Source organism: Manduca sexta, chromosome 17, assembly GCF_014839805.1.
Source record: "Manduca sexta isolate Smith_Timp_Sample1 chromosome 17, JHU_Msex_v1.0, whole genome shotgun sequence".
NCBI lineage: Eukaryota > Metazoa > Arthropoda > Insecta > Lepidoptera > Sphingidae > Manduca > Manduca sexta.
In genome coordinates, this window is record NC_051131.1 from 8,630,775 (window position 1) to 8,735,844 (window position 105,070).

The 105,070-nt window shown below is 33.8% G+C and overlaps 2 protein-coding genes across 6 annotated transcripts; one reads left to right on the forward strand and one right to left on the reverse strand.

The window, feature by feature from the left end:
• Positions 1-3,121, forward strand: LOC115443486 (NECAP-like protein CG9132; the record flags this gene model as incomplete). The annotated part of the gene is given in 4 exon segments (XM_037439789.1): positions 1-150; positions 233-414; positions 1,655-1,845; positions 2,056-3,121. Coding segments are annotated over 4 exon segments (581 nt in total), but the record flags the coding sequence as incomplete, so codon positions are not given.
• Positions 3,122-23,480: 20,359 nt separating this feature from the next.
• LOC115443458 (potassium voltage-gated channel subfamily H member 8) lies at positions 23,481-101,947 on the reverse strand. Of its 5 annotated transcripts, none has more exons than XM_030168870.2 (17): positions 101,799-101,947; positions 99,967-100,124; positions 51,277-51,387; positions 42,310-42,540; positions 40,209-40,346; positions 37,742-37,926; positions 37,341-37,575; positions 37,104-37,267; positions 36,702-36,918; positions 36,096-36,275; positions 33,509-33,708; positions 32,693-32,942; positions 32,203-32,318; positions 30,597-30,883; positions 28,493-28,691; positions 26,670-26,819; positions 23,481-26,491 (listed from the first exon to the last, which is right to left on the reverse strand). In XM_030168870.2, exons 3-17 carry the CDS (start codon positions 51,350-51,352, stop codon positions 26,003-26,005), a joined length of 3,117 nt encoding a protein of 1,038 aa, XP_030024730.1. In that variant the 5' UTR covers positions 51,353-51,387; positions 99,967-100,124; positions 101,799-101,947; the 3' UTR covers positions 23,481-26,002. The 5 variants fall into 5 exon arrangements, with proteins under 5 accessions (XP_030024730.1, XP_030024729.1, XP_030024728.1 ...); XM_030168869.2 differs by having other exon boundaries at positions 37,733-37,926; XM_030168868.2 differs by having other exon boundaries at positions 37,742-37,989.
• Between the last annotated feature and the right edge of the window lie 3,123 nt (positions 101,948-105,070).

Sequence of the window (105,070 nt, forward strand, 5' to 3'; positions counted from 1 at the left end):
CTAAAGGTGAAGAATTAGTCATGAAATTGGAAGACAAAACCACGGGGGAACTTTTCGCCAAGTGCCCCATAGAGAAATACCCAGGGGTAGCTCTCGAAGCAGTAACTGACAGCTCACGATACTTTGTCGTAAAGATTCAAGATGATGGTGGTAAATATAATTTAGTGTCCACGTAAATGTATTGTATTCGCATGGTGTTGTTATTCACTTTTTTGTAACTACTATTTTATAGGAAGGAGTGCATACATCGGCCTTGGATTTGGCGACAGGTCCGATTCGTTCGATCTTAATGTTGCATTGCAAGACCACTTCAAGTGGCTCAGGAAAGAGCATGAAAGTGAACAAAATCCTCAGCAGCAGCTAGACTTAGGTTTTAAAGATGGAGAAACAATCAAAATCAATATGAAGATCACTGTAAGTAAAGAACAATAGTAAGCTTATGATAAAAATGTGAAAGTTTGTGATACTTCAATGTTTTTAACTCAGTCATGGGTAACAGCAACTGCTCTAGCGAAGGAGCTACAATGTTATGCGACCAAAAAAAATCTTGCACAGTTTTATGTGGTAGATCAAAAAGACAAAGACTTAACTACTAATACTGCCCAGCCGTCTTATAAGAGAGATATTACTTAGTCAATTCACATACAGTTGTGTAATTGTATATTAACATGTTACTTTTTCAATGTATGTGATATGGATATTGCACACATTGTCCCCCTTATTTCAAAAATTATAGTATGTAAATAAGTACATGACTCTAGTATAGAAGGCATGGTAAATTTTCAAATGATACATTTATCACATTTGATTACTTATATAATGTTGCAGTCTTGCAGTTGATAAGTACAATTTCAGACTAAAGTTATATTAGGTAATTGATACATAGTTTAAGTATTTAAGCAAGCTTTAATTTGGCAGGTAACTTTAGTCATTCTAAACAAATATAAAATAAAAAGAATTTTAATCAATTACTTATGTTAATTATTAGGTAAAAATATAACTTGTGTGGAGACATTTTTGAAAATTAACTATAAGTTTTAAAATCATTTTGTCATCCCACATAAAACATGCTGCCTTGAAATCATGTTGATTAATCAACTTAATTGAAATTCTTTTCTATATAAATTAACAGAGGTATTTCATATTGAGTTATCAATAATAAATAATCTCTAAAATTGATTTATTGCATTATTGAAATGTGAGAACCAACTGCATCCTCTTGACTCACACGCACATGACTCATTGGTCTAATACATGGAAAGTTACTGCTGCATAAATATATAGGTAGAATATTTTCTATATACAAATCTGGATGTTTATTCATCATTTAAATACATAATATAATGTATTGCCTCAGAAACAAAATACGCATCACAATGATTCCTGATGGGGCAGCCAAAGGGCACCCACTTTTTGACATGATGTGCATTCTATCCCATGATGTGATAGATAATAAGGACAAGCACATTGCCACATTAGGCCACAAACAGACTGAGTGATACTAAGTAGAACAACCCCATATCACTTTGCCCAACCTAGGATTTGAAAGTGGGATCTTAGAGCAGTGTTGTATTGGACACACAATACAACCATGGTACCAAAGAACAATTTATTACATATGTGACAAGAGTAATTTAATTTTTTTTTTTTTCAGAAAAAAGATGGTAATGAAGTAGGTAGACCTCGGCGTGGCGGTCCAGGAATCGGCGGTGGAGGTCTGTTGCCACCTCCCCCTGGTGGATCTCGCTTGCCACCACCACCATCGCCACAACATGCCCCATCACCATCAGCTGCTTTAGCTCCTACTCCTTCTAATTCTGAATGGGGCGAATTTAATTCTGCTAGGTAAATAAAATTTATTCATGCAAAATAGTTTTGTCAATAAAAAATTTATTAGAGTTAACATATTTATTTATTATAGATTATTTCATATCCATATCCCATATAAAATTTAAATTAAAAAACAATAAACGGTGAATAGTGTCCTTGTCTATTAAGTCACCAAGTTTGATGATCTATATTATAATGATTAAAATAATAATTTATATTTTTCAGTGCACCAAGTCAACAGGCTACAACACCAGCGAACCAGCAAAATTGGGTACAATTTTGAAATGAATTGAGTCTGTAGTTGTGATTTGGTGTCAGCATCTAGGATGGCAGTGTGGTGTGTTGCACAAGACTTAAAAATATACTTAATTACTTAGGATTCCCATATTAATTGCTTATGATTGTTTTTGCTACATACATGTTTCAATGAAACAGTCTGCATCATACTTAGAACAAACTATAGGTACATGTCACATACCTGGGGATACCAGATCACAATATTATATACACAATAATTTAATCCATTGTATTTATTCTATAATCTGTATATGTTGAAATACTAGTATTTATAATTAGATGTATTTACAGTAGGCGATTTTGGCTCTACATCTTGTTGTTATTGTATGTTGTTGAAATAATGCATGTGACTATGTGAATAGTTAAAAACCTTTAAAATAAAAATGAAAACCAATATTATATTGTAGATGAAGTACATACAAACTTACAATATTTCTGCTTATTGAAATTAGATCTGTATTTGGCATTCATGAGATGTACAAATAATAATGAAAGTATAATAAAAATAAGTAATTATATCTTACATTTTTATTCATTTAAGTACCTTCTTTTTTGTTTGATATTTTAAGAGGTGTACAAAATAATTTAATTCTATCTTTTATTAGTTGTTGATTCGTAATATCATAAATATTGGATGCATATAAGAATATATTTTTGTTTAAATTTTCGTAATTCAGTCGTGTAAAATAAATTGTAGATTTCTTTATTCATTTTATATATAATATTATTTTTATGTTTATAGTTGTTTATCATATTATTTGTGCTATTTTAATTAGCGGCAGTAATATAATAAAGGCTATGCACAGATATTTATGAAATAATATTTTTAAGTGGCATACCTTGGAATCATTATAATATATTATCCAATTCGAGCCAGGTTGTTTTAAGAACAATCTGTGTGGCTAAATAAAATTGGAATCACCGCATACCCTGTTAGTGCCAAACAACAAAATAATTACAAATCTGCGGACATATAATAAAGTTATTGAAACAATAATTTGTTTCATTGTATAATTTTAATATCTGGTGATGTTCATTTGTAAAAGATTTGCAAGGTAAACCGGCGGCAAAAGTTCTTATTTTACTTCCGTCGATTACTTACATTTATAAACTACTACAAATAGGTTTATTCGTCGTATTTTTTTATATTTGTTCAGCGAAAATCTTACCCTGTGGTGATTATTTTTGCTATAGATATTGTATAGCTTTGAAATAGTCTTGGTAGTACTGGTGTAGGACCTTGGACTTCGAAGATGCACAACGGAACTCCAAACAAATACATAGGTTTATTTTATGTGGGGTTCAAAATAGCTTCCTCATATTTTCAAATAAAATATATTGTTAAACCTTGAACCCGAGATGCAGCAGGGAACTCCTCTACATAAAACAGGATGAGAATGTTCTTTTTTTGTATTGGGTTCAATTAGATATAGCATAACTCACAAAAAAGATTAATTTGATTTTACAAGAAATTAGTAAAACAAAAGCAATGTAATCTTTTCCGATTCTTGTTATGTTTGTAATATGCACACCAATGTGCACCATTAGTTAGTCAGTATTTAATTTAAATTGCCAGCTTAAATATTAACAAACAATACTCTTTCGAATATTTAACGGGGAGTGCTCTGAGGAACTCTGAGATGACACCATGATCTCCGTTTTACTATCGGACCACCCCTTCTCGGAGGAAAGTTCATTCACTTCACATGGAAACGCCATCTGCCAGCACTGTGCGTTTTCAGAGATCGTGTTTACCACGAACTTGAGCGCTCTGGATTGAACTTTCTCCCACAGTATTTCCTCAGCGTCGACTTGTCCTCCTTCAATCGAGGTTTGAAAAATGTTTTTACGGTAGGCAGCGGCTTGGCTGGGCCCACGGGTAACAGTAACCACTTACTATCAGGTGGGCCGTTGGCTCCTTTGCCTCGGGCAGCAATAAAATAAAATTTATATATACAAAAACAATGTCCAATAAGTTCTGAAAAATGATGCTGATACACGAAAATATAAGTAGGAAGTTTTATATGACCAGGATTGGTATTTATATGCTCGTTCACTTACGAATCAAATAAGTGCATATAAAGGTAGATAGGTAGTTGGAGATGAAGGTCTATGTTGGATCGAGACTTACAGATTTATTGCTTATGTTTTTTTCCCAAGTGAGCGCGAAACTTTGCCTTTCTCAGCTCGTTGTAATCCCATAAGATGCTGTTAAATGTAGACACGATTGCCTGTTTTTATGGTCTCCAAGAAAAAACATTTTTTTATATCAAACTTGGCGCATAGATATTTGTTTTCAGATGTTTAAAAAAACGGTAAACGCTGGATTCTTCAAAGAATTTACCTTATCATGTTGGGCAATATCACGTTGCATGTCATTATCACCTAAAACTCAGCGTTGGCCATCTTAAGCGCATTAGGGAAGACTGGGATTCATCCAACGAAAACTATAGAGCTGTCGACCGGAATAGGGTACCGGACTCAATTTTTTTCTTTACTTTTATCAAATATTTACATAATATAAATTATAACACAGAAGGAATTTTTAAAATCCGGTAAAAAATCAACAAGTTATAAGTCTTTGAATTTCGGTGGAAGGGGTAATTAACAAGAAACAGAAAAGAGACGAAATATCCACATGTGACGTCATCGGGAATTACGACGCGTGTGAAAGAAAGAGATGAAGCGATATCCCCACATCGCGCCCACTTCTGCACGTTACAATATTTTAAATATGAATTACTCGCTCATTTTTTAACCAATTTTTATGCAGTTTTCGCAGGAGTGCTTCTTTTTCGTATTATTAACCATTATATATAGAATAATGGACAAAATCAAGCATAGGCCGGTCCCCTATTGGGAACCTTGGTTACCATCGTAATCTCCGTATAAGTAGTTAAAATAAGGTGATTTTTATAGGTTAATAAGTAAAAAGTAGCCGTTGTAATTTTAACCATTTCTACGTGTTTGCACGCATATAACTTGTTATCCACCAAGATACTCCCCGAAATAAACATCGCATTATGTACTTATCTTTAAGTAAGAGGAGGTGTTAAAGCGTATTATGTTATATGATAGGGCAGCACTTATTGAAGTAAGTATATAGAGTTTACTCGTGTGACAAATTTCATTTAAAATCAGCGATTTACGCCTTCTAATAAACCTTATGCCGACACCGAAGGTAGGCACATCACAAGGTCCGCTTTCTGCTCGTTATTTTTTATTTTTACTACTTAAGTAAGAACACAACATCAGGTGCAGTTAAGTACCTAATTTTATCATGCGACAGTAAAAAATACCAGAATTAATCAAAGTGCTGATCGACACTACGTTAGAAGAATTGTATCGTGGGTATCAGGCATATCGATTTTTTCCCAGAATCAGTGACGTAGCTAAGTAAGCCAGGGCCCGTTTCAAAAGAAATGGAAGCCCCCATTTTCATGCTAATGAATGACGAAACGAAAATTTTGGGGAATCTCCCACATATTTAGATTTTCTTTCGACTGAAATACTATGAAGTCGTGTTGCAAACTTTTTTATGTTCATGGAGAAAGTGCGTTTTAAAACCTCCTACCCCCCAACCTCCAGGGACGATGTGTACTGCTATCACCGGCTTTACGACCCGGCTGCAGCCTATTTATATTTAAGTGAAGTCCACCTCTTATATTTTCTTGAAGTAAGATTTTTTTTTTGTAAAGCTTTAATAGTCACGGTCTGGAGTCCCTTGATCTCTTAACATAGTCCTACGGTAGCTATGCAAGCAGGTAAAGGTCTACTATTCAGAATAAAAAACACCTTCGTTTGGTATCTATTTGATTCAATCAATATATATAGTAAACTTAAAGAAACTATGTTATAAGTGTTATTTACGGCGTGAAATTGAATACGACAACCAACTTATTGTGATTTAGATGATCTCAGAGTTATTGTGTTGAAGAAAATGAAAATGTTTCCACAAAAGCCAGCGCTTACAGGCGAGCGCTTCGAGTTCTGGTTTTGCTGCATAAGTGTATTTTATTTTGTTTTTCATACTCGAACACTGCACTGGATTTCATTTGCGCGTATTCGCTGCAGATTTACATTCTGGTTTTAATAATGTACGTGTGCTTGATATAATAGATGTTTGTATTTTTTATTTTAAACTACATCTATTGTCATTTTGCTTTTTTTTTTAAGGAAATCATAGTTGAGAAATTCTATAAATGAAAAAAATATAAATTGGACCCTGCTGATCTTTATGGAATAATATTTTGTTAATAAATTTATTTATTTGTACTGACGGGGTAGCTCACAATATGATATTATGTGAAATTTTGAACATACACAATAATTGCTTTTTTTTCTCATTCAGTTCATGAATATATTTATGTTTTTTTTAATTTAATGGTCGACTAAAAATATATAGTTCTGTTACGTCTAAAATCGATTTATTGATGTCACATTTCCTATAAGTTTTTGAATTAATATTTTTTGCAATTTCTGACCTTAAAAGGACTCAAACTTACCTAATGGTCCCATAGAGTTTTTTGATCCTTATAAGCAACAGGATCGATTGTCAACAAAAAAAGTTATACATAAATTAACCATAATCTTGCCGACTGTACTTAATATTTTTCAAAATCTGTCAATGCAGATCCACACACCTTAAAAAATTACCTAAGAAAGGTTTCTGATAGTTGCCCTAACCACCCGTCTCAAAAATCCACTCTGTATATAAACACAAACTATAAAAAGGTATTATAAAAAATACAACACTTTAATCATACCAGAATCACTAACCAATATCATTTTTCACGCCTCACAGACTGTTTTGATACTTGTTGGCCATTGGTGTGCAAGTTTTCGCTTTTGTCGCTATCAAAACGTCTCGAACCATCAATAACTCGATTCTAGATAACTCTACTATAGATATGTATTCACCATAGGTCATAGACGAGCCGGTATATATAGCTATATATTACTATCATATTAGTGATGGTAATGTATACATTATACTGTGTATACCTACCGGCTGGGCTAAGCCGGTCTATTTTCAAACAGATTTGAATCGCAATAAAATCTACACGTATATTATTGGATACATATTTTTATTGCTTTAGTAGGCAAATGAGCTAGCGGTCCGCCTGATGGTAAGCAGTATCTAACGCCCATGGACTTCGCAATGCCAAAGGTACAGCCAAGCCGTTGCCTACATGGATTAATAGAAGGTTTCGTTACATAATGATAAAATTCATTGAACTGTTTCACACTGAAATGGCATAGAATTTAAATTTCCTTTAAATATTCTACTAAACATAGAAATGCCATTACGTCTGGAATAACGCACGGAAAGCGGAAAGTGTGTCGTGCATTTTAATAAGGTTAAAAAAATTAAGCGTAATAGACCAAGATTTTCTGGTATATTTTATCTTAGATAGGTAATGTGGGATCGATTTATGAATCTTGATTAATAATAACTTGTTTTCTGCCACTGAGTACTAAAATTAAATAAAATTAGTACCACAAACGTCATAATAACATATTTCTTCCATGTTTAAGGGAAGACTATCATTAAATTATTTTGAAGATTGCCAGACGTTTCTTCATCTACCTTTTTACCTTTACATGATTAGTAAGATTATAAATTTGTCTGGTTTTATGGAAGTACCAATCATTGGTAATTATTCTAACAAATTTTTAAAAAGCTATATTAAGTATTATTATTATTATTATTTGGTGAAAATTTGCCGATGGAGTATTTGAGATGGAGAAAAAATGAGAATTCGCATCGCGATTGAATTTTTAATTTGGAACATTTAGGAATATACATAAGGAGTTTAAGGTACTCAAAATCCCAGTTTGGACACATAATTGCATACTTGTTACTATATGTATAAACAACAATTGTCTGTGATGGTTTAATATCGTTATATCCCCGGGAGATGTCGGGAACGAGAATTACTCAAATGTCAAGAACTTGCATAAACATGAGGTGTGCAATCTCAAAGATTATGCTTCACAGTGAAGTAGGTATGCATAAATAGAACGTGGGTGTATAACATGATAGCATGCACAAGTCTAATTAGTTGGAATATTCTATTACATGTTTGTAAATAAAGTTTCGAGAACCGGAAACTTTATTTACTACCGGAATATTACTATTAGAACCGGAAACTACCGGAAGTTCTAATTTGCCCAAGATAATATTCTTAATATTTACTTCATAAGGCCAAAGGTCTAGCTTAAAAAAATGTAATAGGTATTGTATAGGATGGATTGGAAATTGGATTATATTCTCTGTAGCATACATGCTAATTTCGACGTATTGATTGACACACATTTTTTATCCGCCAAATGATGAAATGGATAGGAAGGTATAGTATTAGTATACCTAATCTGATATAGTCTGTTCGTCACTTTCACTCCTGTCTGAAAAGTTTAATTTTTTTGTTGTAGAAATTACTTTTATATAAGTTACGGACGTTTATGTAGTGAACACATACGTTAAAACAATACTGTTGATCATGATAAGAGTTTACAAAAAGCCTTCATCAGTTACGCGAACGTGCTGCAATACCACGACGATATCTATAAGCATAAGCCACAAAGTGCAGTTTATAAGATTAAAAAAAATGGCTCTCATCGGCTATCAATCACCGCACCGGCTCCTATTCAGTCTTCATTCATGTATGTATCGATTAGCCGGTTTCCTAGACGTCACTCGTATGGGTTAGACACCTGTCTCGGCGCCAACGAGTGAGAAATTGACTATCAGCCCTTTACAGTTCTTGAAAGGCATTTCTGTCTTAAAATTTTGTGTGACAGTTGATTCATTTAATATTAACATCTCACACAATTCAATTAATTATATTAGCTTGACGCGTGACAAGAATAAAAAAAACTTGAAATACGCATACAAGTCAAAGATGAGAGCTAAGCACGAGTAGAGTCGATCGTCAGTTTTTCTGATTCATCGGATAGTGACATCACTTCCTGACCCATTAAATTAGTTCTAGATTAAATCAAATTGATTTCTTAGTTTAAGTATGTGGTAAGAACTTATCGATACTGTCATAAGGTCTTGGTCTATATAATCCAAATATTATTTACTAGCTTTTGCCCACGGCTCCGCCCGCGTTATAAGTAAAGTTTTTCAGGCTAAAGTTTTCCGTTATAAAAATAGTAGTTTCCCGGGAGCCTATGTTCTTCCCAGGGTCTCAAACCGTCTCCATACCAAATTTCATCTTAATACGTTCGGTAGTTTTTGAGTTTAACACGTTCAGACAGACAGATGCAGCGGGGGGACTTTGTTTTATAATATATTTTTTTAGAACTTTTAAAGTCGAACAATCCCGTCATACATCATTTTAACCGTTTACGCAGCGCAGGCAACGGAAGCTCTCAAAACTTATAATTTTCCCCGTTTTTGCAACATGTTTCATTACTGCTCCGCTCCTATTGGTCATAGCGTGATGATATATAGCCTATAGCACTCCACGAATAAAGGGCTATCCAACACAAAAAGAATTTTTCAGTTTGGACCGGTAGTTCCTGAGATTAGCTATTACTGCTCCGCTCCTATTGGGTATAGCGTGATGATATATAGCCTATAGCACTCCACGAACAAAGGGCTATCCAACGCAAAAAGAATTTTTCGGTTTGGACCGGTAATTCCTGAGATTAGCGCGTTCAAACAAACAAACAAACAAACTCTTCAACTTTATATAATAGTATAGATTAAATTAATACCCAAAACAGATTACAATCAAAAACTGAATTATGTTTGGTATTATACGTGTGTTAAAACTACGATAGTGAAAATGATCTCAATGCTTCATATTGAAATATAACCGTAATCAAAAGACTTTCTTTAGTACACGCCTATAACGATTTCAGTATTTTATTTAAAATAGTTTTATCGAATTTATTGTTCCGTGAACGATTGTGGGGATCAGCTTCGGCATGTATTTTCATATTTCAATAGACATAAAGGTTTTCATAAGCCTCTGATTGTATTCGGGACCATTAATCGTACTATTGTGCGATCGGACATCTTTTTAATATCATGAAAATATTTAGTTACCGATATTACACACTTTTTAACAGAATTTGCAATGAATACAAGAAACTAACCCGCAATATTATAAAATTCTAAGTATAATATTTTATTTATTTTACTGTCTCGATACTGTAGTTTTATTACGGTACGACGCTAGTCTCAGGTTCGATCCCCGGGTCGAGAACAGTGATTTTGAGTTTTGTGCCGAAAATTGCGAATGGCTCACAGCCTATCACATCATAGGATGGAACACGCACGGAAAATATGTACAATTAGTTGCGCCTCTGCCTATCCCGGCGGGGATTAAAGGCGTGTGTGTGTTTTCTAAGATTTTAATACTTATTGATTAAAACCATTGATAATGTAATAAAGTGACTTCTATAAGTAAAAAGAGCTCGTAATTGAAACACTTTGTTGTTTACATTCTGTTTAAAAATTCTATTGTAATACCCTCCAGGCGACGCGACGTGTATTCTATTTTTAAATTTGCTGTGTACATAATTTATCTTTTATTTGTTTGCTTAAAACTGTAGGTAGTAAATTAAATTGGAGAGAACCAATGTGTCCTGAGAGTTGAGACCCTTTGGTTAATGGGGTGTAAGCCTTGCGAGTAACGACATTTTCGCTAAACTATTGTTTAATTAGTCTTCGTTTACGATTGATTGCGCTTGGTCGCTTACCCGTCTAACATTACATTTAGACTTTCTCTTCAATATAGTTTTATCGTTACCATACAATAAAGTTGTTAAGGGTTGTATCCTGAACATAAAAAAATATTTTGTTATGCTTATTACTCAATTTACGTTTAGCTTATATAATACTAGTCTTTGCTCGCGGCATGGCCCAAGTCTTCGGGATAAAATTTCAGCTATATATTTTGCCAGGATAAAGGTAGCCTTTTTTATTCCTATGTTCTCAAAATATCTACATACCAAATTTAATCGAAATTCGGTAGTTTTTAAATATATCGCGTGAAGACAGACTTTATCGCGGAAAACTCTGTTAAAAGCTATGTAAGGAAAAATAAGGCTAACAACGCAAAAATATACCATGTAATTCCATCAAAGACTGTATTCAGGAAAAAAAATCACATCAATAACTAGAATGATAAACGATGCTTTGACGTTTTGTAGAATATGTAATTTTGCCACCTGTTATCAGTATGGTTGAAAAAACCCACCCCACAGATCCCTTTAATGACCTATTGGTTATAGTAAGGGGTTGATGTCCTGACCCGTATTTGCTTGGGTAGTTTTTATTGAAAGCCTTGGAAAGATATTAGTATAAATTTTGATGGATGGCGAAAAATAAATATCCTTGTATATATGTAGCAAAGTATTGCCATTTGCGAGAGTTTATAACGGTTAAGAAGGGTGGCGTGGGACGGAATTGTTTGCGTCAAGTAACAGACCGCTGCGGGTTTTATATTACTCACATTTTCGTGCATTTAATGCCTATCCCATTGGTTTTATGTATTTCCTTTTAAGATGCCATACGTTTTATCGTAGGTTACATAGATTTATTTATATACTTAATGCTGACTTGAAGTTGACTTTTCAATTAAGCCCAAGAAATTGTTCACTGTTTACATTAAATTTACGAAGGGATTTACGAACCATATAAGTTGATGTATATACAAGAATGTTTTGTCAAGTTTCGTAAACTTTAAATATAGTTTATGTTTGTGTCTTTTATAAAAGTTTTTGGGTGCGCAGATGTGGTCCGACATGGCCGTGTGTTAACAATGTTTTCCATAAACTGTCAGCGGCCGGTCACCGCGCGGCTAGATTAATGGCCCAATCTAATTTTCATGATATGCCACCGCCTACCTTTTGCGTTTTCGAGCGTATAGTGAAATATTTCCGTAATTTCTGTGTTTATGTATCATTCGGCGTTGTTTTGAGAGTTGTTGCATAAGTACAATCTAGTCTTATTACAGAGACTATCGGAGATGACTGCATTTGTGGTGTAATTGTACACAGTACGAATACAACTACCCCAAAAATAATTGTGATTAAGATTTTCCTTCGTAAAAATTACTCATTCGCTGTTCGTAGTTAGGACGTTGGTGATGTGCTATTCCCGTGCCTCAAAAAGCACGTAAAGCCGTTGGTCCTGCGCCTGATCCCTCTCCGGGCATGTCGGTCATCGGATTGCCGTCACACCAGACATAGGAATAGAGAGTGCACGTGTTTATTGCGTACACACTTGTGTACTTTAGTATCTCTTGCGTACCTGGCTGATCTCCGTTGAGATTGGCCGCCGTGGTGAGAATTCGGTTAGGTAGGCGTTACGAAGATCCATAAATATACCTACCAATACGTAGGAGTGAATTTGAAATAATATTAATTGTTGGCTAATTTATTAATGGTGTTAAGAAGGAAATGTAACATATAATATATTATCTGGGTTCCAGAAATGAGGAATAAATCTTAATTATTAAATATTTGTATATCGAGATTAAAAGTAAATATAATAACAAAGTTGTCATCGAATGAAACTATGTTCACCATAATTATTGTTAAAAGATGTAAATCTATACTTTACATTTATATCTTTATGTGTTCTTTACTAAATTTATATATTTTGTAGAGTATAATCTTGTTCTCAATATTCTGTATTGAATTTTCTGCATTATTTTTACCTGGCTGTAAATATAAACTGGTTGTGAAATAGCAGTAGGTTACATACACTCAGGTATACATTTTATATTTCATATTTTACAAAATTCATTTTAGATATGTAGTTGATTAATCTACAAATTGAAGTTCAAGATTGAAATATATTCAGTCAATAGTGCAATTCTGAACTTTTGATATCTAGTACAAATTGTAGGTATTTTGAATAGATTTGATATTAAGATATATCTTTTGTTATTATTTTACAGTAAAAAATGTAACTGAATCTAAAAAAAATATTTATTAGTGTAACGCATATCGATATACCACATTGTAGCCAGACGAATTCAGGTCAAATCCCTAGTTCCACATAAAACAAAGTCTTCCATAAAAATACGTGCAAGAATATACTCAGATTTTCTTTTCCAGCCCTCTGATGATCAGGGATATTTCTCAAAGGTTTTTATATTATGAGTGTCTTAAAGTTGATCGAGTCCCAAGTGTTTTTATAATACATACATAATTTTGGCGCTCTTCAGAAGTTATATATTGATTTTGTGTTGCTGTAACTTTATAGATTTCTAGTTAAAATAATACTTGATTTAGAAAGCGTACAATTATAAAAAAAGTTTTATTTGATTTGTCCGTTCTTAACCGTAGGCTCAGTGGTTGGTCATTTTATTTAAAAGCATCAATGGGGATAACATTGGAAGCTGTAATAATTAGTTTAGTAACTGTTATTGTGATGATATTATACGAGTATTTAAGAAAATCTAGTTAGGTTTATAACACGTCATAAGCCTACAGAGATTTCCGAAGCTTTTCGCTTTACAAAAATATCATTTGTTTTTTAATAACATTTCAAAATTTAAACGTATTTAACTCACAGACTTTTATTCTCCGACCTATCGCATACAAAACGTTATCGTTCTTTTTCTACATTGCAGCCATAAGCCTTTATGTATAATATGTAGATAGTTACTCGCGAGAATATCTCTTTTTTAAGTTTTTTTAATATTGATAATGAGTATTACTATTCTGCAATATGTGATAATACATATGTACCTATGTATGTGAATGCAGAAACCGAATATTGTACCAATGTAAAATTGTTGTAAAAATATAAGTGTAACATGTAAATACTATACAGCTAGTTTGTAGGTAATCAGAAAATAATTGTATAGTTTTATTCTGTTACGTAATTTTAATTTTATTTGTTACGACTTTAGTTTTATTTTCCCTCAGCATGCATTAAAACTCCCAAGGTTAGTTAATTAAAAAATCAAGAGCCATATGTATGCGCATTTGATCTTTTAATTTCAGTTATTATAACATAGATTAGACTCCTAGATGGAAAAATACTGATCGCTAAATTGGCTACAAGTGTAAAAATAAAATCTACGTAGAAAAACAAATTAAAGTCGCTTCTTAGTTTTTGTAGTGTTCCCGCAAATAAATGCAGCATGGTAACTGTAAATATATTAAAAACATTATTAATATTGTTTCTACGTCTGTCTGCACGAGGGTTAAGTAAATAAACAGTATTTCAGCTCATAAAGTAGCACTACTCGCCGGCATCGAAATAGTATCCATTTCCAAATTAAATTGTGCCACATGTAGTGTAATAAAAGTTTCGGTACGCAGTTTGTACGTTTAAGTATATAAGTTTGTAGAAATTTGTTATACCGGTAGATACTTTATTTAATACTAGCTTTTGCTTCAATCGTGTGAAAAAGTTTTTCAAAAAAAAGTCCCGCTTTATGTCTTCCTGGGATAGAAAGTAGCCTACTGTACTAAGGAGTAATGTAGCTTTATTAGTGAATTTATCAAAATCGGTTTAGTAGTTCCTGAGATTAGCGCGTTCAAACAAACAAACTCTTCAGATTTATACAATAGTATAGATATTGCTCTTTTGTTTGTTTATGCACTTTAGGCTTCGATTTAGTCTCAATCATTTCGCAGATGATAATGAAATAGTATAAGTAGTAGTAACTTATAATATTATGTCGACATAATTGTTTATGTTTATGTATGAGACACCGTAAGTGAACTGCCAGCGAAACAATTTGGCAAGTAGGTATTTGAAGCTGACTGAAATTTATAAGGCACTAACGTAGGCGATGAAATTTAAGTTGTTAAGGTTACTAGGGAGTGAAGATTTTGCGACTTCTAGATAAATAAATTTAATTGAATATACGGGATAATTTTGACATTGTGTTATTGGAACTGCATACTTATTTTCTTGAAAACAACACCACAATATTTTAATCTACCCTTACATATAATATACAAAGTGTACCTATGTTTCGAACAAAATAATTATCAATAAATGTCATTTTAATTTTACACGCTCTAATTCCACGTCTACCACTCTTAGAGAATTAGTCGCAATGTTTGTTAACATACATTGTTTTGTTAGTGTGTTCACCACATCTTTAGTTAGAGATACACTCGCGCACACGTTATGTTTTCACTAAACTACAAAATGATAAAAAAATCATAAAAGTAGAACTGAGATGTTTGTGAAAATATTCGTTTTTCATGGCTCACTTTTAGCCCAACTGATTTCATTTATTAATACAATATCAAATAACATCATGTGTAGGTATTAAAATATCAATCGTAAAAACAAACAAACACACATCACGCCTTTATCCGCGAAGAAGTAGGCACATATGTAACCAGGGCACCCACTTTTCGCTATATTGTGTGTTTCATTGTATCGCCATAACGGATTCAAAATCTAGACTCCGGGCTGATAGCGAGCGTAAAAACCCAATATCAATGCGAAATATTTTAAAAAATACTTGCATGTGCTCAGTTGGAACATGGGTTATTATGTTAAAGTCCAGGCGCTCGGAGCGCGACCTTATGTTCTTATATAAAATCATTAGGAATCGAGTTGAGTCCCCTTACCTACCTTCTTGGAAAGATATGTTTCGGTTGCTCTCGTCTAAATACACGTGAGAAGTTTTTATTTTATATTGGTACTACGTGGACAAACTGTGGCATGAACGTATTTATTAAAAGAGCTAGTCGATTGTTCATTGTACAATAATATTACATCTGTGGATACTGACTGCATCAATATCTTGCATCTTTCTCTATATCAGTGCAAAAAAGATACTAAAACTAAATGTAATAGTTTTTAGCAATTTTCAGAATTTGAATGATTCCTTTCTGGGTTTAGGTGCGTGCTTAGTACTTTCATAATATGTCGCGCCGCGCCTTCTTTGTTTTGGTTTGTTTATATAATATTGTAATCTGTGGAAACTGTAGTAGATAATGTGTAATTTATTTGTTTTTAATTTATAACAGTTATGATTTTTTTCTGTAGTTTTCAAAAAAGGTAAAATAAAAATAGGATACGAGAACCTTAAAGAAAACTATCAGTTCTATAAAACACACGATAATAACTAGGAAATGATAGAAAATACATACAACTAGTCCGGAGTTCTTTAAGATTTTTTCATTATTCGCACGCAGCATTTTACTTTACATCTGACACTTCCGACATGGCCCATGTACACAGAGGCAACAACGTCGCATAGCTTTGAACGCGTTTGCAAAAATGTTACTAGTCAAGCCTAGGCATGCATAAAACATGGTTGTTTCATTGCCTTGGTGTATCACAAAGTGACTACTGCAATAAACGTTTCGTTAGTAACGTAGCGCTACAATGTTATTTAACAGAATGAAAAAAATACACAATCATAAAAATAGTGTTGCGTTACACAATTGCAAGTATATTATGTCTACTTTGTATTTATTTTACTTTGTAGAGAGCCTATCAGACGTCCGGAAAGGACATGCACGTTTTTTGTATGGAAACTGGTTCTTTATTCATACAATTTCCAACCAATCTCAGTTATCTTCTTCTATCTATCTATATCTATACTTACTTATAATAAATCTGTAGAGAGGTCAATTCTGTACATGACATATATTTCCAAAATAACTATCAGGGGGTGATTAGGGATCGATACTGATGCCAAAAATGCAATTGGTAAAATTTTTGTCTGTCTGTCTGTATAACCGTTATAGAAACAAAAACTACTCGACGGATTTTTAACGAAACTTGGTACAATTATTTGTCATACTTCTGTGCTGGTTATAGTATACTTTTCATCACGCTACAATTAATAGGAGCAGAGCAGTGAAGGGAAATGTTGGGAAAACGGGAGAAGTTACTCCATTTTTTAAGCGTCCATTGCGTGTGCAACCTTAATGGTTAAAGCTACACAGAAATCATGTATGACGGAAATGTTCTCCTTAAAATTATGTAAAAAATATCCCACGACAGCATATGTCTATCTTTTATGGTTGACTCACAATAACACGTGTAACTCCCGATAGCTTAGCAGTTCGAAGCTTTCTCATTATATCTCTATCTCTTACGTTTATAACACTCTCAGTCATCCCTAATTAAAAAAGTTAACATTATTAAATATTCCATAAAAAATAATCATAGAAATCGGTATAGAAACACCAATGTTATGCATGAAATACGCTAATAATAAGCCATCACGCGTGAATACTGAATCATGCTATAAGGATTATTTTTGTATATATATAAGGTCGCGAACGCACACGCAGGCGGCTTGCTTGGCACCTAGAGGCTAGCGAATCACCTAGCGAGTAGCTTCGTAAAACGAACATTCTCGGACGTTCGCGACCGGCTCCATTTTTGAAGTCGGAAATCCACGCGGGCGAAGCTGCGGGCGGAAGCTAGTTGGTTAATAAAGTGGCAAAAATGTGGAGCTTGGAATCATTAAAAATAATTTTAGGTCCTTCCATTTATCGGGAAAATAATTAACTCGTCGCGGACTAAATAAAGCGTTGATTTTAAGTGTAATATTGAAGTAAAATAAAACTACGAAAAGCTCTAAATCGGAGATCTTTAAAATTAAATTACTTATTTCAATTGGCTCATTATTAAGAGTTCTATCCAAATATATAAAAATAATCTTGGTAAGAATTTCAATTGAATAAAAAACCGTCTTTCATCATGTCCTTTTCCTTACTTTGAAATTGCTTTGTAATTTTTCGTTTTATTACTATTTCGATTTTATCCACCGAAATAATTTCGACAAGGTTTAAATTTTTATTTTATCCCCAAGACAAAGCTAGCCATTGCCCGTCTCTTTAGAAAGATAGATTAAAGTATTTTAGGAAAAGAATCGTCGGAATTAATTAAATACAATTCACTTATCGTAACAACATGTTAGTTTGATATTATTTTGTAATTAAACCGCCTAAAATGTCCTTCAAATAAGCACCCAATCGAGCGTCCGTGCAACTGTTTGACGACAGAAGAAGACAAAGGAATTATACCTCCCTGAGTAGACAAAGGAATTACACATAATTATAATTTCGTAAAATATATCAACTGAATATAAGATTAAAATTGTTTAATAGTCCAAACTCTACTGGGTCGTCATAAGTATTTTTAGTTTTATTAGTAAACCACATCAAGGCCATAATCTAAAGGTGTTGTGGCAGGCGTGACAACCCTATTTTACACTTCATGAACAGTCGATAAGGACCCGCGGGCGGGTTTGAAATCCTTCGCACACTTTTTGGTACAATTACTTACCGGTCGTTGTTTCCTCAGATGTATAGACATATACGACGACATATAGGACTATGTTATAGAATATAGTCCTCTGTCGGGTTGCGAGACGTACTCGTCGGTTATTTACTCCATTCTTTTGTTTCGGTTAACGTATAAAATATATCTGCTATATCTCGCAAGCTTTCGAGTCCTTACGCTGTAAATGGGTGGAACTGAATACAAATGGTTTAAACCGAAGATATTTCGCTAATTTCTTTACTCTTATATTACCTACTAAAAGGTAGTTATATTTTATACTTAATTTTTCCTTTAATTGTGATTGTGATTGTGATTGAAGACAATGCAGTATGTTAGCTGTATATTATCAAATAGTAAAGAGAAATTAAGTGTGTTTATACTTGATCGTGAAGTGACGTACTTAGGTCATATGCTTAGACAATATGATAGCTACCATCTGCTGAGAACCATCATGATGAGAAAAATAGGCGAAAAGAGAGGTGTAGAAAGGAGGTGGAAGTTGTGCCTTCGCAATATACGAGAGTGGGCCGGAATAAAAACGTTTGAAGAACTGTTCCGATTACCCTCGGACAAGGGGAAGTTCAAGGAACTAACTGGTACTGGAGAAGTACCCGAAGTAGAAGAAAATACTTCTTCAATCTTCATTACAAGAAGAATATATTGATCGGTCTTAAATATCAAAAAACAGATTCACATATGTATAACCAACTATTATTACGAGTTACAATTTGGCGCCTCAAATACATACATAAAGAAAATACACATTTGTAACTGCAACGAGGCAAAATATGCCACCTCGTTAAAACAAAATTTCAGAAAAAGACGCGACACGGCCCCGCGTCAAGCAACGGTTGTAGCTTGTAGCCTATCCGTAGCTCGTAGCAACGAGCGCAAATTGCATTTCACGGCTCGCGGGCTCATATCGCACGCCTCGCATACTCTGCGCTCGCCGCGTTATTTACACTAATAGTGAATACTGCTAATTACCTTCACGTTCCTACTTGTACCTGTCGGCATGTAAACATCTCATTCAATTACTGAGAATTACAGTCCCATGCAATTGTGATGGTCTCCATAATCTAACATTTGGAAATGTTACAGTAGTCGTATTAATAATTTTAAAAGTAAATTCCTTGTTGTATCCATATTGTTTATGTTCTCGTATTGAACCTGTTGTGGATATTGCGAGCTGTATTACCAGTTCTTTTTCGATAGGAGTGCGCATTCTGTTTGGATTGAATGATCACCTTTTAAACCTGTTTTGTTAAGAGCTGTTTATTCTGTAAAGTATCCGGTTGCAATAGGTAACTCTTGTAACGTGGGAAACAAGCTGCAGTCACTTGTGTGTAGAAAATAATCAGTCTGTTTATTATTGCGCCACTGTCCTTCCCTTTAGCGATGAAGGTCTCTTTGATATTGGAACGTTGTAAAACGTGAGATCAGTGACAATCGTAGGTCTTGCGGAAATATTTTAGTGGGAGAAAAAATACATTGCAATGGCGAAGGGTCCATCCATATAACCCGATTCCTGACGGCTTCTCTTTCGTAATTTATATAAAATCTAATCTATTACTATAGACAACATTGCCCCAATTCTTGCGGAAATCTTTAACTGCTGCGTCAGAGATGGCATATTTCCTGATCTTATGAAGGTTAGTAAAGTAGTACCAATTTTTAAAGCAGGTTGTTCTAACACCCCCTCTAATTTCAGACCTATTTCTATTTTACCAGCCTTAAGTAAGGTATTTGAAAAACTAATGCTTAACCAAATGCTGGTGTTTTTAATAAAAATGGGATCTTACATAATAGACAATTCGGCTTTACAAAAGGCAGATCCACGCAAGATGCTGGACGTGCTTTAGTCAAAGCTGTGTTAGATGCTTGGGAGGGATCCCAGGATGCACTGGGGGTCTTTTGTGATCTTTCCAAGGCATTCGATTGCGTCGATCACAAAACCCTCATTTTAAAGCTTCATTATTATGGTATTAGAGGAATTGGACTTAAACTAATATCTTCATATTTATCAGGTCGAAATCAAAAAGTATTTATCGACAACGTCTCCTCTGCCGGGTCCGCAGTTAGAATTGGGGTTCCCCAGGGTTCCATATTGGGTCCATTCCTATTCTTAGTTTACATAAATGACCTGCCTTACATGGTTGATAATATGGCAGATGTAGTATTGTTCGCTGACGACACTTCGATTATTTTTAAGTTAAATAGAAGGGATGAGAATCTCGGTGAGCCACATAAAGTACTTAGTTTGATTTCTGACTGGTTCTCTTCTAATAATTTACTTTTAAATGCCGCAAAAACGAAATGTGTCAGATTTTCGTTACTGAATAAAAAAAGGAACTAAATATTGATTTAGATGGGGATAAATTAGAATTAGTTCCCTCAACGGTCTTCCTCGGGGTTTCAATCGATAGTAAATTGCAATGGGGCCCCCATATTCAAAAAATTTCTAGTAAACTGAGCTCTGCCGTGTTTGCTATTAGGAAGATTAGACAATTAACTGACGTGGCTACGGCAAGGCTAGTGTATTTTGCATACTTCCACAGCATTATGTCCTATTGTATTCTTCTGTGGGGCTCTGCTGCAGATCTGCAGACCATTTTTATCTTGCAGAAACGAGCGATTAGAGCTATTTACAACCTTCGCTCTCATGATTCCCTTAGGCAAATGTTTAAGGAGGTGAATATACTGACTTTGCCGGCCGAATATATTTTTCAGAATATAATGTACGTACGTAAAAACCTTAGTACTTTTATTAAAAACAGTGACTTGCATAGTCTAAATACCAGAAATAAAAATAAATTGGTTGTCCCTAATCATAGGCTCTGTAAAACCAATAAATCTTTCTTAGTTAATAGCATTAAGTTCTATAATAAACTTCCCTTCGAAGTTACCAATTTGACCGAACAAAAATTCAAGTGTTATGTTAAGCGTGAATTAATGTGTAAAGGATACTATACTGTATCTGATTACCTTAATGATAAGACGGTTTGGAAAGTTTGTCCTGCACACAATGACCCACCATGTTAGCACACATTAGTAATTAATTAACTGCCTAAAATGTCTTTGTTACATGTCTCACATGCTTTTTTTTTTATAATAATGACATTTCTATAGTTCTAATTTGACATAATCATATCATATCTTAATGAAATGTAATTTTTGAAAGACGACCACCCGATCATGTTGTGTTTGCCTGTTCAATATCACTATTTTTTTTTCTTTTCTCATGATTGAAAACTATGATTGTAAATGTAGGCGAATGCACGCTGTACGCCGTTATTTAAGTATGAATCTATGTTCTCTTTTATTTGCTATCGCTAATTTTATTTTATGCCGCTCCAGGTTTAGTCGATTGGATTTCATCTTATCCCATGTTAACGGTGATGTGCGTGCATTAGCTTATATAACTATTGTGACTATGTACAAGAAAGACTTGGAAAAAATACAAAAGAAGTACTGAACAATTGATGACAAAAAAGAAAGCCCGGAGTTTCTTTCTGCCTTTCTTCTTCGGGTAGTCATCACTTAGGTAGCTAGTGAAAGGCTGGTAGGTTAGCTAGGCTAGGGCTCATGTCCTCACCGGTGAGGATCGCGACGCGTTACCCTTCTATTTCCCCTACTTGCCAGCCCGAGCTGGTTACTTCGTACTTTTGTACCTAGTCTTTTGTATAAACTTTATCCCTAATTTAAAATCTCCATAGTTATATAAGTGATTTTAATAGTTGTTTAGAAATAATAATTATTCTTATTCTTTGTTTTGACGTATCATAAGTGCAACTTTGTTCGCCTACGTGATAAATAAAGTATTTTATTTTTTTTATTTTTATTTATTAGACATCGTAGGCAAGCCCCCCACGAGATGGACCGACGATTTGGTGACAGTGGCCGGAGTCCGATGGATGAGGGCGACCCAGAACCGGTTCCTGTGGCGCGCAATGGGGGAGGCCTATGCCCAGCAGAGGACGATTCCCGGCTGAAATGATGAATCTATTAGTACTTATATGTCGTGTCGGGTGCCCTTTTAAAAAAATTCACCCTTCACCACTGCAAAATTGACACGTTCACCGAAACCTAATTGTCCCAATAACTAAAACAAAATTGTAGATTCGCTCCTGACGACGATAATACTATTTACTAAAGAAAAAGTCGCGTCTTGTCTAAGAAGGTCGATGAAATGCGCTCAAATCGCGGCGCGACGCTCGAATAATAAACATCGGTGAATGCGTGCAATCAACTGAATTTAGAGATTGGAATAAAATATGTTATTGAATTTTAAAATTTGATATTTGAAAATCCAATTTATGTTATGTACGTATGTACGGATAACAAATAGGGCTGGATAACTTCTTTGTTCTTACGAATATTTCATTATTGATCGCATTGAACAGTAAAAATATATTTACAATAGCGATGCGGTCGATTTCCGAATACTATTTACGTTTTATCTTTTAATCAGTATTAAAGAAATACATACAATTGCAGAAATTCTCCCCGGGCAAACAGTCAGCTGATCCAGGCACCGAGGTATTAAACGGAGCCCCGTGCCTCAGCCCCACGACCTACATTCACCTACATCATTACTTACTTTATTAACCCATGTAATAGGCTCTCCAAGCTACTTTTGCATGCTTGATCTATACTTACGACATTAAATAGATGAGAAAATCGGAATAGAAATTATTATAATTGGATATGTTTACCATTGCGCAACTCGTGGGTTGTGTGACTTTTTAGTCCGTAAGAGTAACACATATCACGCTTTTGTCCCCGAAGAGGTGGGCAGAAAGAAACTAGGGCACCTACTTTTCGCTAAGTGTGTTCTAATCAATGATATGGTGGGGTGAGCTTATTGCCATGCCAGGCACAAATCCCTGTCTATTTGCTGATACTGAGCAAAAAAACTCATATTACCTTACCCGGGATTCGAATCCGAAACCTCAAAGCAATAGTAGTAACGTGCATACATTGTAACTCCACCAATATAGTTGGTAATATATTGTGCCTAGCATGTAGTTATCATCACTTAGTCGAATTACCAATTGTAACATATTAGCACATTTCATAATACTGCGGGTAAATAAAACCATCATTTCAACATCAATTTGTCTTTATTAAACTTTACGGTAACTAATACTTTGTACTACAAGATAAAGTTTCAATATGTACAAAATACGTATGCATCGTACAATTACACTTACATCATAAGTCGTAGTAAAATAGATTTTACTGAAAAATACAGAGTAAATAAATAAATGAACAAATAAAATATGAGAATTTAGGCACTGCACGTGTTACAAATTGTTTATCACAATCATGGGCTCATACAACATACTCGTACACCACGATTATTATCCGATAAATCTAGTAAGCGTTTTTAATGTTACAACAATTTTATTATTATCAAAGATAATACAAGTCCCGAAGTACGTTACTTACAGTGACATACTATAATTTTTAATTAATTATAATATAATCGCAACACACATACCACAATAACAAAGAAGGCATTTATCATGTTTGGTTTTAGGTGTTAAATTGAAAGTTACCTACTTGATAACCTAAATTTAAATTGGGTATTAACTTTGGAAATTGAGTTTTGAAGTTAATTCAGGCGATGCTTTTTACTTGATTCAAAATTGTTTATTATTATAATTAACGTATTCAGCTAAAAAATAACCATGGTCACCAAAAACTGTGCCAAAAATAGAATTAACACAGTCCAAATACATTAGAAGATATAGTAAAACAATACGGTACGCAGGCGTTATTAATGTGTAGAAGTGTATGCGCATTAAACGGGTTTTGTCATGTTTTTTCACCCTCATACTCCGAAGAGACGGCAATCTGACATGACCGGGGAGAGATCAGGCGCAGGACCAACGGCTTTACGTACTTTCCAAGGCACGGGGATATCATAAGTTTCTAACAGCGAACTGCGACTAAGCAATTTTTAAGATGAAAAATCCAGTCAATTTCATGGACCATGGTTATTCTATATTATACTCTCCTTTTAATTTGGAACATAGAGGCCTTTGTTCAATTTTTAATATAGTTGTACCGGTCATAAATATCTTTGCCATTGCGTACCGAACATTTAGATGGAAATTTAAAAAATATAATATGTTAATAGAAATATAGAAGTTGGGCCATATTTTTCTAACAACTCGTATTTATAACAACGATAATATTGCTTATAAAATGTAAATGTAAATTGAAATGTAATGTTTATTGGCACACGTATGTTACATTTTAAAGTATCTACTTCTTGAGTCTTAGAACTTCGATAGTGTATGCAATATTATTAATATAAGAATGTAGTTGCATTTTAAGAAAATAACCAATAACGAAATTTAATGACAAAACGAGTAGGTTGCTTGTCCGATGGTAGGCTTCACGCCCGTCCACAAACAATCGCATCCACTCAAAACTTCAAACTACAGAGCATCATTCAATCTGAACTGAAGTCAGCACGTGATTCTAGATTTAATCAAAACGTCCTATAGAATTAGGAATGGAACACAAATGGTATTTAAAACTATTTGATGTTAGTATTACGAAAATTATGTGATTCTCATATTTAATAAAGTTAGTAGTGTAGGTTTTTGTTTTATCATTGTTGGCAACAATTTTGGCATACACATTTATTTTTCACTATAGTTTTATAATTATAAATGGTACATATGAAAAATGATTGGCACTACCATGTAGGATACCTACTACAAATACAAATATGTATGAGATCAGTACAGTAAGTAGGTAACGTTAATAAGTAAACATATATGTTTTTACAGAACTTCGTATATTTTATCTATATGTGGAATAATAATATCCATTTTCGCAATTTTTGTGTCACTCTCGTATTGTCTCAAATACACGCTACACCAATATTATGCAAAAATCAATGTGATGGTAACATTTATTATGCTACTCAATATATACATGTATTCTAAGGTACATATAGGGTTTGCAATTTTTCTCAGGTATTTAACTATTTATGTACACCATCAAAGTTCTTGCAATGGATATTTGAATACATGTATTATCATGCACAATAGAATAAATTTCACCTCTCATAGGTTAAATTTGACCTGATATTTTTTAAATTCATCAATATTTGATGTTACTTATAATATATTCTAGGGCCGTAAGACAAATAATGTAAATATTTATAGATTAACAATAAATTAACACCATTTTATCTGCATATGTGTAATATTTAACTATTTATTCAACATTTCTTTTTATTATATCATCAAAACAGTGACTAGAAAATTATTTTTAGTTTTCAAGAGTATCTAATGTAACAATAAAACTTTTAGATGATATGTACAATTTATTGAGTAGATGTGATATCTATTGTTTTACGAAATAAGTAAATTCTTTCTCTTAAAATACAGATGAAATTATTTCATAAAAACATCCATAAGAGTAATAAGTTCCGTATATTAGGTACATTTCGTTGATCGAAAAATTAATAGATAATTTAAAATTACGTAGAGTTCAATTTAAAATAAAGAACCAGTGCTAAAAGAATCATAAAAATCTACTGGCAAATCAAACTTAAAATCTAACGTCTAATGAGCATAATACAAAATGGAATTCATTACCTACTTAACTGTTGATGTTGAACTTCAGACTGCGAGTGCTGGCATGTGACGCTTTCGTCGCGAGCAGTCGTTCTGCCTCGACGCTCAGGTCACTGGCCGAGTGCCTGCTCCTCTTCAAACTGCTTTTGTGTTCTTTGTCGAGAAGTTTCTTCATTTCTGCTTGGGTGGGTGTGATAGAATTAGATAGTTCCTTCACACTACCACTGAGACTTCGATTTGGTTCAAATTTCTCGCTGGCAGAACTGGACGGTGTTTGACTTCCATTTTCTGATTCGACTATCTGTTCGAGTACACTAGGCCGTCGTCCTCGCGTGTCATAGTAATCAATCGTAGGGGGGATGACAGGAGTGAGATTCGCCATTGGATCTAGACCTAAGAGCAGCATCACCGTGGCGGGATGCTCCATAATGTACTGCGTGACGCAGTTGAGGAATGGTTCTGTTTGAGTACTTCGATGAAGTTTTGGCCTTTCTGGCGTTATTGGTCGCTCCTGCTGTAAGAAATTTTTCTTTAAGTATATGCTGTTGATATAAACTTATCAATATAAAATTGATCAGTTGTGGATATTGTCAATTATGAATTGTACTTGCTAAAGATAGGATAAAGGAACAAGAAATAATTAAATGTTATTTTCTTCGCATCTTTGTTATCAAATTCTTAATCTTAGTTACCTGATCCCAGCAGAACACGTCGGGTGGATGGCTACAACTCCGTGCGAGCTGGTTGGGCGGCGTGTTCCACTGCAGGTTGGGATTGGAATGTGCGGCGTGCCAGCCCGACGGACCTGTCATCTCCTGCAGGGCTTGGATTGCGTTTCGTACCTATATTTTGAAATAATACTTGTAGAATTTGTGTATTAATTTGTCTGCTAAGAGTAGTCAGACAATTTGACATAATCTGTTCAACTTCTACCATTAATTTATAGTGTTGTTATAAATAAATGATAGAAGTTGAACACCGAATATTTTATGCCGTGAAAAATGTTCGATTTTTTCACGGCATATTTATTCGGTGTTCTAGTTGGGTGCTCACAACGTCATTTCCATACACTGTGCATTTACACGCGCGTCAAATTTAATCTTCATGATATTTTTACAAAATATAACACGATGATAAAATACTTTTTCTCTCAGAATGTTCATTATTATTTCATGTACGTAAAAATCACAATAATTTATTCCAACATTTATGAGTCAACATATGTTTTGCGAACCGAATAATTTTATATTTATGGACTAAATATTATTACAATTTAATGATATTACTCTGGATATTATATGTCACATAAATTGTAATGACGACAATGTTTACCAATCAAATTAACAACATAAGCAGAGTACGTAGGCATATGGAAATAAGCTTGTTATTACATTAAATAATTACATAATTGACCTGGGTCCGCCGCCGCATCGGTGGGCTGGCCTTATAGACGTAATTAACGGCAAATCGCGTCGAGACTAAATAGAGGGACACAAAAGGTGCCAACCTTATTCGGGTGTCAATGTTATTTATATTGCCCACATACATAAACTAGACTAGGTCACTATTTTCAGTTATAGTACTATGCTATCACTGTAGAATAAATAAAACATAAACACAAAGTTATAATAAAAAGAAAAGTAGAAATAATGAAGCTGTTACGACTTCTTCATTGCGGAAAAGTCAACGATTCTAACGAGGTATTTAGTTACTTTGTTAAACAGACCATTTGTGAAAGGTTCTCGAAATTTATTAAGTCAAAAGCACTCAATAGCTTTCAGTGACCAATACAAAACAAATGCTTTGCTTATCGGAGTGATAACGTATCATAATTGCGGAACGATGTAGGTGACAAGGCCTGTATTGTGACATCACTGTTTGCTTTGTTTCTATGAAAAATAGATACTCAGTTTGCGCCTAAAATATAATGGGTAATCATCATCAGCCCTGTATTATATACTGTCCCACTGCTGGGCACGAGCCTTCTCTACTACTGAGAGGGATTAGGCCTTAGTACACCACGTTGGTCTAGTGCGGATTGGTAGACTTCACACACCCTCAAAATTTCTATAGAGAACTTCTTAGGTATGCAGGTTTCCAAACGATGTTTTCCTTCACCGTTAAAGCAAGCGATAATTCACAAAAAATACACACGTATATTTTTTTTAGAAAACTCAGAGGTGTGTGCTCTTGGGTTTTGAACCTGCGGACATTCGTCTCCGCAGTCCGTTCCACACCCAACTGGCTATCGCCGCGTATAATAGGTAATATTGGACAGTGATGACCCAACTCTAAGCCATAGTATGACAAAAATTATCACACCATAAAGTTATTAATGGCTTGGATGTAATAATATGTGGGCGATTCCGGACAATTGTGCTAGAAACAATACCGCCTACATAATCCATTCAATTTGAAAAGCGCCATTGTGCTAGTTGCAGCGATAATCTAATTGGAACGCAAAAAAAATATTTAAACCTGTTTGGAAATAACCAAATTTCATCAAAATACTTACCTCCATGCTTAGTGCTGCTACGTCGTGGTGCAAACTCGACACTTGCGTATCAAGTCTCTCTACTGATGACCTTGTATTGTGCATTTCTAAATTTAGTCCTTCCAAAGAGTCCGCTCTAGTAATTTTTGGCGTCGCCACCGAACGTTGCCTTTCTATTCTCTCGCGCAACTCCCTGTGCGTGAGGCGTTGTCCGTCCGTTCTGAAAATAGATTGATAGATTTCCAATAGCATTTTAGCCTAAAATTAGGTTATACAAATATTGCAACAAAATAACGTATACAAAATTGTTTTAGATAAAGGAATACGGTAGTAAATACAGCTTAGTAACATTACGTATCACAAGTTCATGTCTGAAGTGGTGTACACACATGATATACAACTAGAGTGCCCGCGGCTCGAACAGCTTATTTCCTCCAAGCTCAGAATATACACGGTGTACTCATTGCATTATTCAGTAGGCAGTCTATAGTGGTTTATTCATATAGGTAAATCTTAGCAACGGCTTAACTAGTATGACGATATTATATTGCAGAAAAATTGTGACACTGGATGTACGCTTTTTTATAACTTAAAATATATTTTTTTATTGTAATCTAACAGGGTTTGATTCCTAGGTAACTCCATCTTTAGAACTTAAATATTTAGAACATTTTGTTGCGATTTGATCTCGTTCTCATTATAACTGGATTTACGGAACGTTACCATTATCATAAAATTGTCAAGCTATTATAATATATGGTAGTTCATTCATTTAGCTAGTATAGGTACTGTCATTTTGCAAGATTAAACATTCAACCACCGTAAAAGCTAATGTTTAGTTGTTATCATTTTCAATATTTAGTTAATCTTTGTTATCGTTAAGATCGTACGTGTTTCGTCTAGAAGAATAAGATGTGGGATGATACACAAATTTAAACAAAAAAAAACTTTCTTAGGGAATATGTATAGAAAACTACAATATGAAAAAAGTTTTTTTCTTTAAATATGTTTTTTATTTATAAGGTTTATCTATTTAGTTTGATATAGAAATAAATCACAACAAAAAAGAGGTAATCTCTATAGTACGTGTGAAACCTTTTTTCTTATGTTAAATAGAACGCAAATCGCTAACATAGCGATTTGTGTTAGACGAGACAAGGAGAATTATAATAAACATATGCCTCCGGTCTCTATAATCGATAAGCCAATTACAATGTTAAATATTTACTTAGGCATTGTGAGCAAGATGAGATTACATTACATCCCTTTGGTGCTATTTTTGTGCCTCCAAAGGTAAACAAATCTTCGATTTTAAGAATCTTCGTCGCGTAACGAACGATGAGCTGATTGTGATTGGAAAGGCGGCAAGTTTAAACTTCACACCGTGACAAACTGTCCCTGCTTACTGAAATATTCTAGTTACATACGTTTCAAGAGTCTTTTTATTATGTACTGTAACAAATAATCCACTTATTAAAAAATATGAATCACTTCGCATATTTTACCGCCAATTTTTTTTTTACTGTTTACAAATATAAATATATAAATTTTATATAATTTTTTGGCACTAAAGCAATAATTCTTAAGTCAGCTTTCAATATTTGTGTTTTATTTGGTACGACCAGCACTCCTTTGACTAAGTTTCAGACCTCCAATCTAAAGTTAGAAGCTTTGTATGCATGATAACTGTAAATAATACAATTTTGTTTTCCGATCACTCTCCATTACGGTAATACCGGATAACATAGTCGTAATGTTGAAGCTGTCTAGACAGATAACAGAAAAAATGGATTTTTTTTTTAAATACATAAAACAGGGTATAAAATCTGTGCTTATACACTATATTATGGTTCTTACTTGTTATGGCATCGTGTCATGGGTTTTAAATTTCTCTGTAATATCGCAAAATATATGACATAAACAGCCATATCCTTTGATCACATTGAGTTAAAAGTTTGATTTTTCACAGTTGAAAGAGACGGTAAACTTAAGAATTTGATATAAATTTCAACTTCATACATGTGCGTTCCGTGAGATAGACGGACGGACAGACGAACAAAGTGATCCTATAAGGGTTCCTATTCATGTACGGAACTCAAAAAAGTGACTGTCATCAATACCTTACCTGAATTTCGTATGACGGGGACTGTTAGTGTTCGATGCAGGTGGTTTTTTCGGTGATAAGGCATGATCTTCTGCAGCATTCTCATCATCTTCGGATATAGACGGTAGTGTAAGTGATGGGTGCCCGTTTCCATCCGATTCCTGCTCTGCTTCGTACCCTTCTCTCAAATTGTACGTGAGATCGTGTTGGATATCGTGTATGAACTCTTGCTGATACTCTGGGTAGAGACGTAGTGCCTCCGCCAGACCTCCCATATGTATGCATTTTAAATCACAATATGTCAGTGCCTGTTGAATATAATAAATTGAAATATTTAGCGCCCGTATTCATAAACGTTATTTATCTAAGGAGCATTGCTGTGATAATAAGTCTGTTTCTAAGCTTTGTTTATCTGACAGCCAATTGGATTAAAGTTGTATCTCAATATTAACCAATCACAACGGCCCTATGTCTACGCACTGCGAAGGCTGCCATGCCGTCAGCACTGAGAAACAGTTTGTTATCGAAGCAATGCTCCGTCCTTAGATAAATAACGTTTATGAATACGGGTGTAAGTGTTTAATATTCTAATATTAATAAATATTCAAGTTAAAATGCCTACAATAATTTTATAAGGTGCTATTAGTATGCGGTAGCCAACGGCTACAGACTGGAAATAAAATAATTAACCTATTAATGAAGTAAAATGGACTAAAAATTGTCCACTAGGTTTGGCTCTAAATCTTCTCAAGAATGCGAACGCCGCACAAAATTAAGTAGTCAAGTCAACCCACTGCGTCTGTTTATTCGCCCTTCTCAAAATTTGAATTTATCTATGTGAAAATTAATTCTGAGCGACATTCTAACCTGGCGTCAGCGCGGTGTTACAAATCAGCGTAATTTGCAGTTCGCGGTTGGATTTGCGTTTTGTTACGAATGAGCACCTTTAGTTTATCATATTCGATTTTTTTAAATCATTGTTAAAAGGAGTTTATCATTATTGTGCGAGATTTATAGGAATCTTACAGAAACCCGCTTTTGCGAAGGACATAGGTAATGACTAATCTCTATTTATTTCTTGATGTTTACGTATAAACTTATATTATTTCTGAGTAATTTATAATATTTACACGTACGAAAATAGGCGCAATAGGAATACATGATATTGTAATGTATTATTTTTGCATTATTTCCATATCCATTTTGATGTAATACTATTCACATAATGCTTTGGCATTATCCCAAATATGAAAATCTTGTAATGTTTTAGGAGCTCCCACACATCAATAACATTACGTCATAATTAAAATATAACATGCCAACGTTCCATGAAAAATTTAGGTATTTTTTGTTGTAATAATTTATATTAAAATATTATATAAAATATAAAACATAGTTTTAAATGTGATATGGAGCCATCATTTTGTCACCAATTTCAGCATGCTTAAACTTAGTAACGATTTGATAGCTTCGAAGTGGTTAGGTTTAAAGCAAGTTGATGACTCGACGCGACGCGCCGAAAACTGAACCTGAAACTCCCTTGAGTGTAGCCGTGGCTCTTGACAGTCCGAAACACAAATATCACACGTTCAATTACTTCAATTAAGGTAAGTGAATAATGTAATACCTTCACGTCGCAGCTAGATTTGACAACGACGTCGGGATTGTTGCCCTGCGATGTGCCCGTGCCGTTGTAAGCTTGTAAGTGTGTGTTCATGTCACATCCCACCAAATCTCCTTTACCTGGGTAGATAAACGTTCGTCCATACATTGTTAATACATAGTACTAGTTCTCCACAAATCCGCTTAGTTTGTGAGCAGATAATGAGATTATATTCTGTACCCGTCATTAGTCTGGGCGACTATGCCATCAAAAATAGATTAATGTTAAGCATGATGATAAAAAATAATATTTAAAGATTTATATTGAGATTACTTGAATGGAACATTATGCTATTAAGATAAATATATAATATATCCATAAAAGATCAATGCATTTTCGCCAACCTATGTGAAAGTTTATTGCTCATAAAATAGGGTTAAAGTTAGCGTACTAAAGTCATTGAATTTATCGACCGCACTGATATGGGAAGAGTGTTTCTACAACGGGCGCTTACCAAGTATGGCGACAACCATATCGTTTTGCATCACTTCCATTGAGCCGTTACATATATAATAAATATATGTTAATGCGTCCCCTTTATGCACGAGGTACTCGCCCGGGGCACAGAAGTTGTTCCGGATATGCAGAGATAATAACTTGAGGCAGCCCTGCGAAGCCGACTCGAATATAGGGAGTGATAGTATTTCACGGTGCAAATGTAAGGACACGTCACCCCGGAGCTCCTCTGGGAACTCCTTTAAGGTCTGAAAAAAAATACTGAGATCAAATATATGAATCCCGTTTGAAATATATCATCACTTTATAAAAACGATCAAAGAATTTTTAAGATTGGTGAGCTTCATAATTTGAATTTCTAGAATAATAAAGGTTTAATAGAAGCATAGCTTGTCGCTCCAAAAATGTGGCAGGTAAAGTAACGATTTGAATCGGGCTATATTTTGTTTCCAAACCATTTAGTCGCTGGATCGCAATTTTATAAACGTGATTTTATAATATCAGTTGAATTGAAAATGTTGCAATTTTCAGTCTTTGCTGGTTAATGGCGAATAAAATTTAATATATATTGAGCACGCAATTTCAATAAAATATTTAAGAAGAAATTACAACTTTAATTAACGTCAGTATTTGCGTGAAATAGTCTTATTTAAATAAATGCTTTTTAGACTGATAGATAATTCTTTATTGAACACTACATAAGTAAAAGATAAAACACACATTACACGAATCAACTATAGCTAGTGGAACAATAGGCGGGCTTTGTAACTGTCATTAACGAATTAATTAAAATACGTGTGAAATATGAATGAACCTCGTGTATGTCAATGCCATGATTAAGCGACCACATTGTTTGAAAGTAATCTTGCATGCGTTGCTTCAGCTCCTTGGGCACTTGATTAATCGTAAGGAAATCTTTCAAGTCCCTCCATTTGCTTTGGTACATGGACCTTCTGGAGTACATCCTCTGAATAATGGCAGTAACGTTACCGAACACCACGGCGTGCATCAGAGCTGAAAAGAAGTAATATAACAAGACAAGTTTATTTGCGAAGTTTAACTAACAAAAGGTTTCCGTTTACTATAAAAGGGATAACAAGCTGTAGTTTTGTGTTTCTTTATGAAGCTGAAATGTTAGACGATTTTCGCTTTGCATGGACCCTACGTAGTTGTTAAATATTATAAACTATTATAATAAATTCTTAACGATATGGTTATGAAATATTTAGTGTGTATTCATTTTCGTGTTGAATACGTTGAATGTAGCACAATTACAACAATAATCTTTTATTTTATTGTCGAAACAACAATAGAGCACTGAATACAACAGAATATAAAAGTTCCATATCATTCGCAATACTATGCCTAACGACTTTTATCAAGCTGTTAACTGGCCTGCGGTCTCTATATTAGTACTTTATAGTCCATATTATGTAACCTGAAGGCGTAATTAAAACCCACACAAATGTAAATATTAGAGTCGTATTTAATTTTAATGATATGAATATGCTCGCTGAATCCAATGATCCAGTACAGAATTACCATTGATTGTAAAGAGGCCGAGCGAATGTGCTGCCAATATTATCTATACTACACATGACGTGACGAAGGCATTTGTGCTAAACTTATCGACACCAGCAAACCTGTGATGTGGATTCATCCAAATTATATAACTAAACAATTACAGGCCGTAGGTTAGTCTATTCTCCCTTACAGTTTTCTAATAATACTTCCTTGACAGCTTCATAGGATCTCATAGTCTATGCTAGTGTGGGTCTATAACCTATGTAAGAGTGGCGTGTAGAGTGCCATTGCCTATTTATCTCATATAAAAATAACTTGACGTAACAACTTTGCTGGCGTACGATAACTCTCACGGGTCAATGAAGCCCTGATGCGACCATTGTTCTTGGGTAGTGGGTACCCGTTCGTAGCGATCGTAACCATCCGGTGACCGATATGCTTGTTAGCCTGTCCTGTTATAGAAAACATAATCGTTTCAATATTGGGTATAAAACATGTTCGAAAATTATTTAGACTGTGCCTATGTGCTACGCTGCAGGATGCACGCTCCGCCATGAAGAGCGCAGTACCTAGTGGACACATTGTTAATTGCCTCACAGTTGCCTTACTAACATTAATCTATGTATTCTTTACTAACACAAATTAGTCTATGTTACTTGACGAGTAATAAAAATAAAATCTATATATATAAAAATGAATTGCTGTTCGTTAGTCTCGCTAAAACTCGAGAACGGCTGAACGGATTTATCTTATCTTGGTCTTGAATTATTCGTGGAGGTCTAGGGAAGGTTTAAAAGGTGAGAAAAATTCGAATAATTGCCGGGAAAATCCTCAAAACAGCATTTTTCTATTTCCCATACAAACGTTTTCTAACTAATACGTAGAGTCAATTTGAGCTTTATTGCTATTGTATAAAGTTCACTGTTGTCTAAGCAATGTAGGTGTGTTCCTAACATCAAAGCAGTGTGCGTTGGAGCACAGAATATGATAATGTAATGTCGCGTTCTGAAACTCAACAAAAGTGATATCGCGGACCTGACTAAATTGAACAGTCACAAAATTTAATATATCATTAGTTATTTGGTTGGCTTCACGATATTATTTCTTTTGTTTTACTTTAAAAATGCATGTTTTCGTTATGGACAATTTTTGAGCTACTTTTGCATATCTATACTTATAATAAATCTGTAGAGAGGTCAATTCTGTACATGAAATATATTTTCAAAATAACTGGGGGTGATTAGGGATCGATACTGATGCCAAAAATGCAATTAGTAAAATTTTTGTCTGTCTGTCTGTATAACCGTTATAGAAACAAAAACTACTCGACGGATTTTAACTTAACTTGGTACAATTATTTTTCATACTCCTGAGCTGGTTATAGTATACTTTTCATCACGCTACAATGAATAGGAGCATAGCAGTGATGGAAAATGTTGGGAAAACGGGAGAAGTTACTCGATTTCTTAAGCTTCCGTCATTTCGTGTGCAACCTTAATGGTTAAAAGTTCCTTCGATTTCACCAGGATCCCATCATCAGACCCTGACCGGACAATCGGACCACCTGCATACCACCATAAATTAAAAAAACATCCCGACAAATTGAGCACCTTCTCCATTTTTGTAACCCGAAATCCACGCGGGCGAAGCTGCGGGCGGAAGCTAGTAATTATATAAAAGACATTACGTGACACATATACAATTGTTAGATATAATATACTTGCCTACATTATACGTGTAGTAGGTACCCATAGATCTTAGAGCACGTTACCTTCTTCTATATTTATGTTAAATACCTTAATACTAGAAATATTGTTGTATATTATATTATCTTTGTATTGACGCTTCACTTGTTACTCATGATTTGTCAGTCTTACCTCCGATCAACATGGTGATAATGCTGAAAACTTTCTCAGGTAGCGTATTCGCCGAGACGTTTCCAAAACCGACGCTAGTGAGTGATGAACAGGTGAAGTAAAGGGCTGTCACATAACTCTCGCTGTGTGATATGTTGGGAATAGGCACTTTTAATCTTTCTGCCAAGTTGTTTATCCATCCTAAAATGTAAGGCATGAAAACAAGGCGGATTGAGAAAAATCCTCATAAAACAGAAGTGTGCGGAAACAGGTGGATTAATATTTGGAAGGAATTCAAATAACGCGAAAGCAATAAAAACTTTGAATTTCAGTGTATCATGAGTTTCTCGTTACACAGAAACGAGATGACGATTTATTTTTATGTACTTTATATTAAAAGATTTCGGGCATACGGTCCTGACAAACCAATTAGGATTAATTAATGATCGCACGCGGCTCGGTATCATAAAAAATAAATTAGAAATAGCGGGCGTTACCTTATAGATTATTAAAGAAATTGGTAATTATAACTTGGGCCGTTATTATATTTTTCATAATATAATTAGAAAGAAGCGTAAAACTTTACATAACTACCATTGAATAGTAAAATTGTAATTAGAAATTTACCTAAATCCCAACTTTCATTTTTGTGAACTTCGATTTCTTTTTCAGCTATGATAAACCAGATGCATGCTAGCCAGTGAGCCAGCAAAGTGAAAGAAAGCATCAACAAAGTCAATATGAGAGCCGAATACTGCGAGTATCGATCCATCTTCTGCAGCAGCCGCGCCAGGCGCAGCAGTCTCGTTAATTTCACTAAATGCACGTTTCCGTGCGTCGACTCCTGCGGAACGATGTTAAACTGTAGCAACGTAAATCATATGAGACGTGAAGCAAAATGCTCCAAATCCGCGGTGAAATATGACACGTTTCATACCGGATTGTGGGTAAAGCGCTTGGGACCATTTTGAGTTTAAGCAATAATTAAATAACAACGGCGTGTTTAATTAGTCGACGGCGTTAACTCACCGCCCCGCTGTATACGTCCGACGCGTAAAGTAGGTCAAATGGAAGCGCGGCCAGGAGATCTACCACGAACCAGGATCGGATGTAATTAAGAGCTATCGCCTTCGAGTCAGATACCACCTCTCCCTTTTTACTAACAAATGTTGTCCGAAAATTTAGCACAATATCTAAAAAGACACAAAGGATCAGTAAAAAAAAAACAACTGGAAATTGCATCTGAAACTCTAAGGGATTACTTGCCGACAATGAAGAGCGCTTCCACAACAACATCACTAGTCACGCTGATCCTGGGATGACCCTCATCAACAAAGCTGGCGTTGTATGGAACCACGACCGCCACGTAGAATGTAGCTATGAGAATAAGCCAGTCCCAGAACGTTTTAAAAATACCGTAATGTGATATTATAAATCGTGACTTTTTCACTGCAGATGTTTTATATTCGGGTAATGGAGGGTCTGATGAATGTAGGAGATTCTGAAAAGTGAAATGTCTAGGATAAGGCTAAAGGCCTAGGATTTAAAAAGAAAATTAAATTAATAACGCTCTTAGTTGGATTTGCTTAATTACAATCGATTGCTGTAAATTATTATCAACGTTAGGTACATGAATATGATCGAATAAAAAAAATTACCTTACTAACATTGTTGAGTTTTAGTTTAGTCTTCATTTTGTCTGGCTTATAATGTCCTGAAAGCTGGTATAGTACCGCCCTAGAGCGCCGCCTACCCATGTTGGCGGGCGATGGCGCTTCGGGGTCAAGATTGCCATTCGGGTCTGGAAGTAGGCAACTAGATTCAGCGCGGAACCGGGCGCCCAAGAGTGCCGCTGCGGGTACAAATGGGGATAACGCTAGAGTGACCACGCCAGCCGAAGGCCGCACCGCGGCTCCTGCACGCATAAACCACCCTGTTACTGTGTTGACCTTATTACTGGCCTATTGAGCCCTTGTTGCAGGATTTCCAAATATTTTTTTAACAATCTTTCGCTTTTCAAATACTTGATTGACGAAGCAAAATAATAGCATGAGGTTTAGATAAAAATAATGCAACAAATCATATTCGCGATGGTAATATTTAAAGGCCAAACTTAAACTACGTATCCCTAAAAGAAAATCTTGCAACTAGGCTTTGGATGACAAAACTGGATAGCAGTATCGATTCGAAATCTTATAAATGTCAGCTTTTTATATCATATTTGGGATGATCTTCGAGGATCTCTAGTTCGATACGTTCGTTCATATTACGGACGGATTAATCAGATCAGCGTATTAGGTAAATACTCGTAAATTACATAAATAATTACTACGTTCATGCACAACGAGTGAGTATATACCTTCATATACATTCGATAGTCGTTTGGGATTTCGAACCGATTAAGGGGTATCAATATAATATGTCGCCAGCCTAAAGCAGATGTAATGCGACTTAAAACATTTAATAAAGAACTATTATAATTAACGGAATCATAAATTCTAAATAATATGAAAACAATACAATTTTTTTATTATTTTAATTTGGTATCTAACTTTTAATTGATTTTACATTTTATTACAATACAAGAATTACTATTATAAAATAAAAAATCATATTTTTTTTGTATTGTGGAAGTGATAGGTAAAAAATATTAAATGCAGCATGCATATATTCGCACAAACGAAAAGTATTAAATTCTTATAAACTTTAGTACTAGAAATCTACATAATTTGTTAATTACATTAGAACATGCAATAGCCGTGCACTGTAATCAACATTTTATTAGCAATTTTTAATCAAAGTGATATAATTCTGAAAGGTAAAAATTTAAATGACAGGTATAAAATTGACGTAAAAAGTGCAAAAATAATTTTGAAAGTAGCGTTTACTGGCGACATTAGCAGACTCAAGTATTTAAATATTTAAATTATCATTGAATTAAATTACTCACTAAAGATAACTGTCTTTTAAGAATCACAGGGTGGTTTGTTTTTTTGAAAATAGAAAGAACTACATAGTTTATTAAAATATATTATTTCTATTATAAGGAAAGTTTAATGTAACTGAAAGCTAGACATAATGTAAAGGTTGCAATGTCCTTCTTATTCATCTATACTTTATTCGTCTCGTGGTTTACGTAGTGTATAAAGAAATGACTTGGTTTTTACAGTATAAAAACAAAAGTTGTAGAAATAAACGAAGAAATGCCTTAATTTCGCTTACTATCGCACAATTGTTATAGCAACTTCGTGGCTTGGTTACCTTTTATTACTTTTTGTATTTAAGAAGCTACTCTACATTTCTAGCACACTTTATTTTGTCTTATTCATTTATTTGCTCCGGCGTATTTAGCTGCATATATTTTGAACAATAGTTGCTAAAGGAATTAAGGCAACCATTCAGTGGAATTATCTGCTTTCCTAGATTTTCTAAGTCGCGCTGGGAATTACGTAATAGCAAAATTATATTCGTTTGTATTTGTAAGGAGAAATAATTTGATAAAATAATTCTCTCAAGACGTCCGAATAACAAGTACATAATATTAAGATGAAGATATCTCACTATAAATAGATACATAAATACATAATATGAATTTAATACATTAATAGTAATTTCGTTTTAAAACAATGACAGAATATGATATCTACATATGATTAGATAATCAAATGTATCACGCATAAAATAAAAAGAATAGGATTTATTATAGTTTTCCAAGTAAGTCAGTAAGATATTTACAATCATACGAAGGGATTTATAAATAAAAACAATATTCTTTTAATATTTTAAAGTGATTTTTCTCTATAAATCTACTCAAATTTAGAATCCGGCTATCTACAAACTAATTCGATCAATATAACAGTGGGTAGAGAAATCAAACAGTTGTAAGGAACTTTACCGTGCGGTGAAGCTCGCAACTCGCTATGGCAACCAGGAGCTACGGGAGCTCAATCTAACGCTAGCATCCTTTAGGATGTACCTATAGCACTAGAACAACGTGCTTAGTATAAGTGATTACAAATGCACATCTGTTAATGGTTTTAGGGGTTAGCCAACCTTAGAGGCTGTGTAGTGAGTATTAAATAACTCTTATAGCGTTTCTTACATGTCTCACAGCCGTCAGAGGATAATACTTACCGCTGTCAAAGTCCTCATTTGTGTTCATGGCGGCCATCTTCGTGTTGGTAATATCCTTGAACGAAGCGAGAAATAAAACCACTTCTCGCTTCTCATTTTTAATTGGAACGATGTCGAGGAGACACCAAAAGGGAGAACCTGTAATTTTATATCATGTAAATTTCCCTTTTAATTGAAATTCAAAACCTGCACTGCGTCGTTTTGCATTGAATATGCAGGGAGCGAGTAAAACCCGGGTTCCTTAAATAGCAGTCCGTTATTTTCGTAAAGCGTCGCGCTTAAGTGCCATTATAACAGTTAATGTATGTATCCCTATCGTATCGCTGTTGAGAGCAGTAAACGCTTGGTGACAGCTTACCAACAGCTGGGTGCTTGTAAAAGTTTAATTTTGCCGAAGGAAACCGTAAACTCTTTATTGGCTTTGTTTACGATTGCGGCGTCGACTAAAGCTTTGTTAAGTTATTTGCATTAGGCGATGAAGAGCAAAGTAATGTGTATTTGGTAAGAGTCCATATATTATTAATGTTGCTGATGCAAGATAAAAACATATTGCCTACAGAGTACATTTATTTTATTAGTAAGTCTCGCCATATATTGTTGTACACCATATAAAAAAAACGGTTCTCATTGTGTAAATGAAACAATATATATACTTCTAATCGCTGCGATGAACAACAATTTGTTAATCATTTAACAATAACAAAGTTTATGAACTTGTAAATAAAATACTTAAGAATGAAATGAAGGCACAAGTTTTAGAGTAATAAATAACTGATATAGTAATTTTTGTTATTTGGGGAATGTAAAAGTAAATTTTTACTGTTCTTTAAACGAGAGCCTCTCGCATTAGATCCCCGTTTGAACTGAATAAAAAGTTATATAAACGGTATTGCTGCCCATTTTGCAGAAAACAAAATCTTTTTAGTTTGCAGGTTGGTTTCTGAAAATTGTTCTATATGTATTGATCCTGTATTAGTTTATTATAACTATATCTATTTCTAATTTGCTTCAAATGTAATAGCTTTAAATTTCAAACAGTAACGTGAAGAAATATATTTCCGCGCACATCCAGTTACACTGAATATAAAATAATTTCCTGTGTAGACGTAAACAAATCGATGTAGGCAGCGAGGTAGTAATATCATAAATTGATTTCTGGATCGGGTAAATCAAATAATAGAATTCCTCCATATTCATTGTACAAAGGCAGAACGAGATTTCGATATAGATTTTAAGATACCTTTCTAGTATATACCGTCAGAAAAAATATATTAATAAGGACACGTGTACATAACCAAATTGTATAAAACGTGTTATCCTAAATTTTGTTAATACAATATATGAATATTTACCTACCTTTAAATTATAAATATATCGTGGTATACGATAATTCAATTGATTCAGTGTTAGTTTGGCTATACATTATATCTTACTTGCAAATAGTTATAAATGCGAAAGTTTGTGAGGATGGATGTATGCGTGTATGTTTGTTCCTCTTTCACGAAAAACTACTGAACGGATTTGGATGATTATTTTGTGTAATTTGGTCATAATATAATGATACATATCAAGTAAGTCGCCAAAAAAATGCTATTTTGGCGTACACTGCTTAATCCGTTGGAGTTAGCCAAAGATGATGTACCGTAGGATTGTTTGTCTTAAATAGTTCTAACTAAATAAATGCCCGCGACAGCATATTTCTACTTTTAATGTGAAAGCCACTATGACCAAAATAGTGAGCCATAAATATAATTAAAACGGATACTTTTTTTACAATACACAAGCGGGATTTTTATCCCAGAAAACTCTCTTACGCGGGCGAAGCCGCAAGCAAAAACTAGTATAAAATAAAAAGTATTTATGATAGTTCATATTTGCATAACATTTTTATTTTTAAGACTGCAAAAACATTACCTCTGAATGAAAGCTTTACTAATTAGTTTGCCTTACAAAGAAACTCTAACAACTTTCGCTAATTTTTGTTGTCTCCCTTCATTATTAATTGCGCGGTCTGCCGTGCATCTGGCATTCACTGCATGTTTTATTTTGCCTCGCAATTCTGTAATACAGAAGTTACTTTATAGTTGTGAAAACTACTCACCATTCTTTTTATAAAATATGAGTTCCAGTTTGAGTTCATGTTTTGAGTCTAGCGCGGAGTCGATTTCGTGGCGGTGTTCCTCGCGCGTGTCGGGCCCGTGGAGGAACTTGCACGCACACGCCTTCTGCATGATGTGCGCACGCGCCCAGCCTGTCAGCTCGCAGAACCCATCTGAGCAGTACACGATGGGGTACGATGGGACTTGAGCGTTGCCCAGGACGAAGTTGCTGTCTGCCGACAAAATGACATAGCTAAGCCGACAGTAATGAAATAGAATATGACACTGTCATTTACTTTCTGCTGCATTAATCCGGATCCATCACTTGTTAGTTGCATATCATTGAAAATGGTAAAAAATAAAGAGTATTCACATTTCATTTCATTTGAATTTATTCCAGCATTTTACAACACAATCCGAGAACGAACCGAAATACCAGCTTGAATGGCACGTGTATTATTCAAATGTAATGTATATTAATGGGAAATTAACCAAGGAGCTAAAGTTTAACTTCGAGTGTGTATGACACACGTAACCATAGAACTTTATTCATATGTTCAAATGTATTTTCAGCTTCACGTTTCCGAGTTGAAGAGAAAGTTTCAATTGCCTTTATACCGCTACGTAGTTTAGAATTAAATATGTGTAAACTAGTTTCGTAAATATAGAAATAGTCATGGGTTAAGTATGCGTGTTGCTACATTAAATGGATGGGTGGACTTCATGTTGGTTGTCTATTTTGTTGACGCGCGACGTGTGCTATTTCTAAAGATATCTAGTATTCATGTTGTATTTCTCGGTTGTATATTATGCCCAGTGAAATCATTTAGGTGGCTCTAAATTTGAGTTCCTAGTATTGCTAATATATTAACCGTGCCATCAATCAATATTAATAGTTTGGAGAATTTGTATGTTCAAGTGAAACCAGGATGGATAAATATTTTTTTTGTGTCATTGCAATTGCGACTGTTACCACTGGAACCGAAATTAGGTTAGGATACGTCGTTTTACCGTATTGCCTCCACAATTTGAGACGCAATGAACATGTTTCTAAAGTTGGATAAGTAGAGCGAACAGTTTTCTCAGCCTAAGGTTAACTTTGTAGTAGCTTATTCAGCTGCTTGTGTAGGGTTTTAAATCCGTGTACTTATGGTATTTAAATTGCTAACGTATTGAAGTGTTTTGTTTCTAATATTTCAATCGTCATATTTTCTTTTGTACATAAATATAATATTATCTAATATAAACTAGCCACAGCCATTTTTCCAATTCCGTGCATATGTGTCACCAGCTTATGAATAAAATAGTTATGTCGCAGAAATCCTTAATTAGGTTAGATTAGTTTGAACTTCGTACAATATGCGCGAGCCGAGTAAAGAAAGCAAGCAAGCCGCGACAGTGGCTGGGGAGCGCCAGAAATAAAAGTTTAAGCGTAAAACTCCTCTTCGTAGATTCAGTTTACAATTTTTTAATTCAGTTTTCATTTAAAAAATCGTCTAAACTTGAGAGTGATTAATTTATAATTGAAGAGTATAATCTTACTAATTACAACTACTTTTGACTTCAAAATCCGGTTACAGGATTTTAATTTTCAAACTACCCTGTTGTAATTTTACGACGGTTCTACTTAGTAGTATTCAGAAATTATATATTTGTAAAAGTTTTTTTTATTGCTATTTTACATTACATCTTTTCATGTTCAACTAGACGTAACAATAAGAAAAAGCATTACAGAACTTTGATAAAAATAAACAGCCCACAATCATAAATACTACATTTGGCTTGGTATTCCCTGAAGAAAAATAAGAAAAGTTTCTTTGACGTTCCATGAAAAACTACGTTAGTGCTTGTTCTATATGAGATACCAGCGAAACTTGATCCCAACACAAAGAAGTGAAGAATGATGTTAATGGATAGATTTCCATTCATAATAAGTATTTCCAAAGGTACGTTCACACTCAAGTGTTGTACAAAGTGAAGCTTGGGTGCTCAATAACATATTTATTATCTAGTAAGTAGTTCTTTCTATACGCTAAAATTATGTAACTGCGAAATATGTGTGGGGTTGTGGAATAAATATAGACTCTATAAATATTCTGTGATAAATATAGCGGGACTAATATACTCGATGGCAATGTTCGTATTGAATAACATTAGGATAAGAACTGAGCATCGATGATAGCTTTTTACACGTAGAGTCAAATAATACGTAGGGACTGTGGCCTTAAATATTGCGCTAATACCTGTCTAAAATTCAATTTATTTTGATGAAACCGCTTAATACTTGACACTCGCATTTCAAGAATTTTCTTATATGCGTATAGGGATTTATAAAAACAAAGTGTTATGTTCAATAATATTATTATAATGAAAACGAATGTTTTTTTTTTTTTGAGTGGCTCACAGCTGTCAGTAACCAACGAATTTATGACGATATGGACACAATACACAAGCCAATAAATACATTTTCTACCTACTTACCGACAACAGGAGGTAGATAGTAGATAGTAGTTTATTGGAACTTTTTTGCACATCAAAAACGTGATGAGTCTTATCGAAAATAGTTAATTTCGAGAAGAATGTCATCTTCGAGTAAAGACGAACATTTTTAAGTCCTATGATATTAAGTGTGTATTTGTTACGTACTACCTAAATGGGTCGGGAGCTATAATAATATTGGTCCACAGTCAACATTCGGCGTTGATATTCCTGTAAAATCCCTCTGCTGCTTGCTTACTACAACGAGCTTCTCTTGTGCGCTGTGATAGAGAAAACTAGTTGGGCGGAATTGGAAATTCAGTTTCACTATTCAATGCCCACGATGCGCCGAAACACATTTAACAGATGACTTAATAATCCAAACGATCATTAATTTTGCATTGAATCTTTTTCTTTACAAAACTGAATAATTTAAGAATTTATAGTTTATAATTATTTTTCTCTCATTACATAATTTAATTTAGTTATGTAACAGGTATGAGTTTTATTGGTTCGCTTATAAATCGGTAAATGCTTACTTAATTATAAATTGTTAAAACCTGCGTTGTATATCCGGTTTCGAACAAGCCGGTATAATTGTGCCGATTAGCGAGGGATAATCATTTCTAATTAATGGACGCTATTTGGACGCAAATTGTCCTTATTTCCTCCAAAGACAGACATGCTTATTGCCCATCAAATGGAAGGTGGTTACCGTTGGCCATCGACTCTATTTACCTTAATGTCCAATAAGATTAGGTACTTAACAGTACCTGAATAATAATATACTAACTTAATGTGCGACAATAGTTTATAATAGTCGCATATTTCTTTTTAAATTTAGAAATGCATGAAAAGCTGTTATTTTACTTCTAAAATACTTTTTTTCTTTGCAGCCGTCTCTACTCGTATTATGTAACTAAGTAGTCAGTTTATTATAAGGAAATTGGCGTTCGTGCTAGTTTGTTTATAAATTTATTTCTACTAAATTTCGTTTACATGTTAACAAGCTGGTGAACGCATTTCAGTAATGCAAATCACTTATAACTGTCTAATTAACAGGTGATTTATATTTTCCTCTCGATAAAGCAACTGTTAACACTAAAAAGATTTTTTTTAACACGCCTGGAATACATACAATGAATAGTCCTACTAATATTATAAATGCGATAGTTTGTGCGGATGGATGTATGTATGTTTGTTCCTCTTTCACAAAAAAACTACCGAACGGTTATAAAACAGAATAACAAACACATAGGCTACAATTTATAACGATTTGTGTAATTTGGTCATACTATAACGATACATAACAAGTAAGTCGAAAAAAAGAATATGTCGTGAAACTGCTTTACGTGGGCGAAGCCGCGAGCAAAAGTTAGTTTTCTATAAGTTTAGGAACGGTCGAGAAGTTAACAATGGCATAAAGAGCTGCGGTTTGGCGCGATTGTACGCGTTTTTATTTATCGTTTGTCTATATTTATTGTTTTGGCATCGATCGAAATAAGATGGAAATGTAAAATGCCGAACGCCGAGGGCGTGCTGCCGCCGCAATGTTTCAGCTTTCTCGAAATAAGTTTGCATGAAATAATTTTGATTGGTAGATTGTTTGTTTTCTGAGAGGCTTTTGAGGTCACGTCAAACTTGAAATTAATTTTTCTCGCTCTATATTACTTTTTAATTGAAATTCGCGAAGTTGTAACTTAGCAACCAAATATGCAACTTGTTTTTGTGTTTACATAGGTAACTCTGGTTTAACTTCTTTCTAAAATGTGTCACTTTTGTAACTAATGTAAGCTGTGGGTAAGGACTATGAATAACTTGAGGAGGACAGAATTTAGATGATGTATGTGTATGATATATATATATATATATATTAATTTTTATTTGTTTTTGCCCATCGTATATTAGTAATCCTAAATAGTAAATAAATAACGAAGCAATAAATTATTGTTCTGATAAGATCTTTGTTTTTAATGTAGGAATAAGCAAGTAGGATATATTTTATATCCGCCCGGATAGAGACCATCCTACAGAAGGTGTTAAAACTGGCCGTAGTGGTCCACGTAAGTGTGTTGCGTTCCGGGATCATATGTATATCCGGTATTAACAGGCCGGCATAATTGTGTCGACTGCTGAGAGGTAGGTATTCAATTGGTACCCACTACGCTAACTTTGTCGTGCTCGTATGAAAATATCCCTTTAACGTTATTAAACTGTACCGACTGTACAATTTTATATATTTCCAAAATATTATTTTGTATTTTTATAAAGCTTGTACAGTTTTGTATCTCTAAACCTTTATTAATTTTACAAATCCACTTTTGTCTCAGGCGAGATCATCTTATGAAAACGTGGATAAGAACATTGGGTTATATTTTGCTTGTAAATGCGACTCTATGTTTATAGATTTAGAGTTCGTTGTATGTTAGACACGTCGTAACCATGACTTTAAAAATAAGGTGTACATGAAATAAAATTTACTATAATTAATTATATAATATTTTCCTAACTATTGATATCTTTAGCCAAAATAATATTATAGTTATAGGAAACTTGTAAAAAAATCAGTGCGAAAAATCGGAGTAGCCGCTAGATTTTCAAGAGTAGTATAGATAAGATTAACAAAGTAGACGTTTAAAATTATGTTGGTAGAAAAAAAAATAAAATACACGTAAGTGGTAAGAAAGCGCTGTGATGGTGTCACAGACGAATAGGCCAATATAAATTAGTAGGCCTATGTAATTACTGATCACTTCACAGTTTGCGAAAATGTTTGAATGTTGTTAGAATTAAACGTAAAAACAACAGGGGCCTTATTCTCTATCCCGCACGTTATTTTGACGCATCATGTTTAGGACTATAGAAATTTGGCTTACAGAATACCATTCCACGCACATTTCTCGAAGATAACATGACACGGCCGTGTAACGCGTTTACACTATCATACAGAATAAGGGCCCTGAACGGATTTGATTTAAATTTGGCACATGGCTAGACTATCTCCTGGATTAACACATAGGCTATTTAAATTCTGGTAATTTGAACACATTGGGACAAAATAGAATTTTAATCATGCTTTTTTAAAAGATTGCAATGGCGTCTTCACTGTACGTCTATAAATCGCTACAGTTATTTAAGCACTTTTGTAGCAGGAAACGTTTTCCACGAGCAACACCTAGAGTAATATAAATTAAGCAATTTCTATAGCTTAACTGTAAATAAAATTACCGAATTAAAAAGATTTGTTTCTCTTTATATAACAAATAATATCCCCCATCCTATCAACAGGTATATTTCCAGCAATTCTTTATATGTATATACGGAGTCCCCAAAGCAATAACAAGAGGTCCCACTCTGTCCTTCATGATGAATTATATCCTTAATGCCGTACAAGTGCCATCACGTAGCTACTTTTCCTTTTACTTACCCTGTAATGTCGGCTCATAGATCTCCTATATCATAAATATAATTGCGATTATGTTCTCAAGTATCAACGCTAAATGACCCTAGCGTTATATCTTCCTAATTCTTATTACAATAAGAACCAATTTTATTACTGTGTGTTATTGCTACATATAATTTCCTGGCTTTTGTTCGCGGCTTCGCCCGCGTGATATACTTTTCTAAAAAATAAGTCCCGCTATATATTTTTCCGGGATAAAAAGGAGCCAATGTCTTTCCCGGGGTCTTAAACTATCTCCATAGAAAATTTCATCGAAAGCCGTTGGGTAGTTTTTGAGTTTGTCGCGTTCAGACAGGCAGACAGATGCGGTATAGGACTTTGTATTTTTAGAATTTTTTAAGAGGAACAATTCCGTCATACATGATTGTTGCGTAACTTTAATCGTTTACATAGCGCACGCTACGGAAGCTTTCAAAACGAATAAATCTTCCCTGTTTTTGGAAACATTTTTGATTGATGTTTCGCTCCTATGGGCCATAGAGTGTTGTTATATAGCATATAGTCTTTCTCGATAAATGGGCTATGCAACACTATAATAATTTTTAATTTGAACCCGAAGTTCCTGCGATTAGTGCGTTCAAACAAACAAACTCTTGAGCCCCATATAATAGTATAGAATATAGATTATTGTTCTATAATTATCAGAACAATGTACTACTAAATAGTGCGATGTATTTTTCACTACTTAATTTTAGAATATACTATTCGAAACCACTACCTTCGCATAGTAAGTTTGTTGTACACATAAACTTCGTTAAATACTAGCCCACTATTAGCTTAGACCTCCTTGTAATATTCAGGCGAGTAAATACGAAGTACGCTGTATTTGTTTACAAAATAACTATTTGCAAAGCCGGTACTAGTAATATACGTTGTGTAGATTTCAGTCAAATGTTTCCGTTTTGTGTAGAGGGCTAAGCTTTCCCAAGTCTTGTAAACAGCTTCCTAGCCCGTAGCCATTTCTTTGAGGTCGCCGGCATAGAGAGAAGCACGCGATACCCACGTTTTATTTTCAATTCACACGGGCGTATCTAAAAATAGAAACTGTTTACACCTTTCGCTTTTTTAGTTTACAATTACTGTGGTTTCGTATTCGTAAGTTACTCTCTCTATTACTTTACAAAGTTTTCTCTCATTTATATTTAATGTGGCTTCCAAGAAGTTTTATTTATAGCGATGTATTAATACATGAATCGTCTTAACTTTGTTAGATAAGTGCTGGTTTCGTGCAGCACCTATGTTTTCCGCTATACGCGAGCCATAGATTTTTTTAATTTCCGTATTAGAAATATTGACGTTGAATTAAAATAAAATTACGGTAATTTAGAAATATGTCAACAATACTTTCATAAACTAATTTCATATTACTCAATAGTGTTTGTTGTCCTATATTATATGATAAGAAATAGCCAATAAAATTCTTTGCCATGATAAGGAAGCTATACATTTTAGAATGCACGGTAGAAGAAGAACACTACAAATAAATTTATTTCGGTCATAACTGCAGCTTAGTGCACGTTCGCAAATCTTGGCTAATTTTACTGTACGGTCAATGCGCCGGCGCACGGTGTGGCAGTGTAACAGAAATAACTGGCAGTTAATTGAAACTGGCGCCAATTCCTCACAATATAATGTGCAATCAAACTACTTCAATAAAACGATACACATAACGTTTAAAGCACTACTTACGAGGATTATGAAATATTTATTTACTCAAAATATACTTAATAAATTGATCTAAATGTTGTAAATGCTGTGTTTCAATCTCTTATGTTAGCCATAAATATAAAATAGATATTTTAAGTAGCGTTTTCTTACAACGTGGGGCCTATGCGGTCTTTTCAATTTTTACTATGACATGCTTTTATATGAGCGTGGTCTACTTTAGTTTAATCCTCGCCTGCCTTAATCCCTTGTGTTAATAAGGCCCGTGGCGCCTTACAGAAAGGAGGTTATGATTAGGTAGCCTTTCAGACGGGAACTTATTTCACCGTTTTCCATGACGACATCCCTTATGAAAACTGCGGATTTTTGTTCTAAAACCCTAATGGAAAATGGGAAATTTTACCTTATTGTCTGTTCGTTGATTGGGATGTTTATTAAGTTATTCATTTTTGCCTCTGATCACTGGGTTTGGAACCCTTTGCTTGGGCTGTGAACAGTGTCCTGGCTTCGTATTCTAGTTCCAATAACTAAAAGTGCGAATTTCTCGATTAGAAAAGCAAATCTACATATCTAGATGATACATAGATGGAAATTTGGGCCCTGTATTACGACGAATTTACCCTATCATATCTCGGAACAGATATAATCACGTACTACGGGTACATAAGTTACCTCTTCGAGAAACGTGAGTTTATGCATTGGCGTATTCGTTCTATGTAGCCTATTCCGCCTATTGACATGTGTCATTTCAGATGTCGACTGTTCAGATGAGGCGAGTGCCGGCCGTCATTAACAATTAAAAGCTGCTTCGTGAAGTCTCATTCAGTAATGGATATGGAGAGCCGTATGTTCGTGTATTAAAGGCGGCCATGTTGTTGTGTTGTAGTTATGTTGCATAGCCTGCTACAAATCATGATATCTGCCCGATATCTTTTTTTTAAGTAATCAATTAATTTCCTTTATTTTCCATAAGCTGTTTCACTTCTATTCTTTAGTACAGTAATATGATGGAATAGGTGTGAAGAAGAAACAGTAACCCTTTTGTCAAAATACAAGAAGGAAAGCTTAGCATTGCAGGTCAACTGCTGTCTATTGTCAAAAAGTAAGGATGGAATTTCTTTTGATTTTTTTATGAAGTTAATAAAATTATGACCACGTCTTACGTAATAAGATGTAAGATGATAAATCTCATAATCAATATTTGTCCACTAACACTCGAGCGACGCCGGGTCGTAATATCATAATATTATATCAATAATGGTGTTCATTCGGACTACCTATATAGAAGCAGGTGGATAGGTGTCCTTATGTTGACTCTTTCATTACGCTTGACCGCGCAGCACAAATTTGTTTTGGTACTTACGCGTGCCATCGAATCGTGTTGCGATGGTGTCTAGGAAGGTGTTCTGGGGCGCGAGCAGCCCCTTGCGCACGGGCATCCCCCCTCACAGCGCACCTCGCGCACACGCTTTACCTGAAACAACAAAGAAATACTTAAACATAAGAAAACAGAGATTTTTTAGAAATCATATCATTTATGATTTCGAATTTCGTGTTTGCCTTCGAAATGATGGTGAGATCTACTACTGTCAAGCTAAACCAATGGAGCGGATCAGAGCGGAGAGCCATCTTAATTCAATCTTTATTTATAACTAATTCGTTTGGTGGCTATAATTTGGTTGCTAAAATTTAGGTAATAGCCGTTGATTTAGCTCTGGCGTTGTTTCTCTGGATGGCTGTGCGTACTGTACATTATTATCACTTTATTGACTATGAAAAGTTGATCGCAATCTTAACCCAGGCTGATTGTTAGCCTATTGGCTATAATATAGAAAATCTATACAAAACATCAGAAACCTTTTCGGTCTGTCACTTTGGCTTTAAAGACAGACTCGCGTTTTTTAGCGGAAAGCAAATTTCACAACAAATAAGGGTAAAACAACGCGACGAGAGAGAAGAGGTAGCTCGCGGGCCGCGTGCAGTTTTCCGCCGGCCATTGTTTCATTTGTATCCTTATAATATATTACACATCGTATTTCTTTACACGCTCTGTAAAAATTGCGTGTTTTGATTTAAAAAAGCCTAACAAAGTGAGGCAGGCTTGACGCATAAATATTTGGCCGGATGTGACCCTAAAAAGGTAAGTATTTCCGGTATTAGCGGGACCTCTGGCAACCCTAATTGGACACAGTCCAAGTATCTTTGATCACTGTTGCCATGATCAAAGCGTCAAAGCATTATTAAATGCACTTGGTCCAAGCGGACTTTGCAAGTGTTACATCTTAATATATCAATCGGTCAAACGCCCAAGGGATAAAAATAGAGCAGAAATAAGAACATGTAGATAGGAAATGTTTATTGTTTCTTAATTAACTGTAAGGCATCTTACCGAAGAATTTCATCTAGAATGCAAATATACTAATGGTTCGAGTTTTCTTTTGACATTTTCATCCACGTTTTTTATAATAGATTCATTATCTTCTTATTCTTAGTTGAGCGCTCTTGATAGAGTGATCGTGGTTATCTCGATGGTGATACACGGGAAGTTGTCGGCATCGTCAGTTTTCTCGGCGATGTTCGCAGATATGCAATCATTATATTCGTCTTTCAATTAAACGATCGTACTTCTGAAGTTAACGATTCAAGTAATTTTAATTGTTGATAATTTTAAAGATCAAATAGAAGGTTACTGTTACTCATTTATATCTACAAGTTTATACATTATTATTATTATTGTTATTAGGTAACGAAAAAAATTAAAAATATTAAAAGAAAATTTGAAATTATTGCTTCATTGATCTTGTAGAAGTATGCACGTACATGAGCAATGAAATAAAAGAGAGTATATTTATTCTTATTCATGCAATACATTCTCATTCGTCAATACGTCGATAGGCTCGTCCTCCAGCACATAGATATAAGCTTGAGTGTTATAAGTGTAGGAGCGTTAGTTGCACCTCTGCTTAAACCATCCAATAAAGGCGTGATTAGATTTGCATTTGCGCTGAGAAAGGTTTAATAGTTAAAATATGGACATCCTTGTAATCATTTTAAGTTGTACCGTTTTAGGACATTATTGATTTTATTTTAAAACAGTTCATTTTTTATCAATTAATCCAGTATTTTAATTTATTAAGTAAGTAACTAATAGCCGATATTATTATTATTAGAGATTTGTATTTCAACTGTCCAAAGCCTGTCAATGGCCAGTTTGCCAAACTTAGATGGCTGCCTTCGCAACAGTGATCAAAGTTAAGATATTAGCTATATTTATGATGAGATTGAAGCATCTGTTTTGACTTATCTCGGGAACGATTGGACCAACTTTTATTAACCTTTCATACGCAGGTATTTTTTAGACTCGTTTCGGTTGTAATTAAAATACATTCTGGGTAATACGAGTTTAATATAAGAAGTTATATAAATTACTTTTGAACCTGAATGACGCACGTTCATTATGCGCAAACTGATTGTTTTAAACTTTAGTTTATCATAAAAAAGGAAACATTTTTCAAAAGAAGGTCTCTAGCATTCTTGTTTCGGTGTTATTGATTTTATATAATTTAATAAACAATTGTGCGTCGAAACTCACGACAACTGATTTGTTACTAAATAATCACAAATATACATATTCTCTTGAATTCGTTGTGTCATATATCAGGAATTACGTGAAACTTTGGTCCCACAGCAACCACATACGGGACAAATATTTGCGGATTTTGTAAACATTTGCCCTGATGCGGGACGTAAACCGAATAAGGATCCCTATTTAACAGTTCATGCCAACAATTTTAAATCGAGAAATTCGCCAACATTATTACGTTGCAGAGGGCCAAAAATACACACTCTTCAAATATAACTGGAGCAATTAATTCACACCTGGTAAATTTAGGTTAACGGGACAACATTGTGTAATTTGGTAACATAAGTATTATATGTAATTTTTAGCAGAAATTACATCTCTGTTAATAGATGTCATTTCTGACAAATAATATAATATAGAGTGAGTAATAATGTAAAGTATTATTATTCCAACTGTAAAGTCATGATGTTGAACAAAGGAAGTATTTTTGAGAATGCAGTGGTTGTAAATCATATAATTATATCCTCATTTCAAAAATAAACAATAACATAATGTACTCTCGGTAGGAATTAGGTTGCACGTGGTAGGTGCTTATTTTAGTTTGAGCGTAAATAGCGTTTATTCAAGCGATTTCATTTAAAGGGTAAATTCCGTTAAAATGTTAACAACATAATTTATTTAAAATATTCAATGCATCTAATATTATCAAGTATTGTAGCAAAATTATTTTTATGAACGTTTTATATTGTATTACATAAGATCTGTATTACAGAAAGGGTATGTAGAGATGTTATCGACTGAACGTTGACTTATTACCGCCCCATAATTGTACCTTCTTATCAAACAGCAAATTATATTAATTGTATTTGGCCCGACTATGAATGGAGTACAAACGCATACCGAGGAATGATATTGTTAATATCAAAATTGACTTTTATAGTATCGAACTCGGGACCTCAATGCTCACCGATTTGACAGCTTAAGCCGCCCAACTCTCGTAAATATGTATGTATAAGAATAATATCGTTTCATAATTAAATTTCTAACCAAGGTGGCCCATATAGTGCGCCGTTAGAATACGATTACAGCCTTTCCACCTATCGTAAACTTTTTATGTTTCATAAATATTATAGCAGTAAATGTGAATGAATGGTTTCCCGAGGTTATGTAGCCCGCGTTATCCGTGCACTTTGACATAAACAAGTGTTATAGCCAGGTTAAAGAGAAAGCGTCATAGCGCCCGTACTGACGCGATGTCATGACGTCGCGTAGTGATATTACTTCCAGTTATGTTGGGCTGTGTAGTGCACATGGTCGAAATAGCTCGAGCGTTGACGCGACATTTACAGGCAAAAAAAATCTTATTTCATGACCACAGTCACGGTGCGTTGTAGTTTTCTTGAACTCTTTGTTTACTGCTCTTTAGGGATATTATTTACTGCCAATAGTGTATATAAATGTTTAAATACTAATATTTTTAAAGAAATAAACACTCCATTATTTCGTTTTTAATATAATGTTTGATGAACTACCTTGGGAGTGATTTTAGTGTTTAGCTACCTCGAAAGTTAACGTACGTTATTGTGCGAAAATATTATTATCTATTGATATTATTAAGATTCATAATTTTGTAGTCGATATAAAAAAATGTAACTCTGAAGTAATCTGTAATTAGATTTCGTGACTTTTTATTCGTATTCGTTAAGAATTAATTGACTTTTAAGACAGAGGTACCTGACAGGCCCATTTCCTTGATTTATGAAAAGGCAAGATCCGCTTTGAAGTCACCACCTAAAGTTTTTAATAATTTAATATTTAAAATAATGTTCTATTTCGTTAATTTTTGCGTAGATCAAATTTTAAAGAAATATTTCACCCGATATTTGGAAAGAGGGGTTGTAGATATATTATTATCTAAGACATTATTATTTTGTACTCAACAACATTAGTATTGGAGCCAAACAAGAATTAAATTCATTAACGTGAATATTTGAGAGGTGATATTTATTGTATAAGATATCGTGGCTCAGTTTATTGTTACTCAAGAACGGAACAGTGCGATTTAGATGCGGATAAGGGATACAATAAATCACAGACGTTCCGATTTTGCTGATATTTATGATTTATTTTTATACATTCTTTATTTGGTACTGGTAGATTAGCAACATGGATTAAAATATACCTTATAGAATCTTAGCTCAAAATATTCAGACGGTTGGTAGTTCGAAACAAACCTAGAAATGGTTTATTTAACGATACAAGGCCGTTGGACACTCAATATATTTACTACCTGAAAAATATCAGTCAGTCTCGGCTTTTATCGAGGAAAATGGCTTATTTTGAAGGTCCCTCCAGATCAATTTGGAAATATCGCAGATAAAAACTGCTTGGACAAATTATTACGCGGTATTCCAAGCGAAGCCTCGTCGAGTCGGTACAAATTAAAAACGTATTCTTTTATCCGAAATCCCTCATAGGTCGGCAGTCTCGAGTAAATTTCGGTCCTTATTTCATATTACTGATTTTACTAAAACTCCTAAGTTTGTTCACGTTTACTTCACGAATTCAACAACCGTTTAAATTAATTGGTTCAAAACTTTTTTAACGATAGACATGAAAATCGTGATTAATTCTAATAATAAAGATAACAATAGCTCGTTTTATTAACCGAGATGGATACACGGAACTGTCCTTAAAGCAGTAAAAAGTCGATAAAATAGAAATCAGCTGTCGAAATATCGACTCTTTCTCGCTAAACAAATCTAAGATACATTATAATGAACTAGTAGGACGCCCTGCTGCACGATGGACCGACGATTAATTGATAATGACCTATGAAATCAGAAGAAATGAGTACAACTATTGGTCAAACACTGGTCGAAAATCGATCGCGATTCAAAGATTTTATTTTTCTGCGCTCTATATGAACTTTAATTGCTAAAATTAACACTACTCCGTGCCCACAATGTTCTTACAAAGGGATATTATATTTTTCTTGACATATTATTATGTAGATCGATTCTTATTATATATACTGAGGATTGAGAACAGTTTACTGCCCATCAATACCTCCGATACCCAGAGTCTAGTAGAGTTTATATTACCTTTGAAACATTTTAATGTACCATGTATGTTAAAAAAAGCGGCGATAGCCTAGTTGGGTGCGGAACGGACTGCCAAGACGAATGTCCGCAGGTTCAAATCTCAAGGGCACACACCTCTGACTTTTCTAAAGTCATACGTGTGTATTCTTTGTGAATTTATCGTTCGCTTTAACGGTGAAGGAAAACATTGTGAGATAACCTGCACATCTGAGAAGTTCTCTATAGGAATTTCGAAGGTGTGTGAAGTCTACCAATCCGCACTAGGCCAGCGTGGTGGACTAAGGCCTAATCCCTTTCAGTAGTAGAGGAGGCCCGTGCTCAGCAGTGGGCAAGTATATAATACAGGGCTGATATTATTATTATTATATATTTAATGTACTATTATCGCGCTGGGTAGTAGAAATGTGCGCTCATATTTTGATCCTGCTTATGTCTGAAAACCATATGACCTCAAATAGGAAAACTTTATGTTTTAGCAATTAACCAAGTTTTATTATATCTCAATGAATTTTAGTAGATTTCAGCGAAATAATGGGAACGAAATAAGGAATAAATTGAGGGAGAGAAGGTAGACAGGTATCCAAACATCTCGTCAAAGACTCCATTAAGGTCTCCGCAACGTTTAGCCTTGTAGACTTTTTTTTTATTGCTGCCTGAATGACGAGACGAGCTTGCCGTTCGCCTGATGTTAAGCGATACGACCGTCCATAAACAGTCGAAATATCATCCAGCACCTTGAATTACAAAGTATTGTTTGGTATTCCACTGCGTTCGCCATCCTGAGACGTAAGATGTTAAGTCTCATATGTCCAGTAGTTACACTGACTGACTACTAAAAAGAAGAGTTATCATAATCGGATCTCTGTTTAGGTTCATATATTAATTTTATAATGATCATTAATTAATAAAGATGATATAAAATTTTGATAATATGCTATATGTTTACTAAATTCACTATGTATTTATTTTTAATAAATTCATTTCGCACCTACAGGGAAATTCCAGAGTGGAATTTATACGTTCGCAAATTCCTCGACTTCTAGCAATATTAATTAGGAAGTGTCAAGGCGTCGAATAACATTTGAGAAAGAAATATTTGTTCAGTAAGACGGATAACACCCGTGCTCGAAACTGCCTGAGGAATTTCGAGATTTGAATGGCTTAAGCCACCAGGTATAACAAATAGTCTTGTGAATTATGCTAGGAGTTGAAAAAATACTTTTATTTCACTTATGTACGTCTATTGGATACTACAGTCAATACTTTTTCATGTAGGTATGCAGCTAAAACTGGATAAAGAAGGCGATTAAACGTAAACTCATAAAAACTCATGTGAAGTCGTGTACACAGCTCGGAACTTCGTATTATGCAACGAAACAAAGGAAGTGTACGTTTTCATAAACAATTAACTAGATAAGCCAAACGTCTAGTATTCAATAATAGTATATATCATAATGGCTTCAATTCAGTAACCCAGGTATTTTATTAAAAAATCTCAACATAGCGTTTATTTGCATCCAACTTGACACTGCTTTTAATTACACTGACTTCAACGTGCTTCAAAATGTAATGAAGTTAATTTTAAAGCGATATATCCACATTGTAACCGTTAGTCTACAGTTTAAATAAGCCGAATCCACCAATATCTACAGATAACCCAAATGCCAATATTCGATCGAAGCGCTATGAAACCATGTCTTAGTGGATCAAAGACTATAAATCTTTAGTACAAAATTTACTTGCAGATCGAAGCTGTGTCATGGCATTTAATAACAGCGCTAATACTCGGAGTTGTGTTTCACAGGGACTGTCAAAGTTCCACCTGTATCTAATTACATCCATCCTTTGAAAGGAAACTGATATTAGGGGAGATGAAGAGTATCAAATAATTATTTTGTAGCTGTAGTTGTGTAACTGTGTTAAAACTTTCATCTACAAACCGTTTGTTACCTATTTTATTTGACTAGTTATATTAAAGATATATTCGTATGAAGTAGAGGGAGAAACGGTTGTTTTGAATGGAGCGTATAAGAGTATGGTAGATTTTCCCTGAATTTACTGCAATAAATTCCTTTTACATATATATATTTGATATATCGTTTCATTACAAAGAGATTAATTATACTTTGCGGTAAGGAAGTCTAAAATCAGTAATTGCTTTGATTGCTTGTATTCAGTTCAGTGGATTGTGTAAAACATTTTGTACGCGATTGAGAGATTCTCTTATGCCCGTTCCCAATAGTCTATCTGTGGAGTCGTTTTATTTGAGAGAGACTTGTATTAGTCTTCCATTTTACAGTCTCAATAAATTACAGACATAGAGACGACTGAGCTTAGTCTTAAGAAAATTTACCAATTTACCACTTGTACACTTGAATGTAGAATGTATAAGTGTCGGTAAAACTGGTGGTAGGTCTCTCACATGTGAGAGTCCGCCTGGGTAGGTACCACCGCAATATCCAATTCTACTGCTAAGCAGCAGTGTGTAGTCACTGTTGGGTTCCGGTTTGAAGGACATTGTAGCCAGTGTAACTACTGGACATAATAAGACTTAACGTCTCATGTCTCAGGATGGCGAGCGTAATGGAATATCAAACAATACTTTATAATTCAAGGTTTATGGGCGGTCGTATCGCTTACCATCAGGCGAACAGTAAGCTCGTCTCGTCACTTTAAACAATAAAACAGAACATAAAAAATAATAAAAAAATCCAAACGATGGTACACGCTGAAACCGGCTCTCGTCAGATACTTTCACAAAAAATGTTTTTATTTTTAGACTAAATAGAGTTTAGTTTGGAATTTGAAACATTTTAATTATTCTTTAACGTTTGGATTGTTGATGCTGTTGTATATACGAGTGCAGTTTCTGTGATGTAGTTGACTGACTCAAGTTTACTAGTTTTCCCGTTGTGCATAGTTACGAAGTTGTTATAGCATAATTAATGGTATCTTTAACCAAAGGACTTAAATAGTAATAGTTTGAATATGGCTTTGGTTACGATGGTAAATTATGTTAATTACCGAACAGAGCTAATTTGATTAGACAATATAAAAAAGAAACATCGAACGTTTAAGACTATATCCTACTGATATTATAAATTCGAAAATTTGTGGAGGATGGACGTATGGAGGTATGTTTGTTCCTCTTTCACGAAAAAACTTCTAAACGGATTTGGATAAATCTTTACAGTAATATTGTTTATACGTTAGAATAACATATAGGCTACAATTTATAATGATTTTTCTAATTTGGTCATAATATAACGATACATATCAGGGAAGTCGAAAAGAAAATTATCCCCGAAATTTCCATTACGCGGGTGAAGCCGCGAACAAAAGTTAGTATAACATAAATTCTTGGACGCAAATGAATGTGAAACAAAAATTAAGTAGATCATTACAACTCGACTACAAAAATATACCTTAAAATTTAATAAAATTCTTAATCAAATCACATCCCGAATTTGGTGCTTGCTATGATACGGTATATCCTTAACGGGTATAAGTAAACCAGTAGCGAAGGGTCTATATAACCCTAATGATTTCTTATGTTTACGCGAATGTTAGACATTAAAATTGAAGTCCCCCCCGTGACCATGAAGGCTGCAAAGTCTTCGAAACGTCGGGAGAAAATAAAACACTAATTACCGCGATAGAATCCGAAAATTAATTTAATTTCAATGTCTATATAACCCGATTCCTGCTGGCTTCCTTTTCATAATTTATCTAAAATGTAATTATCATTAGTACGATTTGCAAACCGCATTTATGCATATTAATATTACCTATATGTAGTGTCAGGTTTCCTTTCAGAAAATTTCACCCTTCGCTACTAGAGTAAACATCTTATGTTCGTAAAGCTTCAATAACATTTGTACAAAATAATAATTAAGTATGGTTGCCAAATTACTCCAAGCTGTTACCTACTATAAACTTTAGTAACCTTTACATTACTCTTTTTTTCCTGCCCGCATAAATTAAAAATTAAAGCATGAACTTTTTAAAATTTGTGTTCATATTTTTCTGGCTTTTATTGTGCCCGTCATATAAAGCGTAGCAATTTTATATAACGTCATACTACGGTTTTAATTAATTGCGCTACCCAACTCCGATCGGTAACAGATTATTTTATCAAAAAAACTCAATATGTGGACAACTGGTCGAACCCATGTTGTGTACTTTACATACAAACATTTCAAATTGTAATTCTGTAACGTATTTTGTAGTTATCATGTGGGTAAGTGGAAGAGTAGGTAAAGACTTTGGCAAGAGAAATATATCCAATTTGCCAGTGTAAGTATAAATTGTCGCAAATATTGTGCAAATCTATTAGATACAAAATAGCCATTCCATTTAGCTCATATCCTGTTTCCGAGCAGGCTTCCGGCCACTTTCATCCACGAGTAATTTAACAACGTCTAAAAGTTACAAATATTGTAAATAGTTTAAATTAGCCTCAGTCGCACTAAGAGGTATACATGTAGATTGTTGTGTGATACAGTTCAGTGGTTCATTGTATAAGGCTATCATCAATCTTTATGGCACCCCTAAAGTTAGTTGGGAGCGCGCCCCAGCTATTGTTTTCAGAAACTAGCTACGAAGGTTGATAGGAAGTGTAGATGATCGGTGAAGCGACTAATTTGAAGGTCCTATATATTAGTTAAAAGACAATCTTTTTTATCACCCAACCTATTTTTTTCTGTGCTGTGCCATAAGGCACGCTAAATAACCCTATAATTAATTATGATTTATTATCAACTAGATCATGGGCATTTGATATTAAGTTGCTTTTATTTGTCACGTGAAAGCTGTTTTAATAAAAATAGTCCTTGAATAACCGATACATAAAGAAGCAGATGAATATGATACTGTAATGGTTGCCTTCTCCAAGACCAACGGGACCTTAATAAGCCATTTGTCTTCTCTAATGTTGGCCGTGACCTTAAGAATCCTCAAAAATCTCTCATTATAACACTGCTAACTCGTTTTACTCGCCCGCTCGTATTCACATCAGTGAGTCTGGCAAAGCCATATTCAACCGAAATTTTAATTAAAATGCGGGTGGAAAGTATGCGCTTTTATATAAGATTTTGGAAATACGTCAGCATGTCGTGAGGGATAAAGCGGACTCATGTCGAGATATCTCTTTTATTCCATTAAAACCCCACAGAAGATATTGCGTCTGAGCCTTAATCCTTTCAAGGAAATTTGTAAACCTTCCATTTCAGCGTTTTATGGTATTTTTCACGTGATTTCGTGTTTTACGATATATTAGAGGGATTGCCAAAATATAGATTATTTTCTTGTATCCTGGATAGAGAGCATAATACACAATGTGTAAAACCCGCCGTAGGAACCTCGTCACTATTTTTCCAAGACCAACATGTGCATGCCCGGTTTCGAACAGACCCGCATAATAGGGTATTTGACTTATTTTTATTTATAACTTTTATAAAATATGTTCGTTGCATGAATTCTAAAACAGAAGAAGTCATTGAAATCTGGTGAAAAATATACAAGTTATAAGCCATTGAAATTAGGTGGTAGGGGTAGTGTCAAAAAACAGAAAAGAGACAATATACTTGACGTCATCGGGAATTATGATGCGTGCGAAAGAAAGGGGTGGAACGATATCCCTATTTCGCGTCCACTTCTACAGGTAACAATATTTGAAATATTGATTACTTCTTATCAAATTTTAATGCATGTTTTTACAGTAGGACTTCTTTTTCGTACTTATTGCTCTTACATATTAAAAAATGTAAAAAAGTAAACATAACTAAATAACCTATTATGTAGATCGCTAAGATCATGTTACATCATTCTAAACTAATATCTGTGTTAATTGGCGTAATAAATTGTATGAATCATAGATGGATTTGAAAGAGGACAATGTGGGCGTAGTTACCTGGCGTATAATAACAACCAAATATTTTGTATGATGTCATTGTGTGGCTCCAAGGTAATGCCGACCCATCTTGTCTTTGTATATGAAATTGTTAAAATATTAGATAAGTTTATATGGCTTTCGTGACTCATATACAGATATTTCTTTATCATTCATATTAGACACTGAGGCACTGACAACGGTATAATAAAAGAAACATTTTTAGATGAAATTGCACGAAGTAAAGTTCTACTCTTCAGAAAGTTTGTATGAATTGAACAACTTTCCAAACAACGATGGATTCCCTAATTTAATAAAGTGCCTGAACAGTATTTTGGCGGGATTTTATTGATAATACTTTTGAGTTCTATTTAATAAAGCGGAGAAGTTATGCATAAAGCAGCTGTCAGATTTTTTAAAATAAAATATGAAGGCGAAACGGCCCAGCAGAGATGACAATCTGAAATTAAAATTATAAATCTCTGTTTAGCAATCGATAGGATATTAGATGGCAAGATTTTTTATTGTCTCAAGTATTTTACGTCAATGGTATTTATCAAATGTTTTAGTAGAAGAAACTAGAGAAACTAAGATGTTATAATGATGAACTAAGATGTTATATGAACTGGATATTACTAAGATGACCATATAAACAATCTTAATATGGCTTATAAATATTCATACCTCTCATGTAACTAAGTCTACAAAATGACTGTACGAAATAGACTATACGAATATACTTACTTTAAAATAAACGACACACGGCGTAGTTGGCTATAGTAAAATCGATATCTTCAAATACGTTTTAAAACTCCATTTCGGTTGCGTTGCTATCGCAAGAAAATCATTTCCCCGAAACAAAAGTTCACAATGCACTCTCCGGAAATGAAAAGAAGCCTATATAAACAGGTCTGTGCGCCAAACATGAAATCCACTTCGCGGTTAACATTTTAACTTCTAACAAAATCTAAACGTGGAAAATGTTTCACATTTATAATATTTCTAGATTTAAAGCTAGCTGATCTCAACTCGCCATAGCCAATTTAAATTCGCAGTGTACACTCACAATAACTGCGGCAATCTTCGTAATACGTTGAACTGGTGTTTACACTATCCTTTGCTTTGTATGCCTAGCTGGCAGCGATATCGTCTTTGATCTCACTCTGTAGGAAGGCGCAGCATGCTACTAATACTGAAAATAATATAGATCTTCCCATATGCTAAGGTTTATCTACAATTTAAATATTTACTGTTGTCAATCGAATACTACAGCGGCATGTGTGATATTTCAGGAATTTTCCGCTCTTTATTGCTCGAAAGCTATTTTTACACTAAACAATGAGGAAATTCTTAAGTAGACGCTCGAGGTGTGCATCATGTGTTTGTTTGTTTTTCTCTTATTTTACAACTTCTGCTGTTTACCCAGTGTATTTTCTAACTCGACATAGTTTCGCGTAGATTATAGTAGGTAAATATGTTATCAGTCTTCGAGGTCAACCTAATTAGTTGTGACAGTGTCCGGTCACGTACATCGGAAACTGCATAATAAGCTTTATTAAGATTCAATTTCAGCCTTTGAGGTAAAGTTTGCGGAGGCCGAAACAAACAACTTTAATCAAAAAACATTAATTTGGAGATATCGTTATTCGTCCAATCTAAAATTGTTGAAAGCTTACTTAAACCAACTCTACATTATGAATTTAATGTTCACATAATATAAAACTGAATTTATTTGTAGAAATAAAGCATATATTACAGCGACAATTTTACCGGTTTAATATTCCGTTTGAAAGCGTAGACAGATTAATGGCCGCCGCAAAAACTAAAAACTGAGGTCTAGAATGGCGAACATCACTTTGACGTGGCTCGAGTGCGAGGAGGGCGCGTCTAGAACCGTATAGAGCATAAGTATTAAAGTGCAATGTTCGCATATAGCATATGATATATTATTGGAGATAAGTTCGGAGTTTATGTAGTTTGAAAACACATAAAATGAACGAAACAATGGCGTGGTTATACACCGATGTCCGGTATCCTCTAGATGTTAAATGTAGGGATTGCAATCCGGTCCGGCGGATCCGGTACGTTTTCATTGCCTACCGGATCCAACAATATCACCGGATCCGGTGGCCGGTTCCGATATATTAAGAAAAACGTAATTTCTCTTATCAAAACCATGCGAAAGTACTAAACAACTTAAGAAAGAAATGAACGCTTATGAAACTGAAGGAGATAGACGAAAATACTTGTCTCTAATATATGACTTTTTGACTTTAGTGAAACCAACCAGTGTTGAAGTTGAAAGCGTTTTTCCAACAAGAAAAGTGATCTGTGCTGTAATGAATGCATGGGTATAGTATCCATAAGCTGTTGATTTTGAAAATTTTAATTTGGATTATAGAAGAATATGATGTTGATTTAATTTAGTTTTTATGAACGGGTTTAACTTAATTTAAACCATAAATAATTCACTTGTTTGTAATCTTTGAGACTGATTATTATATAATAACTGACTGATAATAATTATAAATAAATTAAAGTTGATTTTCGCACAAAATTGTTTCTATTTTTTTCCCGTAGATTATTCCTTATATTATGCCATGAAGTTAGAAATATGCGCTATGTTGAGCACCCAAAACACCAATCCGGATCCGACGGAATTCTCGGATTCCGGCTGAATCCGGCCGAATTTAAGTTTGTACAGGATTGCAGTCCCTAGTTAAATGCAACTTCCAAGTTAATTTACTAAACTCACCGACAAGGATTACGTATCGCTCGTATCGATCGTTAATTCCGCATCGATGCCTAATTACGGAATTGGCAGGTTGGTTTATGCGAACTTTACTACGAGCATTAGTTATTAAATAAATTTTACAGGTTTTTAATATACATTAATAATAATAATAATATCAGCCCTGTATTATATACTTGCCCACTGCTGAGCACGGGCCTCCTCTACTACTGAGAGGGATTAGGCCTTAGTCCACCACGCTGGCCTAGTATGGATTGGTAGACTTCACACACCTTCGAAATTCCTAAAGAGGAACTTCTCAGATGTGCAGGTTTCCTCACGATGTTTTCCTTCACCGTTAAAGCGAACGATAAATTCACAAAGAATACACACATGATTTTAGAGAAAAGTCAGAGGTGTGTGCCCTTGGGATTTGAACCTGCGGACATTCGTCTTGGCAGTCCGTTCCGCACCCAACTAGGCTATCGTCGCTTCATATACATTAATAACGCAAAAAGTATGTGTGCGCAGTTTGGAGTATTCTAAGGAAGGTCTGCGTTGCTTCTTACGTATTGCACGAATACGGGCGCAGTATGGATACTTGAAACGCATTTCGCCAGCAATCGTCAATCTGGGCAAACCCCAATAATTTTCCTTAATGATATTTATATTTTATAAATAGATGTGGTAATAAAAACAATAAATGCGTATTTTGTGAACGTACACTACGTCACAAACATATACATTTTACACGATGTATACCGAACAAATATCATAATATTAGCCACGCTGATATTTGACGCTTGCATTAGAGAAGTGATTAATGTGTGATGCTGACTTAATGTTCGTTTCTCAATCCAATAGTCTATCTGGTTCGTCTTTACGGTTCAATCGCTCTATAAAGTTGATGATAATTGATATGGATATATTGAATTTATATGGAGTTCATAATAGACAGGTGAAATTTCATTATTTAAATGCTACGCTTAAATTACACAAGGCTGGAATGGAGTTCGTTATAGACAAGTTTTCTCCTGTTTCTTTTTTAAACGCTACGCTTAAATTACACAAGGCTAGAAAATAAACTACTAAACCGATGTCTATTAAATTTGAGAAGGAGTAACTTAAATCCTAAGGATGATCAATATAATAATAATAATATCAGGCCTGTATTATAATACTTGCCCACTGCTGAGCACGGGCCTCCTCTACTACTGAGAGGGATTAGGCCTTAGTCCACCACGCTGGCCTAGTGCGGATTGGTAGACTTCACACACCTTCGAAATTCCCATAGAGAACTTCTCAGATGTGCAGGTTTCCTCACGATGTTTTCCTTCACCGTTAAAGCGCACCATAAATTCACAAAGAATACACACATGATTTTAGAAAAGTCATAGGTGTGTGCCCTCGGGGTTTGAACCTGCGGACATTCGTCTTGGCAGTCTGTTCCACACCCAACTAGGCTATCGCCGCTTGATCAAAATATGATGCTTGATGATCAATATAAATCTACGTAATCCCAAGGTAGTCTCACCCTACTGAGTAGAATAGAAGAATTAATTATGTATTATAAAATTAATTTTTCAAAAATATTATACGTGATTTAGCGAAAATTGACTTTGAAATAAATAACTCTTATTTTTCTTTATTCGAAAATGTTCGTTTCCGTCAAATTATGATTTATGTAGATAAAGCCGCGGATAAAAATTAGTCTCTTTAAAAGTATAACAACCGGAGCAAAAGGATGATTACAAGACGCAGACGTATAAAACAACATTCTTTCCGAACCGTTCTCGTAATAGGCTTTAAGTAAAAAGGAGCTACGTTAAAGTAATTCTATTCTTTATTCTGACGTATAACGCAGTAGATATATGATTGTAATATATGTATAATCCTAACAAATACAGAGGACTAAGGCTTTAAACTAAACCTATTTTCTTAAGACCCTTTGCTTCTAAGTTCATTTAAGCTGGTATTGTCGCGGAAATTCTCGGAAACTACGATTTAACAAAAAGCTTTGCGCTGTGGTATGCAACTATGCGTGTAGGAGCGCAAATGAGACTTTGTCTTTGGATGCCTTAGCCGCAACATGGCCAAGAATATCTAGTTATTAACGCACAATATAATGCAGGGGTTACTGGCTAGTCATTTCACGTACAGATTTATATATACGATATCTATCAGAAAAATAGCCAGTGAGATCTGAAGTCAAAGGAATTTGATACGTAATGCTGGAGTTTAATCTAAAGACCAAGCGTCTCGTTATTCTGCGCTTTTTGATATCAAAATCGTGTGAATTTGATTCATTTATTTTATTCAAAATAAAATACAGATAACGTTACATAGTTACCAATTACAGCTAAGTCTTTATTTGATATTATTTAAGCTATGTTTAAATTTAATATTGCATATGATTAATTAGCACAAATCATTTCAACAACAGCTAAATACTCCGTAGAAATCATCTTAACAACTTTATAGTGCTTTTTAATTATAATCCAGCCCCATTATCAACTAACATCGCCAGTTATAAACCATCGTAAATGCGCGCAATCGACGCAAGGTAAATGACTGCAACCATTCCGCTTCGTAATAACCGCCGGAACTAAATATACACCTTATTTAACTACATACAGAAATGGCCATCGTATTTCTGAACTATAGTTCGAGCGTACTAAAATTAATTTCAACAGTGTCAGAATCTTTGCTTTATTTTCTGGAATAGATATAATGTTTACGTTAACGTAATTGGCTAGATTTATTTTTGGAGGCTAGAGCATAAGTGTGCTGCGAGTTGTTTCAGAACTCTCATGTGGGCATACTTTGTGGTATTTATAAAATTCGTGCGCTTTTAATAAAATCCCTTTATTATTTTGTTTGTTGGTATATTTAGTTATACTCACGAATACGAAGAATCTATTTATTCCATGTAGTCAATTAGGAATGAATTAGCGTACAAATGAAACGTTTATGTCCATATATCGTTATGAAAAATAATATTTAAGTTGTAATGTTCTATGAATTTATAATATTTTTTATTTAATGAAATAAAAATTAATATACTTAGTTAAAACTATTTTAGTTTGTGAACTCGGATGTGGCAGAAAAAGTCAGTAATTTTTACGAAACAATTAATTCGAGCTTAAATATTATTTCTTAGAGCTACAATATGCCTCTCTCTCTGAAAGTATTTTTTTGTGGACAATGCACCGACATAGTGTAATTATAATTAGGTACAAAAAATAGCATAATGTAATTTTGTAGACTAAATATATTTTATAATTTTGAACCATGATTCAAAAAATAATTATGTACCATCCGAACGAAACCACACCATAACACTATTAAGGAATCCAAAAAAAGCCACTTCAATTATGAATTTCTGTTGCGGCTTTTGTAGCCAAAAATAGGAACAAGGTGGATTCCTGCTTTACAAAGTTTATCAAATAAAAACTTTCATAATGTTTCATGTCGTACAGCAGTTAATATAATTTATGATAACGTATATTGTTGATGACACTATGAGAAATGAAACGAAGATATTTGTTATTTAATCTTCGTAAACATATCTGCATGTTTCATAATTCGCTCATCCTACAAGAAATGTTTCAAACTACTGAACTATCAACGGTATAATGTAATAAATATATTTTAAGCTCAAGTTCTAGTATTCGTGCGTATACATTATAAGATTACCCGCCCACATCTTTTGGAAAATAAGCGTCAGAATATCTTCTCGCCCGCCATAAAAGACAACACCCTCTGAATCATTTACGGACAGGTTTGCGTCGCTGAGTTTAAATCATTGAAAAGATTGATGAAGTATTCAGGAAACACAATGTGGGCAGTAAAAATCTGTGTAAATTCGTTTCTGCTGTAATGATGGAAAAAAGTGTTGTAACCTGCTTTTAAAGACAGTTCCTGGACTATCCCATTCAATAGTTCGATTTATACTTTTAAACTGTTAATCCAACTCCACATGCTTCCAAATGAGCTCGGAATAAATGGACTATGTGTAAATAAAATCGATTTTCTCAAAACCCGCGGGCTGAAGGCTAACTGATAGCATCGAAATAAATATTTATTTGTTTTATGTAAATCATAAACATTTGTAAGCGTTTTGAATATTTCTTTGTGGAATGTAACATAAAGTACCTTATGATTTCTAATCATTTTTTTTTATGTTTGCAAAAATGGGGGTTACTACGTAGACTGTGTATTTATTACTAGTGTTTTGGGGCATAGATATTAGATTCTAAGAGTAAAATACTGATTTAAATATAGTAGTGGTCTTCTGGTGGTGGAAATATGACCGTCGACTTTAATATATAATGTAAAACATTTAAATTTTTCCTTACTTCTTCTCTATATGAACTTTAAGCATGCCAAATCGTACACTCATCGGTAGGTACGCGCAATGGGCTTAATCTTTTTGCACTCCTTGTCTACATAATTTTAACTGTGGAAAGTTTCATACTCATCAGTCTGCGTAATTTTCGTAAAAAGGGGTACAAAGTTTTTGCTTTATTTTTTTTAATTTATTTTATTTATTTATTTGGGAAACAAACAAAACAATTTATGACTATAAATAAATGAATGTAAATTAAGGTTCTTAATCCAACACAGTTTCCATTAATAGGTAATACATACATAGATGAGAGTAGACGAAAATTAATTTACAATAGTACAAATTAAAAAATAGCAAAAAGAAAATAAACAAACAAACTCAATCAAACGTGGAAAATAATTCAATAGAGACAAGTATCTAAATTATCCACAATAGCAATTAATGCCTTCCTGTAGATGTGTAACGATTGACAAAATATATCGATATCGGAGATTAAAGCAAACTTATTATTCTTAACAGTTGCTCTACTAATACAAATATTAGAACCATAATTAGTTTTAGACGCAGGAGCCTCAAACAAACATTCCTTACGTGCACTAATCCGGGGACATTTTAATGAAATTTCACCTAAAAGATAAGGAGAGTACAATATGTTTTTTACTTGATAGCCCTTGTCAAACGAAATGGTTGTTTGTATGATTGAAATAGTATGTTCAGCTGTTGATACGTTGCAAAATCAGGTAATAGGAAAAATCTTAGATAGAGTGCGAGCGCAGTGGTGAGACTTCTCATAGTAACTATGAACTCTACTGTATTAATAATAGAATATTTATTTTATTTTTAGTCCATTCAGTTGTTTTAATTCTGCATTTAACTGTGTACACTGTGCAAGTATAGTAACCTTTATTTAACGCTGCAACTAGATGATGCCTGCAACGCCCACTATGCAACAAACGTAGCATTTTTTTATCGTCCTGAATCTTATTGAATAAGTTTCTGTGAGTGATGGCTACAGATACTGCCCAACTGCTGATGTAGCAAGAAAAATATTTCAGGAGCTATTTTCGCTTCCATCACTAATGTGGGTTCTTCTTGTTCACTATGTCAATAATGTTGTAGAAAGGGTTTGGTTTACATGCGTGAGCTCAACCTCCTATAAAGAGAATACAGTGCTGGAAAAATCATGTACACAAACAAACACATAGTATTGTTTGACCAGAGATTGAAATCCTAGACAGGCGGGATCAAAAATCTTCACCAAAAAGGCGACTAATGAATGTAATACCTGTCGTTTGTCGCATTTTTCAGTTACATTCCACGAAAAATCGGGATCCTTAACAAAGTACTGCGTCGAGGTAGAGCCAAGAAAAAAAAACAGAATTGAACGTTTTATATTTCCCTTTGTTTCCGGTTGTCAAAGGTAATACCACTCCAAAAGTCATCTGTTTTTTTATTCGCGCACAAAAAACATTTGGCATTCTGCAGTGTAAATAAATCTCTCAACTCTATCCATCGCCGTGTTCTGGCATGTGGTGTTTTTGCATATTGATTGCAGTTGTGTGGGTTATGAAAAACTCACAGTACATTTTGGAAGCGCTGCGGCGCGTCGCTTGTGTAAATTGCGGTGGCGCTTATAGCGTTTTCACAGTAAACTTCATTTAAGTTTATTACATTTGTTTATGATCCTGCACGTCATGTTTAAGTGAGTGCTAAAATAAAGTTTTAATGCCTTGTGCTAACGTAATTTATAATAAGGGTAATAAACAATGATCTGCCTGAAATTCGACAGCTACGCTCCATATTTTGTAATAGATGGGAGTTTCTCGTAGTCGTCTGTTATTAATGTGAAAATCGGGGGATTATTATGCCTTAACGTGTTTCGTTCATTGTTACATAGAAATACATATTTGATTTATGCTAGCATTGAATTGCGCTCATAATCCTGAGATGTTAGATGTCCTCACAAACTCTAGTAATTACACTGGCTACAATGTCGTTTAAACCAGAGGAAGGGGAATATATAAGAAGCTATATATAGAAAGCATATTGCCGATATTGACTAGTATATTTCCACAAATTATACGGAGACTTACAATTAAGTAGCAAAATATTATTATACTTACTCAAATAACATACATAAAAATAATAATTTTAAAACGATTATAATTGAAATTAACAATAAATGATATTACTGTTCGATTATTGTCCGCTTTCAATTTATTGGTTGGCAACAAATTAAGCATCGAGATTCCAGACGTTTCGTGCTCTCGTCTGAAGTCACGAACGACTGACCCTCTTAGATCCCATTTCAATTTGCTTATAAAATTATATTTATATCCATTTTGACGCAAGACTTTCTTGCTCGTTAAACAGGTTCCTAAATCATTTACCTAATGACGAGATTTGAGTGAAATTAAATCGGTTTATTTTCGTATCACAAAATTGGATTTCTTGTTATTGTATACTATATAGGTAGTTATGCACACGTACGTATAATGTTTTTATATTTGTGTGCTGAATTTTTCGAGACCGGATTTATTGGATTAATAAAGAATTTATTAATCAACAGATTATAATGTATGTCAATCTACTGGGATTATGTACTTAGAATTTACGGATTATAAATTAACATATTTAAATAATAATAACTTACTTTTATGAAATCTTTTTTTAAACGAAAATAGGTACATTATTCGTAAATAATTCAAGGCAGTGAGAGCTTTTGATGTACACATAACACATTATCCTGTTCCGCATCCATACAAGAATCACTAATGGAATCAACTAATCACCGTTGTCTCACTCTCTCCTTTACGTCAAATAAGTTTGCAAGTTTAAGAGACACATCATGGATTAAGTTAGTCAACAGTAAAACGTTAATGGTAAGGCAATATAATTGAAAATATTTACACAATTTTTTATTTTAAAATATTTAGTTACATTACATTTACTGAAATTTCGTCTCTCACGTAAAACGAACTTATCTATAACTTAATCATTCATTACGGTTAATTAATCGATATTTGGGTAAACAGAGAGAGGTAGTTAAAGCGAACACGGGCCTAGTGAGTTAGTTATTAATTATTACCTTTGATTGTGCGCGGCCGTTGTGGCTGGCGCGGTTTAGCGGTGTTGGCTGGCTGTAGAGAACAGGTAACAGATGTTTCACTTCATATGTAAATAAATAAAGGATTCGTTAGACCTAAACTCAGTGTTGGGTTTAACGTCTGTATATTACGTCAAATAAAATCCAGAGTTCACTGTTTACAATCAAAATGTCAGAAGTAATACCTACGTAAACAATAAACCTGCTACATATTATTTTATTGTCTTTAATGTTTTGTATCCATTCAAACTTGGAAATAAATTAAAATTAAGGTTTATTGTCCTAACAACGAAATGAAAAAACGTTAAGTTTTCAAATCTCATTTTTTCTCACGAACATTTCGGTATTTAATACTTGATCTCATAGGTTTAATACACGATGAAAGCTGTTACTAGAACTTCGAGGCGAGGATATAAAGTAATAATACCAGAAAAATACAAGCTACTAACCATATTATTTTCTTATTTGCCTAGAATACACAATAGGATAAATAGATGCAATTCTTATTCGGATTAACTACAAAGGCGTACATAAGACGTTAATATTGATTGTATGCGAGAACCCGCGTCATCAAAGAAGTTTACCATTAATTCGGCGTTCCTTCTTGACCCAGATTTGCCGTAACAATGGCCACAGTCGAGACTTTAGCTTTCTGCACATTACGCGGTCCTATCCACTAATACTTGTCTTTTTGAATATACTTCACCAAACATGTCTAAGCATTTTTTTTTTCAATTCGTGTTTTTCTTTTTATTATTTTACTTGACTACGGCGAAACGAGGAAGGGTAAATATTTTATTACAGTTGATTTTCAAATATAGGGTTAAGCAAACGATCAAATAAAAAAGGCAGTCATATGAATCAAATTGTTCAACTGTCTCAATTTTATATTCAGTACGATTTATATATATTTCATGAATAACTTTAATCTGCTACTTTTGTGGCTGACCGTACACGTATGTATTATAGGTAATATAGGTTTTAACAAAAGAACGTATTATGCTCACCCGCCCGTGCCAGGACCCACCCAGCTTTTCATTACGGATGGCATAGATTAAATAAGTATAATTTTTTTTTTGTGCGTATACAGTACACAGTACACATAAAGGAAAGAATTTGAAATTTTATATTTTGTCAGGAATATTAACCAATTGAAAATTACATGTTAATACTATATGTTTGATTATAATCTGTTAAACTATAACAATGAATCTATACATGATACACTATTTTAAAAAAATCGAACAATTTAGTGACCTTCCTTTTTAAGTCGCTTATAAGTATAAGAGTCTGTTTATAATTATTTGTTCGGGCGTTACGAAACTTAATTAATTACGATGCAAATTTCTCTATAGAAATTTTAGAAAATTAATAGAAAAGCTGGATAGGATAAATGATGAACTAAAACTCCATGTGGGCGAAGTCTTCGGCATGGCTAATGAAGCTTGTAAACAACAATGGTCAGCAGGCAACTAGTTATAAACTTAAAATGAGCTGTTAACTCAGCGTCAAGCTAGCTAAGACAATATCAAACTGGGTAGAGATGTTCTATGAGTGATTTACTTATTAAAAATTTCATCTTAGGTGTGTTCATTATTGTTTTTAATAAAAAAATAATTCCGCTGAACAAATTATATTTTGCGCCTTGTTTACAAATTTAAATTTTCTTGTGGAAATTATATTTTATCTACCTTTTATTGTATTTAAGATTTAGCAGATCTAGAGCAGGTCAGAGGAATTTACGTTAGATTACTATAAAAAAGAAATAAAAAGAAAATAAAAATAAACCTGGTTTCTTTACCATCCATGGCGGCTCCTTTTCGCAGTTCGTATCTATTGTTGAATTTGTATTTAAAATAATATTTTCCATCCTCCTTGTATACTTTAAGACCTAACAGATCTAAAACACTTCAAATAAACCTAGATTTATAGATAAAAGAGGTACAAGTTTGGTTCATCCAATGCAGCATTACGAAAACATGACCGAAGTTTAACACTCAGAATCCTATAAAAGCCGACCGGAGGTATGTAATGTGCTCTTTGAGACTTGGGACAGATCTATGAATTGTAATACACGAATTAATTCGAGTAAATTTAGTTTTGTAATACTGAGCCAAATCTCACACTCCTCTGCGCGCAATGTTGTTAAAAAAGGGTTACAGAGTTTTCTCCTCACCATTTCCTGATGGTAGCATATATTTTGTATCAGCTCGGATAGAGACCACCGTACAGAACATATTAAAACCCGCCATAGAGGCCCAGAATCAGCCTGTGTATATCCGGTTCTAACAAGCCGTCATAATTGTGTCGACTGCCGAGGGGTAATCCACTTACCATCAGGTGTAGTGGAGTCACTTTTCCCTGCTCGTATAAAAAAATAAAAATAAAATATTAATATAATTTATCTAACACTGAGTATCTACCCACACTATAAGTATACCATGAAAACTGTAATTACACAACACCATACTCCAGTTTCACAACTTGGAAAGATCAATATTAATGTAGGGACGGGTTGAATCTTATCACTGCTTTAAAAGCGTTGTCCAAGTTTGTTCCAAGCACTTGGTAAACTATTAAAGACAGTGGTGTATTAGTAATTTATATTGTATCCCAAATATCTTAATAAACGGAATGAAGTATTTAAATTTATTTGCACAACCTGCTCTGCCATTTGAGTAATGAAGTCAATTTGACTCGATTGGAGAGCAGTCGGAGAGGAATTTAAACACAATAAGCCAGCATTCAGGTCAAATGACGCTGCTTTATGTCGTAGGTACGTATTATATTTAATTGGTGGTGTACTTATATGACGTATGTGAATACTGCAACCAATCTTTTCCATTATTGTGTTTATTATTCAAGTCAATGAGTATTAGAGCCGCTTTTCCATTATTATGTTTATTTAAATATTAGAGGTCGCTTAAGTGTTACGTAAGCATTAAAGGCGGGTTGCGAATATATAGTTTACTAATATTCGATGACGGGCGGGGGATCTCAACCGTGGTAACTTACGACAGCGATATATAATATATTTTTGATAAATAAATAAATTTAAACGGTTTTTGTATATTTTAAGTATATACCTAAGTTATTTTGCATACCTTAGTTTAGTAGTATGGTATCAAATACTAAAATTCTGCTTACGTAATACTTGCAGGGTCCCTTATTTGGACTTAATATACCTACTTCACGATTAATATCATTATGTATGTAAAAGTATGTACTAATCCTCTAATTATATCATAATTGATTTATTTTATAGTGATATTATTTGTCTTATCTCGATTATGACGTTTGGGTGTAACAATAAATATCACTAGAAGAATTTTAGTCTGCATCATGTACGTTATTTTGAAGTGGATGCATTTTATTCCTTAAGACATATATTGTTTGCGATATCATGAAAAGAGAGATATACATTTGAAAGGCGTATAAACAGCTCACACAACGATATTATGGTAAAAAGCGGACCGCGCATATTTCTGAGTATTTGATTCGACTCAGGCTTTCCACTTGTATAAGCTGGTTTATCGAATTTAAAATTCAGTTCGGTTGGTGAATGGAGTGTATAAATCCTTTATCGTGGCGGTTGGCATATAGGTTGGACAAACGAGTGCCTCTCAAAGATAACGAGCGGCTCCCTCACCATTATATTAACGCTATTGAGTTACTGAACTTGGTTTATTTCACTCCCAGGTGAATACCTGGATGAAACTGTCCCTTGAGATGTGCTGTAGTTGGTATTTAGTTGTGGCAGAGAAATTATTTATGATGACTTAATCTTTATCACACTTTATAATTGGCTTTTTGTACTAACAGTTGTAATATCAAAAGGTTTAATAAAACTTTTTAATATAATTGCACATAGTGTAACTAACTAAGTACATTCTTTACTGAAAAAAAAAGTTTTATTAATAAACAGAAAACGTATTAATTCTCAGTTTATTAGTTCTAGAGGAGATCAATTCAAACTCAAATAATTTACCTCATTATAAAATAAATTTGGACATAAAAAATAAAGAAATATATCATATAGTAGTTTACTGCATGGAGTAGTTACTTATGGCTACATTAACTGTTACTCGTATATCGATTGGTTGAAAACGGACGAATACTATTTTGAGTAGGAAATTTTATTACAGGCCATTAACCGTCCGCTGAGGAAGGGTAGAGTGTATTCTCTTTTTATTTAGGTGGTAATTAAGCTAAATTTACCGTGTGGCCTACATCAAGAGGGGACATCAACGGTCGGCACAGTAAAAAATTTCACGAGCCGAAGTAACGGATAATATCGTCCGACGCGATAATGCAGGCCATGTCAAGTTTTAATTCCATAAAAGTTTCGTGTCATTGTGAGTTTGCATGTATATAATAAAAATATGGAAAGAAATATTTCATCCATATTTACAATAAATAAGTACATCGAGCAAAAGGTTGAATTTACTTTTATTGTCAACGGAGTGAGTGTATATTGTGTAGTACTCAAAACCTGTTGATATTTGTGTTCAGATTTTATTTTCCAATTGTACTTAAATGTTGTCGTCCTTTATTTATTATCCATTCTCCTCTTGCATAAGTAGATAATGGTATAAAAGGAGGAGTTGTTTCTCAAGGGGATTATTTTGCGTCGAAAGATTCGAGTGAAAGAAAATCGATAGAAACTTTTTGTCCCTGTTTGTTTCGCGTGTGTTAGGCATCTCTGTTTTTCACTACTTCCAATTTATGTCAGTAGTTGTTGATTTTAACTTGGAGAGAAATGCTCGCGTGCATGTAACTGATATATTTATGCGTTGTAATTATCAACTCCGCCGAATATTACCTATTTTTAAAGAATCTGGAACGAGTTACATCTGTTTAAAAGCAAACGCAGTAGACGCGTAATGGTTTACCTACATTTTGCAAGAACACATTTATTGCGTTCGGAAATCATTCAGTCGTGTTTTAAACATACGAAGTTGTACGAACTGTCGGGCGTGATTTAGCAGAAAAAAAAATGTATACATGCGGTACGAAATGCCTTTACAATGTATATATAGGTGCATAGATGGCAGATCACAGGTGAATAAACTAATAAAATTAATAACGATGATATACATACGGATAAACTATTAGCAACGAAGTGCGGTCTCATTTTTGGCGCAGTTCCAAACACGTACAATGCAATATTCCGAGGGTAACAGTTGCACGTATCTGGGCTGAACTCAACTTCGTGATACATATTTTAAAATACGTCGATCAAAGTATTATATTAATAGCCAATGGCCCCATTGTCAGTAAAGTACTATAAATAGTGGAGACAGGGTGTGGACAATTTCGCCTACTGGATGAGTGACTGGCTTTACTAATGCGGTGCTAATGTATCTTAGAAAACTTGGATGAATGCGAAATCGAGTCAAAAATCGTCTGCCTATTCTCAAATCTTCACACATAAAGGTCAGTTATGCACGTATTTTGTCCTGTATTAGAATTAAAAAACGAATGATTCTTACTATCCGGTGAACCAACAGCCATAAATGCCATTTTGCTTATTATATTTAATCCTTTTATTTTGTAAGTTGTAGTTCTATAATTTTAATATTCTAAACATTGTTTTCCAATAAGGGAGCGCCGTTTCTACAAGAAATTAATCTCGCGGCGTGCACGGGCTTGGCTGATAGGATCGTCATTTTTAATATCCCATTGCATTAATCGTTATATTATAATTATTACATATGAATACCAGTCAATTAATAGAAAATAGATATCTATTAACCGAAATGAGATATTAATCAGTATCAAATCCAGGGCGGTGTATAGTTATGCAACGGGCTAACATCCGGAGCGTTCAATCATTCAAATGTCAGTGAAAACTCAATGTCAATTGATAGATAAAACTATTTATAAATCGCCTCACGAATCTTTCTATTTTCGATTTCATCCACAGATGGTGGTTCAGTTAGTATTTAGTGTTGTTTTTATCGATATGATGCAGATCAGGCAGATGCAGGCCGCTTTCGACAGGTTCGTCTGGAAATTTTTTGGCGAGGCCTATATTCAGCAGTGGAATTTATGTGGCTGTTGATGATTAGCGATATTAATATTAGTCATCTCTACTATAGAACATCAATTGAGTTGGCAAATGGAGATCCATAAGTGCTATTGTTTGTTTACGTTTCAAGGTATGTGTAATCGGAAAGTCTATTAATGAGAACTCAATATTTCCGTGATTTGGAAAACGGCCAAAGTCTGGAAAACAATACATTTACCTCGCCGTGAGTTGACTTACTTTTGAAAAACAAAAGTGAACGATTGATCAAAAAATTCGATTCAATGACAGTTAATTACTAATATACTGTATATCCCCGATTAGAAACACGATTAAAGGCATTGACGTATATGCTATAGACACGAACGTCCAGATAAAGTATTTGTTCAAAATCTGATCCAAAATGGCAACCAAAACGTCACTGTTATAACCTATTTATTCACTTGAACAACAAATCATTTTACTTATTTGACTAATATTTTTTATTCAAATCCAGGTTTACGCTTAGACTCGAGTTTTTATATCATGAGCGCCATTCCGTATACAACCACAAGCTGCTAATATTGACCATACTAAAGTCAGTTAGAATGGATTTCAGTTCAAATCATTTGAACACAGTAAATGTTCGGAACGCCTAATCAAGTAAGTACGTAGTACATATTATATCGATGTTTAAAGGCAAGTATTATGTTTCCAAACTTTGTCAACCTGGTTAAAAGTTGGTTGATAAAGAACTAAAGGTGAAAGTCTGTTATTTTTTTAGGTGCATTGTTTTTGTTCATAATACCTAACTCAAATCTACACTCCATATAACATGAGTTCTAGTTCATTCTATACTATAAAGTAAACACCAAGATTTACTACCACAATATTACACTTACTGGAACACAACTTTTGCATTATCGGTTTCAACATTTGTGGCTAGTCACCATTAATGTTACTATTAATACGATATAGAAACTTATAAATATTGAAAATAAACGCTTTAGCTTTTCACATTTCATAACTTCAATACATTATACGTTATTTATTATTGATTTTGTCCGCAATTACCTTATTTATATGAAGTTATTTTGTTGCATAAAGAATTTAAATGTATTTACTTTCCTGTGTACATATTTGGTATCTCATGCACGGTGTTAACTTATGTAAGCAATCCTAAAATATATAATAATAATAATATCAGCCCTGTATCATATACTATCCCACTGCTGAGTACGGGCATTCTTTATAACTGAGAGGGATTAGGCCTTAGTCCACCACGTTGGTGCGGATTGGTAGACTTCACACACTCTCAAAATCCATATTGAGAATTTCTCAGCTATGCAGGTTTCCTCACGATGTCTTCCTTCCTTTGATAGACGTATAATATTATCCTACAATACTAAGAAAGCTAGTTCCACGTAATGGCGTTTTAAATTTGAATATTTGATAGATAAAAGCGCGTAAACAACTACATTGATTTAAATTAATTTGTTACAAAGATAAACCAAGCTTTGAATAAGAACTTATATAGGGGGCATTCCACGTGAAGCGGGCACGAAAAAAAACTCGATGTCTCAGATTTTCGTAATATTTCATTATGTTATACCTGTATATGTCCTCGATCCAGATACAAAATATTATTAAAGTATAAAGCCTGGTAAGCGAGTTAAAGGACTTTGAAGTTTTGACTGGCCGGCTGGTATACGCCACTTCGAATCCAATTATCAAGTTTTTAAATGTTACAATAAAATAAATAAAGCAATGAAATAAATACTTCATTTAATGAGCTTTATTATTGTATTTTTGGAAATTGAAAAATGAATTTTTTTCTTTCAAAAAAATGTGTTTGAAAGTTTCAAACTTGAATTTCACAAATTTGGCATATTTATATTTTTTTTATTTTTTTTCTAAAAATAGCTACTATTGTATAGATAATCCCTGCGAAGTTTCATAATGGGCTGAAAAGTAGTTTAGGAGCTAGACCGATTACAGTGCCGAAGCGCGGCGGTCGCCAGAAAGAGCGAAGTAGTAAAACTTTCAATTAAACGAAATACTTTCGATTAGAGTATTTTATCATGTTTTGCATCGCTCTAACGATTCAATTACATCTGATTATAATATAAAAAATATATTTATATTACTGACGGTGCACAACAACATTTGAAACTTGGCAAGGATAATATATATATACAATATTGGCTATTTTAGTAGAAAAAGTTATTATATAAATATGCCAACTTTGTGAAATACAAGTTTGAAACATTAAAATATATATGAATAATAATAATAAATAGTAGTAGTAATAATAATATGAGTTTGTGGCATTGATGTTCTAGCCTACATGTATAAGCGGTCGGGTATCGTGATGGCTTTGTTTAATGCGTTATGTAAACTAGCCTGTGTCTCCAGGCGTTTTAGGTTACCACCGAGACCGTCAAATTGCCCTTCTGCCATGTGAAGTGGCACGAAAATGAAATTCTGCATCTTTACCACAATCCTGTTTGAAATATAACAAGTTAATACAATTAAATCTTTTAAAATGTTGTTGTGCACCGTCAGTAATATAAATATATTTTTTTATATTATAATCAGATGTAATTGAATCGTTAGAGCGATGCAAAACATGATAAAATACTCTAATCGAAAGTATTTAGTTTAATTGAAAGTTTTTACTACTTCGCTCTTTTGGCGACCGCCGCGCTTCGGCACTGTAATCGGTCTAGCTCCTAAACTACTTCTCAGCCCATTATGAAACTTCGCAGGGATTATCTATACAATAGTAGCTATTTTTAGAAAAAAAAAAAAAATATAAATATGCCAACTTTGTGAAATTCAAGTTTGAAACTTTCAAACACATTTTTTTCAAAGAAAAAAAAACATTTTTAAATTTCCAAAAATACAATAAAAAAGCTCATTAAATGAAGTATTTATTTCATTGCTTTATTTATTTTATTGTAACATTTAAAAACTTGATAATTGGATTCGAAGTGGCGTATACCAGCCGGCCAGTTAAAACTTCAAAGTCCTTTAACTCGCTTACCAGGCTTTATACTTTAATAATATTTTGTATCTGGATCGAGGACATATACAGGTATAACATAATCAAATATTACGAAAATCTGAGACATCGAGTTTTTTTTCGTGCCCGCTTCACGTGGAATGCCCCATAGGCTATTTTTATATAAAAAAACCTACATAATGGGAGTCGTATTCTATAAAAAGACTTTCATGTGAGCAAAGACACGAGCTAAAGCTAGTAGGCAAACAATATTGTTATTCATTTCATAATAAAACGTATTTCCATTTTTGAATAGTGTGAAGTTTATACCCTGCAAATAAAGTAGAAAATGGAAAGGATTCTTAAACCATTTGGTTTTTACTGGTTTGAAAGTTATACAATAACGTACATCATATAATACATAAATCAAACAAAACAGAAATATAGGACGTACTTAGGTAACGTGAAATTTCGTAAACAACTTTGTTTATTGGAATTAAATTATTCCTGGGCGTATAGTGTGGATAGTGTGGTGTTAGGTAATGTTAGGTCCATACGTAGGTAAATAATTTTCATAATAATTGTTTTCGAATACACATTTACAATCTGATTTGCTATAATTCTTTCCGTAGAATTATCTACAATATATCTTGACAATCTCGCTGATCGTGGTCTAAATCCGTAAAAGCGGATTACAACCAAGTTCGCTAGTTCCGTGAAACTAAAACGGCCTTTAGTGAATCAACGACTCGCCGAGAGTTCCAAGCGTTTATAGCGATTGAATATAAACTCACCCCGTCTGTAGATAACAGCGGTAGCGTTCATGCCTATTACTGAAATGAATGTAGTTCTTGATGTAAAAATAATAAGTATAAGCGACTTTATTTAAGTAATAATTAAATATTCTCATGTATCTTGACATATCATAAGTGCAACTATGTTCGCCTACGTGATGAATAAAGCATTTTAATTTTATTTTATAGAAGTAATCGCTAAAATACATGGGCAAAACACAAACGTTATTATGACAAGAATAACAATAACTTTCTTGCAAATGAGGGAACTGGCTGTTAGTATTTGATGCCGTTAAATATGTTGAATATTAAAATTCAGTTCGTTAATGACCGCGGTCGAGCGCGATGCATTGGATTAATCGGCGCTTTTATGATTTTCATTTATCGAATCGAATTTTCGGTGCTGCCATAAAAAACTGAAATATTCTGAGTTGGTCAATATGTAGCTAGTGATAATTAAAAAACTAACCTAGAAAGTCCATATAAAAAAACATTTTTCGGAAACACTCATGCTTTGTTTACCAAAATAAACACTGGTAATGGAGCGGCACCCCTGCCAATGAGCCTAGGAAGAGTGGGCTGTTAGCTAAACTAAGATCATCACCTGCTCTTAAGTAAAAACACACACATCACGCCTTTATTCTCAATGGGTAGGCTGAGATGTAGGTAACAAGGGCACCTACTTTTCGCCAAGTATTTTCTGTCCTATATGTGAATTTTGATGGGACGAGCCTATTGCTATATTTTATTAAGCAGATGCTATGTGAAACTCTTTATAGTCTAAGGATCACAAGTGTTAAATTTTAGGTGTAAAGAAAATTACAAATACTTGCATGAATCAGTACGTTGCGAAATGGGAATAAGCGTTATGTAAAAAATTACGGACGCTGAATACAATACCATACAAATCGTGGTGTTGGTAAAATCTGCAGTTCAGTGTTAGTGTATAGATGTGTAAGCAAATTCAATTAAAATTTTACGGATCATCTGTCACAAATGTAAGCACTAGTCTAAGATTTTATTGTTAGGTTAGTTTATATGTTTGGATTTACATTGTTGATGTGCCTAAATAAATAAATATATTTAAAAAGGAATATTTCATAAAATTAATCATAATATACGTGGGTATAGTTATATGAAAAAAAAAACATTCATAATGCAGATCAATCGTATCTTTCGTCCTATTCGTGTTCCATAAACATAAACAAGAAAATTTCATTCTCTCGACACAAATTCATTTTAATATGCATAGCTGTATTATGAAGTAATTTAATCTAAACAATGAAGCCGCTTCATCACTATCTACATTATTTCGATACAAGCTCTATACACTAAACCCAAAGTAAAGTCAACATGCGCGGTAACCTAGGGTGGGACAACATGATAACAATTCAGAAGCGAATATTTATGTATAGGCTCCAAATATAATTTTAACGTCAATAATTTTGTGACGTCACACTGCTGTCGCTGAGGTTTCACTTCTGTACTGTTAGATTTTAGCGTTGATTTACTTCCAATATTGAGACACCATGCGGCCACTACTGCCATTTACAGCACACCTTCACGATGAGTTTCTAGGCGCATCGTATCTCTAATACGGGTTGCAGAACAAAAACTAAGTGTAGTTAGTTTAGGTAATAAGTGGTAATAAGTGAGAATAGGTTAGTTTCGGTATGAACAATATCTCAGGGATGCTGGCTAAGCTAACTTAGCTTGGTAGCGGTCTGCAACCCGGATAATAGAGTAATTATTTAATGTTCAATCGATGTTGCACCGACGAAGATTTCCGTTCCTGTCTCAGTCTCACTTTAAACTTTGCAGGAATATGAAGTACCTAGCCTATATTGTGTTGATCCAGGACTTGAATCTTGATATTGAACCCCGAATTACATCTAAAACAATTGAGCCTTTTCTGAATTAATCTATATATTTACGAACTCTCACATTTATATTAATGTTTTATCACAGAAGACGTCCACATCTGGCTTTAATGCGCTGTAATTTGCCAGATTCTGGAGCAGAGGTATAAAATTGAAGCACGTACAATATTGCAACAGTTAAATAATAAGGATTTGTTGTCGCCCGTGATCTCTACAAAACTATATCTATTCTCACAGGAAAGGTAAATCGGATTGCATCACAAATACTAAAATGTACGGACATAATATTAATCATAAAATAAGTAAAGTAGGGAAATTCGCTAATATCTTATGAATTACGTTACAATAGTACACGATACTGGGCATCAAACAAGTTACAAAGTGGGCCGCGAAACCACAGAATGGCCTATTTCCAGATCTCCGTCTTTTGATGTATTTATTAATGTAATTAACTCTTTGTTTCCTGACAAAGCTTCCGAAATGGATGAAATGTGAAACAAATTGGTAAAAGTGTCGTGGAAAACAGACGTTAGGCACCTTTCTATTGGTTTTTATTTAATAGATATCGATGCATTCTATTGTAGTCTGTTCACACTTAAAATATTAATACGCCACCTAAAGACGGCAAATCATATTGACCTAAATGTTTACTATCTTTAAATAAAATGCTGAAACGTTTCTTTGTTCTTCGTGCTGGTATAGGGATAGGAATCCGAATTAGACGATTTGTATCGTCTAATTCGGATTCCAGTTTATTGTAGGTGGATTGACAGAGCTATGTCAGCTAGAGTTGAATTTAAGGTAGGACAGCTGTGGTTAAAACTAGGACGGAAGTAAAAATGTTACTAGATCTGATTTGGTCTATCGATTTTTGGCTATCTTGACTTGTGAACATGAATGAGTCAGGGTAATTGTTAGGGTAATATACAAATTGTAACAAAATTTCCTTAAATCTCGAAAGGGGTTATTCCACCCATAAATCCGAACAACTTTTACCATGCGTTTTTTATTTCACAAAAAAACCCGCTGCTCCATATATTTTGATTGAGTAGTTATGTAAACTTTAGTTGTTTATTAAGGCAGGGCATAAGTATTTTAAGGTAGGGCATTGCCCCACAATGCCCCCCCCCCCCCAGCTACGGCCCTGCAGCTAGAAAAAGGGCAATAATTCTGAACTTAAATGTATGTATTTGAGGCGTCTGTTTAGACATCCATTGTTTATTGTATTATTATGCTTGGTGCCTGGTTTCCAATAACGTCATAATATATATTATTTCTCTGCATACAGTATGTCAGATAACGCCTAACGAATATGCTGCCTTTGGCAAAATGAATACAATTTTATTAGACGTAAAATAGCATTTGAAATTATCTTATTGTATCAGCCAGATTTTTTGCACTTCTTGACTTTATTGCCATACTATTATTAGAATCAAGTGTCACAGCTATGATAAAGCTTTCAATTTCATATTTTATTCTCTTTCCAGGCACATTCTGCCAGACCGTGACAAATTTATTTTCTATTCCACATTCGGTAACAAAATTCGGTGAAATAGATTTACGTGGAATAAGATAGGCAGTCCAAAACAGTATAGCAGAATCTATCTTTGACGTCTAAAAACAACTAATAAATCCGCATTAGATAAATTCAAACCACTAAACATGAGTTGTTCGGACAGTTTTAATTGCTCTGGTTCCAGATGCTATAAAGAAATCGCTATTCAAACTATTTCGAAAAAGATTATGAAAATACGAAATATATAATTTTAGCACAATGTGCTAAGCGGCACTTCTTAACACGATCCAACTTATGGTCCAGCAAATCGAAGTTTGGCATACTAATTATGTGATAAAGAAAACGCATTTAACATGACGTGTGGGAAGATCAACTCGATGTGGTTAGTAACCAAGTAGAAGTGTGACTATCAGACGTACGTTATTACTGAGACGTTTTTACTTACAAAATCATAGGTTTCACTCACAAATAAAGATTTTAACTTATTTTTTCTGTCGTACAAAGCAGGTCTCTGAATTATTTATTAAGGCATTTTAGAGTTGAAAAAGAAGCGCAAAACAACTGAGCGTGCAACGGCAGCTGGCAGATGCCAGCGATACTGCTGAATATTTCATAATAAATCATTCAAAAATATGAAATAAGTTTTAAGCTCTACTATTGTTATACAATTGAAAATCTTAGTTTGTTTGCTGATAACAAATAATTGCCATTTACAAACTCCAAAGAAATGTGATAATTGAATGTAGTTCGATTCATATAATTCTCTTTCGAGGTTATGTCACCAGAACAGCTAAGAACAAAGATTATAGTGTACGATATTTAAGTTGCAACATCTATGAAAAGTCTTAGTGGGTGGTTTAAAATTCAGATTTTCTAATCTCCAAGGAGTTTAAAAATTTCATAATAGATGTAGAAGCGTAGGAAGGCCTTCTATTAAAAGTTATAACTTGAGAAAGGTCATATGTAGGCTGTTCAGAATTATGGATTGCGGACGGTCGTGGGAGAAACATCCAAACCATGAAGTGTATGCCCTCTGCCTAGATTAATAAGAATACAAACAAACTACTTTGCTTAAATAAGCGCTAAAACGTAAGATATTTTTAATGTTAAAACAAATGCTTTGTCATTTTAAAAAATACACACACAAACACTATCGCCTTTTATTCTCGAAGAGTTAGGCAGAGGTGCCACAGGCGAGGGTGCACACTCATTTTACGCTGTATGCATTCCGTATGGTTTGACAGAAACGAGCCTATCATCATATGGGTACTAGTACCAGACTCCGGGCTGATACTAAGTAGAAAAATACACATCACATTACCCGACGCGAGAATCTAATCTGAGACTGCCGCTGTAGTCATACCGTAATACTATATAAAACTACGCCACCCAAGACGTAATTTAAAAAATCTAGTAGAATAAAATGCCTAGTATCTTACGAAATTAAATAGTACTTACTTCATAAATAATTGTTCATTTTGTACCATAGTAAACATGCTCTCAGAAGGGTAATTATTTTGAGAAGTACGCTCCGATCTCAAAACTTGTTAGTTTAAAAACAATTCTAGCGCCTTCTTGAAGTTGAAAATAAAGCCTTTTGATAAAGTCTCATTATTGCTCGCAGAGACAAGTATTCGGAGACAGATGAACATCTTAAGGTAATCTAGTAAGTTCAGATTTTTTCATAAATAAATTTGAGATTTAATTAAAACATTTTCTTTGCCGACTCGTTGTTTTTTGGGCTTCGAAAAATCGGGAATTTTGTTTGTTTAAATGAATTGTTTTAAAAGTTTTATTTATGTTTTGTAATAAAGCTACAGCCAGTAAGGAACTTTTGTACCGAAAAGGGTATTTCACAAGGTTGACCCGCAAGCAACATCTAGAATTTTTAAATTAATAAAATACTTATAAAAAAAATTAAGTGGGTTACTTATATTTATCAAATGTATTACACCATTGTTTCTAAAGGCTGGATAAAATAAGCAGTCGTTGAATAAATCATTGAATCCTTAGCCTCAAATATGAAGGTTCGTAGCTGTCCTAAGGGATGTGTAATATGCGTAACATATTGCGGTAATCAATCTGTGAGCTTTGTTTTCGCTTCAGCGGTCGGTGATATGCGTAAATGTATGCTTTACCTCGTGTGTCGTACGCAGATATGGCTGAAAAATCGTCTCCCTCAAATAATTCATGTTTTCACTGGAGCGTGTGCTGAGGCGGCAAATTTTTATCTTTTATAAATTCGATGATTCAAGGAAGTAACGGTTACAATCACTCATTTAATTCGATTTTCAAAAATTCACATAAATATAATTTATTCAATATAAGGTCAGTCGGGGTAAGTGCGCCATAAAATTATCATAGCTGGATTCAATGCAAAATAATTTCTTTTTGTGCTGACTTAAGAATGTAATTTTATTAATTTAAGAATATTTGGTATGTTGTGATAACGACCTATAGCCATTCAAGGAAATCAGACAATAATTTAATAATATTTTGCTTAAAGTAAAAAAAGATGGTAGTAGGCGCACTTGCCTCCGGAAATGGGGTAAGTGCGCCTGTGTAAAAAAAAACGTCAATATTAAACATTATAAAGAAAACAATCATTTTAGTCCATAGAAAAATAAGTTTTACTCGCATTGCTCTTGGATAATTTTTTATAACTCAATATTGTAACAAACTATGGCTGTCAAATCAAATTCGGGGCAAGTGCGCCATATATTTGTAAACCAGGGCTTCAAAACATTTTACCAATTTTGTTTTGCTATATTCAGGTATTAATATTAGAGTTTTATTTGTGGATATGTTGTTATAAAGAAATGGTAGCTTTAATACGAAATCCATTTTATTTCTAAAAACTAAAAAAAAACATATAATTATGTAGGAATTACCATTTTTTAATGCATTATAACTCAAAAACTTAGAATTTGACCTTATAACATTTCTCATTTCTTCTTTTGTAAAAACGAACCATTTAAAACAAACAAATATCCGACGAATTAACTAATATACCTTTTATTTAAGTCGGCTCAAAACAAAATACCTTGAGTACAAAAATGATGCTGTTACATTTTAATAATAATAAGTCATATTAGTAAAACTTATTCTCAAAAAAGGTTGGTAAAATATGGTTTAGGGGTAAGTGCGCCATACGACTATTAACTGTGGCGCACTTGCCCTACTCGACAATTTTGAGGTGCATTTTTTCGCATTGCTAAAAAAACCTTTATTTTAGTATATACAGATAAAATTCGGGCAGGAAGTTAAAATAAAAGGTTTAAACTATGTACTAACCTTACTGGTTTACAGAAATATGTTAAATATCTTGAAATATTTGATGTTATCTTTCACGGGGTCATCTCTGTTTACAGGTCTAAATGACACTTAAAATAAAATGGCGAATAAATCGTATTAAAATGAACAGAGCCATTTGTGTTTTTTAGTGGAACTGCATTTCAGTTAGAAGCATAGATATAAGATTGCGATAATTGTATAACATCAATAGTTTTCGATTTTTTTAGGGCAGGTGCACTTACCCCTCGGCGCACTTGCCCCACCTGACCTTATCTGCTTTAAATATTGCACCTGTTCCTAATTTATCTGCATTAAAACATTGTACGGGCAGAGGTTCGTTCACATAGAACGACCATTAAAATTTAATCTTCTTAGTGGACTATGTCCTGTGCCACGGAGAGGAAGGCAGTATCCGAGTCTACGTAGCTAATTTTAATCTAACCTATCTCGGTAACTGAGACCATGTTTGCTTTCTGAGTGGAGAAATCCCGTCAAAGCCTTAGAGTATCGAATAATAAAGGGATTAAATGTTTATGGAACGATCCGGTAAATAATTGTAGGGAATAGTTCATTGTGAAACGTAATACCATCTCTTATATGCTTGGACGTTTAAATAGTGAATCAATAATATTTCAATTATATTATACTGTTTGTATCCAGTTATGTAGTTCAGAATTTAAAAAAATAAAGGATAACAATGAAATATTGCTAAGTTTCAAATTAATATAATATTAGCCATGTAAATAACCCAGCTGTTTTGAAATCGTGATAAAAGTTTCCTTGCCGCCCAGAAATATATTGGTTTAGTGTTGCTTACATGATTATTGATAGTGTTATAGTTGATTTTATATTTTTTTAATATTTGTTTAAGGTATGAAAATATTATGCATGCGAGTAAGACATATTTTAGATTGAATTAGTTTTTAGGAATAAAAATAAATAAATAAACATTTTATTTATTTCTTATGGTTGTTAATGCCTTATAATAATGTGGATAGGCAGGTGTGTGGTATTACAAAAAATAATATGTGGGTTAATTAAATTAGCTTTACTTAAAAAAATTAAAGACTTTCACTAACAACTCATTATTATTTATCCCTACCATTTTATAGTTTTATATCACAGAATTCAACTGTTTGATTAAATGATTAACAATACGTTTAATATTTAAAATCCCTTAGTAAAAATCTAATATAAAGTGTCTGTGCTCTACGCTCTACGCGAATTCAACTGTTTGATTAAATTATTAACAATACGTTTAATATTTAAAACCCCTTAGTAAAAATCTAATATAAAGTGTCTGTGCTCTACGCTCTACGCGAAGACTATGATAGCCGATAAATGATCTGTCAGTCCCATTGGCACGGCCCTATTATAGCGCGCATCCGCAAAGGAGCATTAAAAGTAAAGTGCATAACGGTGAGGAATAACTTTATTGCAAAAACTTTGTTACCAAGAATAGGATTTAAAAAGTGTAATGTAAACTAATTAATATAGTTCTTTAACTAATACTAAGCACTATTAAACTAATTGGCCTTACTTGGACAGATGTATTTCAGGAGGTATTTACTAGGGAACCGAGATCATCATGAGATCGCCTTAACTGAACTTTTTTAAGACGAAAAAAAAGAGTATATAATATATTTTCAGTTAGACAATTACTGTCTTTTTCTCACACGTTGTATTTGAAATCGTGGGTATATAATTCTAAATATTTATATATTTGTCCCAAATTGAATTTATGGCTTTCGAGACGAACCTTCCTGAAAATTGTTACTTTGGTGTCCGATTGTGTCAAATACAGATAATCTGTTGAAAGGCGCTTATTCCCTTTTCAATTATTTTGGGATACCCTCGTTCGATAAGTATATAGCGATCGGATAAGCAAATATTTTCTATCGTTCCACTTTTCAGGTGACGGAGAAAGCCTTAAAAAAAATTTTTTTGACGAAGATAGTACATGTTTTTGTACTTTGTAAAATTTATAAGTGTGGACTGAATTATTGAGATATAAAATTTCACAGTCTTTTTAAATAAAAATATAGTTTTTTTTTAATAAAATAAAATAATAGTCGTAACAAATATATGTTACCATTTTATATGGACGGATGGTTGGAATAATATGGCTTTTAAAATTTTAATATATTATATTACATTCCTTGGAAGTTCGAATGCCTAGAATTAAATATTTCTTTAATATTTTTGTTACTTCATATGTATTCTGCCTTTGTTTCAGTGGAAACTGGAACGTCATGGTTTGACCAGCTGTGTAGGTGTAACTTGCACGCTCTTTGTATCCAATCTATATTCCGAGAAAGTAATATGGAGAATTTTCAAAGTGTTATAAATTTTACAGGAAATATACTTGTAAAATATACAGATTTTTTTTTGATTGGATGGATTAAAATATGACCGCGCGGGTCGCTCGAATTTTTCGTCCACTGATTTATTATGCTCTTTGTGGAAGCAATCTTTCCGAGGGTAGATTTTATTTCGTAAATATATTGTAATTAACAACATTAGGTTCCGAAAAAATTGCTTTTGCATTGCTGAGGATATTGGTTGAATATATTTGTTTTAAAAATCTGTTGCTGCTAAAATAGTAGCAAGTAGTAACAAGCAAGCTGATCACCGATCTAGTCTCAGTAATCTGTCTTATTTAAACACACATGACTATATTTTTAATGTAAGTAATCACGTACACCCACAGGGGAATTGCCGATATGCTACCGACTTTAAGAAAAGGAAGGAAGCTATTATTTTTCGGATGGACCTCCAGCAATTTGTATTTTGTTCAGTTTTCCGGTCAGTTGCGCTGGGCCATTCATACCATACCACAATTTTAATTAAAACAGCAAACAACAGAACAGCAGCACTTCTTGTCAAAGCTAATTAATAATACTTGCAGCTAAACCGGTTTTTAACATTAATTAAAATGTTATTGCGAATAAATTGCCTTGTCCAAACACATAATCCAAGGAAAATACAAGAAAAATATGAACCAGTATTAATTTGCGAAATAAATTTCTAGCTGAAATAATTCTACAATGCAACAAAATTGAATTCAGAGCACGTAGGAATACCCAATGTATTGTAAGCGTCCAGAGAAAACGATAAACCGCTTACTGTCAGGCAGGTCGTTCGTTTATTCGCCGGCTTTATTCACATAAAAACAAAGCTTACAACTATAGACATTATATACATATATGTATATATTGAACTAGTGGTCCCTCTTTAAGAATTCATGAAAATCCAGTCAGCTTACACGTACAAATTCTTTTAGTTTGTTAGTTGTTACGTCTTTTATTCGAGAATAAGAAGTTTATTTATATAATATAAATTCAAAGTTTATTGCACTCCACAATCATTTTATACAAAAGATGTTACATTGACACGTGACATGCGTTGACCCTGTTGGGCGCGTCAAAATTTCAAGTGAGGGAGATACTATGTAATTAAGAACTTATATTACGTATGCGTTATATGCATGTAAATATTATTATTATTATTTTATCAACTTAAAATTACTAATAGATTTTTTTATTGCTTGTCTAAATTTTAATGTGTGTGTGTCAGTGTACAGAAAGTCCTTTAACAAGCTTCTTATTCACGGACTCTTCTTTGTTAACTTCTTTTAAAACCTGGATTTGAGGAAACATTTTAAAAACTTCAGAGTGTGACATATGTCCCTATAATGCAGTTCACAGTCTCAACCACTTCATTTCATATGGGTGTCATGAAACAGAACCGCAAAGCTTCCGTCGGTAGGTTTATGTTCCGAATGCGGTAGCTCCAGCTATTAAGATGGCGGAAACTATAAAAGTTGATTAGGATTTTGCATTACACGCTCGATTAGGATATTATCAGGTCCTTTGGCTCTCGAAAATCCACAAGAACAAGATTCTTGAACTTCTTAAGCGGCACAACAATGCTTGTAGAACTGCAAACTCAATAGTATCTGCATAATTATGTGCACTAAACACTCTCACAAATTCTCTCCATTCTGGTAAAATAAAGAAGGTACATATGAATGCGCTCAAAACTCCATCCACTAAAGGGTTGCGCGAACTGCTACAATCAAACAAAAGGAAATTAAACACTCGACTGAGCGTAATCAGCAAAATTTTTCAAATGTATGAACGTATGAATTTTCCGCTCCATTTTGCATGAAGGAATACACAGACACGATATGAAATTTCCAGCTGCCGTAATGCAAAGTTGTTACGATTCATTGCATACATTTGAGAACTTTTCTAGAATATTTTTATAATTCTTACGTAGAAAATTTATTATTTGTTATGTAAACTACAATAAAGTAGAGGTTATGCCGGCTCGATTTGAAGAAGTTCTTAAATGGTTAATTTATACTATGCTATTAGTAACAACCGAAATTTTCCATGATAATTAGTCTGTTTGTGCCCCGTAGTTCTATGCTATAGTACAGTACTCCAGTTTGAAAAACGTTGTAGTTAATGAGCCTGGTGATGCTTAATATTTGATGAGTATAAACACAATGCAGAGCGATGCAATACTTTGTATTTAAAATGCTATGTGTAGTGCTGATATTATTTTTACGTAGACCAGTCTCCCTAGTATAATAACCGGCAAACAACTTGAGCGCACTACCGCGTGATGGTAGTTTTTTTAGCTACACTTACGTAGAAAATTACCCCTACCACAAGTTGTACGTCGGCTATTTTCTTTTCTACTTATCATTCAATAACTTAGGATGTTTTGGTTATTAGGTACAGCTGCCAAGATTAGCTACTATACTTGGTTCCCATCATCCATCCAACCGGCTACTCGTTGCTATTAAGTCCAAGTATAATTATATAAAAAGAACCAAGATCTTATCCCATAAGATAATCATAGAATTCGTTCCGTTGGTCTATTCAGACGTTATAGAATAACCAAAATTCCGATGCAGCTATTTTCTTTTCTATATTACTGTTCTATATATAAACTATAAATACTTTGATGCCTATTTTTTAAACCCAAAAATACGATGAGCTCATCCAGTATCAACTCTTGCTACTGAAACAAGCTTATCGAAGTGTGTTGAGTGCACCAGTGGCGTACAAGATACAAGCATAACGTATTATACCTAATGCACTTATATATTATTATGTTGCTATCTATCTATACTAATACATACAGTCAAACAGTTTGTTTGAACGCGCTAATCTCAGGAACTATTAAAACGATTTTTTTTTTACTAGTAAGAAGGTACAGTACTCCTGAATAGACAGCATTTTATCCCGGAAAAATATAAAGCTTAACTTATCCCCTAAAGACGTTTTCACGCGGGCGGAGCTGCCAGCAATATTATATAAAAATAATAGTAGCTGTTGCCTGCTGCTCCGCCCGCGTGAATAAGTGTTTCCGGGATAAATATTTTCCCGGGATCAAACCTAGCCTGTACGCACTCAGGAGTAATGTAGCTACTAGTGAAATAATTTTCAAAATCGATTTAGTAGTTCCAGAGATTAGCGAGTTCAAATAAACATACTCTTAAGCTTTAAGATAATATTAGTATCAATTTGTGACATAATTTTATGGGTTTTACTGTATTCATGACTAAGTGATGATACAATTACATCGCTTTGAATATTTGGCGTGTATATTAGAGCTGTAGATTGAGATTCTATGTGATTTGTGATGACATGTTATGAGTAAATTGTCATATTAAAATAACGATAAAAAGTGCGCGTTGGTAATTTGCAATGACTGCCGGATCGCTGGTATATTTTAACACGGTTGTTTATAACACAAACGATCCGTCAACTAAATTAATTTCTGCCGGAAAATTGTTTTATCTTCGCGCAGCGAGTCATTCGTAGTGAAACGTGAGGAAAAAATTTAATTTGCGTAGCGTATCGAGTGAAAATGCTTTCGCAGATTTAAAGGACAATTTTAAAGTTAATCGTTGGTTTTAGTTCAAAGCTTCGTGAAGTTAGAGCGTCGTTTTTAATTTAATTCCCGACGGATAAGTTTTTCCAACAATCACTTTTTACTCAGAGTTGATTTATGATAACAGTAATTATAGGCTTGCTTGTAAAAATAAAGAGATTGCGAGTAAAGCAAGGGTATCACTAGAAAAGCCTTTACTTAATTGGTACTTATCTAGGACGAACGAATATTAAAACAGCGATTTCTACATTTTATTTTTATCGAGTATTTCATGTTTTTTGCTAGTTATGCCCGCGATCATTTTGAAGCAATTGTGTAAGACAATATTTCGCAAAGAATAATTTAATTTACGTTGATTGACAATTAGCGACTGATAGTTTGGCACAAATTAAAAGTGATGCGGTGCCGATTTATGTAAGCGCGAATATTTTTTTGGAGTACGAACTTAAGGGACAAGTACTCATTGCATAGGTAAGGTTTGGGGCAGACGCTTAGATAGTGTCTTCAATTGATAGGTACCTATTGCTTTAAATCATCCTTCCGCATAATTGGGTCTTCGCTAAAAGAAATGGAATGTCGGACCTAAAAAAACTCGCCAGGGTTTTTGTTACCCATGTTTTCCCCGTGGCGATAAAAATCTCCCAAAATTTATAGAATACCTCATCTGGCAACTATGATGACAGTCTCTATGACGTAGTAAACGACATCGTTTACAACGCCAGCACATGCTGGTCGTGCACTGAAAAGCCACGGATGCAATGTTCTGAAGACAAACGTTTGTTTCATCAACAAATATTTACATCGGGCCTTTCTTAAGGTGGTAGCTCAAGGTCCATTTTCATACATTTTGTTTCGGCTTTAATCTGGGTAACTAAACAAGTATTGGCAAGTAAAGAATTTAAATTCACGTCTAGTTAGTGATTAGTTCTCGCAGTTGAAAGAAAAACGTAAAAATAATTAATAATCATGGATATTTCGGCCTTTAAAATTTAATATGACAAAATTTTAAAGGCAGAAATATCCATGATTATTAATTATTTTTACATTTTTCTTTCAACTGCGAGAACTAATCACTAACTAGACGTGAATTTAAATTCTTTACTTGCCAATACTTGTTTAGTTACCCAGATTAAAGCCGAAACAATATGTATGAAAATGGACCTTGAGCTACCACCTTAATCATTTCAAATATTCTCGTAGGTAAAACTAGTTGTTAACAAAATTTTATGTGACTGTAGTTGTAATACTCTAAAATCTTTTACTCAGCCCTATTTTTTTAAAGATTTAAATCAACGTGTCATAATATTTTAATCAAACAGACTTAATCTTATCTTATTTAACATTATTAATATTATAAATGTATTGTATTTTATAAATATTATAAATGCAAAAGTTTGTGAAAATGTTTGGATATTTGTATGTTTGTTAGAAGTAAACGTAGAAACGACTTAACGGTTATGGATTAAATTTTGCCAACGGGTAAACCATATCCTAGATTAATACACAGGATACTGATATACCGGTAACTTACTTCCATGGAAAATAACAGGATTTTAATTTTGATTTTTAAAATAGGTGGCGCTAGAGTCGTATACTAATTTAGAGACTATTGCAGCGAGAAAGGCTTTTCACGCGCGTGAAGACGTGAGCAACACGTAGGAGTAGAATAATTGTAAATAAATATAGTGTACTAGTTTATATCTTTAGACACATTTCTTACTCCTTAAAAGTCATATAAGTACTTTGCATTATTCTCCATTTTTATGAGTACGTTTTACTCAGTCGTAAAGGGTGTGAAAGCTTTACGTACTATTATCGTGAATTTTATTAGTCGCCGTATAGGTGTTGTGTTTAGTAATATATAGTTTAATGATAAAAATGACGTGAAGGATATCGCAATGTGGGCTGGTCATTAAAGTCAATCCCTAGGTACTTCCGCTCTTTCCTATTATATATACTTTTCTTCTCCTAACAAATGCTGTGCGTAATTGTAGTAAGGAGCGCAGTGGTACTTACAAATTTGTAACAAAACTTTTACTTACAAATTCGTAAATACCAAAGACTTCTAAGAACTGTTTAATATCTTTGGTAAGTAGGTTTATGTTGTATGACAGTGCCGAATTATTTACTTAATAAATATTGTAAAAAAGGGCTATTGCAAATACATGCCTTTCATATCAAGAAAAAAAGGATTTTATGCGTGGCGGGCTAGTCCCTATTGTCCTAGTTATTAGGCACTCCCGTATCACGCATTATGCCGTTAATATGTTTTTTAAATGCATTATCGATACGAAATATACAGTATAATGATTTCTAAATTTAATATTACTTTATTTCAATAAATTACCTATTTGTTTGTATATTTAAATTTTTAAAATTATTTTATTTTGTTCTTCAAACTTTGAATTTCATATAAATTGATTTAATTTTTAACTTTTAATTTTAGGCTTTATTCAACAATACAAATTTTTTATTCTAAAACTCAATTTATTTATTTTAGTTTAATTATTTAATCATTTTTATTCTTCATGGTATTAAAATTATATACAAGTAATTTTAGAAACATTATTTATTGTTATATATAATTTACATGCAACCTTCACCTTTAATTACAATGGCACTAAGGTAGGCTAATCAATAAAAAATATATAGGTATATTCATTATATTTGCGAAAGAATACAACGATTCGTTGATCCATTCTGAAATCCATATGGTTACAGCCAGACAAAGTAATCAGATCCCTAAATGATATCTTGAAGTCCCGTGATCTGGTTATTTTTTTCGATCAGATTTGGACAAGGTAAGATCTTTCTAGATCCACTGTAATAAGGTTTTAAACCTTTGAGTCCATATCATCATTACTATTATACTTCCTGGGTTTCATAACGCTGTAATCAGATAATATACCCAAGAAAAACAGTACCTGTTGAAAGAGAAATAGAAGAAATTAAACGACGCCTAATAGTTTAATTTTATAAAAAATTTCGCACCGTCCTATATTTCTTATTGATCACCAATTGATTTCTTCCATATTCATAGATTTTTCTATCTTGTAACTTAAATATCGTAATGTTATTCAACGTTTAAAAATATACTATAAACAATTTTTATTTGGGTTACAATAAAGCCTAGCATTGACTCGCGTGAGAAGATGAAAGGTTAAGAATTATAATAAGCTTTACAGTTATAGTTTCATATATAAACAGCATTTTATAGCACCATGTCCAATATACTCACGTTAATAAGCTTAACATAGCGCGAACATAATGCGATAGAATTCATTGTCTAAAAAATAGATGTGAATTCAGAACGCAGCCGCGTATTGTTTTCGGTAAACGCAGGTCCAAAACATGATTTATTTCACGTAGGTCCGTTCGGATTGTAAATATTTCCACGGAGCATGTAGTGTAGTGTAAATAAATATTAACCATGGCCATGCTGGTTTATAATTGCCGGTATTTTGGTGAAAGTTTTCTCCCGTCGGCAACCATCGCTTTGTTCTCACAAACAAAAACGTCGACATAATTTATAGTTATTCGCTTTTGATTAAGAAGAAACGTAAGAAAACATCTTTGGCAATATTCCAAAGTTTACCTGGCCCGTTCACTGTGCAGTTATATAATTTTTTTTCGTATGCTTCTCATAACAGGAACTAAAAAATATAATTATTGCGGAATTAATTTTAATTGTGTTAATAAATGGTTTCGTTGCGCTTTTATTAATTTAAATAGACTTTTTAATGTGCCTTGCAATTTTAATTTCTAATTTTGTGAGTAATAAACTTGTCAAATGATTATTATAATGTGTAGAGTACTAATAATATAATACCTAAATACGTTATGGTGATTTATAAATTAACTGTATATGAAATCAGTTTACTGATAATTATAAAATAATCACGTCAATTTCGCACGGTAAGCAGTTAGGTAATGCATTTCTCTTCTAAATATAGAGATTAATTATAAATGTAGAGAGCATCAAATCTCCTGTAGTTTCTATAATTTTCGGCTATGATGAGGTTATTTCTTGTCTTGTACTATCTCGCTTTTTACTGCTAAGATTCCTAAACTTTCTTCCACTTTAGCTTGTTTTCACTAACTGGTACCTAGGTATGCCCCTGAGCATGTTACTAAAACTAGAAATGCGAAAGTTTGTGAAGATGTTTGTTAAAAGTAAACGCAAAAAGCACTTACATAATTTGAATGTCATTTGGCCCACAGGTATACTAATTCCTTAGTTTACATTAAACTGCTTTATGTCCTGGGTAAATACGCAGTAGGACTTATATTTCGGAAAAATCGTTAATATGTCGGAGGAGCTGTGACTGACTTGTGGTGATCTATAGTGGTGAAAGGTGAAATTTTCCGAAAGGGAATCCGACATTCCAACAATCCGACTAGGAACCGAAAAAAACTGTGCAAAATACCAATAAACTGATATTTGTAACAACTTGTATTACTATTACTTTATTCGTAGATTTAGAGAATTGTATCTGTCTTTCGCAATTTTATTGAAACCAGCGACAGCGACAAAAGCCCATTTTAATATTACTCTTAGTTGTCAAATACACTTATTAGGTATAATATTTTCAATAATAACCATTGCTGTGACCCGGGACTGACTGTCCCCACCGCCTTCACTTTTTTACGACACTGTCTTTATCTGTTATTCTTCTTCCCTTTTGACATTTGCTCAAAATGAAAACCATTACACATCAAACAACGTGCCTATATTCGATTCCCACGTGGTAATATGTTTGCATCAAGAAATGTGTTTTGAGTGCACGCAGCACGATCGTTTTTATCCCATACGTGCCGGAGTACGCGCTGCCATGCCAAATCGTATAGCAATTGAATGATTACACATGTAGGTAGTATGCACTTACGGACGGTAGCCGCGCCGCTGTGGCGGGATCGATCTAGCGCGGCCGGGCCGAGCCGGCCATCAGGACTCGCAGCACTGACGAAAAACTGCACTCCACTGCACTTTATCCAAACACTCTTCTTGTATTTATTTCACTTATTCACTTACTATTTCAAGCAACTGTAACCAACGTTATAAATTATGCGGGAAACATATTTTTAGATAAGAATGCGCACTTACTACTTTATTCGGCGTGCGATAATTCAGTAGGTACATTTATTTGTATCGATCTAAGATAGCAGATGCAGATAATAGTTCATATCTACGATAACTTCGGGGTCTTAATGACTGAGGATTGAGACGATTACTGGCACTGATGCCATGATTGCGGATTAACTTGAAACTCGGAACATTTTAGAATTCAACTACGGAATAATATTGTTATAGGTTTGTATACCGTACGTATGAATATATTCTATTATTTAAAGGATAAAACCATTATCATATTGAATCAGGTCAGTAATTTAACCAATCATTAGAAATATATTTCATACCTTATAGAAACACTTGATTAGGTACATAAAGGTTAATATTTCCAATCCAATATTATTTTGCCAACTTTTGTGTTTTGCCGATTATAAATATTTTATTCAATACTCGCTTTTGAATCGTAACATAATAAGACCAGTTTTGCGAACCATTAATAATAACGAGAAATGAACGTAAAATTATTCAAATGTATGAAAAGAGGTGCTCAAGTCCATAAGGAATATTTTGCTTTCTAATTTCGGGTTCCGATATTTCCTTGTTGAGATATGCGTTTTCAGGATTTGTTTTTTCAATAAGTCTCTTTATTTTTACATATTGACGGTTCAAAGGAAAATTAACTTAAGCGACATTAAGTTTCATAGTATATTTATATCAGCTCTTCTTTCTGTGTAGTTTTAATCTAGTTAAACTATTTGAAAAAAAATGTCGCTTAAATCAATTAACCTTTTAACCGTCGATATAAACTAGTGTTAATGTTTTAGTCAACATTTTTTTATGATCAGTTTAAAAAACCCGATCCCTCTTTATTGGTATACAATATTTAAAAAGTTTTCTATTTCGTTAGTATCTATGTTGTTTCGTCCGTCAAATTACCAATACAATAACAAATTAATATACTGTAATCCAAATTTGACTTGTATAAAACTACTCAGAAAACACACGTTATAACTGATGATTCAAAACCACACGAACAAAGTAAAGCGACAGGACGTATTATATCGTCCAGTATACATGTACGTGCATATCTTCTCGTAAAATGTACACGGAAAAATCTAAAACGTTTGTGTAAACATAAATAAACCGACGTAAAGTGAAGTGATTTATGGATAAAGGAGAAAAACGTCGATTTTTTTCTCTCATACAAATTGTTCAATAAAAGTAGCAAATGACAGTTGGCAAATGTCTATTTATTTTTGGATTGGATATGTGCTACGAGAATTCATCATACATGGAATGCCGGATGTTAAGTACCTTTTAAATGCATTTTACCACAATAGTTGTAAAATAATTGTAGAGTCGACTTACATACAATTTTTTATTTAGCAACGCTCATAAAATAAAAAATATGTCTATGATATTTTTATATTTATAAACATCACTTTAATGAATACCTAAACGAGACATAAAACAATTTTGAAATCTGTTTTATATGTAGGCATTGAGTTTTAAGTACTTATTTTTTTATAAATTTAATTAACTAAATAAATTTATAAATCTCGTAACAAGCTCGCAAACTGCTTGCAATTAAAAAAAAACACAATATCGAGAACATGCATTTTTGTATATACTCTACAGATATGTTACCTAGAGTAATTGTTTCCGCATGGGATTGTATGTTTTAGTCGATCACTGATTCAGTTGGCACACGACACGTGTTTTCGGGCAGAAAACTCGGTTTTCCGCGAGAGCCGCGAGGGCGGGTTCGCGCGACGACGGTGTTGTCGACAGCGGCGCGGTGACAGACTGGCTGCGGGCAGGGCGCGCTGCTCGGCGCGCCGCTCGCCGCGCCGGGTCGCGCGGTCGGCGGGCGGTCGCGGGCGGCGCAACAGATACGCCACAGGTTGAGCGGCCCGGGCCACCCGCGCTCACACCTCCACCCATTCTATAAACGCCGCACACACCAATTTACATCCTCATTATCGGCTCCAGAGTCAGAGCCTCACGGTAGCGGCCATGTCCGTCACCGTATAACTTAGCTCATTTCTTTAGGAAAGCTTTTTTATTTACACTAAGACTGCATGTTTTATAATTCTTACATTACCGGTAATTTTTTGTGAAAATAGCCTTTTGACAGAAATACATGTTATCCTCTATAATATACTGAATTATAGAGGAAAATAAATGCTACATTTCCTTCACAGTTGGCGCCATATAATATTGCAGTACTAGACTCGCACATTGATACAAACTATTTATTTGACCTGTAAAATTATATTACAAAGCTAAATAAATTAGATCTGGCTATTATAATAATTTCTGACGCCCTTTTCTCATTACTTTCGTGTAGACAGTTGTAACGATATTTGCGCCATATAAGCTGAAAATATATTTTTATGTACAAAATTAAAAAGGTAAGCAAGGTAAAAGGTAAGATAAATAAATATTTCTATTTATATGTATATGTCAGTGTAAATAGGTATATTTATAGGAAAAATTACTTCAAAGACATCTGAACAATATAATTTCTTGTTCGAAATTATTTGAATAGTGAGATTTAAATATTGCTGATGATTGATATGATAAAATTTTTACTAAGAATATTGATTTTGTTTCTAGGATATCGAAACTCCATCAAAAATTATATAAACTTTTACTAACGACGAACGTTTCATCGCGGCGGCTGGGATTATACTGGCCAGACTTATTAGACGTAACATTGGCTGACCCCAAACAGCTATAGAACGAAACATAAAGTTTTTCACGTGTAGTTACGGTCTTCATCCAGTTCGGTACAAATTATATCGGATACATTCCCACCGACAATCTCTCGCGCTAAACAGTGACTCCGCTATGCCAAAATAGATTTCTTTACTTATCGCAACTTGTTTACTTTTCCCAGCGTGGACCGAGTTTATTATCATAAACACTTGAGGCGGTGGTGATTGAGCCAGATTCTTTCTTTTTCACCAGTTTCCTTCAGTAACAGCGAAACATTAATAGGTCGTTACTTTATATTTATGAATCCGAATGCAAAAACAACTCGTGCACGGTACCAGATAAATAAATGTGGTGTGGTCAGCTTAGACATAAATCAATAAAGGGTTATCGTTTACAAACCATATTAAATCTTTGCAAGTCACTCGGGTTTAGAGACGGATTGTGGCGGCCGCGGTGGACCCCGCAATAATGGCTCTCTGCAATATTGTACCCGTATCGATTTCCATTACGAAAAGAGTAATGGACGCAATGGTTAGAAGATAACAGCATTAATACACAAAACGTTTTTGATACTAACGTTTAATATTGTAAAATTTCACTAATAAAGAGATGAGTTTGTAAGTTATTGTAGAAGTAATCACTTAAATTACAAAAGTGATACCAAAAATTGTTACTGCTGTGGAAAGTTACGCTATCCCTGGCTTCGTACCGCGTATTAGGTTATAATTTATTTCTAATATATATCTGTTACTGTACAATCTAGATAAAGAATTTCAAATAAACAGAGTAACGCGAAAAACTATTAACTGCGGCTTTATCCCAGCAAAAACGTAGAGCTCCGAGTATTCGAAATGTAAATAGATGCTCTACATTACATTGTGTACTTTACTATACCTATAACTACTAATACATATTTTTTTAATAACCATAGTAAAGTCTAGACCGTTAGTTTGATTTATGACTATCATTATCATCGTTATTCACAACGTCTAGAAGTCTCTCTTATATCGTGCCACCTTTTTCAATCCCAAGCCAATCGTATCCAAGCGCTGACCATAGGAGCATGAAAAGAGAAGAAAATATTTAGTATAAGGGTAATATGTAGTCATTTTGACATTGCGTTAATAAACGAAAACACATACGCTTCTTTACCTATGCTAACATTGTGCCAAAAATCATTATACATATACAAATCACGGTTTTATTTTGCTGATTTTTTAAAATTATTTTATTGTTTACTGCGAACAGTGCGTGCGACAGTGTTTTTCTCACTGAGAATGTGATTTTTCCTCTGCAAGAAATTCTATTAAAATAGTAGTAGTGACATTAGGGCGTGTAAAATCAAAAGTACTTTTTATTAACGCAATGCCAGAATGTCGTTGTATACCTAAATGTGGATATACATAGTATATTAATAACATCTTTTAAATAAAGCAATAGCCGGGTGTAAGGAAACATCACAATAAAGACGAAACATACACATATAAATATATATCTTATCAGCCATATCTAATATCTACGTTTTTAACAAATAAATAATCTTGAATTATTAGATTAATATGTACCTAGTCTTTAGAACATAAGTAAATTTATATGACAGACATGGTGGATTTTACAGCAAAATTAACTTGCAAGTTTCGTTTAAGATTATTTGAATATATAGAGGTGTTTGTGTAATTGAACCTATGAGCAAGCAAATCCCTATTAGATTGAAAGTTCTAGAATGTTTAATCCTCAGGGATATTGGTATAGAATAAAGCATGAAATATATTTGAAGCATTTAGTAGCTACTTTGAGGCAAACGAACGATATTTAATATGTGTGATGGGGTTTCCAAATATCATAAGTCGTTTAGATAACTGAAAAAAATCGAACCAGGCCAATCACAACTACTCGCTTATCCTTTATTTTTCATTACTTCATTATGGTTTTTATTAAATACTCTAATTGAACAAATAAAAAATAAATAATGGTCACTTATTATATGAAGACACCTCCGGTTCTGAGCTGAATTTTGTCTGTCAGTTTAAGGAATTTCTAAGTGTAAGAACATGCTGTTTTAACCAAGTTTTAATTGACCGCTATTCTCCTTTTTAATGAGAGTGAACCTGTTCTCAGGGAACTATGTAGATTAGAACAAATTTATAATGATTTCTAATGTTGACGCAATGTTAGGCATTAAAATAAAACTGTCCAGT

Coding starts and splice junctions, on each gene's coding strand:
- LOC115443458 (XM_030168865.2), bottom strand. CDS start 51,352: ATGCCCGTGCGCAAGGGGCTGCTCGCGCCCCAGAACACCTTCCTAGAC. Junction 37,990..40,208: donor AAATGAGGACTTTGACAGCG/GTAAGTATTATC, acceptor TTATGCGTGCAG/GAGCCGCGGTGCGGCCTTCG. Junction 26,820..28,492: donor TAGCAGCACTAAGCATGGAG/GTAAGTATTTTG, acceptor TTCAAAATATAG/GTACGAAACGCAATCCAAGC.